Source organism: Schistocerca cancellata, chromosome 12, assembly GCF_023864275.1.
Source record: "Schistocerca cancellata isolate TAMUIC-IGC-003103 chromosome 12, iqSchCanc2.1, whole genome shotgun sequence".
NCBI lineage: Eukaryota > Metazoa > Arthropoda > Insecta > Orthoptera > Acrididae > Schistocerca > Schistocerca cancellata.
The window spans coordinates 53,373,139-53,517,317 of NC_064637.1; the positions used below are offsets into that span (position 1 = coordinate 53,373,139).

The following is a 144,179-nucleotide window of genomic DNA, read 5'->3' on the forward strand; positions in this document are numbered from 1 at the left end:
CCGACACTATCTACTAGGTCATTTATATGTATTGTGAAAAGCAATGGTCCCATAACACTCTCCTGTGGCACGCCAGAGGTTACTTTAACGTCTGTAGACGTCTCTCCATTGAGAACAACATGCTGTGTTTTGCTTGCTAAAAACTCTTCAATTCAACCACACAGCTGGTCTGATATTCCATAGGCTCTTTCTTTGTTTATCAGGCGACAGTTTGGCACTGTATAGAACGCCTTCCAGAAGTCAAGGGAAATGGTATCTACCTGGGAGCCTGTATCTAATATTTTCTGGGTCTCATGAAAAATAAAAAGCGAGCTGGGTCTCACACGATCGCTGTTTCCTGAATCCATGTTGATTCCTACAGAGTACATTCTGGGTTTCGAGAAATGACATGATACGCGAGAAAAAAACATGTTCTAAAATTCTACAACAGATCGATGTCAGAGATATAAGCCTCTAGTTTTGCGCATCTGCTCGACGACCCGTCTTGAAAACTGGAACTACCTGTACTCTTTTCCAATCATTTGGAACCTTCCGTCCCTCCAGAGACTTGCGGTACACGGCTGTTAGAAGCGGGGCAAGTTCTTTCGCGTACTCTGTGTAGAATCGAACTGGTATCCCGTCAGGTCCAGTGGGCTTTCCTCTGCTGAGTGATTTCAGTCGCTTTTCTATTCCTTGGACACTTATTTCAATGTCAGCCATGTTTTCATTCGTGCGAGTATTTAGAGAAGGAACTGCAATGCGGTGTTCCTCGGTGAAAACAGCTTTGGAAAAAGGTGTTTAGTATTTCAGCTTTACGCGTGTCATCCTATGTTTCGATGCCATTATCATCCCATAGTGTCTGGATATGCTGTTTCGATCCAATTACTGATTTAACGTAAGACCATAACTTCCTAGGATTTTCTGTGAAGTCGGTACAATTCTCTTCACTAGAGTGTGTTGTCAGTCTTACGTTTTTCTTTTGTTTATTTCCAGTTGCAAGTAACTGAACGTAAACAACAAGATGGGTAGAAACTCACCCTCTGAGCAACGAATGTGAATTTTAAAGTGTTGCAGAAAACATGAAGGAAGTGCAGAGACGATGGCGGGCAGAGTTTGATATTGCGCCTGATGTGTTGGCAGAAGAGCCAACACCGTGTAGCTAGAGGAGGCCGAAATGCACGCTTTAAAGCTCACGCAGGCCGGTGTGAGGTCTGGAAAATGACAAGGAATTATAGTAGCCAAAAATAGTACGTAGCTTCAGGAATACTTAACTTTAATCCATAATTGTTCTACATCGCTCTTGATGATACATAAGTGCAATCTCAATATACACTAGTAATGGCGCCTTGCTAGGTCGTAGCAAATGACGTAGCTGAAGGCTATGCTAACTATCGTCTCGGCAAATGAGAACGTATTTGTCAGTGTAGCTTCGCTAGCAAAGTCGTCTGTACAACTGGGGCGAGTGCTAGGATTTGTCTCTAGACCTGCCGTGTGGCGGCGCTCGGTCTGCAATCACTGACAGTGGCGACACGCGGGTCCGACGTATACTAACGGACCGCGGCCGATTTAAAAGCTACCACCTAGCAAGTGTGGTGTCTGGCGGTGACACCACAGCGCCACCGTCGTGTGTAACAATAAGGGAACTACACGACAGTTTGAAGTGGGAAAGAAGTGTTGTGTATGAGGCGGAACTATGGGCCTCAAGGAAAAAGGGCTACCCGGCTGAGTCACGCAATTTGACTCTTAGTCTGGTCACGAGGTGTGGCCATTAACTGCACGCGTCGATCACGTAGGCTGACGTAAGGATCAATGAACTATACTGGACGGGACGCATCTCGAACATCTTAGGTGATTAGAAGTTAGTAGACAGGAATACAATTAAATACTTAGCTTCAATTGAGCATCAGCGGTGATCGTCCATCTTGACTTTGAACAACAATATTTACAACTGCAGTTATAGACTGAACTGCGAATACTGCTTTACAATTCTGATTGCTTCACACATATAGATCAAATGTCAATGCATAAACTGTGTGTGGCGTCTGGCTAGGTCGAAGCTACAGACTTACCTGAAGGCGTCTCTGAAAATGAGATCTCTGAAGCTACACTACTGGCCATTAAAATTGCTACACCACGAAGATGACGTCCTCAAGACGAGAAATTTAACCGACAGGAAGAAGATGCTGTGATATGCAAATGATTAGCTTTGCAAAGCGTTCACACAACGTTAGCACCGTTGGCGACACCTACAACGTGCTGACATGAGGAAAGTTTCCAACCGAGATCTCATACACAAACAGGACTTGCCCGGCGTTGCGTGGTGAAACGTTATTGTGATGCCTTGTGTAAGGAGCAGAAATGCGTACTATCACGTTCCCGACTTTGATAAAGGTCGGATTGTAGCCTATAGCGATGCGGTTTATCGTACCGCGACGTTGCTGCTCGCGTTGGTCGAGATCCAATGACTGTTAGCGGAATATGGAATCGGTGGGTTCAGGAGGGTGATACGGAACGCCGTGCTCGATCCCAACGGCCTCGTATCACTAGCAGTCGAGATGACAGGCATCTAATCCGCATGGCTGTAACGCATCGTGCACCCACGTCTCGATTCCTGAGTCAACAGATGGGGCCGTTTCCAAGACGACAACCATCTGCACAAACAGTTCGACGACGTTTGCAGCAGCACAGACTATTAACTCGGAGACCACGGCTGCGGTTACCCTTGACGTTGCATCACAGACAGCAGCGCCTGCGATGGTGTATTCAACGACGAACCTGGGTGCACTAATCGCAAAACGTCATTTTTTTCGGATGAATCCAGGTTCTATTTACAGCATCATGATGGTCGCATCCGTGTTTGGCGACATCGCGGTAAACGCACATTGGAAGCGCCATACTGGCGTATCACCCGGCGTGATGGTATGGGGTGCCATTGGTTACACGTCTCGGTCACCTCTGGTTCATATTGACGGTACTTTGAACAGTGGACGTTACATTTCAGATGTGTTACGACCCGTGACTCTACCCTTAATTCGATCCCTGCGAAACCCTATATTTCAGCAGGATAATGCGCGACCGCATGTTGCAGGTCCTGTACGGGCCGTTTTGGATACAGAAAATGTTCGACTGCTGCCCTGGCCAGCACATTCTCCAGATATCTCACTAATTGAAAACTTCTGGTCAATGGTGGCCGAGCAACTGGCTCGTGACAATACGCCAGTTACTACTCTTGATGAACTGTGGTATCGTGTTGAAGCTGCATCGGCAGCTGTACCTGTGCACGCCATCCAAGCTCTGTTTGACTCAATGCACAGGCCTATCAAGGCCGTTGTTACGGCCAGAGGTGGTTGTTCTGGGTACTGATTTCTCATTATCTATGCACCCAAACTGCGTGAAAATGTAATCACATGTCAGTTCTAGTATAATATATTTGTCCAATGAATACCCCTTTATCGTCTGCATTTCTTTTTGGTGTAGTAATTTTAATGGCCAGTAGTGTAGTAGCGGACGAGCGAGGGGTGGACGCAGTGGTGCAAGCTTTCACAAGGTCGCCAAAGTAGTCTCTACGGCTAGTGTGACTCAATCACCAAATCGAGGCCTCAGCACATTTTATAGCAAGCAAGGCGGACACCGTATCTTCGCACACAGTGAACGGTCCCATTCCACGTGTGGAACCCTACCCTGAAATTTCGCACGCATGTGGATTACACCAAAAGCAAAGCACTGTCAAAATTTTAGCTGCTAATGAGCCCCGCAAACATTTTTAAAAAAAGTGTTGAAGTTTACTCGTCTTTGCAGTACGGAGAACGGTTTATAACTGCGGTTAGTACGGCCCTTCCTGCCTAGCGTTCGAATCGGCCAATATTCAGACTCAGTCGTGACAAGAGGACGCTGCGCATCGTACCACGACGTGGAAAGTGCGCAAATGATTAATCGTTTGAATAACTTGGAGGTCCTACAGACGGTTAAACCCATGCAGATGTAACTGTTGCACTGATGATAGAAAACCGGAGCAGTTTATGGTGTTATATTACAGACGACTTCAGTCAATCACAACTTTCATTTGTTGACATTCAGTATTTTATAACTATTCCTGACCAAGAGGGGCTAATAAGAGTGGACGATCAACAACGAAAGGCTCCTATTAAGAAGGGTGTAAGACAAGGCTGTAGCCTTTCGCCCCTATTCTTCAATCTGTACATCGAGGAAGCAATGATGGAAATAAAAGAAAGGTTCAGGAGTGGAATTAACATACAAGGTGAAAGGATATCAATGATACGATTCGCTGATGACATTGCTATCCTGAGTGAAAGTGAAGAAGAATTAAATGATCTGCTGAACGGAATGAACAGTCTAATGAGTACACAGTATGGTTTGAGAGTAAATCGGCGAAAGACGAAGGTAATGAGAAGTAGTAGAAATGAGAACAGCGAGAAACTTAACATCAGGATTGATGGTCACGAAGTCAATGAAGTTAAGCAATTCTGCTACCTAGGCAGTAAAATAACCAATGACGGACGGAGCAAGGAGGACATCAAAAGCAGACTCGCTATGGCAAAAAAGGCATTTCTGGCCAAGAGAAGTCTACTAATGTCAAATACCGGCCTTAATGTGAGGAAGAAATTTCTGAGGATGTACGTCTGGAGTACAGCATTGTGTGGTAGTGAAACATGGACTGTGGGAAAACCGGAACAGAAGAAAATCGAAGCATTTGAGATGTGGTGCTATAGACGAATGTTGAAAATTAGGTGGACTGATAAGGTAAGGAATGAGGAGGCTCTACGCAGAATCGGAGAGGAAAGGAATATGTCGAAAAAATTGATAAGGAGAAGGGACAGGATGATAGGACATCTGCTAAGACATGAGGGAATGACTTCCATGGTACTAGAGTGAGCGGTAGAGGGCAAAAACTGTAGAGGAAGACAGAGACTGGAATACGTCAAGCAAATAATTGAGGACGTAGGTTGCAAGTGCTACTCCGAGATGAAGAGGTTAGCACAGGGAAGGAAATCGTGGCGGGCCGCATCAAACCAGTCAGTAGACTGATGACAAAAAAAAAAAAAAACTATTCCTGCAGCACAGTTCTTATGATAATTTTTTGAATAACGTATAATTCGATGGCAATGAAATATTTCCCTCTTTATTCCCTGTAGTCGTCACAAAAATGCCAAGTGTCTACTGGACGAAGAAAAGTGACATTCTCCTTACAGCAGGAGCTCCAACAAAAGGAAAATTAATGCATTCATGCACTGACTGGGATGGAATAAGAAATGATCGTGGCTGTTGTTTTCCATATGGTACTGTGCATTCAGCATAGTTGATCAAATTCTCGAAATATGATGATGCAAACTGACAGTGCAGAAATTACTAAAGTTTAACAGTCTGTTCCGCTGACAGAGATAACAGAAATTCTATTGTCCAACAATTTTCTGAAAAATGGTCAACAGTGTCGAAATTTTTTCCCTTTTTTTTTGTCGAGAAGGTGAATCAGAATATTAGTTTTGTATCGAATCTGAATTATATCAACAGTCTTTTAATCGTCCTCCTAGAGACACAGGTGTCACGTCCACGCCAACAGTTCATTAAGAGCAACAAGCTCTTCTATGGAAATGGTAAAAGACGTTTCGTATGTAAAATTGAAAATAATTCTCTCCCATTTTTCCAGGTTTTTACTACCTCCATTACAATTCACAAGTTGATAGTTTTGCTTAAATTTTTGGTCCTATCTAGAATGTAGGTAAAGTCAGCCCTGTATATAATGGGGGTAAGAGAACAGACACGCAAAATTACAGAGCAATAGCCTTAACAACGGTTCCCTGCAAAATTATTGAACGTTTTATGATTTCGAGTGTAATGAATTTCCTTGAGAAGGAAATATTCTTTGGACAGGTCAGAATGGATTTAAAAATAATCTCTCGTCGGAAACTCAGCTTGCCTTTTCCTCTGCGAACCATGGATCAAGGGCCACCGACAGATTCCGTGTCTCTACCGAGCGAGGTGGTGCCGTGGTTAGTATTCTGGACTCGCATTCGAGAGGACGACGCTTCAAACCCGCGATCGGTTTCCCGTGATCTTCCAAAATCGCTTCGGGCAAATGCCTGGATGGCCCCTTTAAAAGGGCATGGCCGACCTCCTTCCACATCCTTCCCTAATCCGATTGGACCGATTACCTCGCTCGCTGTTTGGTTTCCTCCCCCAGACCAACCAATCCATATCCCTAGATGTTAGTAAAGCGTCTGACATTGCGCTCCGTTGCAGACTGATAACTAAGATACGAAACGAAGATAGGGAACTGGAGCCCAGATATGAGAGTTGCTAGAAGACTTCTCGAGTAGTAGAAGCTCGACAGCGAGGATTCGTCAGAGACGAGATTATGGTCAGGAGTGTCCGAAGCAAGTGGGATAGGGCCGATATTATTCTGTACATATATCTATGATTTTGCGGACAGGGCGGTAGCGATCTGCAGCTGTTTGGTGATGATGCTGTGATGTACGGAATGTTGTCAAAGTATAATGATTGTAGAAGGATACAAGATGGGTTAGAACAAATTTCTAGCCTGTGTGATGAATGGCAGCTTGCTCTAGATGCAGAAAAGTGTAAGTAAATGCAGGTGAGTAGTGCCGGCCGCTGGGGCGGAGCGGTTCTAGGCGCTACAGTCTGGAACCGCGCGACTGCTACGGTCGCAGGTTCGAATCCTGCCTCGGGCATTGATGTGTGTGATGTCCTTAGATTAGTTAGGGTTAAGTAGTTGTAAGTTCTACGAGACTGATGACCTGAGATGTTAAGTCCCATAGTGCTGAGAGCCATTTGAACCATTTTAAGTGAGTAGTGTTGCAAGAGAACGAAAGCGCGGTTGGAGCAAATGGGAGCGGACTGCAAACAAACAAACGAACGGGAAAGGGCAGATATGGACAATGATGGACGACCGAGCAAGACCTTAGGAATAAGAACATGCAAGAAGCAATGGGGTCACAAGCGACAACCTCACGAATCCACGTCTACTCATACACGGAAACAAAATAAACATGCTGTCTGTAGGCGAGATGTTGATAGACTCACGCAAATATCAGACTGCCTCGCTGAGTTTATTTTTTTTTCCTTTATTGTGATTTCATTCCCCTGCCCCATATGGGCAGGGGTGGGCTGTCAGCGGCACAATCCGCCATTCTTCAGCTGAGTGACGTGACCACTAATACAAGAATAAAATGTTACACACAAGACAATAAAAAAGCGGGACATAAAACATAGTAAGGGGAGGTGATGGAGGTAAAAATACATTGACATGCAGACGTTAATGGGGGAAATTAAAAAAGTCGGCATAAAGTTAAGAAAGACAGTTGGCGATTCATAGAACACAAAGAAGACAATGAAGGCACACGCACAGGTTAATAGTTGGCCACAGTATTAAAAACACTCCAGAACAACGCACTTAAAACCCACTTGGAGCACACATGATGAAGATGGAAAAGTAGGGGAGAGCAAGGGGCAGCAGGCGAGTGGATGGGATGAAAAGAGTAGGGGTGTCAGCAGGTACACTAAGAGGCAGGAGAGTGGTGGGGCAGGAGATGAAGAGGGAAGACAAGGCAGGAGGGAGTGCAGAGACACTGAAGTGGAGCACAAGGAGGGAGGGGAAGTAGGAGGGGAGAGCCGCTCAGGAGAAGGGAGGGGGAGGAGAGGGAGCCCAGAGGAGGTGGCAGGTGGAAGATGGGGTTAGAGTTGGTAGGAGGGATAGATGTCAGGGTGAAGCTCATCATCCAGGAGGGATAGATGCTGGAGGTTGCATTGGGAAAGGAGGTGGAGAGTGTGGAGATGGAGAGAGGGTAGGACACAACGGTAAAGGCGCGGCAACTGGTTGGGAGTGGAGGGGAAGGGAGACACCAGGGGGTGAGGGGGATCAAGGTGGCGGACAATATATAGTGTGCCGATGTGTTCAAGGAAAAGGAGCTCGCTGAGCGAGTGGCAGGTACTTAAATACAGGATAGGGTACGTCGCTATTGGCTACTGGGACCACATGCTCCACCGTGGCGCCCTGGCGTTATATGCAGGCTCAGGAACGCGTGCAGAACGGTTTATGGCGCGACGGCTGCAGGGATCTCTAGTGGTAATCGAGGACCAAGCCGTCTGGCGCGGTTTCGAAACCCGAAGCGCTCCGTATCAGAAGTAGGGAAAACTATTCCGTAATGTTCGAATTTAGCTATAGAGTTGTGCTGTATGACATAGTCACATTTGTTATGTATGTAGGCGTAACGTAGAAAAACGATCGGAAAAGGATCATTTGAGGATTGTAATAGAGAAGGCGAATCGTCGATCTCGGTTAATTGTGATAATTATAGGAAAGTGTGGTTCATCTTTAAAGGAGACCTCATATAGGACGCTGCTGCGACCCACTCTTGAGTACTGCTCGAGTATTTGGGATCCTTATCAGGTCTTATTTAAAGGAAGATATCCAAGCAATTCAGAGGCAGTCCGCTAGATTTGTTAGTGGCAGGTTCGATGAACACGCAAGTATTGCGGAGATGCTTCGGGAACTCAAATGCGAATCCGTGGAGTGAAGACAACTTTCTTTACGAGGAACAATATTGAGAAAAGTTAAAGAACAGGCATTTGAAGCTGACTGCAGAACGATTCTACTGCCGGCAACGTATATTGCATTTAGGGTCCACGAAGATAAGAGAAATTAGGGCTCAAATGGCGACATATAGACAGCCTTTCTTTCCCTCGCTCTATTTGCGAATCGAACAAGGGATCAAGAAATGGGCCAAATGGCTCTAAGCGCTATGGGACTTAACATCTGAGGTCATCAGTCTCCTAGAATTTAGAACTACTTAAAGCTAACTAACTGAAGGGCATCACACACATCCATGTCCGAGGCAGGATTCGAACCTGCGACCGTAGTAGCAGCGCGGTTCCAGACTGAAGCGCCTAGAACCGCTCGGCCACGAACATGAGAAGACATGTCTAGTAGTGGTACAGGGTACACCTCACCACGTACCACACGGCGACCTGCGGGATACGTATGTAGATGTACCTTTGTACACAACATATTTGTACAAATAACCTTTGATGTGCGTGGTTTCAGTTAATCTACACGGTATCTGATTACCTGCAAATGAGACAGATAGCAAAGAGTGGTTATCAATAACGCTCAGAATGGCTTTCCCATGAGACAGTCACACACAATAGTTGTTACATGTCGTATGCCATGTTAGAAAAACACATCTACTATTATAAAAAGTTTTTCTTGTGAATACTGCTTCCACTTTCCTCAGAAATGTTCATTTAGGCCCCACAATTGTCTCTTACCTCGGTTCAGATAACTCACCTTCTCTCCGTCTGCACATCCAAAGAATGTGAGCTTGTGCGCTGCATAGCCTGTAATAAATCACTGCACCGCCGAATGCTTTATCTTATTTTACTCTCGCAAATTAAATTTCTGCACCTTTCTAAAAGTACGGTTCACTGTGCTCGCAATGGTGCTGGCTGCAACAGTGCCAGTTTTACCAAATCTGTCTTTCACTAAATGTGTGAGTTTAAGCTTCATCAAATATTTATAAATGACAAAAGGAAAGTATTCTGCAATTGTGCTGGATCCTCCAGTGAGACAGCAAACAAACTCGAACTAACATGTTTAACTTTCTCTCAACATTTTCATATAGCGTAAAAATTACTTTCACACACAATATTTAATTTATGTAGTATTTACTCTTTCCTTTTTTTTTAAATGAAATACTTTTCACTAGTTATGGTGGCAGGAGACTAATTAGAATACTAAACATGCAACTAAGAATTCACCCTGGACACCAACACTACGATATTGCCAGACACAATAAAATCTTAATGCTACAATACTTTGCAATTAGCGCTTGCAGCAAATAACAGTGCGTGTTAATTTTTTCCACAAGTATTGTCACACTATGAAGCTATCTTAGAATAATTTTCTACCCTCAAATACACATCAGGGAGCATTTGCAAAAAAATAGTCTGTGTGCAGTTCGTCCGCCATCCAAGCTTTTCACCCTCCCATAACACAATTGTCTCCCCCCCACTCTGGCCGACAAATGCTTCCTAACGGTCGCTCGCTCAGGGATCTTCTCAGTTATATTGCGGCCTCTGGTAGCACAGTAATATGTATCAGTCCTGTGTTGAGACGTGCAAAGATGCTGTTTGTTGTTGTTGTTGTTGTGGTCTTCAGTCCTGATACTGGTTTGATGCAGCTCTCCATGCTACTCCATTCTGTGCACGCTTCTTCATCTCCAAATACACTCCTGGAAATTGAAATAAGAACACCGTGAATTTATTGTCCCAGGAAGGGGAAACTTTATTGACACATTCCTGGGGTCAGATACATCACATGATCACACTGACAGAACCACAGGCACATAGACACAGGCAACAGAGCATGCACAATGTCGGCACTAGTACAGTGTATATCCACCTTTCGCAGCAATGCAGGCTGCTATTCTCCCATGGAGACGATCGTAGAGATGCTGGATGTAGTCCTGTGGAACGGCTTGCCATGCCATTTCCACCTGGCGCCTCAGTTGGACCAGCGTTCGTGCTGGACGTGCAGACCGCGTGAGACGACGCTTCATCCAGTCCCAAACATGCTCAATGGGGGACAGATCCGGAGATCTTGCTGGCCAGGGTAGTTGACTTACACCTTCTAGAGCACGTTGGGTGGCACGGGATACATGCGGACGTGCATTGTCCTGTTGGAACAGCAAGTTCCCTTGCCGGTCTAGGAATGGTAGAACGATGGGTTCGATGACGGTTTGGATGTACCGTGCACTATTCAGTGTCCCCTCGACGATCACCAGTGGTGTACGGCCAGTGTAGGAGATCGCTCCCCACACCATGATGCCGGGTGTTGGCCCTGTGTGCCTCGGTCGTATGCAGTCCTGATTGTGACGCTCACCTGCACGGCGCCAAACACGCATATGACCATCATTGGCACCAAGGCAGAAGCGACTCTCATCGCTGAAGACGACACGTCTCCATTCGTCCCTCTATTCACGCCTGTCGCGACACCACCAGAGGCGGGCTGCACGATGTTGGGGCGTGAGCGGAAGACGGCCTAACGGTGTGCGGGACCGTAGCCCAGCTTCATGGAGACGGTTGCGAATGGTCCTCGCCGATACTCCAGAAGCAACAGTGTCCCTAATTTGCCGGGAAGTGGCGGTGCGCTCCCCTACGGCACTGCGTAGGATTCTACGGTCTTGGCGTGCATCCGTGCGTCGCTGCGGTCCGGTCCCAGGTCGACGGGCACGTGCACCTTCCGCCGACCACTGGCGACAACATCGATGTACTGTGGAGACCTCACGCCCCACGTGTTGAGCAATTCGGCGGTACGTCCACCCGGCCTCCCGCATGCCCACTATACGCCCTTGCTCAAAGTCCGTCAACTGCACATACGGTTCACGTCCACGCTGTCGCGGCATGCTACCAGTGTTAAAGACTGCGATGGAGCTCCGTATGCCACGGCAAACTGGCTGACACTGACGGCGGCGGTGCACAAATGCTGCGCAGCTAGCGCCATTCGACGGCCAACACCGCGGTTCCTGGTGTGTCCGCTGTGCCGTGCGAGTGATCATTGCTTGTACAGCCCCCTCGCAGTGTCCGGAGCAAGTATGGTGGGTCTGACACACCGGTGTCAATGTGTTCTTTTCCATTTCCAGGAGTGTACTTACTGCAACCTATATCCTCCTGAATCTGCTTGGTGTATTCATCTCTTGGTCTCCCTCTACGACTTTTACCCTCCACGCTGCCCTCCAATACTAAATCGGTGATCCCTTGATGCCTCAGGACATGTCCTACCAACCGATCCCTTCTTCTAGTGAAGTTGTGCCACAGACTCCTCTTCTCCCCAATCCTATTCAATACCTCCTCATTAGTTATGTGATCTACCCATCTAATCTTCAGCATTCTTCTGTAGTACCACATTTCGAAAGCTTCTATTCTCTTCTTGTCCAAACTATTTGTAGTCCATATTTCACTTCCGTACATGGCTACACTCCATACTTTCAGAAATGACTTCCTGACACTTAAATCTATACTCGATGGCAACAAATTTCTCTTCTTCAGAAACGCTTTCCTTGCCATTGCCAGTCTACATTTTATATCCTCTCTACTTCGACCATCATCAGTTACTTTGCTCCCCAAATAGCAAAACTCCTTTACTACTTTAAGTGTCGCATTTCCTAATCTAATTCCCACAGCATCACCCGATTTCATTCGAGCACTTTCCATTATCCTCGTTTTGCTTTTGTTGATGTTCATCGTATATCCTACTTTCAAGACACTGTCCATTCCGTTCAATTACTCTTCCAGGTCCTTTGCTGTCTCTAACAGAATTACAATGTCATCGGCGAACCTCAAATTTTTTATTTCTTCTTCATGGATTTTAATACCTACTCCGAATTTTTCTTTTGTTTCGTTTATTGCTTGCTCATTATACAGATTAAATAACATCGGGGATAGGCTACAATCCTGTCTCACTCCCTTCCCAACGACTGCTTCCCTTTCATGTCCCTCGACTCTTATAACTGTCATCTGGTTTCTGTACAAATTGTAAATAGCCTTCCGCTCCCTGTATTTTACTCCTGCGACCTTTAGAATTTGAAAGAGAGTATTCCGGTCAACATTGTCAAAAGCTTTCTCTAAGCCTACAAATGCTAGAAATGTATGCTTGCCTTTCCTTAATCTATTTTCTAAGATAGGGTATTGCCTCCCGTGTTCCAACATTTCTACGGAATCCAAACTGATCTTCCCCGAGGTCGGCTTGTACCAGTTTTTCCATACTGACAAAGACTCGAAATAAATTGTCAAATTTACCAAACAAACTGTCATCTCACATGATACTCACATCTTTCATAGTCATTTCTCCCAATACGTAATGCTTTCTACTTTGTCTGAGGGTAGTTTTCCTCCGGGTCATAATCTTTACTGTTCTTCGTCGAAAAGTAATAGAAATGTTTCTTTGTTGAGATATGTAGCTGATCATGTTTCTTACATCTTGACTCGAAAAATTATGATCTTATGCGTTACGAAGCTCTTGGCGACTTTGAACTGTTGACTAGCGGCTCCTTAGTAAGTGACTTCTTCTGTTTATTAATGTCTGAGCTGGTGCGTTTCTGGCACCAGTTTCCATCGATCGTCGTTTTGATCTTTGAGTCGACTTCGATGCTTGCTTGTCTTCTGCTCATCTTTGGCGGCGCGGGTTTAACGGTTGCGCGTGCGCTCTGCTGGGGAGGTGTGTCACCAACGGCGGTGAGCGAGAGTCAAATAGGACTGTGTACGTAGGCAGGACAAAGAGGACGAGTCGGACAGCGAAGGAGCGGGGCCACCTGCTACGGCTTGTTGAGTCGTGGGGGCAGATCCATCGCCCACGGTGGTTTGGTTGTCGTAGAGGTCGGAAGGACAAGCTCCTTCGAGTCTGTTATAAGCTACGCCGCCCGATTGAATTGGAGTCGCCGAGTTGCTTCGGTGGGTTGCGTGTGGCTTAATTGAATATGCCAGTGTACTAAAAATCCTTTGGAATTCTTTTAGTTGTTGATTACTTATCTCGGTGTCATGACTATTTTGACGCAGTTAAGGAAGTGTGGCTACGCCCAACCAACCGACATGAAGCGTGGTTAAAGACGCTGCTAGAAGTGCAACGAGTACTGAGTAAGTCCGGCTGTGGCGTTTCAAGACACGCCGAGATACGTCCTCTATTCTATCCTGTAGATCATTTGGTACTCGTAGTTTGGCGCGTAAACGTGCGCCCAGATAATTCTTGTCATCCTAACTTTAGGGCATGATTTTAGAGAACTCATTAACCAAAGTTTAAGGGCTGCCACTGGCCAAGTAACTCGCGTAGGCTAATTTGTTTCTACTCACTTGTGTTGACCACCTGTTCTCTAGATAAGATTGTGTAGTTTATGTCTCAGAATATTGCCTGCCGTTCATGTGTGTTGTGCTACAGATAGTTGGCAGCGGACGACGCGAGCATATTGGGAGCCGAGCACCACCGGGAGAGAGAGAGATATTTAAGGCCCTGTCCTCTCCTTTACATTTTGGGTTATGTTGTCACTGTTGCGTGATTCCATCTTTCCAGTGGAGAATTATACGCTACTGGCCATTAAAATTGCTACACTACGAGGATGACGTGCTACAGACGCGAAATTTAACCGACAGAAAGAAGATGCTGTGATATGCAAATGTTTAGCTTTTCAGAGCATTCACACAACGTTGGCGCCGGTGGCGACACCTACAACGTGCTGACATGACGAAAGTTTCCAACAGATTTCCCATACACAAACAGCAGTTGGCCGGCGTTGCCTGGCGAAACGTTGTTGTGATGCCTCGTGTAAGGAGGAGAAATGCGTACCATCACGTTTCCGAATTTGGTAAAGGTCGTATAGTAGCCTATCGCGATTGCGGTTTATCATATCGCGACGTTGCTGCTCGCGTTGGTGAAGATCCAATGACTGTTAGCACAATATGAAATCGGTGGGTTCAGTAGGGTAATACGGAACGCCGTGCTGGATTCCACGGCCTCGTATCACTAGCATTCGAGATGACAGGCATCTTATCCACATGGCTGTAACGGATCGTGCAGCACACGTCTCGATCCCTGAGTCAACAGATGAGGACGTTTGCAAGACAACAACCATCTGCACGAACAGTTCGACGGCGTTTTCAGCAGCATCGACTATCAGCTCGGAGACCATGGCAGCGGTTACCCTTGACGCTGCATCACAGACAGATGCGCCTGCGAAGGTGTACTCGACGACGAACCTGGGTGCACGAATGCCAAAACGTCATTTTTTTCGGATGAGTCAAGGTTCTGTTTACAGCGTCATGATGGTCGCATCCGTGTTTGGCGACATCGCGGTGAACGCACATTGGATGCCTGTATTCGTCATCCCCATACTGACGTATCACCCGGCGTGATGGTATGGGGTGCCATTGGTTACGCGTCTCGGTCACCTCTTGTTCGCATTGACGGCTCTTTGAACAGTGGACGTTACATTTCAGATGTGTTACTACCCGTGGCTCTACCCTTCATTCGACCCCTGCGATACCCTACATTTCAGCAGGATAATGCACGACCGCATGTTGCAGGTCCTGTATGGGCCTTTCTGGATACAGAAACTGTTCGACTGCTGCCCTGGCCAGCATATTCTCCAGATCTCTCACCAATAGAAAACGTCTGGTCAATGGTGGCCGAGCAACTGGCGCGTCACTATACGCCATCCAAGCTCTGTTTGACTCAATGCCCAGGCGCATCAAGGCCGTTATTACGGTCAGAGGTGGTTGTTCTGGGTACTGATTTCTCATTATCTATGCACCCACATTGAGTGAAAATGTAATGGCATGTCAGTTCTTGTATAATATACTTGTCCAATGAATACCCGTTTATCGTCTGCATTTTTTCTTGGTGTAACAATTTTAATGGCCACTAGTGTAGCAAGTGAAGATCAGTTGCAGTGCAATGTTGAGCACATTTCTATGCCATTTCCTGTCTCGTGGATCTCTCGTATTGATTTGAATCCTTGGTCAGCTCGCGTCTATCGCTAATTCACACGCAATATTGAAGCGACCTCATTTTAGGGGTATTGTCATATGGGCATGCTCTAGTTGTAATCATTCTAAGAATACTGTTGATTAATCAACTGAGTAAGTAAACTTGAAGCACCTCTTCAATTGTTTTAGTAAGTCGTATATAGTTTTGTTTAGGTAAGTTGGCTAGCCAAACCTTAAACGATCTGTGTTCTTACCCTTAATCTTTTTCTCCGCTGATTGGAAGTAATGAGAGTTCTGATGAGAATTGTATGGACATTTGTACTATTTAAGTAAAGCTTTACCTGAGTACATTTATCTAGTCATATTCAAATTTCATGTTATATGGGTCTTGACCCGGTTACAGAAATTTGTTATTTGTACAAGTGATCTGGCCTTGTAAGGCAGTCTCCTGTATTATTGTGATTGTGATTTTATAATGGTTTTCATTGTAATAAAAATACGTAGCAACTACAACGGATTACTATTGTGATTTTGTTGTGTCACTACCATTACCACATTTCAATGTCCTCATAATTCTGTGGTTTCCGTTTTCCGCCTTTGCTTGATCAGGAGAGATTTGCACTATTGCTTGGTGATGTTGTGGTATTACCAATCGAAACGTATGGATTGCCTCTCCAGTGTCTTTACCATTCCTAAAACCAAACTGATCGTCACTTCTCTTTTTCATTCTTCTGTACATGGTTCCTGTCAGTGACTTTGATTCATGAGTTGTTAAACTGACTGTACGATAGTTCCACCACGTATCTGCCCTTGCTATTTTCGGGGTTGTCTGGATGATATTTTTCCAAAATTTGATAGTATATTTACAGATTCATAGATTTTACAAACCATATTGAAAGGTCGTTTGGTTGACACTTCTCTTAATGATTATAGAAATTTCGAAGCAATGGTATCTACTTATGCCGCTTCATTTGATCCCTTGTCTTTCGAAGCTGTGTTAATACGGTATCCCTGATGCCTTCCACATGTATTCTTCTTTCTCATAATTAGTTGAAACCCTCAGCTGGCGACAGGTGTTGTTGATATACCTCGATGGGGACAGCTGAAAATGTGTGTCCCGACCGGGACTCGAACCCGAGATCTTTTGCTTACATGGCAGACGCTCTATCCTTCTGAGCCACCGAGGGCACAGATGAATAGCACGACTGCAGGGACTTATTCCTTGCACGCTCCCCGTAAGACCCACATTCCCAACTGTCCACAATCTACATACGTATTGTACCTAGTAGAGCAGGGGATCCCGGGTTCGAATCCCGGTCAGGGCACACATTTTCAACTGGCACCATTGAGGTATATCGACAACCCCTGTCGGAAGCTGAGGGTTTCAATTAATTATCATTTATTCTAGAGAAGCTGCACGGTCATCAATGGTATCTGTTCTTTCGAGTACAGTTACTATCTTCATATATATCCTCATTTCTTCCTCTAACAAGTCATCAGATACTTCGTGCCCTCATAAACGCCTCTATTGTACTCTTTCCAACAAGCCGTTGTGTCTTGTATGCTCAGCAATGTAATTCTTACAATTTATTGTTAAGTAATACTCTCCTATTTATGCACATTGCGGTTAGTAATTACATCGTATTAGCAAAATCATTTCACGTGTATCGAACGTCCTGTGAATCAGATACTTGCAACGTGCAAAAGTAAATCACTGTAAGAATATTTCTCTGCAATTAAAATGTGCATATTGTATATGCCAACAGCATTTTTGTATTTCAGTAGTTTTGGTGTAAATTTTATCCAGATATATTGTTATATATTTGTTAATGCGACTCTACGTTCCGAATAATTACAGATTCATTGAATAACGACGATGAAACATTACCTAGAAATTCTCAAGTAAAACGCTAGTCATTAAACATAAGCTGACTTCTCTGCTCTCAAACGGAGCTTTCAATTTCATTTAAGACCTGGTATGTTAATTCTTATCCCTTCTACATCTTAAATCTGTATAAACCGATCGAATCCTTAGCTATCTATCTTGCAAGCAAGCAGCATTCACTTTGAGTTCCAGTTTATCTGATTCAGTAATGGTAGACGTAACAGTCAACTTAATGAATTTGTTCTTTGGTGGTTGTTGGAACCATCTAGTACTAAGCGTTCCCAATCAATTCCAGCAACAGTTTCACGAAGTCAATTGTAAATTTGTGAATTCTCACTCTCACAAAATAGTGGAGTGATGTTTGGAATGTGGAATAATTGAGACAGTGAGGGCATTTCATGAGTCTTTTCTGGCTAGCTCAGTCGTAAAGAACAGTGCTCCAGAAACGGAAGGTCGCATGTTCATGTGCTGATGCAGAACTTAGATTTATTCTGAGTCTGAAAACGTGATAACGTACCCTATAATGCATTTTGCTAAACTGTAACCTCCTTTCTGCTGTGTGAGTAGATCGGCAGACAGAAAATTATAAAACATCGGAATTTACCCTGTTGCAAAGTAATCGTATATCATCAGCGAAATGTTACCGTTGCAAATATGTTTCAGGCAACTGTTAATAAAACACGTCTAGACTGCATTCCTGGTTTTACTGGTAAACCATCATCTGGGAAATGCATTGTACCACCAGGGTCATAGTACAAAATATGTCCCTATGCGCTAGAGACATCAACCCCTGTATCAACATTAAACCCACTTCATATAACAATTGTCGTCGGTGCATGAAAAGCATCAGATATTGCTGTGTAGTTTTGGTTATTTCTAATCCGAAACTGTTGTTTTAGTACAAGTAAACTCACTGAAAACGGAGTAAAACTGGAACAACTCATAATAAACTATTACATTAATAAAATATCATCTTATTCCTTTAGTGCTCAGTTCGAGGACTGGTTGGCGCTAGAGCAAGAAATATCATTCCTCCAACCTTCACGTGTTTGTGGTGTTATCTTCATTTCCCTGTAGGAGTTACAACTGACATCTTTTGTAATTTGATGTATGTACTCGTACTTTAGTCATGGTTTTCGTCTAGTTCCATTAACATATCCGTGTACTTTTGGTCTGAGGAATCCATCATGTGTCAACATATGCATAACAATTTGAAATTTTATTTTTACAATAGTGTTCCATAAACATCTCTTCTCCCGCGTGGTCTCAAGAACTTCTTCATTCTTGATCTTATCGATTTTGAAAATGGTCTTGTAATACAATGTCGCTAAAGAATTTGTTTGCTTTTCTCATTCCGCACAGTCAAGGTGTCATGGCCTACATAAGCTTTCAGAAACCTAGGTCTTATTTTTGAGATAACTGTTGTGATCTTTTTGCTGGTGACAGAAAATATCACCTATGCCTTACACTCTTTTATGTCCATGTTATATTACTTTCTCATAACTTCATACATATTCAGTAACATGGCTGAAACCCCTGTTTGTAGAAGCTATGACATGGTTAAGTCTGATAAATATAAAAGTGCGATCATGACGAACGAATTTCATATTAGAACAGATATATCTTGAGGATATCTATTCCTTTTCCACATATTACTACACCTATTTCTGATTTTTCCGCAACTGTTACAAGTGACTTCTCTTTGTAGATTACTGACAGAGTATATCCTTGCTGTACCCGTTTCTGAATCTGTACTTCTTCCTGTGCTGAACCTCCACCAGATACATCTGCCTCATATATGTAAACTTGGAAAATGTTACCAGTTTATATTCAGTGACTGCAAATTCTGCAGAAATGAATTCTGAAATATTACGTTTAAGAGGGGCAGCACATCAAACAGGCCGACTTGGAGCAGGAGAGGCACCACAGGACATTATAATTTCCACTGTCTATACTTTTACAAATAAATTCATAAAACTTTGTCAGCATGACCAGGAAGGTTTCAGGATTCACAGTTGTGGCAGTGGAAGTTCAAAAACATAACAAACAGATTTTTACATGTGAAATTTATTCATTTTTTTGCACTTAGTATTGGCTGCATTTGTTTCTATGTGTACACTTTTCTTCATAAGTAAGCGAAATTCCTCGATGATTTATTTCACAGCATACAAACCATACTTACAGGTGTAGGAAACTCTAGAATTACTTAATTTATGAAGAAATTTTTAGAAAAAACTCAATTTTTATTGTTGATTACCACAATTTTACCACAGTTTTTAATAGATTTGGAAAATTCTAGATTTTCATTCACCTGAAAGTGTAGTATGTATGCTATACGAAATTCATCGAAGAATCTCTCTTGCTTATGAAGAAAAGTTTACTTATAGCCACAAATGCAGCCGATAGTAAGTTAAGAAATGATGAAATTTCACATTTAAAGAAATTATTTTTTATGTGTTTGAACTTCCACTGCTATGAGCGTGAATCCTGAATCCTTGCTGGTCATGTTGACAAAGTTTTATGAATTTACTTGTAAAAGACAGTGGAGTTTTATGAATTTACTTATAAAGACAGTGGAAACTAAAATGTCCTGTGGCGCCTCTCCTGCTCCAAGTCGGCCCATTTGACATCCTGCCCTGCTTAAAGGCTCTGAATCAGGAAAGATATCCCAAATGTCTTGAGTTCTAGTTTTTTACTGGTGCTTGTGCAGGTATATACAAAGAGTTTGTAAGCTCAGCTGTATGTTGCGTGATGTGGGTAAAAAAAAAGTTTAATGAGCCAGACCAGCCATCAATCTTATTAACAAATAGATAAATAAAACAATATGGATGTGTTTAGTCTACCTTTTACAAGGTATAACTCGTATAGGAACACCATGTCTGTGCTTTCCATTACATTGTATATGATCCCATTTAAGACCAGAATAGGAATAATTCGTGGATGTTTTGAAATAAATACTAATACAAAAATCTATTTTAAATGAGTGCCCTTAATGCTTTGAAGATAAGGTTTATTTTCCTTTTGAAATTTGGACAAAGTGTAGAGTAGTGAAAAGGAATGTTGACAGAGTAGAGAGGTTGGTATAATACAGGCTACACCACAACAGCACGAATATGTAGTGGTGACTAACGCAGCCAGGATTAGGTGCTGCACTGCAGGGAAGGCTAGATGCCAGGCGTCTCTGTCAGTGACTGTTGTTGCCCTCTACAGGTGGGAGCGGTGGTTGATGATGAGTCGGCTCACGAAAGGCAACAGCGTCTTCATACTCAGTCCATCCAACGCATTCTCAATGACCTCACGAGCTTTGTCCTCGATGGCGTCGAGGATGACGTCATGGAAGAGCCCAGTCACGATGTCGGCGAGGATGTTGTCGAGCAGGTCCAGTCCGATGCCCTCTATGTGAATGTCGAGCGTCCTGCCGGAAGAAGGAAGGCCATAGTGAACTATTTGTTCCAAGAAGAACTTGGTAGTGACAGGTATCCACACTTCAAGGCAGTACAGTAGTAGATTCAGTTGTGTTGTAAGGCAAAGGATGAACGATTGAACAGCACCAGAACAAAGCACCTCGACATTACTGACGAAAATGTAAGAGCCTGCTCAGATCAAGTTTTGTGAAAAATACGTGTCAAGCAATGCCGACAGTGAAATTATATAAAAAACTGACTAAAAAAATTGTACATAAGGGCAATAGAAAGAGAGGGACACACAACAGGGAGGAAAATGTAAGCACAGTAACATACATCTACGTATACACATATATTCCACAAGCCACCACACGGTGCTCGGCGGACGATACTCTGTAGTACAGCTAGAAGCTTCCTCTCCTGTTTCACTTGCACATAGTGCGAGGTCAATAGACCTCCACATGAGTCCTAATTTCTCATACCTTATCTTTGTGCTCGTTATGTGCAATGTATGTCGTTGTCAATAGAATCGTCCTGCATCCATCTTCATATTCCGGTTCTCTAAATTTTCTCAATAATGTTTCTCGAAAACAACATCGCCTTCTATCCATACACGCATCTGTGGGAAACTTGCGTGTTGGTCGAACATGTTGTTGTTGTGGTCTTCAGTCATGAGACTGGTTTGATGCAGCTCTCCATGCTACTCTATCCTGCGCAAGCTTCTTCATCTCCCAGTACCTACTGCAACCTACATCGATCTGAATCTGCTTGGTGTATTCATCTCTTGGTCTCCCACTACGATTTTTACCCTCCACGCTGCCCTCCAATACTAAACTGGTGATCCCTTGATGCCTCAGAACATGTCCTACCAACCGATCCCTTCTTCTAGTCAAGTTGTGTCACAAACTTCTCTTCTCCCCCCATTCTATTCAATACCTCCTCATTACTTAGCTGATCTACCCACCTAGTCTTCTTGTCCGAACTATTAACCGTCCACGTTTCACTTCCATATATGGCTACACTCCGTATAAATACTTTCAGAAACGACTTCCTGACACTCAAATCTATACTGGATGTTAACAAATTTCTCTTCTTCAGAAACGCTTTCCTTGCCATTGGCAGTCTACATTTGACGTCTTCTCTACTTCGACCAGTATCAGTTATTTTGCTCCACAAATAGCAAAGCTCCTTTACTACTTTAAGTGTCTCATTTCCTAATCTAAAACCCTCAACATCACCCGACTAAATTCGACTACATTTCATTATCCTCAATTTGCTTTTGTTAATGTTCATCTTATGTTCTCCCTTCAAGACACTATCCATTCCGTACAACTGCTCTTCCAAGACCTTTGCTGTCTCTGACAGAATTACAATGTCATCGGCGAACCTCAAAGTTTTTATTTCTTCTCCGTGGATTTTAATACCTACTCCAAATTTTTCATTTGTTTCCTTCACTGCTTGCTCAATATACAGATTGAATAACATCAGGGAGAGGCTACAACCCTGTCTCACTCCCTTCGCAACCACTGCTTCCCTTTCATGCCCCTCAACTCTTATAACTGCAATTTGGTTTCTATGCAAATTGTAAATAGCCTTTCGCTCCCTGTATTTTACCCCTGCCACCTTCAGAATTTGAAAGAGAGTATTCCAGTCAACATTGTCAAAAGCTTTCTCTAAGTCTACAAATGCTAGAAAGGTAGGTTTGCCTCTCCTTAATCTAGCTTCCAAGATAAGCCGTAGGGTCAGTATTGCCTCACGTATTCCAATATTTCTACGGAATCCAAACTGATCTTCCCCAAGATCGGCTTCTACTAGTTTTTCCATTCGTCTGTAAAGAATTAGCGTTAGTATTTTGCAGCTGTGACTTATTAAACTGATAGTTCGGTAATTTTCACATCTGTCAACACCTGCTTTCTTTGGGATTGCAATTATTATATTCTTCTTGAAGTCTGAGGGTATTTCGCCTGTCTCATACATCTTGCTCACCAGATGGTAGAGTTTTGTCAGGACTGGCTCTCCCAAGGCCGTCAGTAGTCCTAATGGAATGTTGCCTACTCCTCGGGCCTGGTTTCGACTCTTTCAGCGCTCTGTCAAACTCTTCATGCAGTATCATATCTCCCATTTCATCTTCATCTACATCCTCTTCTATTTCCATAATATTTTCCTCAAGGACATCGCCCTTGTATAGACTCTCTATATACTCCTTCCACCTTTCTGCTTTCCCTTCTTTGCTTTGAACTGGGGTTTTAGTTGAGCTTTTGATATCCATGCAAGTGGTTCTCTTTTCTCCAAAGGTCTCTTTAATTTTCCTGTAGGCAGTATCTAAATTTTCTATCCTACCTGCCCGATTAAGGGATCTGACATTCCATGCCCCGACCTGTAGAACGCCAGTTTTCTTTCTCCTGATTACAACGTCCTCTTGAGTAGTCCCCGCCCGGAGATCTGAATGGGGGACTATTTTACCTCCAGAATATTTTACCCAAGAGGACACCATCATCATTTAACCATACAGTAAAGCTACATGCCCTCGGGAAAAATTACGGCTGTAGTTCCCCTTGCTTTCAACCGTTTGCAGTAGCAGCACAGCAAGGCCGTTTTGGTTAATGTTAGAAGGCCAGATCAGTCAATCATCCAGACTGTTGCCCCTGCAACTACTGAAAAGGCTGCTGCCCCTCTTCAGGAACCACACGTTTGTCTGGCCTCTCAACAGATACCCCTCCGTTGTGGTTGTACCCACGGTACGGCTATCTGTATCGCTGAGGCACGCAAACCTCCCCACCAACGGCAAGGTCCATGGTTCATGGGGAGGGTCGAACCTACAGGTATGTAAAGTATGTATGTAGAACTGTAAACGGATCCTAGCCAAGGCTCCACGTACTTTATGTGGCAAGAATAATGCAGATGTTGCCCTTGTGCACAATTTCTGGTTAAGCCACCTCACAAGGACAACTATAAATTTAAAAATTACAGGGTCGCCACCAGCCGAAGCCCTTCCTAACGATTAAGCAGAAACCGAACTGGAAATTATCAGTGTAATTAAATTAAGAATTTCAATATATGAATGCGCTTTTTTAAAAGAAACTAACAAGATGAACAGTGTTGTATGTCTATTCAGTGCCTCCTCATTCGTTACGTTATCTACCTATCTAATCATCGGCATTCTTCTATAGCACCGCATGTCGAAAGCTCCCATCCTCTTCTTGTCTTTCACTTCCATGCACGGCTACACTCCGCACAAACACTCTAGAAAAGACTTCCTAACACTTAAATCTATTCTCGAAGTTCACAACTTTCTCTTCTTCAGAAACTCTTCCCTGGCCATATCCTACTATTTCGAGCATCATTAGTTAGTTACTTCGCTGCCCAAATAGCAAAACTCATCTACTACTTTGAATGTCTCATTTCCTAATCTAATTCCATCAGTATCACGTGATCTAATTCGACTACATTCCATTATCCTCGTTTTGCTTTTGTTGATGTTCATCTAATATCCTCCTTTTAAGACACCGACCATTCCGTTCAACTGCTCTTCCAGGTCCTTTGCTGTCTCCGACAGAATTACAATGTCATCGGCTAACCTCAAAGGCAGGTTGTGCAATACAACTGACAGTTCCACAGCATTGGAAATTTAAGGAATAACCATTTTTTTAAGAAACAAGTAAAGTTTCATTTAAATACCAAAAATTTTAGTACTGCTGGTCTGAAAAATTGATGTGCAACTGTTGTTACCCTTTTATTAGTACGAAAATGAAAAGAAACCTTTCACAACCGCGACCAAACAAATATCGAAAAATAACGGTTATTCAGAACTAAAATAGAGATATCGGTTTTAATCGGTCGATTTTTCCCATACCTGGCTATTGTTTGTTAAATCTTGAATGGCTTTCGTACTACGTGATGGAATACGCAATTTAAAGAGAAGAAAACAGTCTCTGTTTCGCTTCTCTTTATATCTGAGCTTTTGTCTGTGCGTGTGTCTTTTAAGGCCCCTGTAATTGCGTCTGTAATAGGAAAGCTTAGCGTACCGTGCGAAAGGTCTTACGCTGGAGAATCGTCCTCTCGAAGCAATCGCAGGCTGGGACAATGCAGCTGACGTAACGAGCCCTATCACGACCCCAATTCTGGCCGCGAAAACTGGGCGACCGCAGAGAAACCGCAGCCCAGGTGACATCAACGATGTTTACCTCCTCCCTCCCTCCCTCCCTCCCTCTCTCTCTCTCTCTCTCTCTCTCTCTCTCTCTCATTCCTCTCTCGCTCCTTCCTCACCACCCACCCTTTCCCCCACTCTCAGAAAAAGCGGTGTCACGCCCAACCCCTCTCCCTCCCTCTCGCATTACGACTGCCGTGTTACGACACAACCCTATCTCGCGTAACGCCCGCGAAATTACGTCGCACGGTTCTCTTTCGCTGGCGCCGGTCCGATCGTAAAGTGAGAAATATGAAAATTAATTTCCCTTCTCTCTAACTACCGCCGTCTTCGGCGACCCCAGCGATTTTCATCATTTCGCTTAACATCTGAGTAGCTGCTGTTCATTATTTTCTTGATGTTCCTCCTTTACCATCTACCATCTCGGGTAAACGCTTAACCTACCGCGGGTTAGAATCTCTTTGGAGGGGGGTCATAGTTACAAGCAGCAACACGTTCATGCTCCTTTCCTAGAAATTAATTTTGAAGTTGCAACTGTATGAAATATCCTCTACTACAACCACAGCCTTAATATTTGGTGTATCAAAAAGAATCGTCCGATTTGGGACCCCAATATTTCTGAAACTAACAAACATACACAATGATTTTGTTTTTTGATGAAGGAGAAACTTAAACAGTTTTTTTCATACCTTTTCATAGGTATTCAAAAAGGCCCCCCTTGAGATGCACTGCATATGTCAATGCATTATTCAAATTGTTCCCAGGCTGCAACGAGCATGGCTTGAGTTACAGCTTCCACAGCTGCTGTTATGCGAGTCTCAGTTCATTCATTGTTATTGGTAACAGAGGCACATAAACGAAATGATTTATAGAATGAGATTTTCACTCTGCAGCGGAGTGTTCACTGATATGAAACTTCCTAGCAGATTAAAACTGTGTGCCGGACCGTGACTCGAACTCGGGACCTTTGCCTTTCGTGGGCAAGTGCTCTACCAACTTTTCTTTTTTTTAGTCTAATTTTTGTTCGCTTTATCTGCTCGGGATGGACGTCGTAGGACACCCGTTTAAGTTCGTTGTTGATCGATTAACTCAGTGTTTTTTTATTTTATTATTATTATTATTATTTTCGATTATTCCCATTTAAGAGAGCGTTTGAACTTGAATTCCTTTATGACGATTGTTTATGTTTCTTCTGAGCCCAAATTTTCCTCATCTGTTCACTGTGTTGTTTCTTTCGCTCCGCTGTCCATTTGCATCCTGGTCTCTTCTGTGTTGTGGTGTCAAATTTATGTTCTTTAATGATGTTCCTGAATTCAGTTCTATTTTCTGCATCGTTTACTGTTATGTGTGCTTGCCTGAGGTCCTCTTCAACTTCTTTTATCCATTTTGTTTTTCCCCTGCCTGACTTTATGACTTCAAGAATTCGCTTTGAAATTCTGTTTTCATTCATCCTGTTGATATGTCCGTAGAACTGCATTCTTCTTCTCCTTATTGTATCTGTAATCTTGTCTGTGTATTTATATAATTCTGATGTTTGTCTCTTCTTCCAGATTCCTTGCCTTTTTATTTTATTATTTTTTTATTACAGAAGGCACCTAACCCTCTGCCCGAACACGCTGAGCTACCATGCCGGCAGCAACTGAGCTACCCAAGCACGACTCACGCTCCGTCCTCACAGCTTTACTTCCGCCAGTACCTCGTCTCCTACCTTCCGAACTCTACAGAAGCTCTCCTGAGAACCTTGCAGGACTAGCACTCCTGAAAAAAGAGGATCTGGCGGAGACATGGCTTAGCCACAGCCTGGGGGATGTTTCAAGAATGAGATTTTCACTATGCAGCGGAGTGTGCGCTGATATGAAACTTCTTGGCAGATTAAAACTGTGTGCCAGACCGAGACTCGAACTCGGAACATTTGCCTTTCGTGGGCAAGTGCTCTACCAACTTAGCTGCCCAAGCACGAGTCAGGCCGCGTCTTCACAGCTTTACTTCCGCCAGTACCTCGTCTCCTACCTTCCAAACTTTACAGAAGCTCTGTAACGTACAAAGTTTCTGTGACTTTTATGTGTATAACTTTCTTTAACAAAGAAATTAGTGAAATTATTAGTACTCAAGCAGCGTTTTTGGAATCTGACCATTTTTGAGATATTATGTAATAAAATGAAAATTGCTGCTACAAATGTTTAATGATGTATTTATTGCGATGGACAAATTTCGCGTAGGACGCCATCTTCAAATCATCTGCGAAAGTTACTCAACATTCTTTATTTTATTATAATGTTGGTTACTCATATTTTGAGGTATATGGTACTTATGTCCATATATCATCAGTGGTCCCTTTATTGTATTACAATGTGTTGTAGGTTTGGGAGTCTTTTGCTATAAGCTGCTTTGTGATGTGCTCCTGTTACCAGATTGATAGTTGTCGCAATAGGTTAAAGATGCTATATGGTTACAGCTACTATGATGCGTATGAAATGTTTATGTTTTAAATCAGTTTGTTCATTTAAAATGTCATCTGAGCATTATTTGTGTCTATTTAAATTTCTGTCTTCTCGAGCATGTTGACTGTTAAATCTTTAGGTAATACGTGTAAATATTTTCATTGCTAACTCCATTCGTTCTGCGAACGGTTATATTTCCTTAGGTGGGTGAATAATGTAGATGGCCTGTTTTCGCTAATTCCCGTGTGCTCTCGATATCTTATACTGACTAAGCATCTTATGATTAAAAAAAAAATGTTTTGGAAGTTCCGTTCGCTCATTCTAGTATGCCCTCGATATCTTATACTGATTAACTAACGTTACGATAAAATTAAAAAAAAATATTTAATTTTTTGCAGAAGGCCAGAAGATGAAATTCTAGGCAAACTGGATCCATGACAAACAGATCATTAAAATGCAATAGCAGAAATCTGGACTTTATTACATAATGTCTCGAAGAGGTATCTCGTACGATTCAGGACCACTGGATTATAAATTTGGTGTTTCCGTTGTTGTTGTTGTTGTTGTGGTCTTCAGTCCTGAGACTGGTTTGATGGAGCTCTCCATGGTACTCTGTCCTGTGCAACCTTCTTCATCTCCCAGTATCTACTGCAGTCTACATCCTTCTGAATCTGTTTAGTGTACCCAGCTCTTGGTCTCCCTCTACGAATTTTACCCTCCACGCTGCCCTCCAATACTAAATTGGTGATCCCTTGCTGCCTCAGAACGTCCACTACCCACCGATCCCTTCTTCTGGTCAAGTTGTGCCACAAACTCCTCTTCTCCCCAATCCTATTCAATACCTCCTCATTAGTTATGAGATCTACCCATCTAATCTTCAGCATTCTTCTGTAGCTCCACATTTCCGAAGCTTCTATTCTCTTCTTGTCCAAACTATTTATCGTCCATGTTTCACTGCCATACATGGTTTCACTCCATACAAATACTTTCAGAAACGACTTACTGACACTTAAATCTATACTCGGTGTTAACAAATTGCTTCAGAAACACTTTCCTTGCCATTGACAGTCTACATTTTAATCCTCTCTACTTCGACCATCATCCGTTATTTTGCTCCCCAAATAGCAAAACTCCTTTACTACTTTAAGTGTCTCGTTTCCTAATCTAATTCCCTCATCATCAACTGACTTAATTCGACTACATTCCATTATCCTCGTTTTGCTTTTGTTGATGTTCATCTTCTATCCTCCCTTCAAGATACTGCCCATTCCGTTCAAGTGCTCTTCCAAGCCTTTTGCTGTTTCTGACAGAATTACAATGTCATCGGCGAACCTCAAAGTTTTTATTTCTTCTCCATGGATTTTAATACCTACTCCGAATTTTTCTTTTGTTTCCCTTACTGCTTGCTCAGTTATCAGCTAAGAAAAGTAAACTTATGTAATTAATTTTTCGTTTGTTTACAGGAACAGTTCTGCAGTCGCCGCACCCTAGTCCTACGAGATGCTGTTTTATCGGACAAAACAATGCAGTGTGTGACTTTTATAAAGCAGACGAGGGGATGCGCCATTTTGTCTGGATCATCAAAGGGCAGGCTACTGTAAATGATAACGAAATACCGCTTGCACGCAGATAACACGCTGGAAATCTCGAAATCGGGAACGAGTTCTGCGAAATAAGCAATCCGGTTGGTGCTCTTGTAGAAAGAAAGCACGGTGCAGAAACTTCTAGAAGGATGAGAAGAGACACAAAGAGCTTCAGTTAGCTCTCTCGGACGGTCGCTCCTTTCACGGCGGCGCCCTCCGTAGCGGACGTGACGTCATAAAGGAATCTATCGGCTGAAAGTGAGGGAGGGGAGACAGAAAAAGGTGACCAAGCGCCGCGAGATGGCAGCAGCGTCGCGCCGCCAGATAGCAGCACTGGCGGGCGCCGGCGACAATGGCGTCGCCTTTGTTGCGTCACTGCGCGACGTTCAGATGTTATCTGCCACTCGGCCATTTCGAGCGTGGACTGTTCCGGGCGCAGACAGCAGTCGGCTAGCTCTCAATGTTATCAGTGGCGCAGCCTCTTCCCTGGGAAATGCTTGGCAATGCTGCTGATCGGACCTCGGACTTCTGGCACCTTCAGCAGGAAAACAACACAGATGAAACCTCTCCCCCATCGCGCAGTGTGGCTTCCATCTCCTCTTCCCTGCTGATGGGAAACCCTCGAACCTCATCAGCTTGCTGTCCTATCTAGCTCAGCGATCAGAGGTCAGCTATAGAGTGTTCCATAATTTAAGTGATGTTGGGATATAATGTCTCTTCTTCCTGCTTGTATCACTTACTTAAGGGCGGTAGGACATCAAACGGACCGACTTGGAGCAGGAGAGGCACCACAGGACATTTTAATTCCCACTGTCTATACTTTTACAAGTAAATTCATAAAACTTCGTCAGCACGACCAGGAAGGATTCAGGATTCACACTCGTAGCAGCAGAAGTTCTAAAATATAAGAAAATAATTTTTTTTGCATGTGAAATTTCATCATTCTTTCACTTACAATTGGCTGCATTTGTTGCTATAGTTACACTTTTCTTCATAAGTAAGAGAGACTGTTCGAAGAATTTTGCACAGCATACAAACCATACTTACAGGTGTCTAAAACTCTAGAATCTATTTAATTTATGAAAAAATGAATGAACTGTTACGCTTTAAATTTTTTTTAGAAAAAAATCAAATTTTGTAGTTAATTATCTCAATCTTTACCACAGTTTTTAATAGATTTGGAAAATTCTAGAGTTTCATACACCTGTAAGTATGGTTTGTACGCTGTGCAAAAATTCATCAAAGAATCTCTCTTACTTGTGAAGAAAAATGTACCTACAGCAACAAATGCAGCCAACAGTAATGGTGAAATTTCATATCGTAAAAAAATATATTTTGTTATGTTTTTGCATTTCCACTGCTTTGAGTGTGAATCCTGAATCATTCCTGGTCATGGTGACAAAGTTTTATGAATTTATTTCTAAAAGTGTAGACAGTAGAAAATAAAATGTCCTGTGGTGCCTCTCCTACTCCAGGTCGGCCCATTTGACGTCCTACCCCCCCCCCCCCCATTAAATGGTTCAAATGGCTCTGAGCACTATGGGACTTAACCTCTGAGGTCATCAGTCGCCTAGAACTTAGAACTAATGAAACCTAACTAACCTAAGGACATCACACACATCCATGCCCGAGACAGGATTCGATCCTGCGACCGTAGCGGTCGCTCGGCTCCAGACTGTAGCGCCTAGAACCTCACGGCCACTCCGGCCGGCTCCCCCTTAAATGAATTGCAGTAGAAAGTACCAGCAACTCTCATATTGTGTTGGAACATTATGAATTACCATGAAGAAAACGATCTACTGACACACAGTCAACATCGATGTAGAAAACATGGTTCTTGTGAAAAACAACAAGTTCTTTACACGCATGAAGTGTTGTGTGCTATTGACAAGGGATTTCAGATTGATTCCGTCTTTCTGGATTTTCGAAAGGCTTTTGACACAGTACCACACAAGCGGCTTGTAGTGAAATTGCGTGCTTATGGAATATCGCCTCAGCTATGTGACTCGATTCGTGATTTCCTATCAGAGACGTTACAGTTTGTACAAAACTGACGAAATGTCATCGAGTAAAGCAGAAGTGATTTCTGGTGTTTCCCAAGGTAGTGTTACACGCCCTTTGCTGTTCCTTATCTTTATAAACGATATGGGAGACAAGGTGACCAGCCGTCTTAGGTTGTTTGCAGACGATGCTGTCGTTTATCGTCTAGTAAAGTCATCAGAAGATGAAAACAAATTGCAAAACGATGTAGAAAAAATATCTGTAAGACACGAAAATTGGCAATTGACGCTAAATAACGAAAAGTGTGAGGTCATGCACCTGACCGCCAAAAGGAATCCGTTGAACGTCGGTTGCACGATAAATCACTCAAACCTGAAGGCCCTAAGTGAAATTAAAGACCTAGGTATTACAATACGAACAACTTACATTGGAAAGAACTCAGGGAAAATGTTGTGGGGAAGGCGAACGAAAGATTGTGTTTCATTGGCATAACACTTAGAAAATGTAACAGACCTACTAAGGAGACTACCTACACTACGCTTGTCCGTCCTCTTTTAGAATACTGCTGCGCGGTATGGGATCCTTACCAGATAGGAGATCACATCGATAGGAGAATACATCGAAAAAATTTAAAGAAAGTAGCATATTTTGTATTACCGCGAAATAGGGGAGAGAGTGTCAGGGACCTGATACACGAATTGGGGTGGACGTTTTGTAGGAGTTTATCGTTGAGGCGGAAACTTCTCACGAAATTCCAATCACCAAGTTTCTCTTCCGAATGCGAAAATATATTGTTTACGCCGACTTACGTAGGGAGATGGTTCAAATGGCTCTGGGCTCTATGGGTCTTAACTTCTGAGGTCATCAGTCCCCTAGAACGTAGAACTACTTAAACCAAACTAATCTAAGGAGATTACATACATCCATGCCCGAGGCAGGATTCGACCCTGCGACCGTAGCGGTCGCGCGGTTCCAGACTGTAGCGCCTAGAACCGCTCGGTCACTGCGGCCGGCAAGAAGGGAGAAACGATCATCATAATAAAGTAACGGAAATCAAAGCTCGAACGGAAAGATATAGCTGTACGTTCTGTTCGAAATTGGAATAATAGAGAATTATTGTGAGGGTGGTTCTGTGAACCCTCCGCCAGACACTTAAGTGAGATTTGCCGAGCAGCCATGTTGATCTATAGATAGATGAATTTTCATAAAACCTGGTTATTCGAACCCTAGATAACTTTCAAGAATAAAGTACCGATTTATTGAACTGCTGTGTGATATCTAGGCTAACCCAGGGAATGAAACAGGACACAACCGTATTTTCCGCACCCGGTAATTAATATTGATTCTCGTCCTAAAGGTGCAGGGATGTGTCATGTAAAATGATACTCACTTCATCCAGAAGATAGACGTAGTCATATAGTAAACAACAACCGATAAATTCCTTTAAATTTTCGTAAAATGCCCACTTAGCTTTCCAGCAGCAAAAGCTTTGTATAAATTAGTAGAAAGCGCACAGAAGTATCTTTTTAAGCTGCCTATTTTGAGCTGATCATCAGTCAAGGATAACTTTCTGGCACTGGAGCCCTTTGTTATATTAATGGCCATCTCATAAGTTATCATAACGTTGAAGTCAATAGATGACCAGCAACTGAATTTACTCATCTCCTCAGATCAAAAACCTCTGAACCCCAACTAAGAACATTCTATAATCGGGAGTTTGAATTTGAATATTAAGAAGCAATTTATCGTAACACAGGAAACGCATGCTAAACAATGCCGAAGAGGAGATTCCTACATTTTTTACACATCTCCCGAATTAATGACAGTAAATTCACTTAATACGACACAATTGAAAGAAAACAGCCCTCGGTCACCATTTTTAACGAATTAACCGGGTTTCAACACTGCTAGGAGTGTCTTCCTCAGAATCAAAGAATGGACTATATAACATGGTCACAGAATTATGACTAAAAACATATGATACGGAGTATAAGTACAGAATCATCGTGAAAGACTGGCGATACTTATATGTCATTTATAAAATAATAAATATGCCAAAAGGCCGTTAGTCACAAAGATATTTAAGATATAAAATTGTGATGGGGAGCCACTAAGGGCTGCTCGTTACTTGCGCGCTTACAGGTTGCAAACAGACACCACCAACAACAACAACAACAACAAATATTCACTTAATACGTTAAAGAGAAAGAAATTAACAACCACCAAGAGTTAAGAGGTTAGGAAATATTAAGAAAGGAATGACACAGCAGACGAACAAGTATAGGAAAGAGAGATTTTTAATAAAATTTTTAAAACTCGTACGGTTCAAAGGCAGATGCAAAACGAAAATTGCCACAGAATTGTCTGAGGAGAGAAAAAAAATAGTGAGACAGTGAAGGAATACTGGAAGAAAAGGAAAGAGGAACTGTGGTGTGCATACTGTAAGACCTTCAGTACACACACCATCAGATTATTTGACTTGTCACTCTAACAAAGTAGGCGAGTGTCAGCAATATGTCTCGTGGTCTTATAGTGGCATGTTTATCTTCTGCCGTTAGGTCAGATCACAGAAATGCCACTTGCACGCTTAGAGTAGCAGATTGACGGTGACCAACTTGAAACAGAACTTGATTAATTTTCACACACATTTATTAAAATAATAAAAATCATAAAAATTCCTTAACTTGGTTCTGGATGCTATTTACAATTGACAATCTGAAGTTCCTTTGGTATTGGTACGTTAATCTTATTCTCACATATATCTCTGAAACTTGACAAAAGTGTCTATACATTTCTCTTCATGGTTATGTACAGGAATATGGTAATCTTATTAGGCGTAGACTGAAACTTGAATATATACTGGTACAGACAAATGTAGAACTCGTACAGACTGGTACAGAATAATGCAGACTGGTACAGACTGATGCAGGAAAATGCAGACTGACTAATCGGAGATCTGTACACTTGTTATAATACCTCGTGCATTCATGTATCACTGTGCATGTGTGATCCGCAAGGAGAAAAGGTTCTACGTTAGCAGCAATCTCATTGGCTGTGTTACATATTAATACGTGGAATTTAGTCCGTCTCTATGGCAGCGCCATCTCAAAGTGCGGAGACAGACGAGCGCTGCGCCTGCACTGTTGTGCTTAACGGGGCGTGCTCTAGTGGGAAAGTTGTGTACACGCTGACGACGTGGAACTATGTACACAACAGGAACAAAATGTTAGGAAGTAAAACTGGAATGCCTAAGGGCAAGAAGGAGAAGAGAATAAAAAGATGAGTCATGATGGATGAAATGATCGTGTATGGAACTCTTCAGTGGGAGGCTGACGTATCCCCGGCGTTTCCGCTTTCATAGCCACGCCTAGCTACTCACCCAACCCCATGCATCACTCTTTGTACTTTCATCTCCTCTTCCACTTAGCCTCCCATTTTCCTCTTCCGCCCTCGTTGCTTGTCGGTCTCGTCTTGTATATGTGTGCGTGCGTGTGTGTGTGTGTGTGTGTGTGTGTGTGTGTGTGTGTGTGTACGTAACGAGCCCTTGTTTTTAATTTAATTACCCCTTCTCTCTGGCAGGGCGGTGATTAATGAATCCCGTCCTGTCACCAGCTAGCTGTTTCTCACAAACTGCCTGCCTCCGTCCACGCTTCAGACGGGTTACACGATGACAACCAACCACTTTTTATTCTAGCTATTTCGTCTCACTAACATCCGCTGGATATCTCGGTAATTTATGGCTGTCAAAATTTAGTCTACTTTATGCTGTACGGAACTTGTCACAGACAATGATCCGTGTAACTACAAAGTATTCTTACATAACTAAAAAGTAGTCTTTCGCGCATGGAAATATACGAGAAAGTGGCAAAAACCTATCAGCATGAGTGTGTATAACCGTGATCAATGTTCCGCCAATAACAACAACAACTGAAATGTGATTCTGTAACGCCTGAACTTTTTCTATCTGAGCACCCAGCGATCCTGGATATCTATTCACCACTACCTCATTTAAGTAGACAAACTAACGAAATGTGCCTATAGTTAAGCTGCATACATTTAAAAGTACAAATACTATTCACAGCTTATAAAGTGAATACTTCATAAGCTCACTGAAACATTAATTCAAGACAAAACTTGAACATTTACAATATTAACCTGTGTGCCGGACCGAGACTCGAACTCGGGTTCGGCAGACAGTTTTAATCAGCCAGGAAGTTTCATATCAGCGCACACTCCGCTGCAGAGAGGAAATATTATTCAGGAAACATTCCTCGGGGTGTGTCTAAGCCATGTCTGCAATATCCTTTCATCTGGGAGTGCAAGTTCTGCAAGGTTCGCAGAAGAGCTTCTGTGAAGTCTGGAAGGCAGGAGACGAGGTCCTGGTAGAATTGAAATGTGAGGACGGGTCCTAGGTCGTGCTTGGGTCGCTCAGTTGGTAGAGCACTTGCCCGCAAAAGGCAAAGGTCCCGAATGGCTCTGAGCACTATGGGACTTAACATCTGAGGTCATGAGTCCCCTAGAACCTAGAACTACTGAAACATAACTAACCTAAGGACGTCACACACATCCATGCCCGAGGCAGGATTCGAACCTACGACCGTAGCGGTCGAGCGGTTCCCGACTGAAGCCCCTAGAACCGCTCGACCCCAACGGCCGGCAAAGGCCCCGAGTTCGAGTTTCTGTCCGGTACACAGTTTTAATCCGCCAGGAAGTTTCATATCAGCGCACACCGTTGTAGAGTGAAAACCTCATCGTGGATTTACAATATTTGTTTCGTGCCCTTTCACATAAGGTATATACACTCTTTGGCAGACAGTATAACACTGAATAGCGCCTGGCATAGTCAAGAATATGCAAGAGAGATCCTGACTTTCAATTGACACGTTATTTGTCTAGATCGTGATCGAGTTAAGTAATCATTATATTAAGGATGACATTGCAACGTATTCCAAGGTCTTAATTATATGCCACCTTTTTCGACAACCTTGTCCGATCTTTGGAAAACAAAATATCATGATGACAGTCACCAATCAGAGCATCATCTCCAAAAAATGGGTCATCTATGAACAGGGCTTGCATTCTGTAGTCTTCTTAAATATGCTAGAAGGTAAGAGTGCAAATTTGTTCACTAAATTTCAGATTGTGTTGCATGTTTTAATAATCGAAAACAAATAGGTATCTTAATACTACAGAATAACAAAAAATAGCAAATAATCATACTATTTAATGACTTCAATATGCTCAAATATATAAAAATATATTTTCGTTATCAGTACTATTACAAGACATTAACTCAGGAACTAACTGTCCGTGGAATGTAAACATTTGAGCGTGGAAGTGTTGAGGTGGTGATGTGGTTATACCAGTGTTGTGTATGCCAGGCAGACTCGTAGCAAAAACTGAGATTAAGACATCAGTGAAATGATGTCGACAATAGCATACAGGCTGTTACGGTTGCAGGTTCGAATCCTGCCTCGGTTGTGGATGTGTGTGATGTCCTTAGCTTAGTTAGGTTTAAGTAGTTCTACGTCTAGGGGACTGATGACTTTAGATATTAAGTCCGATAGTGCTTAGAGCCATTTGAACCGTTTTTTAAAAAGTAAATGGCAAGAGGGAGTTTTAAACCTGGCTCGTCCGCCTAGCAGTCCAACGCCATGACTCATGCACATCACTCTATGTTACACACGTTGTGCTTGCACCGTTCACTGTTTCAATTTTTTTTTTTTTTTTTTACATTTCAGCACAACTTGTCCCTGTTTCCAAAAAAAAATTTTCAAATGTGTGTGAATTCCTAGAGATCAAACTAATGAGGTCATCACTCTCTAGACTTACACACTACATAACGAACTTAAGCTACGAACAACACACACCAATGCCCGAGGAAGGACTCAACCCTCTGACGGGAGGGGCCGCGCAATCCGTGACATGGCGCCTCAAACCGCGCGGCCACCCCGCGGGCCCTATTTTCAAGCTTGATCGGTGCTCAGTTTTTGATGGAATATCCACTGGGCCCCCTTTCCACTATATCAGAGGGGGGATGCGATGTTGAGTTTCCCTTGTTAGTACTGCACTACTATGTACGGACAGACTGGATTTTCCCCGCAACAGAACGTCCCACTGCAGCAGGAACGTGTAGTGAGCTGCGCTGTGCAGAGGAGTACACTACTGAGGTCTGGCTTACCCCGCGTTGGAGAAGTAGAGTTGATTGAGCGCGACGGCTGGACTGGTGAGGTTGCTCATGTCCAGCGAGAGCTCCGCAAAGACGGCCAGGTCGTGCACCGTTCCGTACAGCGTGCCTTTGGGCCCGATGTCCATCAGCTGGCACTCGAAGCCGTAGGTCAGCTGTAGCAAACACACGAGTCATTCTTCAGACAGAGCTCTGATCACCGTAAGTGCACTATCAAGCTACCAAAAATATTCAATACGAAGACCCCTGTAAACGATCGACCATATTCTCAAACGTAGCTGTGCTCGTCAAATAGACTTAACCCTTTGTTTCCTGACATAAGAAAAAATGTACTTTTTAACATTTTCTTTGCAGAATTTATGCTATTGTGGCCTCAAATGACGGTAGGAGTTTTTGTAAAATTTTATTTTATTTTTCACAACTTTTTTCTCTCCTGGTACTCACAAGTACCGTCAGACTCCATGGACAGAATCACAACATGCGCAGAAAAATGCTCCAATTTGTATAAGTTGTACTTTATTCCACACAAATATTAAATATTTTAACATTAGAAAATTAATTAACAGAAATATGATATTTCTGAATTGTTTTTAAATTTCATATAGATTTAATCTAGAGCAACTTCACAATACATAGTAACTTAGCTGTACATTTTTGACAGTATATACGTATCACATATTTAGTGATACCTCATGAAATTGTAGGAAACAGTTCTTTTTCTCATTGCAGCACAAAATCACTTTACATGTACCACATTGTGAATGTGCTCTCGACTGAATTTTGTTTTTCGCACAAATTTCGCATCGTCCTCTTTTACAACTGAACACCACAAAATGGTTTCCTCTGTTGCCAAGACGTACATCCTTCGGAACAGAAAAGTTATCCTTCCTTCTCTTTGGGAGAGTTATTTCATCTTTAACAGAGTTTCTCTTTTTGAGATTTGGCACTTGCTGTCCATTCATTAGCCCTAGTGCCACAGCACGCCTGAATTCCAGCAGTGGCAGTGCCCCATGTAGATCACTGAAAATGACGTAAGCATTGACAAAAGCAATTTCTATTGCTCCCCAGAAGAGACGGTGCCACCATTTCTTTGATCGCTTGTCAAGACCATAAGTTGAACGTAATCTGTCTGCATGATCCACACCACCCATGTTTTTATCGTAATCACATACAATAACTGGACATGGTAGTCATACTAGTTCCATCTTTCTGTTTTCTTGTCACTACGCTCTGTTCAGTGCCATGGAAGTTTGACGCAAAATACACTACTTTATTTTCCTTCCATTGAAATACTGTTAGGTGTAAAGATGACTCTCTGTGATTTGATTTAGACATTTTTCTTTAGGTAAATTGCCTGGCAAACCTTTCCTGTTTGTTCTAATTGCTCCACAGGCAAATGTATTTACCGATTTCTATGTGAGAAAAAGTGGACAGAACAACTAGTGAGAGGTAACGCATTGTTGCTACAATAAAGTATTCGCACAACCTGACGGTACTAATAAGTCCGCCTTATATTTTCCACTTTATCTCAGTCACATGTAACGTAATGCTTCAAACTATTATAAAAAAAACAAAGAAGATAAGTACGTGCAATGGAAAACTCAACGGAAGTTTCAATAAATTGCGCACAAATTCAGGCAACACCATGGAAACAAGCACATACAATCTTCTGTTTTCACAGCAGCGCGCGAAAAACAATTTCAAGCTCTGACCGCCAGAGAGGTCTATGTATTGCACAATAACATCTATGAAACAGTAGAGCAGAGTTACTGTTACGTACCGACAGGCTCTCAGATCACAAAACTGCACCACGAGAAAATAATGAGAGTCAAAACTTACTGGCACTTTTAAGTACCGTCAGGCAACAAAGGGTTAAGAGCCAAATAAACTCGAACACCTGCCTAATTTCGTTTGGAATCCCCGCGAGCAAGAAGAAGTGCCGCAGCACGGCGTACCATGGACTAATGTCTGAAGTAGTGCTGGAGGGAACTGACACCATGGATCCTGCAGGGCAGTCCATAAATCCGTAAGAGCACGAAGGGGTGGGGATGTCTTCCGAACAGCACGTTGCATGGCAGCCCACATATGCTCAATAATGTTCATGTCTGGGACGTTCGGTGGCCAGTGGAAGCGTTTAAATTCAGAAGAGTGTTGATAGAGTCACTCAGTAGAATTCTGGATGTGAGGTGTCGCATTGTCGTGCTGGAATGCACAATGGACATGAACCAATGCAGGTGATCAGACAGCATGCTTTCGTACGTGTTACCTCCAATGTTCACGTCTGTGTTCGGTGGCCAGTGGAAGCGCCTAAACTCACAAGAGTGTCCCAGTAGCCACTCTGTACCAATTCTGGACCTGGGGGTTGTCGCACTGTCCTGCTGGAATTGCCTAAGTCCGTCGCAATGCACAATGGATACGAAGCGATGCAGGTGACCAGACAGGATGCTTACGTACGTGTCACCTGTCAGAGTCGTATCTAGCGGTATCAGGGGTGCCATCTCACTCCAACTGCACACGCCCAAAACCATTACAGGGCCTCCACCACCTTGAACAGGCTGCTGCTAACACGCATGGTACATGGATTCATGAGGTTGTCTCATCCATATGAGTGTTAAAAGCAACTCGTTAAACTGCGGTTACACGATAAATCAGTCTAATCTGAAAGCCGTAAATTCAACTAAATGCCTAGGTATTACAATTACGAACAACTTAAATTGGAAGGAACACATATAAAATGTTGTGGGGAAGGCTAACCAAAGACTGCGTTTTATTGGCAGGACACTTAGAAAATGTAAGAGACCTACTAAGGAGACTGCCTACACTAATCTTGTGCGTCCTCTTTTAGAATACTGCTGCGCTGTGTGGGATCCTTACCAGGTAGGACTGATGGAGTGCACCGAAAAAGTTCAAAGAAAGGCAACACGTTTTGTATTATCGCGAAATATGGTAGAGAGTGTTACAGAAATGATACAGCATTTGGGATGGTCATCATTAAAAGAAAGGCGTTTTTCGTTGCGACGGAATCTTCTCACGAAATTCCAATCACCAACATTCCCCTCCGAATGCGAAAATATTTTGTTGACACCGACATACATAGGAAGGAAGGATCACCAAGATAAAATAAGAGAAATCAGAGCTCGTATCGAAAGATATAGGTGTTCATTCTTTCCGCGCGCTATACGGCATTGGAATAATAGAGAATTGTGAAAGTGGTTCGCTAAACCCTCTGCCAGGCACTTAAATGTGATTTGCAGAGTAACCGTGTATATGAAGATGTAGATACCCGTCCACGTCCATCCGCTCGATAAAATTTGAAACGAGACCCGTACGATGAGACAACATGTTTCGAGACATCAACAGTCCAATGTCGATGTTGACAGGCCCTAGCGAGGCGAAAATCTTTTTATCGTGCAGTCATCAATGGGACATGAATGGACCTTGGGCTCCGAAAGCCCATATCGATGATATTTCGTTGAATCCTTGCAGGCTGAGACTTTTTGATGGCCGAGCATTGAATTGTGCAGCAATTTGCGGAAGGGTTGCACTTCTCTCACGCTGAACGATTCTTTACATTCGTCGTTGCTCCCGACCTTTCAGAATCTTTTTCCTGCCGCAACGATGTCGGAGATTTGATGTTTTACCGGATTCCTGATATTCACGGTACACTCGTGAAATGGTTGTACGCGAAAATCCCCACTTCATCGCAACCTCGGAGATACTGTGCTCCATCGCTCGTATGCCGGCTGTAACACCACGTTAAGACTCAATTAAATCTTGATAACCTGCCATTCTAGCAGTAATAACATATCTAACAACTGTGCCAGATACTTGTTGTCTTATATAGCCGTTGCCGACCGCGGCGCCGTCTTTAGCATGTTCACATATCTCTGTGTTTGAATACGCACGCCTATGCCAGTTTCTTTGCCGCTTCAGTGTGCTATCGATATGTTAACGAGACTTTGTGAGCTTAATGTCGAAGAGCTTAAAACTTACAGTTGAGGCAAAAGCTGCTGATGTTCTCAAACCAAGATACACAATGTCACATTTTATGTACAATTTTACTATCGAAATGACAGATCGACCCTGTGCGATGTATGTAGGAATCAAGGATGCTATAATATTGCAGAGAGATATGAACAATACTATCATCTCTGATTGAATAACAGGGTGAAAAATATTTAAACCGACAACCGACAAACTCTGGGAGGTTGTAGGGGACATCAAAACAAATATTTTTTCTTACTGTCATTTTTTCCTATGAGCAATAATTAAACCAGTAGAGGAAGATTTCTTTGGCGGCAAATTAATTAAACCAACAAACACTTTTCCATTTTTTATGACCAAGAGACAACACTTACCACAATCCAATTTCAATTACAGCAGATTTTAAAAATGGCTCCATTGACCCGTAAGCAAAGGTTACACCGTCGTATCATGTTCTTTCTGACACGGGCAGAAACCCCAGGAGTATCCTGAATTGTTCCTGCTGCTGCTGCTATCCGGGCAACCAGATCCTCTTCTGGTGCAACAGGAGTTGCGTAAACAAGGTTGCGCATCTCTCCCCACATGTCTGGGTATCGAACAGGCCATGGTACAGGACTACCTCTGCTAATACAAGTTTCTGGGAACCGTCGGTCCAGGAATCGACGCACACGACGACTGAAATGTGCCGGCACCCCGTCATGTTGGAACCACTTGCGTTGTCTTGTAGGGAGCGGGATGTCTTCCAGCAATTCTGGCAATGCTCTGGCGAGAAAATTGTAATAGTGCCTGTCATTTAATGGCAGATACGGCTCAATTAAACAGTCCCCAACGACACCGACCCACATATTAACCAAGACCCGCATTTGATGAGCGCTAGTAACTGTGGCTTGTGGATTATCCTCACTCCAAACATGCGAATTGTGCATGTTGAAGACTCCATCACGCCCGAAAGTTGCTTCATCGGTAAACAACAGAGAGGATAGAAATGTAGGTTGCATTTCACACTGTTCCAGGTACCGCTGCGAAAACTGTGCTCTGGGTGGATAATCAACTGGTTTCAGGTTGTGGACACGCTGTGTGTGAAATGGACGTAACAATTGCTTTCTAAGGACTGTTCTTACATTTGTCTGATTCGTCCCCATGTTACGTGCAATTGCACGAGTGCCGATTGAAGGATCCCGCTCTACATGCAACAAAACAGCTTCCTCAAATTCGAGCATTCTTACCGTGCGACGGCGACCCTGTCCAGGTAAGCTGCTAAATGACCCGGTCTCACGCAGACGTGGGTACACACCAGCAGTGGTCGTATGATGCGGGGTACGGCGATTAGGATATTGTTGTTGAAAAACCCGCTGTGCAGATCGTCCGTTGTGGTGCGCTACGTAGTACGCACCAACCATATCAGTGTACTCACTCCAGGTGTATCGCTCCATTAGTAAACAGAGACAATGCACTACTACACTGGTGGACAGCAGTTGCCTTCAACTGAAGAGCGTGATACGGCCTCTAACAACTGAAGATCGTAATACGGCCTCTAACAACTGAAGATCGTAATACGGCCTCTAACAACTGAAGATCGTAATACGGCCTCTAACAACTGAAGATCGTAATACGGCCTCTAACAACTGAAGATCGTAATACGGCCTCTAACAACTGAAGATCATAATACGGCCTCTAACAACTGAAGATCATAATACGGCCTCTAACAGCTGAAGAGCGTAATACGGCCTCTGACAACTGCACAGCGTAATACGGCTCTGACAACTGTAGAGCGTAATACGGCTTCTAACAACTGAAGAGCGTAATACGGCCTCTAACACCTGAAGAGCGTAATACGGCCTCTAACAACTGAAGATCGTAATACGGCCTCTAACAACTGAAGAGCGTAATACGGCCTCTAACAACTGAAGAGCGTAATATGGCCTCTGACAACTGAAGAGCGTAATACGGCCTCTGACAACTGAAGAGCGTAATATGGCCTCTGACAACTGAAGAGCGTAATACGGCCTCTGACAACTGAAGATCGTAATACGGCCTCTGACAACTGAAGATCGTAATACGGCCTCTGACAACTGAAGATCGTAATACGGCCTCTAACAACTGAAGAGCGTAATACGGCCTCTAACAACTGAAGATCGTAATACGGCCTCTAACAACTGAAGATCGTAATACGGCCTCTAACAACTGAAGATCGTAATACGGCCTCTGACAACTGAAGAGCGTAATACGGCCTCTGACAACTGAAGAGCGTAATACGGCCTCTGACAACTGAAGAGCGGTAATACGGCCTCTAACAACTGAAGAGCGGTAATACGGCCTCTAACAACTGAAGAGTGTAATACGGCCTCTGACAACTGAAGATCGTAATATGGCCTCTAACAACTGAAGAGCGTAATACGGCCTCTAACAACTGAAGAGCGTAATACGGCCTCTAACAACTGAAGAGCGTAATACGGCCTCTAACAACTGAAGACCGTAATATGGCCTCTAACAACTGAAGATCGTAATACGGCCTCTAAGAACTGAAGAGCATAATACGGCCTCTGACAACAGAAGAGCGTAATATGGCCTCTAACAACTGAAGAGCGTAATACGGCCTCTTAACAAGCGAAGAGCGTAATACGGCCTCTAACAACTGAAGAGCGTAATGCGGCCTCTACCGATTTAAATAATCCTCATAGGAAAAAATTACATTAGGGAAAAATATTTGTTTTGATGCCCCCTACAACCTCCCAGAGTTTGTCGGTTTAAATACTTTTCACCCTGTATTATCACGGAGAAGAAGGTATACTTGAATGAATGACTAACACTAACTTCACTTAACGAAGGTTTATTCAGCACTTGTACATACAAGAGCCCGGAGTGAACTGCCTCCAGCCAGAACACGTACAATATATATACAGCTACAGAACATTCCAGTGCTATGTTTCTTGACACTTGTGGATACTTCTAGAATGTACTCGAACCGAATACAGAAATTAAAATAATGCTGTCAAGGTGAGTTTTGAACTCACGGCTCTCCATTCCATCATTAAGTATCACAATCACCACACCACGGTACTACTCACAAGGGAACCTCCCCATCGCACCCCCCTCAGATTTAGTTACAAGTTGGCACAGTGGATAGGCCTTGAAAAACTGAACACAGATCAATCGAGAAAACAGGAAGAATTTGTGTGGAACTATGAAAAAAAATCAAGATATACAAACTGAGTAGTCCATGCGCAAGATACACAACATTAAGAATACTGTGACCCCAGGAGCGCCGTGGTCGTGTGGTCAGCGTGAGCAGTGGCGGAACGAGAGTTCAATGGTTCAAGACTTCCCTCAATTGAAAAGTTTAATTTCTTTATTTTCAGACAATTATTTAGCAAAGCTGGCCAGGTACACAGAGCAGTATTGTTTACGTGATCGTGTGTCAGTTATCAAAGTTCAGGCGCTCACACACAATCAACTTAGCTCTCCAAAATTCCAGGACATGTTCAGATTTGCTTGGACATATGCAGGATTTGACGGTCTACACAAGGAAAAATTTGAAAACGTTAAAAACATACGTTTTGACAGAGCACAGGGAAAACCGTGCGACTGTGAAACTGTTGCATTCATTTGTTGCACTTTTTTGGGAGTGATTATCACATCCACAAGAAAATATAAATCGGGAAAGGTAGAAGAATCTTTTTACCCATTCGCCAAGTGTACAAGTTAGGTGGGTCGACAACATATTCCTATCATGTGACGCACATGCCGTCACCAGTGTCGGATAGAATATATCAGACGTGTTTTCCTGTGGAGGAATCCGTTGACCTATGACTTTGCGATCAAATGTTTTCGGTTCCCATTGGAGAGGCACGTCCTTTCGTCTACTAATGGCACGGTTTTGCGGTGCGGCTGCAAAATACAGACATTAAACTTATTATAGTGAACAGAGACGTCAATAAACGAACGGACAGATCATAACTTTGCGAAAATAAAAAAATTAAACTTTTCACTCAAGGGAAGATTTGAACCAAGGACCTCTAGTTCCGCAGCTGCTCACGCTAACCACGGGACCTTTTTTTTTCTAATCTCATTTTCTTCGCTTTTGTTCGTTGCATCTGCTCAATTGTATCGAGCAGATGGACGTGTAAGGGTATGAAGAGAACCTCATGAACCCATGGACGCTGCACGTCAGCTGTAATGGTGGGGGGCGTGTGCATTTGCGGTGATAAGGGACCCCTGATATGTCTAGATATGCCTCTGACAGGTGACACGTACTTACGCATCCTGTCTGATCACCTGCATGCATTCATGTCCATTGAGCATTCCGACAGGCTTGGGAAACTCCAGCAGGACCATGCGACACCCACACGTCCAGAATTGCTTCAGAGTGGCTCCAGGAACACTCTTCTGAGTACATACAGTTCCGCTGTCCATTAGACTCCCCAGACATGAACATTACTAAGCATATCTGGTATGCCTTGCAACGTGCTCTTCAGAAGAGATCTCCACCCACTCGCATTCTTACGGATTCATTGGTAGCCCTTCAGGATTCAGGGTGTCAGTTCACTCCGGCACTACCTCAGACATTGGTCGAGTCCAAGCCACGTCGTGTTGCGGCACTTCTGCGTCCTCGCTGGGGTCCTACACGATATTAGGCAAGTGTACCAGTTTCTGTGGCTCTTTCCCGTATTTAATACTATAAGTAACAGATTAGCAGAACGGATTCTGAAAGAACATGGACCGGATGAAATGGCCAACGAAATGAGTCAGTTACAGTAGGCACTTCCTCTGAGGAAAACAGTGGAGGTATCCACTAAAAGCTGGAGTTTCTAATCTATCTCACGCCAAATAAGACCGAGAAAATTTTATGTAAAAAAAAAAATTGTTTCTCCCGGCATGATTCATGATCGTGGCAAAAACTGTTAGTATTGGCTGAAGTACACTACTGGCCTTGAAATTGCTACAACAAGAAAAAATGCAGATGATAGACGGGTATTCATTGGACAAATATATTATACTAGCACTGACATGTGATTACACTTTCTCACGCAATTTGGGTGCATAGAAACTGAGAAATCAGTACCCAGAACAACCACTTCTGGCCGTAACAGCGACATTGATACGCCTGGGCATTGAGTCAAACACAGCTTGGATGGCGTGTACAGCCCATGCAGCTTCAACACGATACCACAGTTCATCAAGAGTAGTGACTGGCGTATTGTGACGAGCCAGTTCCTCGGCCACCATTGACCAGACGTTTTCAATAGGTGAGATATCTGGAGAACGTGCTGGCCAGGGCAGCAGTCGAACATTTTCTTTAGCCAGAAAGGCAAGTACAGGACCTGCAACATGCGGTCGTGCATTATCCCGGAGAAATGTAGGGTTTCACTGTGACTGAATGGTAGAGCCACGGGTCGTAACACATCTGAAATGTAACGTCCACTGTTCAAAGTGCCGTCAGTGCGAACAAGAGGTGACCGAGACGTGTAACCAATGGCACCCCATACCATCACGCCGGGTGATACGCCAGTATTGCGATGACGAATACACGCTTCCAATGTGCGTTCACCGCGATGTCGCCAAACACGGATGCGACCATCATGATGCTGTAAAATGAACCTGGATTCATCCGAAAAAATGACGTTTTGCCATTCGTACATCCAGGTTCGTCATCGAGTACACCATCGCAGGCGCTCCTGTCCGTGATGCAGCGTCAAGGGTAACCGCAGCCGTGGTCTCCGAGCTGATAGTCCATGCTGCTGCAAACTTCGTCGAACTCTTCGTGCAGTTGGTTGTTGTCTTGCAGATGTCCCCATCTGTTGACTCTGGGATCGAGTCGTGGCTGCACGATCGTTTACAGCCATGCGGATAAAATGCCTGTCATCTCGACTGCTAGTGATACGACGCCGTTAGGATCCAGTATGGTGTTCCGTGTTACCCTCCTGAACCCACCGATTCCATATTCTGCTAATAGTAATTGGATCTCGACCAACGCGAGCAGCAATGTTGCGATACGGTAGAGCGCAATCGCGAAAGGCTACAATCCGACCTTTATCAAAGTCGGAAACGTGATGGTACGCATTTCTCCTCCTTACACACGTTTCACCAGGCAACTCCGGTCAGCTGCTGTTTGTGTATGAGAAATCGGTCGGAAACTTTCCTCGTGTCAGCACGTTGCAGGTGTTGCCACCGGCGCCAACCTTGGGTGAATGCTCTGAAAAGCTAATCATTTGCATATCACAGCAACTTCTTCCTTTCGGTTACATTTCGCGTCTGTATCACGTCATCTTCGTGGTGTAGCAATTTTAATGGCCAGTAGTGTAGTTGATGTCAAGTTTCACGCGTTTATATGCCTGATATGTTAAATGCATGAGAAATATCGCAACTCACGTCAACTGCAGTGAAGCCGAGCGTCATGTTGACCTTGAAGTGGAGGTCGGAGTAGTCGAGGAAGGCGTCGCCCGCCCTGACCACCTGTGACAGCCCGGACAACGAGCCGTCGAACAGCCCCACCTCTCCGTGCCACACGGTCCCCAGCGGGCCTTCCTGGAAGAAGAAATTAGAACAGCACGTTACATTCACTTGTTCATTCACAGTATTCTGTAGAACCCGTCATTTGAGATGAGTGAAAAGCCAAGCAACAGATTAGCAAAAAGTCCAGGAACTCATAGCAACATAATCGATATATTTATAAACAAACACCATTCGAAGCCCATGTTTTTGAAAAAGTGTATCAGTCCATAATTTGATGATTTTGAATTTACTATTAGCTCAGAAATGAGTTTTGCTATTTGGGGAGCAAAATAACTGATGATGGTCGAAGTAGAGGGGATATAAAATGTGGACTGGCGATGGCAAGAAAAGCGTTTCCGAAGAAGAGAAATTTCTTAACATTGAGTATAGATTTAAGTGTCAGGAAGTCATTTCTGAAATGGAGTGTATGGAGTGTAGCGATGTATGGAAGTGAAACATGGACGATAAATAGTTTGGACAAGAATAGAAGCTTTCGAAATGTGGTGCTACAGAAGAATGCCGAAGATTAGATGGGTAGATCACATAACTAATGAGGAAGTATTGAATAGGATTCGGGAGAAGAGAAGGTTGTGGCACAACTTGACCAGAAGAAGGGATCGGTTGGTAGGACATGTTTTGAGGCATCAAGGGATCACCAATTTAGTATTGGAGGGCAGCGTGGAGGGTAAAAATCGTAGAGTGAGACCAAGAGATGAATACACTAACCAGATTCAGAAGGATGTAGGTTGCAGTAGGTACTGGGAGATGAAGAAGCTTGCGCAGGATAGAGTAGCATGGAGAGCTGCATCAAACCAGTCTCAGGACTGAAGGCCACAACAACAATTAGCTCAGATGCTTCAAATCTGGAGTGTTTAAAAACGTTTACTACTTTAAAAATTATTGTAGGGAAACATAATACTAGGGTGAGTCAAATGAAAACCTTAAAATTTCTTTTAACTATTATTTATTGTGCAGCAATGATAGAAAGCTGTATCACTTTTCAATATAATCTCCCCCACGCTCAATGCAAGTCCTCCAGCGCTTGCGAAGTGCATAAATTCCTTTAGAAAAAAAATCTTTTGGTAGTCCGCGCAACCACTCATGCACCGCGTGGCGTACCTCTTCATCAGAAAAGAACTCCGTTCCTCCCATTGGGTCTTTGAGTGGTCCAAACATATGTAAATCACTTGGGGCAAGGTCTGGTGAGTATGGTGGATGAGGAACACACTCAAAATGCACGTGTGTGATTGTTGCAACTGTTGTACGGGCAGTGTGGGGCCTTGCATTGTCATGTTGCAAAAGGACACCTGCTGACAGCAACCCACATCGCTTTGATTTGATTGCAGGCCGCAGATGATTTTTTTAGGGGATCTGTGTACGATGCACTGGTGCCAGTGGTCCCTCTAGGCATGTAATGCTCCAAAATGACGCCTTTTTCGTCCCAAAAGAGAGTCAGCATAACCTTCCCTGCTGATGGTTCTGTTCAAAACTTCTTTGGTTTTGGTGATGAGGAATGGCGCCATTCCTTGCTCGCTCTCTTCGTTTCCGGTTGGTGGAAGTGAACCCAGGTTTCGTCCCCAGTAACGATTCTTGCAAGGAAGCCATCACCTTCTCGTTCAAAGCGCCGAAGAAGTTCTTCACAAGCATCAACACGTCGTTCTCTCATTTCAGGAGTCACCTGCCGTGTCACCCATCTTGCAGACACTTTGTGAAACTGGAGCACATCATTCACAGTTTGGTGTGCTGACCCGTGACTAATCTGTAAACATGATGGAATGTCTTTCAGTGTCACTCGGCGGTTTTCCTTCACTATGGCTTCAACGGCTGCAATGTTCTGTGGAGTCACAACTCGTTGTGCCTGACCTGGACGAGGAGCATCTTCCACTGAAGTCACACCATTTGCGAACTTCCTACTCAATTCGTAGACTTGCTGCTGTGACAAACACGCATCACTGTACTGAATCTTCATTCGTCGATAAATTTAAATACGTTTCATACCTTCACTACGCAAAAACCGAATAACAGAACGCTGTTCTTCCCTGGTGCAAGTCGCAAGTGGGGCGGCCATCTTTATAGTGATACTGCGACGGTATGTGTGCATCTGCACTCTGCTGCCACCTACAGGCAATTCTGCAGGCTGTTTGTAGCACGCTTACCAACTTACAGGTTAACGGCGCGAAATTTCGATTTGTTATTACAAATTTAAGGTTTTCGTTTGACTCTCCCTCGTATATTTATCTTAAACTAAGGATGTTACATGTGGCTTCCATTGGTTATCCTGCACACATCCCATCGGAAGCCAATTTCATCCCAAACTCCCGGCCATCCTGATTTAGAATTTCCATGATTTCCCTAAATCGTTCCAGGCTAATATCTGGATGGTTCTTTTGAAGGGGCACAGTCGGCTGCCCTTCCCTGCCCTTCCCTAATCCGATGAGACCGATAACCTCACTTTTTGATCTTCTCCCCAAAAAACAACCCAACCCACCCCAAACTCGCTGTAGCACTGTGTGTGTAGCTTTCTCAGCGGTGGCGTTAATTATCGCTCTAAGTTCAGGTAGAGGAGCCGGCACAGGAGACACAAACATGATATCCTTGATGAATTCCCATAAAAAAAATCGAGTGGTGTCAGGTCTGGGGAACGTGGGATCCTTGAAACTGGCGCATCAAGGCCAATCCATTTACCTGGAAAGCGGTCACTGAGAAAATCCCAGACGATAGCCAGGTAGTTGGGTGGTGCACCACTTTTTATGAAGTAATCATGTCGTTCTTGGTCAGCCTCATCGATCTGTGTATCAAAAATTGTTGTCACATATCCAGGCACACTATCCCATTGACGGTTCTCTCACGAAAAGTGGGCCGTATACTTTGTTCTTGCTCAGTGGACAAAAAACTTTCAGTTTAGGGCTATCACGAACATGTTGCAATGTTTGATATCGATTTTCACTGCCCCATATCCTACAGTTCTGTGTGTCAACCCGTTCGGTACAGGAGGCCCGTATACGTGGCCCCATTGTCGCGTCACACACCCATTGCTATATCTAGGGACTGGCCTGAAGGACAGACAGCACCGAAGCTGAAATCGTTATAGGTACAGAAAGCTGGCTGAAGCCAGAGATAAATTCTGCCGAAATTTTTACAAAGGCACAGACGATGTTTAGAAAGGATAGATTGCATGCTACCGGTGGTGGCGTGTTTGTCGCTGTTAGTAGTAGTTTATGGTGTAGTGAAGTAGAAGTGGATAGTTCCTGTGAATTATTATGGGTGGAGGTTAAACTCAACAACCAACCTAGGTTAATAATTGGCTCCTTTTGCCGACCTCCCGACTCAGCAGCATTAGTGGCAGAACAACTAAGAGAAAATCTAGAATACATTTCACATAAATTTTCTCAGCATGTTATAGTCTTACGTGGAGGTTTCAATTTAACAGATACAGACTGCGACACTCAGATGTTTAGGACGGGTGGTAGGGACAGAGCATCGAGTGACATTATACTGAGTGCACTATCCGAAAATTACCTCGAGCAATTAAACAGAGAACCGACTAGTGGAGATAACATCTTGGACCTACTGATAACAAACAGACTCGAACTTTTCGACTCTGTAAGTGCAGAACAGGGAATCAGTGATCATAAGGCCGTTGCAGCATCCCTGAATGTGGAAGTAAATAGGAATATAAAAAGAGGGAGGAAGGTTTATCTGTTTAGCAAGAGTAATAGAAGACAGATTTTAGACTACCTAACAGATCAAAACGAAAATTTCTGTTCCGACACTGACAATGTTGAGTGTTAATGGAAAAAGTTCGCCTGCCGCGGTGGTCTTGCGGTTCTAGGCGCTGCAGTCCGGAACCGCGTGACTGCTGCGGTCGCAGGTTCGAATCCTGCCTCGGGCATGGATGTGTGTGATGACCTTAGGTTAGTTAGATTTAATTAGTTCTAAGTTCTAGGGGACTGATGACCTAAGATGTTAAGCCCCATAGTGCTCAGAGCCATTTGAACCATTTTTCAAAAAGTTCAAGGCAATTGTAAAATGCGTTTTAGACAGGTACGTGTCGAGTAAAACTGTGAGGGACGGGAAAAACCCGCCGTGGTTCAACAACAAAGTTAGGAAACTACTGCGAAAGCAAAGGGAGCTTCACTCCAAGTGTAAACGCAGCCAAAACCTCTCAGACAAACAGAAGCTAAACGATGTCAAAGTTTGCGTAAGAGGACTATGCGTAAAGCGTTCATGACTTAGAAAGTAAAATTCTATGTACCGACTTGACAGAAAATCCTAGGAAGCTCTGGTCTTACGTTAAATCAGTAAGTGGCTCGAAACAGCATATCCAGACACTCCGGGATGATGATGGCGTTGAAACAGAGGATGACACGCGTAAAGCTGAAATACTAAACACCTTTTTCCAAAGCTGTTTCACAGAGGAAGACCGCACTGCAGTTCCTTCTCTATTCACCGCACAAACGAAAGAATGACTGACATCGAATAAGGTATAGAAAAAGAACTGGAATCACTCAACAGAGGAAAGTCTACTGGACCTAACGGGATACCAATTCGATTCTACACAGAGTACGCGAAAGAACAGCCGTGTACCGCAAGTCTCTAGAGGAACGGAAGGTTCCAAATAATTGGAAAAGAACACAGGTAGTTCCAGTTTTCTAGAAGGGTCGTCGAGCAGATGCGCAAAACTATAGGCCTATATCTCTGACATCGATCTGTTGTAGAATTGTAGAACATGTTTTTTGCTCGCATCATGTCATTTCTGGAAACCCAGAATCTACTCTGTAGGAATCAACATGGATTCCGGAAACAGCGATCGTGTGAGACCCAACTCGCTTTATTTGTTCACGAGAACCAGAAAATATTAGATACAGGCTCCCAGGTAGATGCTATTTTCCTTGACTTCCGGAAGGCGTTCGATACAGTTCCGCACTGTCGCCTGATAAAGTAAGAGCCTACGGAATATCAGACCAGCTGTGTGGCTGGATTGAAGAGTTTTTAGCAAACAGAACACAGCATGTTGTTCTCAATGGAGAGGTGTCTGCAGAAGGCTCTGGCGTGCCACAGGGGAGTGTTATGGGACCATTGCTTTTCACAATATATATAAATGACCTAGTAGATGGTGTAGGAAGTTGCATGCGGGTTTTCGCGGATGATGCTGTAGTATACAGAGAAGTTGCAACTTTAGAAAATTGTAGCAAAATGCAGGAAGATCTGCAGCGGATAGGCTCTTGGTGCAGGGAGTGGCAACTGACCCTTAACATAGACAAATTTAATGTATGGCGAATACATAGAAAGAAGGATCCTTTATTGTGTGATTATATGATAGCAGAACAAACACTGGTTGCAGTTACTTCTGTAAAATATCTAGGAGCATGCGTGCGGAGCGGAACGACTTGAAGTTGAACGATCATATAAAATTAATTGTTGGTAAGGTGGGTACCAGGTTGAGATTCATTGGAAGAGTCCTTAGAAAATGTAGTCCATCAACAAAGGAGGTGGCTTACAAAACACTCGTTTGACCTATACTTGAGTATTGCTCATCAGTGTGGGATCCGTACCAGATCGGGTTGACGGAGGAGATAGAGAAGATCCAAAGAAGAGCGGCGCGTTTCGTCACAGGGTTATTTGGTAAACGTGATTGCGTTACGGAGATGTTTAGCAAACTCGAGTGGCAGACTCTGCAAGAGAGGCGCTCTTCATCGCGGTGTAGCTTGCGGTTCAGATTTCGAGAGGGTGCGTTTCTGGATGAGGTACAGAATATACTGCTCCCCCGTACTTATACCTCCCGAGGAGATCACGAATGTAACATTAGAGAGATTCGAGCGCGCACGGAGGCTTTCCGGCAGTCGTTCTTCCCGCGGACCATACGCGACTGGAACAGAAAAGGGAGGTAATGACAGTGGCACGTAAAGTGCCCGCCGCCACACACCGTTGGGTGGCTTGCGGAGTATAAATGTAGATGTAGATGTGACGCATCCTGACAAAAGGGTAATTGTTCTGGCTAATTTCAGGTGGGCATCGTCAACGCTTTCTTGCTCTATGTCATCATAGCGAAGAAAAGAGGAGAGACACCAAAGAGTCAAGGAGCTTGTGGGCGACGTCAGGGCTCAACCAACCCATCGAGGAAGAGACAACGCTCTGAGCATGGTGACCTACGCGGGATGGACGGCCTGTACCGTGCTATCGCAAGATTAAACACTGGAAAACAGAGTGACTGTGTCGTTTGAAGTGATCGCTCCAAACCAGGAGGGCAAAAACTGTCCCTCCTGTTTTGCGGAACTTGTCCATCCAACCCGTCTCTTCATGAGCCTGTGTCTTTCAACAGGTATCACAAAGTAGCAAAGTACCGAATATGGTTGCCTATCGAAAAATCGATATGCCAAAGTTGTAAAGTTTGTTTTAAGCAAATGTTATTAAATTTTGTATTTTATTGACGTAAATTAAATTTTTCATCCCTCAAAATAGACTTTTTATTTTTCTTCCCACGGATGTCCCATGAGAGATAATATTGTATTTTATATGTCGTTTTAAAGCTAAGACTTTAAAGAATAAGATACAACTAATTTTAATATGTCTAATTCAATGCTTCACCTCTCAACTAAAAAATAGTAAAAAAATCCATTTTTGGTTTTTTTTTCTATTTTAACACCACCGCCAAGTCAAAAAGGGCGCGATGTGGAATAATGAAAATAGTATGCCAGTAAATACAGTATTTTAAGCTTTATTTACTAAGAAAATTACACCGATAAGTCAAAAACTGTAGATTTTATAAGCGATGAAAGAAACTTCGGATATGGAACTCACACAGCGCCGCCGAATTTCTCCGCTTTGGGGAAACGCGCTCCGTCCTGAAAGGGTTAATCTTGCCAGTTAAGTGAAAAGTCGGCTCGTCAGAAAAGACGATTTTGTCCCAGAAATGCCGGTCGAAGTGGCCGAGCGGTTCTAGGCGCTTTAGTCTGAAACCGCGCGACCGCTGTGGTCGCAGGTTCGAATCCTGTCCTGAGCATGGATGTGTGTGATGTCCTTAAGTTAGTTAGGTTTAAGTAGTTCTAAGTTCTAGGGGACTGATGACCTCAGATGTTAAGTCCCGTAGTTCTCACAGCCATTTGAACCATTTTTTTGTCCAAGAAATGTTCATCGTGATGTAATCGACTTAACACATCCGCACAGAAGTTCTTGCGAGCAATTTTATCAGTGTCTTCTTTGCTTGTATGATAATCAGTCAGTACGGTTTCAAATGCAACTGGTCTCTCAACACACGACAAACAGTCATAATGTAGGAATTGCAGTTCGCCAGTTGTACGCTGGGTCGATTTCGTAGGGCTGTTGCCAAAACGTTGTCTCACTCGCTCAACGACAACGTCAGATGTGCTTGGACGACCTGGCAATTTCCCACGTCTTACTGAGCACCCTGTTTCTACAAAACATTTATGCCACCTATAAATAGTAGGCCTAATAGAAGTATCTTTAGCGTACTTGGTACGGAAATTACACTGAACTGTTGTCGGCCACTTAGGTTCTTCAAACCATAACACATAGCTATCTCGCTCGGGTCCAGTGAAGGCAGCCATCTTTAACGCAACTGCCGCTAGCACCCCTTACTGTGCGATTCGGTACTAGCGAACGACACGAGACAAAAGCTTACGTATTTCCCTACAAATTGACATAACAATTACCTCTGTAGGTACTATGAATTAATTTATATGAATTTACAAAATTTAAAGTCCTTCTTGAAACACCCTGCATAGCAGCGCGAACTGAGATTGGAGGGGTACCCGTACGTCGATTACTGTACATTCTATAGAATTCTGAGAAACTAATTTATTTTTATAGTCAATGACTCATGCACTTGGACAAATAGAGAGACACCAGCCCTTGCCACTTTGAAAAGAAAGCTGTGCTATATGCATTTACTACATACCAACAAACGGGAGCATGAATAGGACATAATATGATTATAAGTAAAAAACACAGCCATACAGCTCTAAAGCAAATAGCTAGATTTAAATGAGCTGCTAAGAATCACTACAGATCTTCGTATCAAAATGTGTACAATTAAGTAATTTTCTTTGTACTATAAGCCACTGAAGATGCTTAGCATGTGTAACCGAAACTTGTTAGGCATACACAAATAAATTTAGTTGCGAACGACGGGATTTTTCTCGTCTGTACGATAAAAAATAACTGAAGCAGCCACAGAGAATGCAAATGTTAACAATATCATATAAAAATATTAACCACTTTAACTCGTTTGTAAAGCGATCGGATATTGGAAGTTCTTTTACAAATGTGAGCTGGATTCCTCAAAACATGAAAGGTGGGAGGAGGGTGGTTATTAATAATCAAACTCAATATAGTGTAATCGCTACATTCTTGGTAATGGACTTTTGACCACTAACATTCTACATGTTATGCGCGAAAACGTGAGGCAGTTTGTGGAGAGACGTCTACAGACGTTAAAGTAACTTCTGGCGTGCCACAGGGGAGTGTTATGGGACCATTGCTTTTCACAATATATATAAATGACCTAGTAGATAGTGTCGGAAGTTCCATGCGGCTTTTCGCGGATGATGCTGTAATATACAGAGAAGTTGCAGCATTAGAAAATTGTAGCGAAATGCAGGAAGATCTGCAGCGGATAGGCACTTGGTGCAGGGAGTGGCAACTGACCCTTAACATAGACAAATGTAATGTACTTCGAATACATAGAAAGAAGGATCCTTTATTGTATGATTATATGATAGCAGAACAAACACTGGTTGCAGTTACTTCTGTAAAATATCTGGGAGTATGCGTGCGGAACGATTTGAAGTGGAATGATCATATAAAATTAATTGTTGGTAAGGCGGGTACCAGGTTGAGATTCATTGGGAGAGTCCTTAGAAAATGTAGTCCATCAACAAAGGAGGTGGCTTACAAAACACTCTGTTGACAGAGGAGATAGAGAAGATCCAAAGAAGAGCGGCGCGTTTCGTCACAGGGTTATTTGGTAACCGTGATAGCGTTACGGAGATGTTTAGCAAACTCAAGTGGCAGACTCTGCAAGAGAGGCGCTCTGCATCACGGTGTAGCTTACTGGCCAGATTTCGAGAGGGTGCGTTTCTGGATGAGGTATCGAATATATTGCTTCCCCCTACTTATACCTCCAGAAGAGATCACGAATGTAACATTAGAGAGATTAGAGCGCGCACGGAGGCTTTCAAACAGTCGTTCTTCCCGCGGACCATACGCGACTGGAACAGGAAAGGAAGGTTATGACAATGGCACGTAAAGTGTCCTCCGCCACACACCGTTGGGTGGCTTGCGGAGTATAAATGTAGATGTACGGTGGCTGTGCTTACCTCTGAGAAGCTCTGGACGTCATCCGGCAATGCGATGGGGTCCAGCCCGTTGTCCGCCAGGAACTGTGCGATGTTGGGCAGCACTTGGTCGATGTAGTCGTTGATGTTGGCAGCATTCCGCGTGCCGAAGTGCCTCCTGAATAAAAGTGATTTGTCGCGTCAGTAACACAGCGAAATTTTGAACATTCTGACAGTTACGACCAGTGTGGGGAACTGGGGCTAGAATGCAAAACGAGTTAGAAGAAGTATCAGAATGCTGCGAAAAGTGGCAGTTGACCTTAAATGACGAAAAGTGTGAGGTAATCCAGATGCGTGCTAAAAGGAACTCGTTAAACTTCGGTAACACGATAAATCAGTCTAGTCTCAAAGCCGTAAATTCAACTAAATACCTAGGTATTACAAGTACAAACAACTTAAATTAGAAAGAACAAATAGAAAATGTTGTGGGGAAGGCTAACCAAAGGCTGCGTTTCATTGACAGGACATTTAGAAAATGTAACAGATCTACTAAGGAGACTGCCTAGACTAAGCTTGTCCGTCCTCTTTTAGAATACTGTTGGGCGGTGTGGGATCCTTACCATATAGGACTGACGGAGTACATCGAAAAACTTGAAAGAAAGGCAGCACGTTTTGTATTATCGCGAAATATGGGAGAAAGTGTCACAGAAATGACACAGGATTTAGGATAGACATCATTAAAAGAAAGGCATGTTTCGTTACGGAGGAATCTTCTCACGATATTCCAATCACCAACTTTCTCCTCCGAATGCGAATACATTTTGTTGACACCGACCTACATAGGGAGGAACGATCACCAATATAAAATAAGAGAAACCAGAGCTCGTACGGAGAGATATAGGTGCTCATTCTTTCCGCGCGCTATACGAGATTGGAATAAAAGAAAATTGTAAAGGGCCGGCCAGAGTGGCCGTGCGGTTCTAGGCGCTACAGTCTGGAACCGTGAGACCGCTACGGTCGCAGGTTCGAGTCCTGCCTCGGGCATGGATGTGTGCGATGTCCTTAGGTTAGTTAGGTTTAAGTAGTTCTAAGCTCTAGGGGACTGATGACCTCAGAAGTTTAGTCCCATAGTGCTCAGAGCCATTTGAGAATTGTGAAGGTGGTTCGATGAACCCTCTGCCAGGCACTTAAATGCGATTTGCAGAGTATCCATGTAGATTTAGATGTAGATGAAGATGTAGATGAATGCGTAGCCTCGCACTTCGAAGGCAACGCGCTTACCGACTAAGTTAGGACATACACATCCGCTATCACCTGCTTTCCCAACAACGCAGAAGCTCACTCATGTACCTTGACGAACATGTTCTTTCGGAAGAAAAGTATTGCGTAAATTTGAATGTGGTCGGTGTGGCCAAAGCTGTATTGGCGCGAATCAGGCATTAGCCACACAGAATATCTGAATACTCGAGAGAGGACACAAACTCATGTTGCTATAAGAATGTCCGATTCGCACATATGAGCTCGAGGAAGGAAGTTTATAAATCATGATTCGAAAACGGTGAAATATAATACGAAAAATTTCAGGCGTTTTTATATGGCTGTGTACACAAAATTAATAGGCCTTATATCATGACAGACTAAGGGCATAACTCCACTAGAACTGAAAAACACACACACACACACACACACACACACACACACACAGAGAGAGAGAGAGAGAGAGAGAGAGAGAGAGAGAGAGAGAGAGAGAGAGATTAATAAGGAACATAAATCGTCAGAACCGCTAGAATTTCCCAAAACCTTCTCGCAATATGAAATATATTCTTGCGATCTAATACATGCAAGCAGCTAGTTCTGGATTACGAACAAGGTACAAAGTTATCCTTCTCCGTGTTTACAAGCAGATGCAAGCCGTCCAGCGAACTTGAATACATGACAAACTACGTAACAACGTAACACACACCGAAACTGTAACACTAACGCAATCCCAACAGCATAATGCTAACATGCATTAGTTCACTTTTTCATATTTGTTTACTAACAGCCACTCATACACTTGCAGAAGGCACGCTATGTGCGCAAGAAAGACGTAGAAAACATGCCGGAAAAAGCGAAAACAAACATAGAAACCATGCTGTGACGTAAAGTAAATAAGATATTGTGAAACTATTCACAGAATACAATATTTGGAACATGAGAGTAAACATTTAATAATGTTTTACAGTGTTTATAAGTATGCCATCTTCACATGTTTTAAACTTAAAGAACGCGCTGATGATGATGATTTTGTCACTGAAACTATTTTGCGAATAAACAAATTGGTTTGGTTGGCAGGAGAGCCAACACCGTGTTAACAGAGGAGGCCGAAAGGCACGCGTTTTAGCTCACGCAGGCTGGCTTGAAGTCTGGAACAGGACAAGGAAATTAGAATTTAGAAAAAAGGACGTAGCTGGTGGAATACTTGACTTTAATCCGTTAATGAAGAACGTCGGTCTTGACGGTACATGAATGAATATCAATAGTAACTCAATATGGCGCCTTGGTAGGTCGTAGCAAATGACGTAGCTGAAGGCTATGTTAAACTATCGTCTCGGCAAATGAGAGCGTATTTTGTTAGTGAACCATCGCTAGCAAAGTCGGTTGTACAACTGGGGCGAGTGCTGGGAAGTCTCTCTAGACCTGCCGTGTGGCGGCGCTCGGTCTGCAATCACAGATAGTGGTGACACGCGGGTCCGACGTATACTAACGGACCGCGGCCGATTTAAAGGCTACCACCTAGCAAGTGTGGTGTCTGGCGGTGACACCACATAAATAAATAACGAAAGTGTTTTGCATCAAGGTGGACCAACAGTCCCATAGTGTTGTTTTTATGCGAACGCGGACTAACGTAAGAGTTTCAAGATAAAAGCATGGCCCTATAAATACTTGGCTAATTAAGAAGAAAATATACCTAAGATATTGCGCAAAGTTTCGTTTTCACACAAAAATACCTGTAACTTACCATCGAAATGGGTGAATAATTTTATACGATTGTGTGATCGTAGTATATGGACAGTTAAGTGAAAAGTGATATCTTGTTTAGTGGATAAACTACTAACTTGTGTTGAAATTTGAATAAGGAATTCCAGTATTGCTATCGAGATGTCGAAGGGATACGAAATTAGATCTTGTTATTTATTGGGTAAAAAAATACGGGCTGTATCATCCGACTTAAAAAAAATCGTAACTACACTCCTGGAAATTGAAATAAGAACACCGTGAATTCATTGTCCCAGGAAGGGGAAACTTTATTGACACATTCCTGGGGTCAGATACATCACATGATCACACTGACAGAACCACAGGCACATAGACACAGGCAACAGAGCATGCACAATGTCGGCACTAGTACAGTGTATATCCACCTTTCGCAGCAATGCAGGCTGCTATTCTCCCATGAAGACGATCGTAGAGATGCTGGATGTAGTCCTGTGGAACGGCTTGCCATGCCATTTCCACCTGGCGCCTCAGTTGGACCAGCGTTCGTGCTGGACGTGCAGACCGCGTGAGACGACGCTTCATCCAGTCCCAAACATGCTCAATGGGGGACAGATCCGGAGATCTTGCTGGCCAGGGTAGTTGACTTACACCTTCTAGAGCACGTTGGGTGGCACGGGATACATGCGGACGTGCATTGTCCTGTTGGAACAGCAAGTTCCCTTGCCGGTCTAGGAATGGTAGAACGATGGGTTCGATGACGGTTTGGATGTACCGTGCACTATTCAGTGTCCCCTCGACGATCACCAGTGGTGTACGGCCAGTGTAGGAGATCGCTCCCCACACCATGATGCCGGGTGTTGGCCCTGTGTGCCTCGGTCGTATGCAGTCCTGATTGTGGCGCTCACCTGCACGGCGCCAAACACGCATACGACCATCATTGGCACCAAGGCAGAAGCGACTGTCATCGCTGAAGACGACACGTCTCCATTCGTCCCTCCATTCACGCCTGTCGCGACACCACTGGAGGCGGGCTGCACGATGTTGGGTCGTGAGCGGAAGACGGCCTAACGGTGTGCGGGACCGTAGCCCAGCTTCATGGAGACGGTTGCGAATGGTCCTCGCCGATACCCCAGGACCAACAGTGTCCCTAATTTGCTGGGAAGTGGCGGTGCGGTCCCCTACGGCACTGCGTAGGATCCTACGGTCTTGGCGTGCATCCGTGCGTCGCTGCGGTCCGGTCCCAGGTCGACGGGCACGTGCACCTTCCGCCGACCACTGGCGACAACATCGATGTACTGTGGAGACCTCACGCCCCACGTGTTAAGCAATTCGGCGGTACGTCCACCCGGCCTCCCGCATGCCCACTATACGCCCTCGCTCAAAGTCCGTCAACTGCACATACGGTTCACGTCCACGCTGTCGCGGCATGCTACCAGTGTTAAAGACTGCGATGGAGCTCCGTATGCCACGGCAAACTGGCTGACACTGACGGCGGCGGTGCACAAATGCTGCGCAGCTAGCGCCATTCGACGGCCAACACCGCGGTTCCTGGTGTGTCCGCTGTGCCGTGCGTGTGATCATTGCTTGTACAGCCCTCTAGCAGTGTCCGGAGCAAGTATGGTGGGTCTGACACACCGGTGTCAATGTGTTCTTTTTTCCATTTCCAGGAGTGTATTATTTGAGATATGGGCGTGAGCAAAGTGCTGTTGCAAAGAGCAAACTCTCGAGGTTCCCGCTAGGTAGCAGCAGTGCGCGCCCACTTCAGTTCTAGTAAAAATGGTGTCTGGGCAACGGAAAGCATTTGTGTTCTACGTTTTGCGCAGTGCGCTTCAGTAATAACTGTTCAGCGTGACTTTCGTACTAGGTGTGGTGTGGAACCTCCTACAGCACAGAGCATTAGACGATGGCACGAACAACTCCGAGAAACTGGTTATTCGTGTAAAGGCAAATCTCCGGGCCGTCCCCTAGTGTCTGACACGGACGTCGGAACGCATCCGCCACAGTTTCACGAGTAGTCCGCAGAAATCCGTTCGCCGTGCAGCTCGACAGCTCAATATGGCCCCGATGTCCGTCTGGCGTGTGTTGCGTCGTTAACACATGAAACCGTACAAAATTCAGCTACTGCAAGGTGGTCGTGAAGGCGACAAACAACGACGTGTCGAGTTCTGTAGTTTCGTTCTCGGCAAAATGGAGGATGATAGTTTTCTTCCACGCTTAGTGATTTAGTGACGAGGCAACTTTCCATTTAAATAGAAAGGTGGACTGTCATAATATGAGAATATGGGCGTAGGTTACAACCACAGAAGTTGTCCAGTATGAGAGGCACTCTCCAAAATTTAATATGAATTGTGCAGTTCCACGGAAAAAGGTGTAAGGTCCATATTTCTTTGCCGAGAACATTATTACAGGAAGCACGTAACTCGATATGCTTGAGAGCTTTTTCTTCCCACAGCAGGAGACTGATTCGAACGACGTCGTTTACCAACAGAATAGGGCACCGCCACACTGGCATGTGGAAGCGCAGGAATTTTTAAATGGAAAGATTACTGCACGGTGGATGGTCGCACTGGACCAAATGATTCAGTCTTACATTACCCCCCAAGGTCACCGGACCTGACTGTATGTGATTATTTCTTGTGGCGGTTGGTAAAACTCTTCCCGTAGGTGCCGCCATTACCAACAACAAAGAATGAACTGAGACATCGCACAACAGCAATTGTGGAAGCTCGCAGCAATGCGGGAACAATTTGAATACCGCAATGACGTATGCCGTGCATCTCAAGGGGGACATATTGAACACCTACGAGAAGTTATGAAAAAAATTTTTTTTTGAGTTTCCTGTTCACCACAAAACAAAATTCATTGTATATGTTTATTAGTTTCAGGGAAATACACAAGCGTCCGATTCCACCAGTCTGCTTTGACCCATGACGTCACAAATATGGTGGAAACGACCATACACTACGACTCCAATATGGCGCCTATGACGTCATTACGTAAACATAACCACAAAAACGAAAATACATTGGAAAACCAACACACACACGTTCCACAAAAACCTAATGAAACTAACGGGACAACCGTGGGAATTGGGGGTTTTTGGGTGCGGACTGAGGAAATATAAGCAAATTTAGACACACACCACCATACCAAACCACACATAACGACGAAAAAAACCGACAACACAAAACTCCCCAAATTCCACTAAACACAATATCTTCTGGAATCGGACACTTCTCTTGACCTATATAGCTCAACAGCAGCTTCCGATCCCACAAATTGGTATCGAACACTTCCCTTGACCTATATAGCTCAACAGCAACCCCGATACCGGAACACTCACAGCCACAACCACACATTGGAAACGAACACTTCCCCTGTCCTATATATGAAAACAGAAACTACCGACACCAAATCATGAAATCCAAAACTGCAACCACGTCCACAATCATCACTACTTCAAAAAAACACAAACCAACAAAATTGGAATCGAACACTTCCTTTGACCTATTATAATCCTTACATCTCCACATACAGCCGTCCCTGGTCCGAGACGTCGGAACTTTATTAAGCCTCATTTCCTCACGACATACTAAACACTTCACTTCATCCAAAAATCCGAATAGTTGAAGAAATTTTGTCAGAGACAACGCACTGTCCACCATCATCGGCGACAACCGAAAACTGTTGACCTTGTCAGTCAAATCCATACCTACCAAGGACATAAAAAAAGCAATTTACCAAAATTCACACACGACGAACAGAAAAAAACTACAATAACGTCGAAATAACAAAACTAAAATCGTTAACTCACTGAAAAATGTTCCCCTGAAAGCACAATCCCGATTCCAAACATCTGCAATGTTATCACGCAAATGAACCCCATATGCCACGTAACAAGGTACCCATAATCACACCACCAGAGAGAACCACCGACCGCAACAATACGCCACCTATATTAAAGGCGCTACAGTCTAGAACCGCACGACCGCTACGGTCGCCGGTTCGAATCCTGCCTCCGGCATGGATGTGTGTGATGTCCTTAGGTTAGTTAGGTTTAAGTAGTTCTACGTTCTAGGGGACTTATAACCACAGCAGTTGAGTCCCATAGTGCTCAGAGCCATTTGAACCATTTTTTAAGCCACCTATAAACACGCCACACACGCAAGCTAAACCAAAAACATCACCTGACACACCACCAGAGAGCACCACCGATCACATTAAAACGACACCTACAAACACGCCACTCTCACAAACTAAATTCCGCGCTGTCGTGACGTCACACACTACAACAGCCTTACGTCACGGGCCAAAGCCGACGAGTGGGATCGGACGCTTCGGTCGACCCAGTTTGAGAAATACAGGGTGTTACAAAAAGGTACGACCAAACTTTCAGGAAACATTCCTCACACATAAATAAAGAAAAGATATTATGTGGACCTGTGTCCGGAAACGCTTACTTTCCATGTTAGAAAAATATGGTTCAAATGGCTCTGAGCACTATGGGACTTAACTGCTGTGGTCATCAGTCCCCTAGACTGTAGTTCTACGTAAACCTAACTAACCTAAGGACATCACACACATCCATGCCCGAGGCAGGATTCGAACCTGCGACCGTAGCAGCCGCGCGGTTCCGGACTGAGCGCCTAGAACCGCGAGACCACCGCGGCCGGCTCCATGTTACAGCTCATTTTATTACTTCTTCCACCTACGCTCAATAGAGCACGTTATCATGATTTCATACGAGATACTCTACCTGTGCTGGTATAACATGTGCCTTTGCAAGTACGACACAGCATGTGGTTCATGCACGATGGAGCTGCTGCACATTTCAGTAGAAGTGTTCGTACGCTTCTCAACAGCAGATGCGGTGACCGATGGATTGGTAGAGGCGGACCAATTCCGTGGCCTCCACGCTCTCCTGACCTCAACCCTCTTGACTTTCATTTATGTGGGCATTTGAAAGCTCTTGTCTACGCAACCCCGGTACCAAATGTAGAGACTCTTCGTGGTCGTATTGTGGACGGCTGTGATACAATACGCCATTCTCCAGGGCTGCATCAGCGCATCAGGGATTCCATACGACGGAGGGTGGATGCATGTATCCTCACTAACGGAAGACATTTTGAACATTTCCTGTAACAAAGTGTTTGAAGTCACGCTGGTACGTTCTGTTGCTGTGTGTTTCCATTCCATGATTAATGTGATTTGAAGAGGAGTAATAGAATGAGCTCCAACATGGAAAGTAAGCGTTTCCGGACACATGTCCACATAACATATTTTCTTTGTTTGTGTGTGAGGAATGTTTCGTGAAAGTTTAGCCGTACCTTTTTGTAACACGCTGTATAGACATGACAGATCGGGTGATTCTTTTTGATACACACTGTATTTTTGAGTACTGGTATTTCGGATTTTGGCATTTCTCCTCTCAATCTATGACGACACTGGTGACTCGAAAGTTACGACTGTCTTCTTAACAATGTATTTGTCCACTTTTGGAATGTGTTACACAACGCGTTTGATTCCAGTCCACCCCGAGGGAGAAATTCCAGGGGAGGGCACGGGAGTGGCCGGCCGATGTGACCGAGCGGTTCTAGGTGCTTCAGCTTGGAACCACGCTGGTGCTGCGGTCCCAGGTTCGAATCCTGCCACGGGCATGGCTGTGTGTGATGTCCATAGGTCAATTAGGTTTAAGTAATTCTAAGTTCTAGGTGACTGATGACCTCAGAAGTCCCATAGTGCTCAGAGCCACTTGAACCATTCTTTACTGCAATAAACACGCTACCACCATTGGCGCCTACCCTATTCTTACAACAAATATTTCAGTCTGAACTTAGGATTTCGTTGTCATTAACGTCTTTCTGTTCTTAATACTATCTGTGCTTTAAAATTTTCTGTAAGCCATACTACTAATTCTGGGACTTTTCCTGGGATGCTCCTGCAGTTTCCTGAAATAGTATTCACCTTTTATATCCCTGATCTGCAACGACGAACGTTCTAATCTATCAGCCAAGTCGTCTGAACCCAAGGGCGGGTTTCACTGACTACCGGCGAAGACATCAACGATGATTTGGTACAAGCAGTCGACATTAATGTTCATGCAATCCACAGCTGTGAAGACGACATTAATTTTCAGTTTCATCACGTCAGAAAATAGCGAGACGCGAGATGTTTTCATCGATTTAATACCCTACCTGTTCTTCCGACGGCAGTGGGAATTTAACTCTTATGGGAGACTACAGTAGAAATTTAAACTCCACAGACGAAATACAATGGCCCTACTACGACCAGCTGGTTGATTGTGGAGTGAAAGGAAGCAATGCTTGGGAGAAGGATGGAGAAGAAACTACGCCTTATGTTTTCCACATAAATTTTCTCGTAAGCGATTAAGTGAAAACTACACTACTTGCCATTGAAATTGCTACACCAAGAAGAAATGCAGATGATAAACGGGTATTCATTGGACAAATATATTATACTGGAACTGACATGTGATTACATTTTCACGCAATTTGGGTGCATTGATCCTGAGAAATCAGTACCCAGAACAACCACCTCTGACCGTAATAACGGCCTCCATACGCCTGGGCATTGAGTCAGACTGAGCTTGGATGGCGTGTACAGGTACAGCTGCCCACGCAGCTTCAACACGATACCACAGTTCATGAAGAGTAGTGACTGGCGTATTGTGACGAGCCAGTTGCTCGGCCACCATTGACCAGACGTTTTCAATTGGTGAGCGATCTGGAGAATGTGCTGGCCAAGGCAGCAGTCGAACATTTTCTGTGTTCAGAAAGGTCCGTACAGGACCTACAACGTGCGCTCGTGCATTATCCTGCTGAAATACAGGGTTTCGCAGAGATCAAAAAAATGGTTCAAATGGCTCTGAGCACTATGGGACTCAACATCTGAGGTCATAAGTCCGCTAGAACTTAGAACTACTTAAACCTAACTAACCTAAGGACATCACACACACCCATGCCCGAGGCAGGATTCGAACCTGCGACCGTAGCAGTCCCGCGGTTCCGGATTGCAGCGCCAGAACCGCTAGACCACCGCGGCCGGCTCGCAGAGATCGAATGAAAGGTAGAGCCACGGGTCGTAACACATCTGAAATGTAACGTCCACTGTTCAAAGTGCCGTCAATGCGAACAAGAGGTGACCGAGACGTGTAACCAATGGCACCCCATACTATCACGCCTGGGTTTACGCCAGTATGGCAATGACGAGTACATGCTTCCAATGTGCGTTCACCGCGATGTCGTCAAACACGGATGCGACCATCATGATGCTGTAAACAGAAACTGGATTCATCCGAACAGGCGCTCCTGTCTGTGAAGCAGCGTCAAGGGTAACCGCAGCCACAGTCTCCGAGCTGATAGTCCATGCTGCTGCAAACGTCCGAATTGTTAGTGCAGATGGATGTTGTCTTGCAAACGTCACCGTCTGTTGACTCAGGGATCGAGACGTGGATGGACGATCCGTTATAGTCATGTGGATAAGGTGCCTGTCATCTCGACTGCTAGTGATACGAGGCAGTTGGGATCCAGCACGGCGTTCCGTATTACCCTCGTGAACCCACCGATTCTGTGGAGTCACCGCCAGACACCACAATTGCTAGGTGGTTGCCTTTAAATCGGCCGCGGTCCGTTAGTATACGTCGGACCCGCGTGTCGCCACTATCAGTGATTGCAGGCCGAGCGCCGCCACACGGCAGGTCTAGAGACACTTCCTAGCACTCGCCCCAGTTGTACAGCCGACTTTGCTAGCGATGGTTCACTGACAAATTACGCTCTCATTTGCCGAGACGATAGTTAGCATAGCCTTCAGCTACGTCATTTGCTACGACCTAGCAACGCGCCATTACCAGTTACTGTTGATGCTGTAAAAAATGTACCGTCAAGAGCGATGTTCACCAATTATGGATTAAAGTTAAGTATTCCAAAAGATACGTACGTTTTTTGCTGGTCTCAATTCCTTGTCCTGTTCCAGACCTGACGCCAGCCTACATGAGCTTAAACGCGTGCCTTTCGGCTTCCTCATAGTGGATTGGCTGTCTTACCAATCCACAACAGATTCCATATTCTGCTAACAGTCATTAGATCTAGACCAACGCGAGCAGCAATGTCGCGATATGATAAACCGCAATCGCGATAGGCTACAATCCGACCTTTATCAAAGTTCGAAACGTGATGGTACGCATTTCTCCTCCTTAGACGAGGCATCACAACAACGTTTCACCAGGCAACGCCGGTCAACTGCTGTTTGTGTATGAGAAATCGGTTGGAAACTTTCCGCATGTCAGCACGTTGTAGGTGTCGCCACCAGCGCCAACCTTCTGTGAATGCTCTGAAAAGCTAATGATTTGCATATCACAGCATCTTCTTCGTGTCGTTTAGATTTTGCCACCGGCGTCAACCCAGTATGAATGCTCTGAAAAATGGTTCAAATGGCTCTGAGCACTATGGGACTTAAATACTGAGGTCATCAGTCCTCTAGAACTTAGAACTACTTAAACTTAACTAACCTAAGGACATCACACACATCCATGCCCGAGGCAGGATTCGAACCTGCGACCGTAGCGGTCACGCGATTCCAAACTGACGCGCTTAGAACCGCACGGCCACACCGGTCGGCAATGCTCTGAAAAGCTAATCATTTGCATATCGCAGCATGTTCTTCCTGTCGGTTAAATTTTGCGTCTGTAGCACGCCATCTTCGTGGTGTAGCAATTTTAATGGCCAGTAGTGTAGTATATCGTCGAATGTCAGTCTGAACTCCACTCAAGCAAAGTACCCCAACATTTTCTGGTTAGCGAAACCTCAGAGATGTCCCGTTTTCTTCTTCTACACCTACAGATATTCTCCACGGGCCAAGGGACGGTGCGTGGCGGAGAATATTTTGCATCACTTACTAGTAGTTCTGTCTCCTGTTACTATAGAGAATGGAGCGAGACAGAAACGACCATCTGTAGGCTTCAGTACGACCACTGATTTCTCTCACATTGACTTCGCGGCCCTTAAGCGAGATGTATATCGGTGGAAAAGAAATTGTTCCACAGTCTTTCTAAACTTTCCTAGTGGTGTTCCGTCAAAAGAACGTTTTCTTCTCTCCAGTAATTCCCAACAGAATTCACCGAGCAATTCCCCGTAATTCTCCCTTGTTGATGCATACTGTCGGTAAAGAATCCTCTGAGTTGCTGCGATGTCTCTTTTTTATCTGACCAGCCGGGGATCCCACACACTACAGTAGCACTCAAGAATGGGCCGCTCACGTTATGGTTCAAATGGCTCTGAGCACTATGGGACTTAACAGCTGTGGTCATCAGTCCCCTAGAACTTAGAACTACTTAAACCTAACTAACCTAAGGACATCACACACATCCATGTCCGAGGCAGGATTCGAACCTGCGACCGTAGCAGTCGCGCGGTTCCGGACTGCGCGCCTAGAACCGCGAGACCACCGCGGCTCTCACGTTATCTATACTAGGTTTCCTTCGTATTTGTTCTACACTTCCCGAGAAGTCTCCCCACTTAACGAAGGTCACCATTCACGTTCCTCGTTAATGACAATAGCTACTGGCTCCGTCTCGCAGTGGTTTACAACGTTTCGCCTAAATATATAATCGACGTTACTGTGTCACGGCACTGATACTGTATTCGAAAGTTAAAGGATTGTTTTTCTTACTCATCTGGATTACATTTCCAATATTTACAACAAGCTGCTATTCATGGAACAAGACAGAAATTCCATGAACGTCTCCTGTATCCTCGTTTGTCTTACAACACACTGTGTTGTAATGGGGCGCGTAATGGGGCCCCTTAGGGATATGGCAGCAAGGGAGGGGAAGAAGACCAAAGTGCACTCCGTGTGCATACCGGGGGGAGTCATTCCAGATGTGGAAAGGGTCCTTCCGGATGCCATGAAGGGTACAGGGTGCACCCATCTGCAGGTGGTCGCTCATGTCGGCACCAATGATGTGTGTCGCTATGGATCGGAGGAAATCCTCTCTGGCTTCCGGCGGCTATCTGATTTGGTGAAGACTGCCAGTCTCGCTAACGGGATGAAAGCAGAGCTCACCATCTGCAGCATCGTCGACAGGACTGACTGCGGACCTTTGGTACAGAGCCGAGTGGAGGGTCTGAATCAGAGGCTGAGACGGTTCTGCGACCTTGTGGGCTGCAGATTCCTCGACTTGCGCCATAGGGTGGTGGGGTTTCGGGTTCCGCTGGATAGGTCAGGAGTCCACTACACGCAACAAGCGGCTACACGGGTAGCAGGGGTTGTGTGGCGTGGGCTGGGCGGTTTTTTAGGTTAGATGGCCTCGGGCAAGTACAGAAAGGGCAACAGCCTCAACGGGTGCGGGGCAAAGTCAGAACATGCGGGGACCAAGCAGCAATCGGTATTTTAGTTGTAAACTGTCGAAGCTGCGTTGGTAAAGTACCGGAACTTCAAGCGCTGATAGAAAGCACTGAAGCTGAAATCGTTATAGGTACAGAAAGCTGGCTGAAGCCAGAGATAAATTCTGCCGAAATTTTTACAAAGGTACAGACGGTGTTTAGAAAGGATAGATTGCATGCAACCGGTGGTGGAGTGTTCGTCGCTGTTAGTAGTAGTTTATCCTGTAGTGAAGTAGAAGTGGATAGTTCCTGTGAATTATTATGGGTGGAGGTTACACTCAACAACCGAGCTAGGTTAATAATTGGCTCCTTTTACCGACCCCCCGACTCAGCAGCATTAGTGGCAGAACAACTGAGAGAAAATTTGGAATACATTTCACATAAATTTTCTCAGCATGTTATAGTCTTAGGTGGAGATTTCAATTTACCAGATATAGACTGGGACACTCAGATGTTTAGGACGGGTGGTAGGGACAGAGCATCGAGTGACATTATACTGAGTGCACTATCCGAAAATTACCTCGAGCAATTAAACAGAGAACCGACTCGTGGAGATAACATCTTGGACCTACTGGTAACAAACAGACCCGAACTTTTCGACTCTGTAAGTGCAGAACAGGGAATCAGTGATCATAAGGCCGTTGCAGCATCCCTGTATTTGGAAGTTAATAGGAATATAAAAAAAGGGCGGAAGGTTTATCTGTTTAGCAAGAGTAATAGAGGGCAGATTTCAGACTACCTAACAGATCAAAACGAAAATTTCTGTTCCGACACTGACAATGTTGAGTGTTTATGGAAAAAGTTCAAGGCAATCGTAAAATGCGTTTTAGACAGGTACGTGCCGAGTAAAACTGTGAGGGACGGGAAAAACCCACCGTGGTACAACAACAAAGTTAGGAAACTACTGCGAAAGCAAAGAGAGCTTCACTGCAAGTTTAAACGCAGCCAAAACCTCTCAGACAAACAGAAGCTAAACGATGTCAAAGTTAGCGTAAGGAGGGCTATGCGTGAAGCGTTCGGTGAATTCGAAAGTAAAATTCTATGTACCGACTTGACAGAAAATCCTAGGAAGTTCTGGTCTTACGTTAAATCAGTAAGTGGCTCGAAGCAGCATATCCAGACACTCCGGGATGATGATGGCATTGAAACAGAGGATGACAAGCGTAAAGCTGAAATACTAAACACCTTTTTCCAAAGCTGTTTCACAGAGGAAGACCGCACTGCAGTTCCTTCTCTAAATCCTCGCACAAACGAAAAAATGGCTGACATCGAAATAAATGTCCAAGGAATAGAAAAGCAACTGGAATCACTCAACAGAGGAAAGTCCACTGGACCTGACGGGATACCAATTCGATTCTACACAGAGTACGCGAAAGAACTTGCCCCCCTTCTAACAGCCGTGTACCGCAAGTCTCTAGAGGAACGGAAGGTTCCAAATGATTGGAAAAGAGCACAGGTAGTCCCAGTCTTCAAGAAGGGTCGTCGAGCAGATGCGCAAAACTATAGACCTATATCTCTGACGTCGATCTGTTGTAGAATTTTAGAACATGTTTTTTGCTCGAATATCATGTCGTTTTTGGAAACTCAGAATCTACTATGTAGGAATCAACATGGATTCCGGAAACAGCGATCGTGTGAGACCCAACTCGCTTTATTTGTTCATGAGACCCAGAAAATATTAGATACAGGCTCCCAGGTAGATGCTATTTTTCTTGACTTCCGGAAGGCGTTCGATACAGTTCCGCACTGTCGCCTGATAAACAAAGTAAGAGCCTACGGAATATCAGACCAGCTGTGTGGCTGGATTGAAGAGTTTTTAGCAAACAGAACGCAGCATGTTGTTATCAACGGAGAGACGTCTACAGACGTTAAAGTAACCTCTGGTGTGCCACAGGGGAGTGTTATGGGACCATTGCTTTTCACAATATATATAAATGACCTAGTAGATAGTGTCGGAAGTTCCATGCGGCTTTTCGCGGATGATGCTGTAGTATACAGAGAAGTTGCAGCATTAGAAAATTGTAGCGAAATGCAGGAAGATCTGCAGCGGATAGGCACTTGGTGCAGGGAGTGGCAACTGACCCTTAACATAGACAAATGTAATGTATTACGAATACATAGAAAGAAGGATCCTTTATTGTATGATTATATGATAGCGGAACAAACACTGGTAGCAGTTACTTCTGTAAAATATCTGGGAGTATGCGTGCGGAACGATTTGAAGTGGAATGATCATATAAAATTAATTGTTGGTAAGGCGGGTACCAGGTTGAGATTCATTGGGAGAGTCCTTAGAAAATGTAGTCCATCAACAAAGGAGGTGGCTTACAAAACACTCGTTCGACCTATACTTGAGTATTGCTCATCAGTGTGGGATCCGTACCAGATCGGGTTGACGGAGGAGATAGAGAAGATCCAAAGAAGAGCGGCGCGTTTCGTCACAGGGTTATTTGGTAACCGTGATAGCGTTACGGAGATGTTTAACAAACTCAAGTGGCGGACTCTGCAAGAGAGGCGCTCTGCTTCGCGGTGTAGCTTGCTCGCCAGGTTTCGAGAGGGTGCGTTTCTGGATGAGGTATCGAATATATTGCTTCCCCCTACTTATACCTCCCGAGGAGATCACGAATGTAAAATTAGAGAGATTAGAGCGCGCACAGAGGCTTTCAGACAGTCGTTCTTCCCGCGAACCATACGCGACTGGAACAGGAAAGGGAGGTAAAGACAGTGGCACGTAAAGTGCCCTCCGCCACACACCGTTGGGTGGCTTGCGGAGTATAAATGTAGATGTAGATGTAGTGTTCAACTGCCGATTGCTGCTCACGCTGCCCGACAAATCATTTATGCAGGGTGGTCCATTGATCGTGACAGGACACAATATCTCACAAATAAAGCGTCAAACGAAAAAACTACAAGGAACGAAACTTGTCTAGCTTGAAGCGGGAAACCAGATGGCACTATCGTTGGCCCGCTAGATGGCGCTGCCATAGGTCAAACGAATATAAACTGCGTTTTTTAAATATGAACCCCCAATTTTTTATTACATATTCGTGTAGTGCGTTAACAAATATGAACGTCTTAGTTGGACTACTTTCTTCGCTTTGTGACAGAAGGCGCTGTAATAGTCACAAAGATATGGCTCACAATTTTAGACGAACAGTTGGTAACAGGCAGGTTTTTTAAATTAAAATACAGGACGTAGATACGTTTGAACATTTTATTTCGGTTGTTCCAATGTGATACATGTACCTTTGTGAACGTATCATTTCGGAGAACGCATGCTGTTACAGCGTGATTACCTGTAAATACCACATTAATGCAATAAATGTTCAAAATGATGTTCGTCAACCTCAACGCATTTGGCAATACGTGTAACGACATTCCTCTCAACAGCGAGTAGTTCGCCTTCCGTAATGCTCGCACATGCATTGACAATGCTCTGACACATGTTTTGAGGCGTTGTCGGTGGATCACGATAGCAAGTATCCTTCAACTTTCCCCACAGAAAGAAATCCGGGGACGTCAGATCCGGTGAACGTGCAGGCCACGGTATGGTGCTTCGACGACCAATCCACCTGTCATGAAACATGCTATTCAATACCGCTTCAACCGCACGCGAGCAACATCCATCATGTTGGAAGCACATCGCCATTCTGTCATGCAGTGAAACATCTTGTAGTAACATCGGTAGAACATTACGTAGGAAATCAGCATACATTGCACCAGTCAGATTGTCATCGATAAAATTTGGGCCAATTATCCTTCCTCCCATGATGCTGTATCATACATTAATCCGCCAAGGTCACAGATGTTCTACTTGGTCGCAGCCACCGTGGATTTTCCGTTGCCCAATATGCATCTTATGCCGGTTTACGTTACCGCTGTTGGTGAATACCGCTTTGGCGCTAAATAGAATGTGTGCAAAAAATCTGTCATCGTCTCGTAATTTCTCTTGTGCCCAGTGGCAGAACTGTACACGACGTTAAAAGTCATCACCATGCAATTCCTGGTTCATAGAAATATGGTACGGGTGCAATCGATGTTGATGTAGCATTCTCAACACCGACGGTTTTGAGATTACCGATTCTCGCGCTATTTGTCTGCTACTGATGTGCGGATTAGCCGCGACAGCAGCTAAAACACCTACTTGGGCATTATAATTTGTTGCAGGTCGACGTTTCACATGTGGCTGAACGCTTCCTGTTTCCTTAAATAACGCAACTATCCGGTGAACGGTCCGGACACTTGGATGATGTCGTCCAGGATACCGAGCAGCATACATAGCACACGAGCGTTGGGCATTTTGATCACAATAGCCATACATCAACACGATATCGACGTTTTCCGTAATTGGTAAACGGTCCATTTTAACACGAGTAATGTATCACGAAGCAAATACCGTCCCCACTGGCGGAATGTTACGTGATACTACGTGACTATTACAGCGTTTCATTCATTGTAGTTTTTTCGTTTGATGCTTCTTTCGTGAGATATTTAGGCCGGTCACTACCAATGGACCACCCTGCATACGAGTTTACTAGTCACACTTCCTACATACTGAAAAGCATATCACATGGACACGGGGGACTGATGACCTCAGAAGTTAAGTCCCATACTGCTCAGAGCCAACCTGGACATGGACAGAGTTGGCATTACTGTTGAACGTGGACGTTCAGTGCTCCTCAGGCACACGCGACGGCTCTGAATTATCTACAGAGCCTACATGCGTGCCGTGTCCCCTTGCACGCGGATCGGTGCGGACATTGGAGTCGGCGGTATTTGCACAGAAGCCTTGATGGAGAGGGTGGGTGGGGTAGGGGAAGGGAGGGCGTTGAGCTGATTGGCCGCGAGGCACGCAGCCAATTAGGGACGCGTAATTCGGGGCCGGCCGCGCGCTGCGGGGATCCCCCTAAAACACCTGCCGCCAGGGCTGCCAACTGCGGCGCTAAGCCGCGGCAGCCGCCTGCTCTGCTTGCGGTCTCTGTCCCCCTCCCCCCACCCCCTCCTGCCACACCACGGCGACTCTGGACCCTTTGAATGCTGGGGATCCCTCGTTACTTAATTATCCCGCTCTTCACAGTCGATCTCACCTGCATCGCACAGCTTTGATTTGCTCGCATCCGTCTGTTTCAGTCGACTCGGTACTGCAGGTATAATTTGATTTAATTCGTCAGATCCACTGCTAGCATATGAGCCATAGCCACTTGGTTATGGGACTGGTCACTACCTAACACATCGAAAGCGATGTATCCTCAGACCTGAAGAAGAGGATAGGGGAAAGTGTCCAGTTATCGGGTAACATCTTTAATTTTACACTACTGGCCATTAAAATTGCTACACCACGACGATGACGTGCTAGAGACGCGAAATTTGACCGACAGGAAGGAGATGCTGTGATATGCAAATGATTAGCTTTTCAGAGCATTAACACAAGGTTGCCACCAGTGGCGACACCTACAACGTGCTGACGTGAGGAAAGTTTCCAACCGATTTCTCATACACAAACAGGAGGTGACCGGCGTTGCCTGGTGAAACGTTAATGTGATGCCTTGTGTAAGGGGGAGAAATGCGTACCATCGCGTTTCCGACTTTGATAAAGGTCGCATTGTAGCCTATCGCGAATGCGGTTTATCGTATCGCGACATTGCTGCTCGCGTTGGTCGAGATCCAATGACCATTAGCAGAAAATGGAAGCGGTGGGTTCAGGAGGGTAATACGGAACGCCGTGCTGGATCCGAACGGCCTCGTATCACTACCAGTCGAGATGAGAGGCTTATTATGGCTGTAACGGATCGTGCAGCCACGTCTCCATCCCTGAGTCAACAGATGGGAACGATTTCGAGGCAACAACCATTTGCACGAACAGTTCGACGGCGTTTGCAGCAGCATGGACTATCAGCTCGGAGTCCGTGGCTGCGGTTACCCTTGACGCTGCATCACAGACAGCACCGCCTGCGATGGTGTACTCAACGACGAACCTGGGTGCACGAATGGCAAAACGTCATTATTTCGGATGAATCCAGGGTCTGTTTACAGCATCATGATGGTCGCATCCGTTATGGCGACATCGCAGTGAACACACATTGGAAGCATGTATTCGTAATCGCCATACTGGCGTATCACCCGGCGTGATAGTATGGGGTGGCATTGTTTACACGTCTCGGTCACCTCTTGTACGCATTGACGGCACTTTGAACAGTGGACGTTACATTTCAGATGTGTTACGACCCGTGGGTCTACCCTTCGTTCGACCCCTGCGAAACGCTACATTTCAGCAGGATAATGTACGGGCCTTTCTGAATACAGAAAATGTTCGACTGCTCCCTGGCTAGCACATTCTCCATATCTGTCACCAACTGAAAACATCTGGTCAATGGTGGCCGAGCAACTGGCTCGTCACAATACGCCAGTCACTACTCTTGATGAACTGTGGTATCGTGTTGAAGCTGCATGGGCAGCTGTACCTGTACACGCCATCCAAGCTCTGTTTGACTCAATGCCCAGGCGTATCGAGGCCGTTATTATGGCCAGTGGTGGTTGTTCTGGGTACTGATTTCTCAGGATCTATGCACCCAAAATGCGTGAAAATGTAATCACATGTAAGTTCTGGTATAATAAATTCGTCCAATGAATACCCGCTTATCGTCTGCATTTCTTCTTGGTGTAACAATTTAAATGGCCAGTAGCGTTATTTTTTGAAGTCCCTGTCTTATTATTGTGGCACCATTTTTCACCTACCTTCCTCTTACAGTTACTTAATTCGTCATGCTTTTACAAAAGTAGGAAAGAAACCAAATGTGTTCCGAAAATACTTCGATTAGCAACTAACAGAGAACTCATTGCACCTCAAAAGTGGCCCTGTGTGGATACAGTAACTTGGAGCTTTAGCATAGCGGCGCGCAAGACAGAACAGTACTGCAACGCACTATCGAGACCTGCTCAGAATAAAGGACCAAATATTTTGACGTTGTTTTTGTTCTGTCAGACTCAACTTATGTCATTCCAAACAGTCTTGTTTTTCTGTGTTGCGTATCAATTTTAGTTCTGGGATCTGTGATCAGTTTTGAAAAACTAATTATCATAGGTTTTAAGTCAAAGCTCATTATTCAGGCCCTTTACACTGTTCAAAATATTTGCAGATTACTCACATTACCAGTATAAAAGGCTTGCCTTCTCATTACAACAGTTCAGTTTTCCATTACGATTCATTACTACCTCTGCACAGCTCTTATTATTCAAAACAGACTATGGCAGCCATATTTTTTTTGTTTAATCATGGAAAATGTGATATACTATTACTAGGGAATATTTACATACGTCCCTTGTAAAAAATGTCTGGAATACTTTCTCATTCCGTTATAGCTGAACAATGAATTAAAACGTGTAATTTATACCTCCGGAATATATGGTTCCTAATTTCGAGTTTTCAAGTTTCCTAGTTACGGGTTGTAAATAAACACAAAAATTTGAGGAATTACTAACACAGCTTTATTCAAACCAAATGTTTTCTTTTGTTTCCGAAAGTAAAGACTGTTGTACAATTGTTGTTTAGTTTGCAGATGTTTCAACCATAACAAGAGAAACGCTCACCCTTTGTGCTTTGTGATACGGAAGTTAGATCCAAAAACTTTCCAAATATCATGCTCAACATCTGCACAAAGCCCATAATACACTCCTGGAAATGGAAAAAAGAACACATTGACACCGGTGTGTCAGACCCACCATACTTGCTCCGGACACTGCGAGAGGGCTGTACAAGCAATGATCACACGCACGGCACAGCGCACACACCAGGAACCGCGGTGTTGGCCGTCGAATGGCGCTAGCTGCGCAGCATTTGTGCACCGCCGCCGTCAGTGTCAGCCAGTTTGCCGTGGAACACTGGTAGCATGCCGCGACAGCGTGGACGTGAACCGTATGTGCAGTTGACGGACTTTGAGCGAGGGCGTATAGTGGGCATGCGGGAGGCCGGGTGGACGTACCGCCGAATTGCTCAACACGTGGGGCGTGAGGTCTCCACAGTACATCGATGTTGTCGCCAGTGGTCGGCGGAAGGTGCACGTGCCCGTCGACCTGGGACCGGACCGCAGCGACGCACGGATGCACGCCAAGACCGTAGGATCCTACGCAGTGCCGTAGGGGACCGCACCGCCACTTCCCAGCAAATTAGGGACACTGTTGCTCCTGGGGTATCGGCGAGGACCATTCGCAAACGTCTCCATGAAGCTGGGCTACGGTCCCGCACACCGTTAGGCCGTCTTCCGCTCACGCCCCAACATCGTGCAGCCCGCCTCCAGTGGTGTCGCGACAGGCGTGAATGGAGGGACGAATGGAGACGTGTCGTCTTCAGCGATGAGAGTCGCTTCTGCCTTGGTGCCAATGATGGTCGTATGCGTGTTTGGCGCCGTGCAGGTGAGCGCCACAATCAGGACTGCATACGACCGAGGCACACAGGGCCAACACCCGGTATCATGGTGTGGGGAGCGATCTCCTACACTGGCCGTACACCACTGGTGATCGTCGAGGGGACACTGAATAGTGCACGGTACATCCAAACCGTCATCGAACCCATCGTTCTACCATTCCTAGACCGGCAAGGGAACTTGCTGTTCCAACAGGACAATGCACGTCCGCATGTATCCCGTGCCACCCAACGTGCTCTAGAAGGTGTAAGTGAACTACCCTGGCCAGCAAGATCTCCGGATCTGTCCCCCATTGAGCATGTTTGGGACTGGATGAAGCGTCGTCTCACGCGGTCTGCACGTCCAGCACGAACGCTGGTCCAACTGAGGCGCCAGGTGGAAATGGCATGGCAAGCCGTTCCACGGGACTACATCCAGCATCTCTACGATCGTCTCCATGGGAGAATAGCAGCCTGCATTGCTGCGAAAGGTGGATATACACTGTACTAGTGCCGACATTGTGCATGCTCTGTTGCCTATGTCTATGTGCCTGTGGTTCTGTCAGTGTGTTCATGTGATGTATCTGACCCCAGGAATGTGTGAATAAAGTTTCCCTTCCTGGGACAATGAATCCACGGTGTTCTTATTTCAATTTCCAGGAGTGTATAAGCGAAAGCAAACGATGCACAGGTCTATTTACGTGTGTTAGTTGGCCATTGTTGCTCACAGTAAACGCGTTTGTCATCGTCTTATTCAGATGATGAGTCTTTCAAGGTTGTTTCATCAACGTTTGAATCGGACGCTTCTTCAACTTGATATTACTCTGGTTACTTCTTATTAACAGCTACCTTTTGGTAGTCCCAAATGTTGAAGGTCTGTCACATGGATCACATAAGGCTCCTGTCGTAGGTTTTTGTTCAAGACCGTGTCTTTCCTGAAGTCTTGGTAATTGCTTTCTTTCTCCTCTTAGCCAATATTTTTTTAAAGGATATGACGTAAAAACTGCTGCTTTACTTGCTGCTGCTGTTGGATTTAATGGTGAAAGTAGAGGAGGTGGGCTACTTTCAAAAGTTTCTTGCTTTCCATGGAGTGAAATCGACAATTTCCCTGCTATGGCTTCTGCGGCCTTATCCGCCATTGCTGTAGGTTGTTCGGAACGAAAATCGACAGATAGAGAAACCAGTGGATCACAAGGATAAGGTCGACAGTTTTTGAAACCATTTGCAGCCACTTCCATTGTAGCGGCTCTGCAGTACGCCCAACCCATCAGTAGCCCAATGTCTTTGTCTCTCTAACATTGGGAAGGTGGCATCTGAAACCAAATTCGGAACATCTGTTTGTGTAAATCGACCCCCAAATTTCGGGTACCCGAATTTGCTGCCAGCTATTCGTACCCTTTATTAGAGACCATCACTTACTGCGATGTAGGCATAATCTCACCCTTAAATGAACTGTGGACGATGCGATTTATCAATTATATAAGAAAGAGCACGCTTCAGACTATAGTCTCATACGAAGTGCTTTGTAGGTACGTCTTATCTAGCTTTAGTAAGGAGTCCCAACCGAACTCTGTAGGAAATGTTTATGTTGATCACAACACAAAGATATCTGCGGAGGACGAAACTTTAACAGCACCGGCACCAAACTCACCACGACGTGTCAGAATTAAAGCACTCCGCCTTCAGGCCACGAGTGTCCCATCGGGACCATCCGACCGTCGTGTCATCCTCAGTTGAGGATGTGGATAGGAGGGTCGTGTGGTCAGCACACCGCTCTCCCGGTCGTTATGATGGTTTTCTTTGACCGGAGCCGCTACTATTCGGTCGAGTAGCTCCTCAATTGGCATCAAGAGGCTGAGTGCACCCCGAAAAACGGCAACAGCGCATGGCGGCTGGATGGTCACCCATCCAAGTGCCGGCCTCGCCCGACAGTGCTTAGCTTCGCTGATCTCACATATAGGGTATCCGATATATCCATATTCATAAAGAAGGCCTTTATCAGCTATCGTTACATCAAAAAAAAATTATCGATATATCGAAGAAAAATATCGGCTGCACATTGTAAACATATTGACAGTTTTAGTGCTGTATCTTTAAATATTGATTTATTATTATACATCAACAAGCTAGCAGCAAGTTCATACCCCTTAGAAAAGCGATGCACGTTCATGCTTGCCGATAACCACTTTGCTTGTAAGTGGCACAACTGCATGTAAGTGCAGGTAAGTGGCACTTTATTGTGCCACTTACCTGCATTTACCTGCACTTACCTGCACTAGGTGTCCGATGGGTCCGTCGTAGCTTTCGTCACACACGGATTTGTCCGGAACACTTCATGTAGACTACCAGTTTTCTTTTTCATTTCCGCAAAATCCAGAGACCTTGCAGCTGTAGTATCAAAGTTGCGTGGTGAAGTTAAACGTTGCAGTTTCTGTCGGTAGCGACGGGTGCCGATTACGTCAGCATTTCCCCTAACGCGTCTACGACCATCGCAAAGACCAGTGTTGTCATTTAGATTTTTCTTCATCAGTTTCAGCAACTGTTTTTGAAGAAGTAGCAGACTAGTTAACTCAGCTGGTGTACTATTTCTTCACATCGAATATCTTGTCATTCCATTGACACCACGCCACATCCCCCCCCCGCCCCCCACACAGTGCAAACGGACACCTGCCTTGTTCCATCTATACTTGCTTCACACAGTCAAAGAGAAAATCTGGGCGTGACTGAAGCTCAGAAAGTAGTATGACTCTTTGAGCCAGTGAAAGTAAAATTTTGTTCTACTACAATGTCAAAGGAACATATTCGAGTATTTATCGAAAGTAGCAAAAAAGTATAAAAAAATAAAAATATCTGCACCCGTTATTGTGATTTCGATATCCATATACCGATGCAAAAAAATGCCACGATGTACGAAGTGCATTCAAGTTCTAAGGCCTCCGATTTTTTTTCTCCAGACTGGAAAGAGATTGAAACATGCGCATTGTTTTAAAATGAGGCCGTGTTCATTGTCAATACGTCCCAGAGATGGCAGCACCATACGGCAGATGGAATTTTACCGCCAGCGGCGAGAATGAGAACTGTTTTAAATACTTAAAATGACGACGTTTTCCTTACTTGAGCAGTGTGCAATCATCCGTTTTCTCAATTTGCGTGGTGTGAAACCAATTGAAATTCATCGATAGTTGAAGGATACATGTGGTGATGGAGTTATGGATGTGTTGAAAGTGCGTTCGTGGGTACGACACGATCGCGAAAGTGGAGAGAATTGTTTTGGGAGATCGCCGAATGACTATTGAACAGATCGCCTCCAGAGTTGGCATTTCTGTGAGTTCTGTGCACACAATCCTGCATGACGACCTCAAAATGCGAAAAGTGTCATCCAGGTGGGTGCCACGAATGCTGACGGACGACCACACAGCTGCCCGTGTGGCATGTTTCCAAGCAATGTTGACGCGCAACGACAGCATGAATGGGACTTTCTTTTCGTCGGTTGTCACAATGGATGAGACGTGGATGCCATTTTTCAATCCAGAAACAAAGCGCCAGTCAGCTCAATGGAAGCACACAGGTTCACTGTCACCAAAAAAATTTCGGGTAACCGCCAGTGCTGAAAAAATGATGGTGTCCATGTTCTGGGACAGCGAGGGCGTAATCCTTACCCATTGCGTTCCAAAGGGCACTACGGTAACAGGTGCATCCTACAAAAATGTTTTGAAGAACAAATTCCTTCCTGCACTGCAACAAAAACGTCCGGGAAAAGCTGCGCGTGTGCTTTTTCACCAAGACAATGCACCAGCACATCGAGCTAACGTTACGCAACAGTTTCTTCGTGATAACAACTTTGAAGTGATTCCTCATGCTCCCTACTCACCTGACCTGGCTCCTAGTGACTTTTGGTTTTTTCCAACAATGAAAGACACTCTCCGTGGCCGCACATTCACCAGCTGTGCTGCTATTGCCTCAGCGACTTTCCAGTGGTCAAAACAGACTCCTAAAGAAGCCTTCGCCGCTGCCTTGGAATCATGGCGTCAGCGTTGTGAAAAATGTGTACGTCTGCAGGGCGATTAGGTCGAGAAGTAACGCCAGTTTCATCGATTTCGGGTGAGTAGTTAATTAGAAAAAAATTCGGAGGCCTTAGAACTTGAATGCACCTCGTATATCGACATACATAGGAAAATTGTCGATATATCGATACTTTTCCATCAGCCTTAAATTCAGAATTACTCTCGTCACTGATTGTCACAGCGAGCTTCGGAGTGCAGCACCAAGTGAGAGAGGTATTCAGCTACCCGGAATGAGGCAACCATCCGAAATACAGTATGTGCACATAGCTAACTATAGTGGCAATAGTGGTGGAATGGAAGTGCCTGGCGATGTTAATATGTTTCAACGTTCTGTTGCGTGTGATGAAGTGCGATGTGTGAATTACTTTGGTGACGGTGGTTCTAAAAGTTTCAAACATATTCATGAACTGAAGGCCTCTGGAACTGAGGTTGCCTCTGGAACTGATGTGCAGAAATTTGAGTGTATTGGACATTCACAGAAATGAATGGCATCAAGACTTCGGCGACTAAAAGCTTCATACAAAAATCAAAAACTCAGTGATGGTAAAGGGCTGGACGAGAACAGATGGTTAAATGAGCGTATAACTGATAAAATACAGAACTATTACGGAATGGTTATTAGTCAAAACACAAACTGTGTTGATGATATGAAGAAGGCTGTTTCAGCTTTTTTTTTTTCTACATCTACATCAGTACCCTGCTAATCACATTTAAGTGCCTGGCAGAGGGTTCATCGAACCACCTTCACAATTCTCTATTATTCCAATCTCTTATAGCGCGCGGAAAGAATGAACACCTACATCTTTCCATACAAGCTGTGATTTCCCTTATTTTATCTTCGTGATCGTTCCTCCCTATGGAGGTCGGTGTCAACAAAATATTTTCACACTCGGAGGAGAAAGTTGGTGACTAGAATTTCGTGAGAAGATTCCGTCGCAACCAAAAACGCCTTTTAATGATGTACAGCACAAATCCTGTATCATTTCTGTGATACTGTCTCCCATTTTTCGGTATAATATAAAACGTGCTGCCTTTCTTTGAACGTTTTCGATGTACTCCGACAGTCCTATCTGGTATGGATCCCACACCACGCAGCAGTATTCTAAAAGAGAACGGACAAGCGTAGTGTAGGCAGTCTCCTTAGTAGGCCTGTTACATTTTCTAAGTGTCTTGCCAATAAAACGCAATCTTTGGTTAGCTTTCCCCATAGCATTTTCTATGTGTTCCTTCCAATTCAAATTGTTCGTAATTGTAAAACCTAGATATTTAGTTGAATTTACGGCTTTTAGATTAGACTGATTTATCGTGAAACCGAAGTTTAAGGGGGGTAGGACGTCAAGCGGACCGACTTGGAGCAGAACAGTCACCACATGACATTTTAATTTCTACTGTCTATACTTTTACAAATAAATTCATAAAACTTTGTCACCATGACCAGGAAGGATTGAGGACTCACACTCATCACACTGGAAGTTCAAAAACTTAGCAAAATACCTTTTTCTTACATGTGAAATTTCATCATTTTTTCACTTGCTCTAGAATTTTCCAAATCTATTAAAAACTGTGGAAAAAATTGAGATAATTAACTATAAAACTTGAATTTTTTCTAAACATGAAGTTTAAAATGTAACAATTCATTCATTTTCTCGTAAATTAAATAACTTCTAGAGTTTCATACACCTGTAACTATGGTTTGTATACTGTGCAAAAGTCATCGAAGAATCTCTCTTAGTTTGGAAGAAAAGTATACCTATAGCAACAAATGCAGCCAGTAGTAAGTGAAAAAATTATGAAATTTTACATGAAAAAAAGGTGTTTTGTTACGTTTTTGAGCTTGCACTGCTATGAGTATGAATCCTGAATTCTTCCTGGTCATGCTGTTGACGTTTTATGAATTTATTTGTAAAAGTATACACAGTGGAAATTAAAATGTCCTGTGGTGCCTCTCCTGCTCCAAGTCGGCCCGTTTGACGTCATATCCCCCTTAACGAGTTCCTTTTAGCACTCATGTGGATGACCTCACACTTTTCGTTATTTAGGGTCAACTGCTACTTTTCGCACCATTCAGATATCTTTCCTAAATCGTTTTGCAGTTTGTTCTGATCTTCTCATGACTTTACTAGTCGATAAACGACAGCGTCATCTGCAAACAACCGAAGACGGCTGCTCAGATTGTTTCATACTGTTTCAACCGATGAAGTTCCCCATCACTACTTATGTCCCAAAGGGGTAAACAGTTGGTACAAGTACAACAAGGGATTGCTAACTGGTGAAGTGTACACTCTTGAACATAGTCTTCCTGATGCGGTAATGGAAGTGATAAAATCTATTTCCAGAGACTTATCAGCATCGGAAATGTTTATAAAGTGTGTTCATGGAAAAACTCAAAACCCCAATGAAAGTGTAAATAGTGTTACATGGCCAAGAATCTCCAACACTGTGTTGATTGCAATAGAAACACTTCACACTGGTGTGGATGATACTGTTGCTTCTTTTAATTGTGGCAATATTGTAAGGTGCAAAGTATTTCAAAACACGGGAATGAAGAAAGCTTTCAACATGGTACATAGGATGACTGCTTTAGAGAAGGAAGACCTTCGGGTTGCAGATAGCGGTGGAAATAGTGTATAAACACAAATCAGAGTACACAGGAGGAGAACAAACTCTGTTTCTTGAACGATCATTCAACAAACATTGCTGCGTATGGGACTCCACAGCGTCTGGTTCATATACGAATGCTAAGTACTCGTATTGTTCATGGGCGAGGAAGGCTGGATTTTGCTCCCCAATACATACGTGAGATCTTAAGATTAATCACGTTTCATGCTCCATCGGAACGATGGCTGTTGGTGTGCATGGGATGGAACGCCTGCAGCAATCACTGGAAGGGTCCAGCCAGTGTAGGGAGCGCTATGGTCTCGGGAATGTTCTCTTGGGATTCCCTAGGTGATCTTGTCGTTCTGAATGGCAGAATGGATCAACACTAGTTGATGCTTATCTATCCTTGGGGACCATATCTCTCCCTGTATGCAGTTTGTTTCCTTTCGGCATGATGTCATCTACCAGCAGGACAATGCAGCATGCCACATCTGTGCACGATGTCATCTTCCAGCAGGACAATGCAGTGTCTCAGGCATCTCGCATTGTAAGTGCGTAGTCAAAGACCAACAGGACAAGTTTACAGCACTCTCCTATCCACCAGACTCTGTGATTTAAACGCAATCTAGAATCTGTGGTACCACCTTGAGCGGACTACACCCACCATGGATCCTCAGCCGAGAAACGTAGCGCAACTGGCCACAGCTCTGTAGTCGGAATGGCTTCATATTCCTGCCGGTACCTCGCAGAAGCTCGACGGCTCTCTTCCTCCACGTCAGGCAGTGGTATGCAATGCAAGTGGTGGTTATTTTGGCTTCTGATATTTGGTGACTGGACAGTGGAGAATCCTGTAAATATGGCTAAGCGCATTAACGAGCCAATACAATATGGGCTCCGCCCGCAGGACATTGAATGTCTCTCGCTGATGAAGTGGGCCCGTCACGCGGTATCGAAGATACATAAACGGAGCAGCGATAAGAGACGCATATTGGGAAATCTACTGACGCTAGAGACATTGACGAAGGGCAGATTGTTATCGGCCGACACCTGGAGAAGACAATCTCGGAAAAGTCGAACCTGATCGGCTGCTGGCGTGATACGGATGTGAGCTCCGGTAGAAAGTGAATCAAGCACTTGCGACCCAAAAATAGGCAACCAGATGTTGTTGGACACAGATGCTATAGTACAGAACCAGACGTAAGAAGCTGGTCCAATCTGTATTGGAGGATAGGCGCCACTCTATGGCAGATCTGACAAAACAATACGAAACATGTTTTTTGCTCGCGTATCGTGTCGTTTCTGGAAACCCAGAATGTACTCTGTAGGAATCAACAAGGATTCCGGAAGCAGCGATCGTGTGAGACCCAACTCGCTTTATTTGTTCATGAGACCAAGAAAATATTAGATACAGGTTTCCAGGTAGATGCTATTTTCCTTGACTTCCGGACGGCGTTCGATACAGTTCCGCACTGTCGCCTGATAAACAAAGTAAGAGATTACGGAATATCAGACCATCTGTGTGGCTGGATTGAAGAGGTTTTAGCAAACAGAACACAGCATGTTGTTCTCGATGGAGAGACGTATACAGACGTTAAAGTAACCTCTGGCGTGCCGCAGGGGAGTGTTATGGGACCATTTCTTTTCACAATATACACTCCTAGAAATGGAAGAAAGAACACATTGACACCGGTGTGTCAGACCCACTATACTTGCTCCGGACACTGCGAGAGGGCTGTACAAGCAATGATCACACGCACGGCACAGCGGACACACCAGGAACCGTGGTGTTGGCCGTCGAATGGCGCTAGCTGCGCAGCATTTGTGCACCGCCGCCGTCAGTGTCAGCCAGTTTGCCGTGGCATACGGAGCTCCATCGCAGTCTTTAACACTGGTAGCATGCCGCGACAGCGTGGACGTGAACCGTATGTGCAGTTGACGGACTTTGAGCGAGGGCGTATAGTGGGCATGCGGGAGGCCGGGTGGACGTACCGCCGAATTGCTCAACACGTGGGGCGTGAGGTCTCCACAGTACATCGATGTTGTCGCCAGTGGTCGGCGGAAGGTGCACGTGCCCGTCGACCTGGGACCGGACCGCAGCGACGCACGGATGCACGCCAAGACCGTAGGATCCTACGCAGTGCCGTAGGGGACCGCACCGCCACTTCCCAGCAAATTAGGGACACTGTTGCTCCTGGGGTATCGGCGAGGACCATTCGCAACCGTCTCCATGAAGCTGGGCTACGGTCCCGCACACCGTTAGGCCGTCTTCCGCTCACGCCCCAACATCGTGCAGCCCGCCTCCAGTGGTGTCGCGACAGGCGTGAAAGGAGGGACGAATGGAGACGTGTCGTCTTCAGCGATGAGAGTCGCTTCTGTCTTGGTGCCAATGATGGTCGTATGCGTGTTTGGCGCCGTGCAGGTTAGCGCTACAATCAGGACTGCATACGACCGAGGCACACGGGGCCAACACCCGGCATCATGGTGTGGGGAGCGATCTCCTACACTGGCCGTACACCACTGGTGATCGTCGAGGGGACACTGAATAGTGCACGGTACATCCAAACCGTCATCGAACCCATCGTTCTACCATTCCTAGACCGGCAAGGGAACTTGCTGTTCCAACAGGACAATGCACGTCCGCATGTATCCCGTGCCACCCAACGTGCTCTAGAAGGTGTAAGTCAACTACCCTGGCCAGCAAGATCTCCGGATCTGTCCCCCATTGAGCATGTTTGGGACTGGATGAAGCGTCGTCTCACGCGGTCTGCACGTGCAGCACGAACGCTGGTCCAACTGAGGCGCCAGGTGGAAATAGCATGGCAAGCCGTTCCACAGGACTACATCCAGCATCTCTACGATCGTCTCCATGGGAGAATAGCAGCCTGCATTGCTGCGAAAGGTGGATATACACAGTACTAGTGCCGACATTGTGCATGCTCTGTTGCCTGTGTCTATGTGCCTGTGGTTCTGTCAGTGTGATCATATGATGTATCTGACCCCAGGAATGTGTCAATAAAGTTTCCCCTTCCTGGGACAATGAATTCACGGTGTTCTTATTTCAATTTCCAGGAGTGTATATAAATGACCTAGTAGATAGTGTCGGAAGTTCCATGCGGCATTTCGCGGATGATGCTGTAGTATACAGAGAAGTTGCAGCAGTAGAAAATTGCAGCGAAATGCAGGAAGATCTGCAGCGGATAGGCACTTGGTGCAGGGAGTGGCAACTGACCCTTAACATAGACAAATGTAATGCATTGCGAATACATAGAAAGAAGGATCCTTTATTGTATGATTGTATATTAGCGGAACAAACACTGGTAGCAGTTACTTCTGTAAAATATCTGGGAGTATGCGTGCGGAACGATTCGAAGTGGAATGATCATATAAAATTAATTGTTGGTAAGGCGGATACCAGGTTGAGATTCATTGGGAGAGTCCTTAGAAAATGTAGTCCATCAACAAAGGAGGTGTCTTACGAAACACTCGTTCGACCTATACTTGAGTATTGCTCATCAGTGTGGGATCCGTACCAGATCGGGTTGACGGAGGAGATAGAGAAGATCCAAAGAAGAGCGACGCGTTTCGTCACTGGGTTATTTGGTAAGCGAGATAGCGTTACGGAGATGTTTAGCAAACTCAAGTGGCAGACTGTGCAAGAGAGGCGCTCTGCATCGCGGTGTAGCTTGCTGACCAGGTTTCGAGAGGGTGCGTTTCTGGATGGGATATCGAATATATTGTCCCCTCCCCTACTTATACCTCCCGAGGAGATCACGAATGTAAAATTAGAGAGATTCGAGCGCGCACGGAGGCTTTGCGGCAGTCGTTCTTCCCGCGAACCGTACGCGACTGGAACGGGAAAGGGAGGTAATGACAGTGGCACGTAAAGTGCCATCCGCCACACACCGTTGGCTGGCTTGCGGAGTATAAATGTAGATGTAGGTGTAGAACTGGTGTAGGTGCAAATAGCACACTGTTCAGTGCACACTTTTGAACATGGGGTTCTGCATCAGGCGACACTTACGTGTTCCCGTGCTGACCCATCTTCGCTGACAATTATCTTTGGTGAGCAAGAGATCATCGAGGCTGGATTGTGGAACAATGGCAACGTATCGCCTCATCGGATGGAACAAGATTTTTTTGTTATGCCACATCTGTTGTTTGATTGATTTGGGCGGAGGCTACCAAACAGTGAGGTCATCGGCACCGTCGGATAAGGAAGCATGAGGAAGAAGACCGGCTGTGCCCTTATTAAATGAATCACTCTGGTATTTGTCCAAAGTGATTTAGGGAAATCACCGATGTATGGATGCGGGTTTGAAGCGTCATCCTTCCGAATACAGTCTGCTGACCCCTGTGCCGCCTCGCTGTGTTACACCAGGCCAATGGTTGTGTCTGGAAACGCCATCATTCAGACGGTTCGAAACATGTACTGGATGCAAGCTAATGTAGGCCGGATCATGCCATGTGAGACATTCACCTGCACTTCATTGAGGCCTATACAGGGTGTTACAAAAAGGTACGGCCTAACTTTCACGAAACATTCCTCACTCACAAATAAAGAAAAGATGTTATGTGGACATGTGTCCGGAAACGCTTAATTCCCATGTTAGAGCTCATTTTGATGGTGTTAGGACAGCAACCAGCCACAAATTTACTTTGAGTTCCTTTACTCAAAGGAAACCGTTACCGGTTTCGAATCGTCGCGATTCATCATCAGACAGTTTACACGCTTTCTTTCTGACATTTGGTGTGTTTTTATAGATTAATTGTCCTAAAATATAAATGAAACATAATCACAAACACGCCACACACAGATGGTTGCGTTGCAGACTTTCGTTGCATGTGACTTATGTGAAACGTCGGTTTCGAGTGATTGTTTCCATAACGTTCATCCAATCGATGTAAATGCATTCCCACTGCATCCTCGTTGTTGCACACGTAATAGTTCTCACTGTACACTTTAGATTTGTCGCTGAGATCATTCCAACCACGCACCACACGTTTTGGTACATACAAAGAGCTTACAAACATATGGGTGTCACAGATGCTATGATATATCGTAACATTTGACGATGATGTCCTATGTTTGGAAAGGATCATATATTCTTTTACAAAACTTTAATGTCTTTTACATTAGTACAGAGAACATATGGGTGTCACAGATGCTATGATATATCGTAACATTTGACGATGATGTCCTATGTTTGGAAAGGATCATATATTCTTTTACAAAACTTTAATGTCTTTTACATTAGTACCGAGAGATTGAATTTTTTTAAATAAGTTTAAATAAGAAGAAAAATATCAGAATCAGCTTTTCCACAAATAATAAACTACAACAAAAAGTAATCCATGATGTAAACACCCCCAAGAGTCCCTACCGTAAATCAGGAATATACAAACTCAAATGTGATACATGCCCAAAATTCTACATTGGACAGACAGGCAGAAGTTTTGAAATTAGATACAAAGAACATATTGACGCTCTAAGACTTGGTAACTTGAACAAATCAGCATTTGCAGCCCATATTGCTGAAGAAAACCATTCAGTGGGAAACATTGAGGACAACTTAAAGATTTTGCATCTAACAGAAAAAGGAGCCACTATGAATATATTAGAAGAATTAGAAATACGCACGCACAAAAATAGCACCCCAGACTATATCCTTAACGAACAAACAGAGTTGGCTAAAATTCCAAAAATTACTTTCCAGCCTCCAAAGCAAATAATATTAATACACCTATCTGCAAATCAAGTAGAAAATCTATATGTTACTATAATTCTCGTGCTGCCAAATGTAATAAAATAATATACTATTTTACCTACACAGTTCTAAATATATATAAAAAACTTTATAATTAAATTAGCAATAACAGATTTTTTTAAAAAAAATATTCAATCTCTCTGTACTAATGTAAAAGACATTACAGTTTTGTAAAAGAATATATGATCCTTTCCAAACATAGGACATCATCGTCAAATGTTACGATATATCATAGCATCTGTGACACCCATATGTTTGTAAGCTCTTTGTATGCACCAAAACGTGTGGTGCGTGGTTGGAATGATCTCAGCGACAAATCTAAAGTGTACAGTGAGAACTATTACGTGTGCAACAACGAGGATGCAGTGGGAATGCATTTACATCGATTGGATGAACGTTATGGAAACAATCACTCGAAACCGACGTTTCACATAAGTCACATGCAACGAAAGTCTGCAACGCAACCATCTGTGTGTGGCGTGTTTGTGATTATGTTTCATTTATATTTTAGGACAATTAATCTATAAAAACACACCAAATGTCAGAAAGAAAGCGTGTAAACTGTCTGATGATGAATCGCAACGATTCGAAACCGGTAATGGTTTCCTTTGAGTAAAGGAACTCAAAGTAAATTTGTGGCTGGTTGCTGTCCTAACACCATCAACATTTGTCTTCAAAAACAGCCACGGTCTCCAACATGTCATCATATGACAAAATTGCATAGTGCTCATTTTAGTTTCGTCAGTATGTACTGTACTTTCTCGATTCACCGCCAGTTGGCCCAATTGAAGGAAGGTAATGTTGACTTCGGTGCTTGTGTTGACATGCGACTCATTGCTCTACAGTACTAGCATCAAGCACATCAGCACGTAGCATCAACAGGTTAGTGTTCGTCACGAACGTGGTTTTGCAGTCAGTGCAATGTTTACAAATGCGGAGTTGGCAGACGCCCATTTGATGTATGGATTAGCACGGGGCAATAGCCGTGGCGCGGTACGTTTGTATCGAGACAGATTTCCAGAACGAAGGTGTCCCGTCAGGAAGACACTCGAAGCAATTGATCGGCGTCTTAGGGAGCACGGAACATTGCAGCCTGTGACTCGCGACTAGGAAACACCTAGAACGACGAGGACACCTGCAATGGACGAGGCAGTTCTTCGTGCAGTTGACGATGACCCTAATGTCAGCGTCAGAGAAGTTGCTGCTGTACAAGGTAACGTTGACCACGTCACTGTGTGGAGAGTGCTACGGGGCAACCAGTTATTTCCGTACCATGTACAGCGTGTGCAGGCACTATCAGCAGCTGATTGACCTCCACGGGTACACTTCTGCGAATGGTTCATCCAACAATGTGTCAATCCTCATTTCAGTGCAAATGTTCTCTTTACGGATGAGGCTTCATTCCTACGTGATCAAACTGTAAATTTTCCCAATCAACATGTGTGGGCTGACGAGAATCCGCACGCAATTGTGCAATCACGCCATCAACACAGGTGTTCTGTGAACGTTTGGGCAGGCATTGTTGGTGATGTCTTGATTGGGCCCCATGTTCTTCCACCTTATCATGATTTCATACGGGACACTCTACCTGTGCTGCTAGAACATGTGTCTTTACAAGTACGACACAACATGTGGTTCATGCACGATGGAGCTCCTGCACATTTCAGTCGATCTGTTCGTACGCTTCTCAACAACAGATTCGGTGACCGATGGATTGGTAGAGGCGGACCAATTCCATGGCCTCCACACTCTCCTTACCTCAACCCACTTGACTTTCATTTATTGGGGCATTTGAAAGCTCTTGTCTACGCAACCCCGGTACCAAATGTAGAGACTCTTCGTGCCCGTATTGTGGACGGCTGTGATACAATACGCCATTCTCCAGGGCTGCATCAGCGCATCAGGGATTCCATGCGACGGAGGGTGGATGCATGTATCCTCGCTAACGGAGGATATTTTGAACATTTCCTGTAACAAAGTGTTTGAACTCACGCTGGGAAGTTCTGTTGCTGTGTGTTTCCATTCCATGATTAATGTGATTTGAAGAGAAGTAATAAAATGAGCTCTAACCTGGAAAGTAAGCATTTCCGGACACATATCCACATAACATATTTTCTTTCTTTGTGTGTGAGGAATGTTTCCTGAAAGTTTGGCCGTACCTTTTTGTAACACCCTGTAGTAGTAGTAGTAGTAGTAGTAGTAACTGAAAGTATGATGGCAGCAATGGACTGCACAGGCAATACTGTGGATCACCAGCATCCCCTGATCTTTGATGTCTTCCCTGTCAGTGATGGCGTCTTCCAACAGGATAACTCTTTGTGTCACAAGACCGGAATCGTGCTCCAGTGGTCTGGGGGGAGGACACGGAACTCAAATTCACCAAATGTGCCTGATCTGAACCCAGTGTCATTCAGCTGGACAGCTATCTGGTGCCAGCGTCATAACTTACGGTAGTTAAGTGAACTGTGTATGAACGTCTAGCGTCACATATGTCCAGAACCACTGTCAAAGCGTTTTAGAATCCCTGCCATGTACACTCGCTGCTTTATTGCCTCCCAATGTGGACCAAGATATTAATAACCATAGCAATACCAATGTACTACCTGTGGCACCAAAGGGGTGGAGGGTTACTTTATGTACACCCAAATAAAAAATCGTTAATTGTTGCTGAATTAGAGACTGGAACAAAAAAGCGTTTTACACCCTATTGAAACATATACTGTTGTATAAGAAGGATCTACAATCCAAAAATACGGTATCTCATACTCTTTGCAATATTATCGCACTTCGAACAAAGTCTTCTTATGAAGTCATAAGAACCACAAAAAATTTTAAGAAAATCAGATTTCCTTCACTGTTGTTGACTTTTACTCTCAACATACTTTTGAAAGTGGTACTGGTGTGTAAGTAAGTCCCTGATTCTCGAAATATTAATTTTTGCATTAAGTTTAACTGAAAAATTTAAAAGATATATGGAATCTGTTGGAGAAGTCATTAAAAAAAGTCTATATCTTTTCAAAATTTTAAAAATATAGACTATCTAGGTTACAATTTTCTCAATCGATGGGTACAAAACACTCCTTGCAAGAACGAAGCAGCTAGTGATGAAGCTTTCCCTCACCAGAGAATGTTGCCTTGCTAAAAGTTGTGTAAAAGATATATTATAAACGAATTCAATGTTGCACAAATTCTTCATGTCGAACGTACCATGTGACGAGAGGTGACAGATAAGGAAGAAGAGAGGTTGATTATACGATAGGATTAATGGATGAGACTGGAGGTGGCTGTACGATCGCAAAACAAAAAACGAATAGTAAAAATAACATCACCTGTCTCAAACATGCCTAAATGGGATGGCGAATTGTTTCTGTCACATCGATGCTAAGTTTGTCCAGTTGTAAAGTATCCAGTTTCCACAGTTGTCCAACAAGAGGGAACTGCGGATAAGCAAAGAACTGGAAGCCAGGCTGGAAAGCAGCAGTACGTAGCGTTTTATTCACCCGTCAGGCCGTGTGATACGTGCCGCAGCAGCACGGCTTCATATTAGCTGCAACGTGACCTGCGTCGCCAAGTGGCCACTCTACAGACCTCCACTTCTGCCCAAACACCGGCTTTCTCTCTCCTCCGAAACTCCACCTATCTGCCTCGGCTTTCGCAATAACTTCGCTCTCCTGAAGGCTGCCAGCCGGAGTAAGTGAACTGTTTCATCCAGCTGAGACGAACTGCTGAAGGCGAACGAGACCTGGAGAATCTTGCCGCAGAGGCACCGCCGGCTCCAAGCAGCAGTTGGCACCACTGCTACTCGCCGCCGGCGCTTGACCTCCGAACAAATGAGTGCGGCCGGCAAGCGGCCGTCGCGCTGGCCGGGCTTTGCTTTCTCCCCCCCCCCCCCCACCCCACTCCATCCTCCCACCGGATAACCCCCCACCACGGCCCCCACTCTGCCCTCATTGGCTGTTCAAGTCACGCAGTCTGTGTCGCAGATGAGGCGCAGCGACCCGGGACAGTGCAGCCAACTGAAATTGAATTTCCCTCCCTTTCTCTCTCTACGTCTCTCTCTTTCTCTCTGCTCCCTCAGTAGCTCCCGCTGTATGCACACCACATCACATTCCGCCCCCACTTTCCGTGGTCGCCAACGACCTCTAACTCGCTTTCACAATTATGTTCTCTCCAGACATGTGTTGAATACTAAACAGATTTCAATCTGAGTAGCAGCCTTCTTTGCATGAGGTCACATACGTTACACACGTGATCTACAGACAAAAGCAAACATAACTCTTTCTTCTGAATGGCTGGCAATCTTGCATTAGATGACACAACAGTGATTCTCACTATAGTCCTCCCCGAGTGGAAATTCTATCTTTGTACACCTATTTGGCCACTTGACAGTATGAAAATTTTAACAGTTTTAAGGTCTTTTGCAGTTTTTACTACAAGATAAATGACAGTTTCATCCAGATCTCAAAATATTCTGTAATAGGGATCTGGTCTAAAAGATCTTAATTAAGATTAAACTGTGTAGGAAGAAACTCTATGCTACAGGCAAAGTAGAACTAAAACGGGACATTGAGATATGAGCCGAATATTGAAACTTGGGAAGAGTGCATTATATAACAGACATAGATGATGAGTGTAATGTATTTGTGGGAGTTTATTACCTCAAGTGTTGGTCTTCGCATTTTATGTTGTTCCATGGATAGGTAGACTCAATTTATCATGTAAATACACTCCTGGAAATTGAAATAAGAACACCGTGAATTCATTGTCCCAGGAAGGGGAAACTTTATTGACACATTCCTGGGATCGGATACATCACATGATCACACTGACAGAACCACAGGCACATAGACACAGGCAACAGAGCATGCACAATGTCGGTACTAGTACAGTGTATATCCACCTTTCGCAGCAATGCAGGCTGCTATTCTCCCATGCAGACGATCGTAGAGATGCTGGATGTAGTCCTGTGGAACGGCTTGCCATGCCATTTCCACCTGGCGCCTCAGTTGGACCAGCGTTCGTGCTGGACGTGCAGACCGCGTGAGACGACGCTTCATCCAGTCCCAAACATGCTCAATGGGGGACAGATCCGGAGATCTTGCTGGCCAGGGTAGTTGACTTACACCTTCTAGAGCACGTTGAGTGGCACGGGATACATGCGGACGTGCATTGTCCTGTTGGAACAGCAAGTTCCCTTGCCGGTCTAGGAATGGTAGAACGATGGGTTCGATGACGGTTTGGATGTACCGTGCACTATTCAGTGTCCCCTCGACGATCACCAGTGGTGTACGGCCAGTGTAGGAGATCGCTCCCCACACCATGATGCCGGGTGTTGGCCCTGTGTGCCTCGGTCGTATGCAGTCCTGATTGTGGCGCTCACCTGCACGGCGCCAAACACGCATACGACCATCATTGGCACCAAGGCAGAAGCGACTCTCATCGCTGAAGACGACACGTCTCCATTCGTCCCTCCATTCACGCCTGTCGCGACACCACTGGAGGCGGGCTGCACGATGTTGGGGCGTGAGCGGAAGACGGCCTAACGGTGTGCGGGACCGTAGCCCAGCTTCATGTAGACGGTTGCGAATGGTCCTCGCCGATACCCCAGGAGCAACAGTGTCCCTAATTTGCTGGGAAGTGGCGGTGCGGTCCCCTACGGCACTGCGTAGGATCCTACGGTCTTGGCGTGCATCCGTGCGTCGCTGCGGTCCGGTCCCAGGTCGACGGGCACGTGCACCTTCCGCCGATCACTGGCGACAACATCGATGTACTGTGGGGACCTCACGCCCCACGTGTTGAGCAATTCGGCGGTACGTCCACCCGGCCTCCCGCAAGCCCACTATACGCTCTCGCTCAAAGTCCGTCAACTGCACATACGGTTCACGTCCACGCTGTCGCGGCATGCTACCAGTGTTAAAGACTGCGATGGAGCTCCGTATGCCACGGCAAACTGGCTGACACTGACGGCGGCGGTGCACAAATGCTGCGCAGCTAGCGCCATTCGACGGCCAACACCGCGGTTCCTGGTGTGTCCGCTGTGCCGTGCGTGTGATCATTGCTTGTACAGCCCTCTCGCAGTGTCCGGAGCAAGTATGGTGGGTCTGACACACCGGTGTCAATGTGTTCTTTTTTCCATTTCCAGGAGTGTATATAAAATTCAGAAAAATCTTTATAAATTTACACTTGAAGTAAAGGTGGTGCAAATAATGAAAAAACATGTGATCCTGTCACATCAACAACTGGCCATTAATATTTTTTATCATAATATATAAATAAAATGTTTCAAATATTTATTTCATTTTATAAAATTGATTTCTGTATTTACAAACTATGAATCTGAACACCTGCTTAACACAAAAATATTGCTTTGTGTTAACTCTACATGTACATCTATATCTACACTCTGAAAATCACAGGCAGGTTCATGGCAAGGGATACATCCCATTGTACCAGTTATTGGGGTTTCTTCCTGTTTCATTCACATATGACATGTGGGAAGAATTATTGTTTGAATGCCTCTGCTCATGCAGCAACTATTCTAATCTTATCCTCACGATACATATGTGAGCGATATGTAATGGGCTGCAGTATATCCCTAAAGTAGTTATTTAAAGCCGGTTCTTGAAACTTTGTTAATAGACTTCTGTCTTCAAGAGTCTCCCAGTTCAGTTCCTTCAGTATCTCTGTAACACTCTTCCACGGATTAAATAAACCTGTGACCATTCGTGCTGCCCTTCTCTGTATAACTTCAGTGCTCCCTCTTAGTCCTGTTTGATACAGGTCCCAAACACTTGAACTGGTCTCACGACTGAATTCTAAGCAATCTGTTCCGTAGACTGTTTGCACTTCCCCAGTACTCCACCGATATATCGAAGGCTACTATGAGCTTTATCCCCAACTAAACCTGTGTCATCATTCCCTTTCATATCCCTACAAAACGTTAAAATCAGGTATTTGTATGAGTTGGCCGATTCCTGCAGTGTCTCGTTGATTTTATAGTCATAGGATACTATGTCTCTTTGTTTTGCGAAGTGAAAATTTTACATTTCTGAACATTTAGAACAAGTTGCCAAGTGTGCTCCATGTTCAAATCTTATCAAGATCCGACTGAATATTCATGCAGCTTTTCTTAGATAGTACCTCATTATAGATACGTGCATCATCTGCAATAAGCCTGGTTTTGCTATTAATATTGTCTGCAGAGTCATTAATATACAAAATGAACAGCAGTGGTCCCAACACACTTCCCCGGGGTACACTAGAAGTTACTTCTACATCTGACGATGACTCTCTCCATCCAAGATAGCATACTGTGTTCTCCCAACCAAAAGGACCTCAATCGAGTCACAAATTTCACTTGATACCGCATATGATCGTACATTTGAGAATAAGTGTAGGTTCAGTACAGAGTCAAATGCTTTTCGGAAATAAAGAAACACTGTGTATGCCTGGCTGCCTTGAACCAGAGCTTTCAGTATGTCATATGAGAAAAATATGACCTGGGTTTCACATTATCGATGTTTTTGAAATCCAAGATGGTTGGCGTTGAGGTGGTCATTCTATTCAAAACATATTATGTTTGAGCTTAGAATATGTTCTAAGATTCTACAACAAATCTATGTGAAGGATACTGGGCTGTAGTTTTTTGGACTACTTCTACTACCCTTGTCATAGACGGGTGTGGCCTGCGCTGTTTCCCAAGGACTGGGCAAAGTTTTTTGTTCAAGGGATCTACGATAGACCGAAGGGGCTAACTCAGCCGCTAATTCAGTATAGAATCTCACACGGATTCCATTACGGCCTGGAGCTTTGTACAGTTTTAACGATTTCAGCTGTTTCTCAACACCATTGACACTAATACTTATTTCATTCACTTTTTTCAGTGGTACGAGGATTAAATTGGGGCAGTTCTCCTGGGTTTACCTTTGTAAAGGCACGCTTGAAAATACAGTTAAGCATTTCAGCTTTTGCTTTGCTACCCTCAGTTTCAGTTCCTATCTCCTTCACCAGGGATTGGACACTAACTTTGGTGAAACTAACAGCCTTTACATATGACCAGAATTTATTTGTGTTCTGCGAAAGGTCACTGAAGGCACCAAGCACAATACTCTTGACAACAAAATGCGTTTCATTCAGCATCTCTCTATCTATAGTCCCATGCTTAGTTTTACGCCTATTATGCAATCATTGAAGGCATTTGCTACCAGATGTACAGTTTGGCTTTAGAAGTCGTTTAACAACTGAAAATGCTATATTCTCTTTTCTCTGTGAGGGAGTGGATGGGCTAAACAAAAAGTTTCGAACACTTGGCGTATTTTTTGATTTAACTAAGGCATTTGATTGTGTTGATCACAAAATATTGCTCCAGAAGTGGGACCATTACGGAATACATGGAGTAGCTCACCTCTTACTTTAGCAACAGGCAGAAATAGGTCATTATTCACAGTGTTAATAACGGATGTGATGTGGGGTCTGAGTGGGGTACTATCAAGTGGGGGGTGCCCCAGGGATCAGTGTTGGGGCCACTCCTGTTCTTTATCTATATGCCCTCTAGTATTACAGGTAACTCTAAAATATTTTTGTTTGCTGATGACACTAGCTTGGTGGTAAAGGATGTTGTGTGCAACATTGGCTCGGTTTCAAATAGTGCAGTACATGATCGCAGTTCATGGCTTGTAGAAAATAATGTTAAATCACAGTAAGACTCAGTTTTCACAGTTTCTAACACACAATTCAACAAAACCTGACGTTTTAATTTCACAGAACGGGCATATGATTAGTGAAACAGAACAGTTCAAATTTCTGGGTGTTCAAATAGAAAATTGTGAGCTTCGTTGGAATTCCACATGCAAGGCTGGTCTCATCAATCGTCTCTGCCAGTCACTGGAATGACCCAAGACTGACCTTGGAGCTCAGAGACAGGCATCATTTGTTTTTAACTTGCAATTACAGTTCTGCTCTTAATGTAGGAAAATGAAATGGGAAAAAGAAGAAAGGTGAAAGCAATTACATTAGAGTTACAGAATTAACGCTGGCTATCTTTGGCTAACAGCTTAGTCCAGATAAAACATGTAGTTACATATGTAGGCAAGCAGTGGAATGTACTACAAATTGCCATCATAAAAGATTAATCAGATTTAAGAAACTGGAATATACTTGCATGATCATACAGCCAGCAACTCTAAATTGAATGAACTCATTCATTTTTAAGGTAGTCTGAGAACTACACACATATGAGATCTAATTATTACTTCTACAGGAAATTAATACCTCTCGTTGTTGGATAATATTTGTAAAGGATTAGAAATAAATATATGGTGAGAAATGTCATAGCATAGTTCTTTCATTTCACATAAATTATCTGCCAAAGTGCAGCTGTTTCTTGTGATTTGTGGTGTTGAAAGTAGGTCAAGAAAATAATTACGCTGTTTACCGCTTCCAACTTCTGTGTTTGTAGCAAAATCAAACCGAACACCACACAGATTAAAGAACAACGTCATGTCAATAGTGTAGCTGTCTATTACAATCAGTAAAGGATGATCCTGAAATGTTCTTTTCTCTGATGCAGCATGACTATATAAATTGTGGTATATAATCTTTCGGAAGAATCGATCTTATTGTTCCGAAAATTATCAGTTACGTGAAGAAGTACAGTTGCTACCAGCGGATCAACTTATGATTCATTTAGTTACTTGTCAGTTGCTTCAAAATAGGTTGCACTATATTGCTCCCAGGCATAGCAGATCAAACAGTTTGATGTAAAAAGACATATCTTCACACTGCACCAATTGGAAATAGCACTTTTCGTATCGTGCATCTTACATCAGTTGTTCTGTGGGTCCTCATAGCCAAATGAACGCAGGTGTGATTAATCGGTAGAGAGAAAGAGTGTTTAAGATCCACCTCTCTGTAGTGCATAGACTACAATAGCCAATTACGGAACTAGTGTCGAGTATCGGTATCTGCACTGGTAAGTCTTTGCATTGTCGTGGAACGTTTGAGTTCATGAACTTACATTATGGCTACACCTGTGTGTTTCTCGAACTTCCTTGCAAGGCCAGTTGTACGTCGTGTAGATTGTACACGGAGAGCAAAAGAAAACTGGCACATAAAACATTTCAAACAGCTTGAGGTAGGCAACCCATCTTACATCACCCCTCGCAGGTTAGATGATGCAGACTGGGGTGCCTGTCTTATGGTGCTTTAAACATTTTTTCGTGCCAGTTTCATTTTGCTTACCCTGTATAAAGCAACACACCACCTACGACAGTCCGAGGAACGGCCCAGAGCATTATGTGGTGAATGAGACCTGCCTATGTGTGCTGCTCCTCACAAAACACCAGCAACAGCGCTTACATTGTGTATCTTTTAAAATGAACAGTGTGCTTTACAAGAAGAGATATATGTTTGTTTGATTCGTGGGAGGGAACCAAACAGTGAGGTCATCGATAGCAACGGATTAGGGAAGGTTGGGTAAGGTATTCAGCTATGCCCTTTGAAAGGGTCTATCCCAGCATTTGCCTTAAGCGATTTGACGAAATCACAGAAAATCTAAATCAGAATCGTAGAACACGAGATCGGACCTTTGTCCACCCAAATGTGAGTCCAGTGTGCTAACCACTGCGCATCTCGCTCGATAATATATATATATATATATTATATATATATATATATATTATCGAGCGAGATGCGCAGTGGTTATATATATATATTATATATATATATATATTATCGAGCGAGATGCGCAGTGGTTAGCACATATATATATATATATATATATATATATATATCACATGTATTTCTTCAGTGAATGGTTGAGGTATTGTATATATATCATCATCATCATCATCATCATCATCATCATCATCATTTAAGACTGATTATGCCTTTCAGCGTTCAGTCTGGAGCATAGCCCCCCTTATACAGTTCCTCCATGATCCCCTATTCAGTGCTAACATTGGTGCCTCTTCTGATGTTAAACCTATTACTTCAAAATCATTGTTAACCGAATCCAGGTACCTTCTCCTCGGTCTGCCCCGACTCCTCCTACCCTCTACTGCTGAATCCATGAGTCTCTTGGGTAACCTTGCTTCTCTCATGCGTGTAACATGACCCCACCATCTAAGCCTGTTCGCCCTGACAGCTACATCTATAGAGTTCATTCCCAGTTTATCCTTTATTTCCTCATTGTGGACACCCTCCTGCCATTGTTCCCATCTATATATATATATATATATATCACATGCATTGCTTCAGTGAATGGCAGAGGTATTGTAACTATGAATGCTATCCAATACAACATATGATGCATGTGGTTGAAGGGAAAAAAAATTAAAGCTTTAAGTTCTTCAGTTGTCTTATCTATATGACAGGCAAATAAAGTGTGCATGTTATGTATTCTAAACACACCTCCACAGCTACATATTGATGAAAAAAGTTTCAACCTGATCACAGTACTCATCAGCTTGATAATTCAGTTCACTGTATAGTATAGAACAATGTAATTACCCAAAATTGGACCGAGCGGGGTGGCGCAGTGGTTAGACACTGGACTCGCATTCGGGAGAACGACGGTTCAATCCCGCGTCCGGCCATCCTGATTTAGGTTTTCCGTGATTTCCCTAAATCACTACAGGCACATGCCGGGATGGTTCCTCTGAAAGGGCACGGCCGACTTCCTTCCTAATCCTTCCCTAATCCTATGAGACCGATGACCACGCTGTCTGGTCTCCTTCCCCAAACCAACCAACCAACCAACCAAAATTGGATGTGCAAGCATCCAAAATTGATCAAGAGTAATGACGCAAATTTCGAAAGCTAAGGAACCAGTACTTGATTTAAATGTAGCACTGTTACGAGGCAGTATTTGTCAAAATTTTTAGGTGATGCAGATACAAAAAATATTAAATACGGAAGGAGCAGTATTTGACAGACTATTACTGTAAGCAGAACTATGAGAGAATAAAATTTCTGCATCATATACCGAAGCATCTCCCTGATGTTATTAAAATGTTCACAATTTACTTAATGTTGTTCTTCAGAGAATGGTGTGCTTTGTTAGCGTGTATTTATCATAGAGTACCGGTGCTGTGATGTTCTAGTCTTTCACAAAACAGGAAAATTATGCTATGAGTCTCAGGCAACATAGCAAATATCATCATTACAATTAAACTATTTATATAAATCTACATCTACATACATACTCCGAAATCCACCGTACGGTGCGTGGCGGAGGTTACCTCGTACCACAACTAGCATCTTCTCTCCCTGTTCCACTCCCAAACAGAACGAGGGAAAAATGACTGCCTATATGCCTCTGTACGAGCCCAAATCTCTCTTATCTTTCTAGTCTTTCCGCGCAATATAAGTTGGCGGCAGTAAAATTGTACTGCAGTCAGCCTCAAATGCTGGTGCTCTAAACTTCCTCAGTAGCGATTCATGAAAAGAACGCCTCCTTTCCTCTAGAGACTCCCACCCGAGTTCCTGAAGCATTTCCGTAATCCTCGCGTGATGATCAAACCTACCAGTAAAACATCTAGCAGACCGCCTCTGAATTGCTTCTATGTCCTCCCTCAATCCGACCTGATAGGGATCCCAAACGCTCGAGTAGCACTCAAGAATAGGTCGTATTAGTGTTTTATAAGCGGTCTGCTTTACAGATGAACCACATCTTCCCACAGTTCTACCAATGATCCGAAGACGACTATCCGCCTTCCACACAATTGCCATTACATGCTTGTCCCACTTCATATCGCTCTGCAATGTTACGCCCAAATATTTAATCGACGTGACTGTGTCAAGCGCTACACTAGTAATGGAGTATTCAAAGATTACGGAACTCTTTTTCCTTTTCATCTGCATTAATTTACATTTATCAATATTTAGAGTTAGCTGCCATTCTGTTCACCAATCGCAAATCCTGTCCAAGTCATCTTGTATCCTCCTACAGTCACTCAACGACGACACCTTCCCGTACACCACCGCATCATCAGCTAACAGCCGCACATTGCTATCCACCCTATCCAAAAGATCATTTATGTAGGTAGAAAACTACAGCGAACCTACCACACTTCCCTGTGGCACTCCAGATGATACCCTCACCTCCGATGAACACTCACCATCGAGGACAACATACTTGGTTCTATTTCTTAAGAAGTCTGCTCATAACTTTGAGCAATAATGTTGACCATTCAAGAAAATTTTCAGGATAGCTGTGTTTTCATTTTTCGAAAGAGTCATTAGAGACACTAAGTGCATAAAGAGGAAAATTGTAGAGAATGTTGATTCAGAATATGAGAAGAAGGGGAAGAAAGAGAGAGACAAAAGTAAAGAGGGAGTATGAATGGCAAGTAAGTGGAAGGTAAGAATGAGCAGTAGAAGCAGAAGGAGAAGCAATAGAGCAAGTAGAAGAAAAATATGAATCCCAGTCCAACACAAATTTTATCTGTCATCATGGTGTTATTTCAGGGCCCCATTGCAGCAAAAGTCCAACATTTCTGTCTCAACTACAAAATTCAGTGAAGCAGAAAATGTGAATGAGCAGTAGATATGGGTGTAGAACTGGAAGGAAAATGAGAGGAGCACAGAGGACGAAATAATGGGAGAGAAGAGAAGGTGAGTGAAGGTAGTAGAACAAAAATTTTGAGTGTCAGAAAAGACATATTAAAACCATCTAAAACTGTTAAATTCTCAAGTTTTGTCATTTAGACTAATTTTTTATCTAATATCATCGAGTCGACAGATATAATCAACATGACATGGGAATATGGTTGTCTGCCTGTACTTACTTTTCTGAATCTTTTAAGATGTGATGAAAGAAAATGATCAGAATAGTATGAAACATGAAAAGATAAACAAACAGTAGAATGAAAATTGAAAAGTATTGAGGTATGAGAAGAGAGGGATGAAAACTGGATTAGTAGAAAAAGAAGCAGCATACGTTGGAATTAGAAAAAGAAGAAGAAGAGTAACCAGAATCAGAAGTAGACGGAGAGCTAGAAGTAATGTGGAAAACGAGGAAGAGAGAAAGAGTAGAAGTCTCAAAGTTAATACTGGTATAGTAAAAATGAAACGGGGACAGGAGAAGTAGAACAGATCTGCGAGAAGTATAGGTAGAAAAGAAAACAGGGAGATGGAGGGGAAGTGTAGAACTGGGAAGAATGCCTTAACAAAATGTGGGAATAAATGAAGAAGACAAAGTAAGTGAAATTGGAGTAGATAGCAATAAACAATATTTGACATTACTCGAAATTTAAGTGTAATTTTGATTGGAAATAAAAATTCTTCTCGTCGATCTTTTCTTGGATGATTTTTGTTTAACCATAGAACTTGTCAGAGTAGCAGTTGTCGGTTACCTACAAGCAAGTGTTTCCAGTGAGGAATCAACGTTTGCTGCTAATCGAGATCTCAGTTGTCGGTCCAGAGTCAGTGACGGGACTCACCTGGGCTTCTGTGGAGCAGTGGCAAGGGCCCCTGCGACTAGCAGTGTTACCAACAGCAGGGCTCGCATCTTGCTACTGCGTTGACTGGAGTGGAGATAACTGTACTGAGGAAAGGCCAGCTACCCGGCCGGCTGGCCGAGTGTTATATACAGGGACGCTGGTTTATCTAAGGACACGTGGAGTGCCCAGCTTGGAAATGCATTATCTGTAAGTGCTGCCGTAGATCACCTCTTTGAAATGTTAGTGACATATCTCTGTGTTCGATCTCAGCTAATTTCACCACGTGAAGGCTACATCTGTCCAGGGTATTGTGTGGGGGTTGTCAATCATGTTATCTGGTGTCCATGATGTACTCACAAACATTCTGGTACAACAGCTGCCTGTTAATAGCATTAACATATCTTCTATTACATTTATGAATTACAGCACAGGTTTCGAAAGAGTGAAACGACGCAGGGTACAGGAAAAGCCCGTTTATAACACCATCTAGGCCACACAAATAAAGATAGGTCGGGTAGTATTGGACAGTGGATTATACCAGACAGGAAATATAGCACCAGTGGGAACGCCTGTCACTCCACAGCAGTGTCATCTATAGAGGAATAAGACCGCTCACTGTATTGTGAAACAAAAAACAGTATGTTTCAGAGTGGCAACAAGGTTTGTTGCTTAACTTTGGTGTACTATGTTTTATTTGGAAGTAATCAATGCATTTTCATTGTACTGTATCTTTAGATACCATTGATATTACTGTCTATACAGTAATCTGTGACAATATCTAGCTTAACTAGTAACAACTGGAATGTTAAACTACCTCAGCAGTACGTTCGGACTGCATCGAACAATATCAATTCCGGGTTGCACTGAACAAAACAAATCACGTAAAAACTTAAATGTTTGCTGTTTTATTTCATTAAGAGAAAATATGGAGAACCTTCGTAATAAAAGGGACGTAAATAACATGAAGGAAGCAACAGAAAGAATCATATTTCTTGGAATGATCATCAGGGAAGAAAGTGAGAAATATTAAGTTCGAAGAATTACATTAGGTGATAAACTTAAAATTCCCAAGCAAACAAAAGAATGCCCATGAAGAAACAGCAGTTTTTTTCCGATAGCTTTCAGCGTTGATCAAGAAACAATATTGTACGACTGGAAAATCCTCCATAGGAGGCTAGTTTCAATGCCACACCTGTGTGGATTCGGCCGATGAGAATTGTGCCATTGTAGAGATGACCAAACTTTGCTATACTCATGGTGTTACTTAAGTTTCACTAAGGTTAAAGCAACATTTTAATTAAGTCTTTTCTGTTCAAAACATTAGTGTAATGGCTTCATTCTGAATTTTTGCTCATTTGTGTCAACTTTGTCCCAACATGGATATTTAGTACACAGATGTGTAGCTTGTACCTACTTTGCTGTTCTACACACTGAAATGTCATTTTGTAATCTTACCCTCCCACAGATCACTATTACATTTTTATTAGTGTCTTCATTAGTTACAAAAGCTTCGAGAGGTTTAAGATATACAAAAGAAGAACTTTTTACTCATCTTCATTTTCTCTTGTTGTTGTAGTTGTAGGCTCCAAGTTTAGTGTCTAGGGGGTACATTCTTGCGGCGGAAATTTCGATTTAACTTTGTGGGTTCCTGATAATTAAGTAACTCATGAAGATTTGGCTGTATATTTTTTGAATATTATTCTTTGTCATATTATTAAATACCATATCCTTCTTACAATTTCCACTTAATATTCCAAATTGCATTGTTAGTGTCGATCATATAAGAACGTCTGTCTTCATCAAAGGCATGCCCACTACTACTTACATTCTGCGGTATTCCAAAGAGCTTACAAAGCAACAGAGTTTACATACTTTGTTAACAAAAGGAGAATCGTTACTACTCCACACCATTATTTTCTAAATGAATGCAGAAATAAATTTAATAAGTAGTGTTAGATTGTACAATTAATAATATGAATTTTAAGTATGCCAGAATTTCTAATATCAAATATTTCTAAAACAAGAATAAGTTTAACTGTTAGTACATGTCGATTGTAACAAATTAATTTCTTTGTATACATTTTCGCCTGATATGTAATATATCGTATACAAAATGATACGAATTTTTTTTAGTGAAACAACTGAGATAATGTTCACCTATACAAGAATCGATAGCATAAATGGTATCCGTTATTTCAATAAAAAAATGTTCTGTTAGACGGGGAAGTCCCATCACAATTTCCAGTACAGCCCTCCATAAATTCGAACAACCAAAATACAAACGATGGAAAAGATATAAAAATGGTATATGTGTGCTGTTATGACATCGAATTTTATAAATGTATTAAGTAGCGCAGTGGAGCATATTGTGCCTAGAGGATACTGTACATAGGAACACACGATGCTATTGTTCGGTACTTCATTCCAATGACTGATTTTAGAATCACATGAAGGAATGTGCAGTGGAGGTCGCCATAAGTAGGCTGGGAAATTGTCTACTGTGTTTATTGTTGTTAGTCACAAGGTTGTGTTCTGGGCAACATTGGTAAATATTTCATGCTCTACACATAGAAATGGTGTATAACATGGTCAAGCTATTTGGAATATAGCGTTAATTTTCAAGGTACAGAATTGTATGGTGAGTAAAATTCATTATATTTTGCAACTATTAATATAATTTCTGGACTTGTAAGTCATACTTCATCGGTCATGCACCATCTTATACGTTGAAACAGAAGGAGGTCTTCTATCACAGAACAACTCATACTTGCAAATTAAATGAGTTTCTTTAACAATTTTACATGTTTTGAAAATGGAATCATAGCTTTAAATGAAGACAAAATTATTTTATTTTCAATTACAGGCAGTGGAACAATAAATAAAATTTCTTGGATGTATGCAAAAGGCATAGTTGTTAAATGAAATAAAATGCCTACAACAGTAGTACTGTTCAATCAACAAAATTTAATCTTCATTTCATGTTTCGCATTCTTGTACCAAAGAGTTCTGTATTGTGATTACTTGCATTTTCATCTGAACATTAACCAAAACTGAATGACGTTACTTGAATCAAAAAATTACATTTTAACAGCTAATAAACACGGAATTCAAGTAGAAGTAAGGAAAAAGTCACACCCAGCTATTTTACTATATTTTCCACCCTCCCCTCAGCTACTGGAAATGATGCTAACAAGCTATTTAGGTTTTTTATAATTTATTTTACAATTGAGGAAACTGATGTACAGGTACTTACCAACACATACTGCAAATATGAATAAAATCGAAAGAGAATGTCCTTCTGAGAAGATGGCACGCAGTGTGTAGTACTTTTACCGACTCTTGGAGCAAAAGTTATAAGTCTTCAGCAAAAGTAATGAGAAGTACCTACAGGGTTTTCATAGAGCATTGTGTAAATTACCAAAAGGTGGTAGGTCTCGGTGTGGCGTCATGTGGATCACAATAGGATTGTGAGGCAAGAATAGGCGGGTGCAGCAGTAAACTGCACTGCATTGCGGTAACATGAAAGCTAGCAGGGAAATGTCACCACACCAGCGCAAGTTTCTTGACTGGACACTGCCTGTAGCAGCTGTGCATTCGAGACTGATATGTCCCTGCCGACAGAATAAAGTCCTTTATGAAACTCGGTGCCACTCCTGTGGCTGAAGCAGGGTTCCTATTGGTACTTGACACCACAGCGCTAGCGTCCATCTGACTGCTGCTAGAGGGTAGTGAGCTGCACCCGACACACAGCCATCTGCATATGCTGCCACTGTGATGTGTGCAGGGGGAGGGGCTGCATGGGCTCCATAATGCCAAGAATACCAGTGCACCACTCCTGTCAGCGACTGTGGTTTTTAAAGGCTCCCAGCCTACCTTGGCCCTTCATCAGCATTATGGGGCACTGGCTCAGCAGCCAGGTCAGAAGTCTACATCTACATGACTACTCTGCAATTCACATTTAAGTGCTTGGCAGAGGGTTCATCGAACCACAATCATACTATCTCTCTACCATTCCACACCCGAACGGCGCGCGGGAAAAACGAACACCTAAACCTTTCTGTTCGACCTCTGATTTCTCTTACTTTGTTTTGATGATCATTCCTACCTATGTAGGTGGGGCCAAACAAAATATTTTCGCAGTCGGAAGAGACAGTTGGTGACTGAAATTTCGTAAATAGATCTCGCCGCGACGAAAAACGTCTTTGCTTGTAATGACTTCCATCCCAACTCACGTATCATATCTGTCACACTCTCTCCCCTACTACGTGATAATACAAAACGAGCTGCCCTTTTTTGCACCCTTTCGATGTCCTCCGTCAATCCCACCTGGTAAGGATCCCACACCGCGCAGCAATATTCTAACAGAGGACGAACGAGTGTAGTATAAGCTGTCACTTTAGTGGACTTGTTGCATCTTCTAAGTGTCCTGCCAATGAAACGCAACCTTTGGCTCGCCTTCCCCACAGTATTATCTATGTGGCCTTTCCAACTGACGTTGTTCGTAATTTTAACACCCAGGTACTTAGTTGAATTGACGGCCTTGAGAATTGTACTATTTATCGAGTAATCGAAATCCAACGGATTTCTTTTGGAACTCATGTGGATCACCTCACACTTTTAGTTATTTAGCGTCAACTGCCACCTGCCACACCATACAGCAATCTTTTCTAAATCGCTTTGCAACTGATACTGGTCTTCGGATGACCTTACTAGACGGTAAAGTACAGCATCATCTGCGAACAACCTAAGAGAACTGCTCAGATTGTCACCCAGGTCATTTATATAGATCAGGAACAGCAGAGGTCCCAGGACGCTTCCCTGGGGAACACCTGATATCCTCAGTTTTACTCGATGATTTGCTGTCTATTACTACGAACTGCGACCTTCCTGACAGGAAATCACGAATCCGGTCGCACAACTGAGACGATACCCCATAGGCCCGCAGCTTGATTAGAAATCGCTTATGAGGAATGGTGTCAAAAGCTTTCCGGAAATCTAGAAATACGAAATCAACTTGAGATCCCCCGTCGATAGCGGCCATTACTTCGTGCGACTAAAGAGCGTTCCACCAGAACGATGTTTTCTGAAACCATGCTGATTACGTATCAATAGATCGTTCCCTTCGAGGTGATTCATAATGTTTGAATACAGTATATGCTCCAAAACCCTACTGCAAACCGACGTCAATGATATAGGTCTGTAGTTCGATGGATTACCCCTACTACCCTTCTTAAACACTGGTGCGATCTGCGCAATTTTCCAATCTGTAGGTACAGATCTATCGGTGAGCGAGCGGTTGTATATGATTGCTAAGTAGGGAGCTATTGTATCAGCGTAATCTGAAAGTCACTGCCCATATGGCAGTAGTGGCCGGGGATATAGAGAGGCTTGTTTGCCTTACTGTGTCATATACTGGAGTTAATCATTGTGTGGTTCAAAAAATGGCTCTGAGCACTATGGGACTCAACATCTTAGGTCATAAGTCCCCTAGAACTTAGAACTACTTAAACCTAACTAACCTAAGGATATCACACACACCCATGCCCGAGGCAGGATTCGAACCTGCGACCGTAGCAGTCCTGCAGTTCCGGACTGCAGCGCCAGAACCGCTAGACCACCGCGGCCGGCCAATCATTGTGTGCCCACCAGACTAGCACTCACCCCCCACGACCCCTTCAAGTGTGTGAACTGTCAAGTAAGAGCTCTAGAACAATTTCAACAGTCACCACTCCAATAATAATCCAATAACACGAATACATTGGTAAGTAGAAGGATGAAATGGAGAGAGCAAGTGAAAGGGAGAGATAGAGATTGAGCAGCCACATTTTAGTGGCAGTGCAACCTCTTTTAAGTGGTTACTTGAGTGGTTGTGAATTAATCTTAATGGTCAGTGGTGATCATCTGTCGGTAATGCCAGTGTTAAGACAGCTGACGTAGTACCGCGAATCGTGGATAACAGCTTTTATGAGGCAGTTCTTCAACGAATTAATTCCTTTATCTATGTTGTGGCATCAGCGTTAGGTAGACCATCAGATCTAGCTGAGGGGTATGTGGGCGAGCCACGAACATAGTTATGAAGCAATAGTAGTGATGTATCATTCATCAATGCAGCATTCTACCGCTAGTGGAACATATGATTGCTACATCTTAACACCCCCAACAGAAGTGAATAAATATGCTCCCATCTCAGCTGTAACGTGGCGTGGATTCGACCAGCGGAGTCTCTGCACCAGTCGTCATTCCACTGTTTGTCCAATCAGCTAGAGCCTCGTCGAATAGTGTCATCAACAATATGAAGCAACTGGTCAAGAAGCAATCAGCTAGCCTTGGCAGTTCTCAGCTTTCAGATTGGACCTGCCTAGGCAATGCTGCCTGATGTGTACCGTCGCCCATTACTCCAACCAGTGTCCAATGATCCAACATTCGATTAGAGCCAGCCTGTTAAGGTTGAGCACATAATACAGTAACGCAAACACAAGGTATTGCTGTAGAGCTGACTCCTGACCATGTCAGCAAGGGTCCATCGATGACACCCGTTCTTACGCTGTTGTGGCATGTAGTTACATCAATGTACACACCCTTTGCTACCAACCACTACAGTCGAATCCAGAGAGGCAATCATTGATCTCCTGTGTGCAGTTATTGCATAATAAACAATGATTCTGTTGAGCAGGCATTCACAACTCCACACTCACTGTGGTGCTGTATACTTTTTATGTACTCTCCTACGAACACAACACTGGTGCCAGGCAGCTGCAATGCTTAGGAGTATCTAGCACTCACACATACACCTGCCAGTATCGCGACTAAACTATACATGTACAGAAACTTCCTGGCAGATTACAATTGTGTTCCGGACCGAGACTCGAACTCGTGACCTTTGCCTTTCGCGAGCAAGTGCTCTGCCAACTGAGCTACCCAAGCACGACTCACGCCCCGTCCACACAGCTTTACTTCTGCCAGTACCTCGTCTCCTACCTTCCAAACTTTACAGAAGCTCTCCCGCGAACCTTGCAGAACTAGTACTCCTGAAAGAAAGGATATTGCGGAGACATGGCTTTGCCACAGCCTGGTTCGCAGGAGAGCTTCTGTAAAGTTTGGAAGGTAGGAGGTGAGGTACTGCCAGAAGTAAAGCTGTGAGGACGGGGCGTGAGTCGCGCTTGGGTAGCTCAGTTCGTAGAGCACTTGCCCGCGAAAGGCAAAGGTCCCGAGTTCGAGTCTCGGTCCAGCACACAGTTTTAATCTGCCAGGAAGTTTCATATCAGCGCACCCTCCGCTGCACAGTGAAAATCTCATTCTGTATACATGTACAGGTTCATTATAATTAAAGTCAAACATTGAGACCGATGAAGAAATAGCACCACTGGACAGAGTGATGTCAAACTGCAGTGCAATATTATCGGAGGAGGGGGGGGGACGTATGGCAGACAAAAATAAATAATCACAAAATGTAGCAATGGATGGCGCTGTAAGCATTATAATTTAATAGTGCTCGACTACATATGACAAATGATTTATACAACAATGCCTAAGATGTACGTTTGACGTGAGACAAACTGTACTACTCAGTGTGAATGCACCACGACAAGTTCATATCACATCGGACTTGAAATTTTTTTTATTGCCCTGAGACAAAAACTGCATAAAAAGGATCACTCACATAGTTTTTTAATTATGGTTCAAATGGCTCTGAGCACTATGAGACTTAACGTCGGAGGTCATCAGTCGCCTAGAACTTAGAACTACTTAAACCTAACTAACCTAAGGACATCACACACATCCATGCCCGAGGCAGGATTCGAACCTGCGACCGTAGCGGTCACGCGGTTCCAGACTGTAGCGCCTAGAACCGCACGGCCACCCCGGCCAGCAGATCCTGCAAGAACGGGACCGACGACGACAAGTGAAACGTTCAACAACCAATCTGGAGATTGCTGCACATTTCAATGCTGGGGTATCAGTAAGGGTCAGCGTGCGAACCATTCGACGAAACATCATCGACATGGGATTTCGGAGCCGAAGGCCAACAAATCTACCCTTGATGACTGTACGACACAAAACTTTACACCTCGCATGGCCCGTCAACACCGCCATTGGACTGTTGATGACTGGAAACATGTTGTGTGGTCGGACAAGTCCCGTTTCAAATTACATCGATGGTGTGTAGGTATGGAGGCAACCTCAGGGAACCCATGGGCCCTGTAAGCCGCCAGGGGAGTGTTGAAGCTGGTGGAGGCTTGAGAGGTGGCATGAGCCCCCTCTCATATTTCTATCTTACAATTCTGCTCTCTAATTGCATGCGGTGGAAAGTTGCTATTCCTTCACAAGCGGACTTCCCACGCAGCGTCTCTCGTCACTCGGGTGGTCCAGTGACAGGCGGGCTCTGTTTGACTTTGAAAGGGTAAGCCGACAGGTGTGAGGGAGTCGAGTGAATGCTTTCCAGACGCCGACATTGTCAAGAGGCTTGTGTACCCGGGCTGCTGTGGCGGGAAAATTCCCGCGCTTTCTGCAAAATAGTAACTGTGATTGGCTTGCTCAGGGCATAGCTCCGTGACGTAGCAAGATCGGCGCAGAAATTGGCGCCTAGAATCTCCATTGGTGGAATGGTAGCGTTCCGGCAATGGAGTGGAATTTTCCGCCGGTTTTCGAGTTGCTGATTGGAACGGTTAACCACGGCCACTGTCGTGGGGGCGGGAATGTTCTGTGTTCGGTTTTGTACAGGTGCTCTTGTGAGTAGTCGGCTCTCGCCTTTCGGTCGAGGACGTCGAAGCAACCAGCCAACGGCTCCGGTACGCCAGATCGTGTCCTGGCAGTCAAGAAGACAGTTTGGTAATGTATGTCCGCAGCACCGGCAGATAGGGATTTTCCTAGGTGATAATCAGAGCTCAGCAGAGCGCGCCTGTTCGTCTTTTTTCTAACTTTGTTCTGTCTTGGGTATCAGCAATTAATGTTGGGTTGGCTATGTGTTTTCTCTAATATTTGAGTTGCAAGGAATTGGCTGCACATACCACTTCGTCATAATCCTCACAATCTAGTTTAGGGACAACTTCACATTCACAGCGTTTGTTTGAGTCTCCAGTTTGAGCCAATTTGATGTATTGTAAAAGAATTCAAGTGTTTTTGTTTATTATTTTGTGTTTAGTCTTAATAAATCATATTGTTATTTTGGACAGAACTTTCATTCTGTTAATCGGTAGAGCAACCCTATCATTCCTCACTATGTTAATGAAACCTTCGTTTATTTAACTTAACTATCAAATTAAATTATTGCAGGTGCCAAACTGTCTTCTACTCCACTGGCAGGGTTGATTAGAGTCAGTTCGCGTATTTTTTTTATCCTTGTGCAACAGCAAAAGTCAGAGTTAGAAAAGGGGGGGCTTAGAGCATCATTTACATATGTAGATTCTAGAAGAATTTAATGTTAAATACACTGCTAGCCCCGGCACCTCGCAGGCTCTGTAATGGTGTGGGGCACGTGTAGTTCGAGTGATAAGGAGCCCCTGATACGTCTAGATAGGACTCTGACAGGTGACACGTACGTAAGCATCCTGACTGACCACCTGCATCCATTCATGCCCTAGTGCATTCCGACGGAGTGGGTGATTCTAGCAGGACAATGCGACAGCCCACACGTCTAGAAGCTACAGACTGTCTCCAGAAACACACTTCTGAGTTTCAACACGGCCGCTCGCCACCAAACTCCCCAGACATGAGCATTACTGACAAGGGAACCTCCCCATCGTACCCCCCTCAGATTTAGTTATAAGTTGGCACAGTGGATAGGCCTTGAAAAAGTGAACACAGATCAATCGAGAAAACCGGAAGAAGTTGTATAGAACTATGAAAAAAATAAGCAAAATATACAAATTGGGTAGTGCATGAGAAGATAGGCAACATCAAGGGCAACGTGAATTCAGGAGGGTCGTGGTCCCGTGGTGAGCGTGAGCAGCTGCGGGACGCGAGGTACTAGGTTCAAGTCTTCCCTCCAGTGAAAAGTTTTAATTTTTTTATTTTCAGGCAATTATTATCTGTCCGTCCGTGTGTCCGATGCAATCACTTTTTTGGGAGTGATTATCACATCCACAAGAAAACCTAAATCGGGCAAGGTAGAAGAATCTTTTTACCCATTCGCAAAGTGTACAAGTTAGGTGGGTCGACAACATATTCCTGTCATGTGACACACATGCCGTCACCAGTATCGTATAGAATATTTCAGACGTGTTTTCCTGTGGAGGAATCGGTTGACCTATGACCTTGCGATGAAATGTTTTCGGTTCCCATTGGAGAGGCACGTCCTTTCGTCTACTAATCGCACGGTTTTGCGGTGCGGTCGCAAAACACAGACACTAAACTTATTACAGTGAACAGAGACGTCAATGAACGAATGGACAGATCATAACTTTGCGAAAATAAAGAAATAAAAATTTTCACTCGTGGGAAGACGTTCACGCTAACCACGGGACCACGGCACTCCTGAGCTCACTTTACCCTTGATGTTGCCTATGTTGCGCATGGACTACTCAGTTTGTATATTTTGCTTTTTTTTCATAGTTCCACGCAACTTCTTCCTGTTTTCTCGATTGATCTGTGTTCAGATTTTCAAGGCCTATCCACTGCGCCAACTCATAAGTAAATCTGAGGGGGGTGCGATGGGGAGGTTCCCTTGTGAGCATATCTGAAATGCCTTGCCACGTGCTGTTCAGGAGACATCTGCACCCCCTCGTTCTCTTACGGATTTATGGACAGGCGTACAGAATTCAATTCTCTTCAGCACAGGCATTAGTTGAGTCCATGCCACGTCACGCTGCAGCGCCTCTGGGTGCTCTATGGAGCCCCACACGATATTAGGTAGGTGTACCAATGTATTTGGTTCTTCAGTGTCTGACTGGCGACTGCCGCCGTCTGGAAAAGATCAGTAGGAGACTTTTATCGATCAGAGCAACTCAGACTGCCACTGCTCTTCATGAAGATGTTAACTAGTTTATCCATGCAATTTTTTTTGTTCAATACTATGTTCTGTGCCGGTTGCGAAGTTTCTGCGAATGGACTGGGTCTTTGCTATAGACTGAAGTCTAATGTTCTTTTCCCCAGGGTCTTAGCCGCGAGAAGGCGTGGCAGTCGTGAAAGGAACCGCCAAGTGTCAACAGCAGAAAACGTTCAAACAAATTTCGGGCTTGCAGCCGGTCGTCGTTCAATACAGGGTTATTACAAATGATTGAAGCGATTTCACAGCTCTACAATAACTTTATTATTTGAGATATTTTCACAATGCTTTGCACACACATACAAAAACTCAAAAAGTTTTTTTAGGCATTCACAAATGTTCGATACGGGCCTCTTTAGTGATTCGGCAGACATCAAGCCGATAATCAAGTTCCTCCCACACTCGGCGCAGCATGTCCCCATCAATGAGTTCGAAAGCATCGTTGATGCGAGCTCGCAGTTCTGGCACGTTTCTTGGTAGAGGAGATTTAAACACTGAATCTTTCACATAACCCCACAGAAAGAAATCGCATGGGGTTAAGTCGGGAGAGCGTGGAGGCCGTGACATGAATTGCTGATCATGATCTCCACCACGACCGATCCATCGGTTTTCCAATCTCCTGTTTAAGAAATGCTGAACATCATGATGGAAGTGCGGTGGAGCACCATCCTGTTGAAAGATGAAGTCGGCGCTGTCGGTCTCCAGTTGTGGCATGAGCCAATTTTCCAGCATGTCCAGATACACGTGTCCTGTAACGTTTTTTTCGCAGAAGAAAAAGGGGCCGTAAACTTTTAACTGTGAGATTGCACAAAACACGTTAACTTTTGGTGAATTGAGAATTTGCTGCACGAATGCGTGAGGATTGTCTACCGCCCAGATTCGCACATTGTGTCTGTTCACTTCACCATTAAGAAAAAATGTTGCTTCATCACTGAAAACAAGTTTCGCACTGAACGCATCCTCTTCGACGAGCTGTTGCAACCGCGCCGAAATTTCAAAGCGTTTGACTTTGTCATCGCGTGTCAGGGCTTGTAGCAATTGTGAACGGTAAGGCTTCTGCTTTAGCCTTTTTCGTAAGATTTTACAAACTGTCGGCTGTGGTACGTTTAGCTCCCTGCTTGCTTTATTCGTCGACTTCCGCGGGCTACGCGTGAAACTTGCCCGCACGTGTTCAACCGTTTCTTCGCTCACTGCAGGCCGACCCGTTGATTTCACCTTACAGAGGCATCCAGAAGCTTTAAACTGCGCATACCATCGCCGAATGGAGTTAGCAGTTGGTGGATCTTTGTTGAACTTCGTCCTGAAGTGTCGTTGCACTGTTATGACTGACTGATGTGAGTGCATTTCAAGCACGACATACGCTTTCTCGGCTCCTGTCGCCATTTTGTCTCACTGCGCTCTGACGGCAGAAACCTGAAGTGCGGCTTCAGTCGAACAAAACTTTATGAGTTTTTCTACGTATCTGTAGTGTGTCGTGACCATATGTCAATGAATGGAGCTACAGTGAATTTATGAAATCGCTTCAATCATTTGTAATAGCCCTGTACTTCGCACGATATTTGAACTGGGCACCTGCCAGTCATCTTCAGGTGAGCCGTCGTAGATTGGCGAAAACGTCTTCTTTTTTTTGCTTTATTGTTATTTTCAAACCTGTACAAACAGGCAGGCTGTCAGCAGCACGTTACGCCGCTCTTCAGCCATAGAGTAGATAAATAAACAACAGAAAGAATACACAGAAGTGACATAACAGTGGGTAATAAAACAGTTGACACATAAAGACAAACAAGGAGCCGTTCACACTCGACGATAATCCACACTACAAACTGTTGTCACGACGCACTAACACTGAAGATGGCGGTGGCACAGGTGAACGATGGAGTGTGACGGTGAACACTGAACACTAAACACGACGACACACACGAGACACTGATGGCGGTGATCTCCGGCGCGCGAATGTCCACGTAGCGTGTGCGAGTCCTTGGACCTGCCAAGAGAGGAGGAGGGGGGGGGAGTGGGAGAGGAAGTGGGGAGAACAAAGATGCCAATGGCTTAGGAGATGGGGGGAGGAGTAGAGGGACAGGGGAGGGGAAGCCTGGGGAGGAGTGGGGAGAAATGGGGGAGGGCGGGAAGAGGGAGAGAAGGGAGGGAGGGTGCCCAAAGCAGCAAACACAGGAAGAGGGAGGGAGGATCAAAGTTGGTATGAGAGGTAGATGGAGGATAGGAGGACATCATCAGGGAGGGGGAGCTGGCGGAAGCCACCTTGGGAGAGGGTAAGGAGGGTGGAGAGATGGAGACCGGGTGGGACGTGCGAATACAGGCGCGGCAGTAGGTGAGGGCAGGGGAGGATGGGGGAGACGAGCGGGTGAGGAGGATCGAGTTTTCGGGAGTTGTATAGGATCCGTATCCTTTCAAGGAAGAGGAGGAGGTGGGGGAAGGGGATGAGGTCGTACAGGATCCGTGTGGGGTAGGGGAGACGGATGCGATAGGCAAGGCGGATAGCATGGCGTTCAAGGATCTGAAGGTATTTGTAAAAGGAAGGCGGGGCGGAGATCCATGCAGGATGGGCGTAACAGAGGATAGGGCGGATGAGGGATTTATAGGTGTGGAGTTTGGTGGAGGGGTCCAGACTCCACGTATGGCCGGAAAGCAGCTTGGCTTGGATTGTCCGGAGATGGGGGGTCCAGAAGAGGCGATGGCGAAAACGTCCCCCGTTCCGCAATATATAGCATACTGTAACTATTCCTCGCATGCGTCGAAAACTTGATAGTTGAACCACACTGCCCGCCGGCAGCGCCCTCGCTGGTGGAATAGCGGAATTCAGTCGCCCTCTGCGTTGCTGTTTGCCGCGGTCGTCGACGCACTCTGTCGCCTTCGATTAGAGCAAATCGTAGAGGTGATGGGATTCCGTGCACTGTCCAGCTGGTAGCCGCTGTCACGGTTTAACAGATTTCCCGCCAGCCGTATTTCTACGGATCGTTTAATAATGGAGTCCCAGAAAGACGTTGCTGTGGGCAAAATCAATTTTTTTCTCATACTCCATTGAAATAAATGGAAATGTCGTGTGGCTAGGGCCTCCCGTCGGGTAGACCGTTCGCCTGGTGCAGGTCTTTCGATTTGACGCCACTTCGGCGACCTGCGCGTCGATGGGGATGAAATGATGATGATTAGGACAACACAACACCCAGTCCCTGAGCGGAGAAAATCCCCGACCCAGCCGGGAATCGAACCCGGGCCCTTAGGATTTACAGTCTGTCACGCTGACCACTCAGCTACCGGGGCGGACATACTCCATTGAATGTCCAGTAGAAATACAATGTTCAGCAATAGCGGACTTGCTTGGCTGCAAAAGGCGGGTGTAACGTTGATGTTCAGTGCAGCGTTCTTTCACGGTGCGTGTGGTTTGACCTATGTAAGCCATACCACATTGGCACGGTATCTTGTAAATTGCGGCCTTTCGTAGTAACAGACTGTCCTTAACTGATCCCACAAGGTCCGCAATCTTCGATGGTGGGCGGAAAACCACTTTTACCTGAAATTGTCGGAGGATTCCTGCTATTTTAAACGAAGTGTTGTCAACGAAAGGAAGAAATGCTAAAGATTGTTCCGGCATGTTCTCCTCTTTATTCACTTCCTGCTTCTTAGTTTTAACTGTTAGTGCCCTGTTAATCTGCCGGATGGAATACCCATTTTCGCTGAATGCTGTCTTTAGATGGGCGAGTTCTTGAGGTAAGCTATCTAGATCTGAGACAGTATGAGCTCTATGGACAAGTGTTTTAAGCAAACTCATGGTGTGCGATGGGTGATGGCAACTCGATGCTTGCAGTACAAATCAGTATGAGTGGGTTTCCAGTAAACTGAATGCCCTAGAGAACCATCACTCTTCCTTCGAACCAGGACATCCAAGAAAGGCAAACAACCATCTTTCTCTATTTCCAAGGTGAACAGGATGTTGCTATGGATGGAGTTGAGGTGATGTAGAAACTCCATTAATTTATCTTCTCCATGAGGCCACACTATGAAAGTGTCATTAAAATTCACAGCAGAAAACGTGTTTGTCGCACTATGGAAGGTAACAGCGGACGGGGGTAAGGTGTTCGGTACGCCAAGTGAAATCGTGATTTCGCGCCGCCAAAAGCCGCTGTTCGTCACCGTGTGTTCTGTTACAGAAGCGAAACTGAATGAAATCGTATGATATGTGGATTTTAGAAAAATAATTGGTAGGTCAGTTGGCACTAGCATTGGATACTTTCGTCAATGACCTCGCCGCAGTGGTAACACCGTTCCCCGTCAAATCACAGGAGTTAAGCGCTGTTGGAATTGGGAAGAATTTGATGGGCGACCGTTCAGTCTGCCGAGCGCTGCTGGCACATGGGGTGCACTCAACCCTTGTGAGGCAAACTGAGGAGCCACTTGTCTGAGAAGTAGCCGCTCCGGTCTCGTAAACTGACATACGGCCGGGAGAGCGGTGTGCTGACCACATGCCACTCCATATCCGCATCTAGTGATGCTAATAGGCTGAGGATGACACGGCGGTCGGTCGACATCTTTGGGTCTTCCGAAGACTATTTGGATGGTTTATACTGGAGATTTTCGGTTGTGTCCAGTGTGAACATCCAGTTGTCGCTTTGGCTTCATAACACTGTCCGCTGGGTTGGTGTTGGATAGTTTCACGGTTTCTAAGGCATTGCGAGTGAGCGACCATAGTATGCTGTACCGAGCTTTCGTCGTATCAGTTCCTGTGCACAAGTTATCGAAGTGCCCTGTTGGAACATGGGGCTAGGAGAATGAGCGTTTGAGTGTTACATGTAAAGGACCACTGCTTCTTGATCAGTTGGATGTTCTCATTCAGCAACACGATTATGTAATTCTACAGGTTGCACTATTTCGTCAGTTCAAGATACATTGAGTAAATAACAGTCTATTGTATTGGTGTCTTACGCAAACCGTTGTACAGGGTCTCCAGAAAAGGACTCCCTGATTTCAAAATTAAATATCTCGAAAACGAAGATCGATAAAGGAATGCAGTAAACGGTATGTTTATTGTGAAACCTGTAAGAAGTTTATACAGCAGTTTGAAATAATAGTTACAAAAGCTGCTAACAGATGGCGCTGTACGCTGTACAGCTCATATCAGCATACATAAGTGAAATAATCGTATGCAAACAATCTTTGCAAACAATCACATCACAATGTTTTCAAAATGTTCACCATTGGCACTACAGAAGTGGCGCAAACGAAGAATGAAATTCGCCATCACATTTCGTAGTGTCTCAACCGAAATTGATTCACATGCCACAGAGATCGCCGATTCAAGCTCGTCCAGCGTGGCGGGATGCTTGAGGTAGACCATGTCTTTCACTGTGCCCCACAAAAAAAAGTCACAGGGACTCAAATCCGGCGAATATGGAGGCCAATCCATGCCTGCACCAGTAAATTTGGGATATTCCAAAGCAGTGACTCGATTCCCGAAGTATTCCTCAAGAAAGCGAAACACTTGTTCGGTCCGATGTGGTCGGGCTCCATCTCGCATAAACCATTCAGTACCTGGTCGATCCTCTAACGCTTGCTGTGTGGCGACAAATTGTTCCAAAATTGCAACGTAACGTGCAACAGTGACTATTTCTCGAATACAAAAAGGGCCAATGATGCCTCTGCTGCAGACTGTAGCCCACACAGTAACTTTAGGAGAATACAGGGGTTTCGCTTCACACCAATATGGCTTTTCGGAACCCCAAAATCGCCAGTTCTGCTTATTCACGCATCCATTCAGGTGGAAGTGTGCTTTATCTGTAAACCAGATGCAGCCAACATCAAATCCTTCACTATCAATCATTGTGAGCATCTGATTAGCAAAGGCAACCCTTTGTTGCACAGCTCGTACGGGTATGGCCTGGTGCGTTTGAATTTTGAATGGAAACATGTGTAGGCTCTTTCTCAGTATTTTCTGCGTGCTGGGACGCTTCAAACCAGTCTCAGATGCAATTTTACGGACGGATAACATTTGATTTCGCTGAATAATTCCAGAAACTGTGGCGATACTTTCAGGCGTAACTGCGGTTCGCTTGCGGCCAACATGCCCAACTAGATCATCAGTTACTCTGCCTGTTCGTTGAAATTTTGCGAAGAACGTACGAATGGTTTGCGCATCGGGTCCTTTTGGAACATTAAATCGTGCTTGAAAACTTCGCCTTGTTGCCGTAGGACTCTCTTCTAACCTGTGGTACTCTAGCACCTGAAAAACGCGTTGTTCAATGGAGTACATGGTTTTAATCTCTTCCTTCGGTACGCTAACCTCTTTCACGTTTCTATAGTGGAACTGATCGCTCTGGGCTTCGGATCACTATTTATACTAGGCATTACGTATGGCGATTACAATGCCATCTGTTAGCAGCTTTTGTAACTATTATTTCAAACTGCTGTATAATCTTCTTACAGCTTTCACAATAAACATACCGTTTACAGCATCTTTGTTTTCGAGATATTTAGTTTTGAAATCAGGGAGACCTTTTCTGGACACCCTGTAAGTGTTCGTTGATACACATAGTGTTTACGTAAAAACGTGCAAAAATATGAGAGGGCGTAGAGAATGCTCCACTGAACAATTTGAGGTAGCGAACCTGGGGTCGGAGAAGCCAGCAGGAGATACGGAGGTAAACTTGCGTACTTTTTTCACTAGCATTACTGTTTTCCATTTAATTACAACTAACAGGCGTCTGATTTTACATGTATTGTGCTTTTTATTTACACACATGAGGCGTGTTTTTTACGTAAGTACCGTTTTGAAATTAAAAAAAGACCTGCTAAGATATCTCAATAATTTTATTTTTACATGAAAACCTGTACCTTAATCTACGCACTGACGCCATTACAGTCTAATTCTTCCTTGTTTACGTTGTGTACAGAGTGTTTAATACGCCTCCGATAATCGTGAGTCCCGCCGACTGTGAAGTACGGGCTGTTATAAGGCTTCTTAGTGCTAAAGGCCTAAAAGCGATCGATATTCATCGTGAGATCAGTGCAGTTTACGGAGAAAACATTATGAGTAATGGAATGGTAAGAAAGTTGTGAGAGCATTTAAAGATGGCTGCACAAATGTGCACGATGAACAACGGAGTGGGCGTCCTTCGGTCGTTAATGAAAGTTTGGTGCAGGAAGTGGACAATAAGGTGAGAGAAAAACAGACGCCTTACGATTTACTCCTTGCGGGATGACTTTCCTAATGTTCCTCGTAGTGTTTTTGTATGGTACTGTGACGGAGCACTCGAATTACCGAAAATTTTGCGCACGTTGGGTACCGAAAATGTTGACGGATGTGCACAAAACCAAACGTTTAGACAGTGCATTGACTTTCCTTGAGCGGTACCACAACGACGGTGATGATTTCTTAAGCCAAATTGTTACGGGCGATGAAACATGGGTGGCCTACGTCACACCAGGAGCGAAGCAACAGTCCATGGAAGCTGAGCAAGGGCATCATTTTGCTGCAAGACAATGCCCGTCCGCATGTGGCGAATCAGACCAAAGGTCTCATCACATCTTTTCGATGGGAGACTCTAGATCATTCTCCGTACAGCCTCGATCATGCGCCCAGTGACTACCATCTGTTCCTGCACTTGAAGAAACACGTGGTCGGTCAGCGTCTTCAACACGATGACGAAGTGAAAACAGTGGTGATGCAGTGGTTAACAAGTCAGGCGGCAGACTTCTATGAGAAGGGTATTCAAAAAACTGGTACAACGTTGTGACAAGTGCCACAATATTTACGGGAATTATATAGAAAGTAGATTAAGGTACAGGCTTAAACGTAAGAATAAAATAATTGAGATATTTTAGCACATCTTTTTTAAATTTCTAAACGGTACTTACTTAAAAAACACGCCTCGTACATCCTTTATTCCCTGCAAGGAAACAAGAAAAACAAGTGTGATTGCTAGGAAGTCATGATGCAGGTTTTGTTTACTTTACTTGTTCATAAGGTAGCTCTCTTGTATCGTATTTACATTGTCCCATGACAGGACGTCCTATGAATCAACGACACGCTCCTTCAATACTCAGTGTTATTGAAAGACGTACAGTACAGTACGATGGAGCAGTACCGGTAGAGTATCGCAGAACTCACTGACATGCACCTTGTGTATGGGGGAGTACGTCGAAGTTGCTCTCGTTGCTGAAAGGCTTCACAGCGAACTACACTACGGGCCATTAAAATTGCTACACCACGAAGGTGACGCGCTACAGACGCCAAATTTAACCGACAGTAAGAATATGCTGTGATATGCAAATGATTACCTTTTCAGAGCATTCACACAAGGTTGGCGCCGGTGGCGACACCTACAACGTGCTGACATGAGGGAAGTTTCCAACCGATTACTCATACGCAAACAGCAGTTCCGGCGTTGCCTGGTGAAACGTTGTTGTGATGCCTCGTGTAAGGAGGCGAAATGCGTACCATCTCGTTTCCGACTTTGATGAAGTTCGGATTGTAAAAAAATGGCTCTGAGCACTATGGGACTTAACATCCATGGTCATCAGTCCCGTAGAACTTAGAACTACTTAAACCTAACTAACCTAAGGGCGTTCGGATTGTAGCCTATAGCGATTGCTGTTTATCGCAACATTGCTGCTCGCAATGGTCGAGATCCAGTGACTGTTAGCAGAATTTGGAATCGGTGGGTTAAGAAGGGTAATACGGAATGCCGTGCTGGATCCCAACGGCCTCGTATCAGTAGCAGCCGAGATGAAAGGCATCCTATCCGCATGGCTGTAATGGATCGTGCAGCCACGTCTCGATTCCTGACTCAACAGATGGGGACGTTTGCAAGACAACAGCCACCTGCACGAACAGTTCGACGACGTTTGCAGCAGCATGGACTATTAGCTGGGAGACCATGCCTGTGGTTACCCTTGTCGCTGCATCACAGACTGGAGCGCCTGCGATGGTGTACTCAACGACGAACCTGGATGGAGAATGGCAAAACGTCACTGTTTCGGATGAATCCAGCATCATGATAGTTGCATCCGTGTTTGGCGACGTCGCCGTGAACGCACATTGGAAGCGAGTATTCGTCACCGCCATACTGGCGTACCACCCGACGTGATGGTATGGGGTGCCATTGCTTACACGTCTCGGTCACCTCTTGTCCGCATTGAGGGCACTCTGAACAGTGGACGTTACATTTCAGATGTCTTACGAGCCGTGGCTCTTCCCTTCATTCAATCACTGTGAAACCCTTCATTTCAGCAGGATAATGCACGACCGCATGTTGCAGGTCCTGTACGGGTCTTTCTGGATACAGAAAATGTTCCACTGCTGCCCTGGCCAGCACATCCTCCGGAACTCTCACCAACTGAAAACGTCTGGTCAATGGTGGCCGAGCAACTGGCTCGTCACAATACGCCAGTCACTACTCTTGATGAACTGTGGTATCGTGTTGAAGCTGCATGGGCAGCTGTACCTGTACACGCCATCCAAGCTCTGTTTGACTCAATGCCCAGGCTATCGAGGCCATTATTACGGCCAGAGGTGGTTTTTCTAGGTACTGATTTCTCAGGATCTATGCACCCAAATTGCGTGAAAATGTAAATACATGTCAGTTCTAGTATAATATATTTGTCCAATGAATACCCGTTTATCGTCAGCATTTCTTCTTGGTGTAGCAATTTTAATGGCCTGTAGTGTATTTTCTAACAGGCATCATCCGTCACGACGACCGTTTACTACTCTCGATAGACGAATGCTTCTGACTGGTTTATTGGAAAGAAGGAACGAGGTACCTGGCAACATGAGGACCCATTCGCACACCCGATTTTGGATGTTGAAGAGGTAATGCTGGAACGTGTTGCGGCGGACTCCACTACACGTGCTCGTCGTATTTCACATGAAATGGGCGCTGCACAAACTAGCGTGTGGCGAGTACTCCACGAACAACAGCTATACCCTTATCACCCACAACGAGTCGATGTAGTGCTTGTGGCTGACTTTGCACCAAGGCTCGCATTGTATCAGTGTTTGCTCCAACAATTGATTGGTCGATCAGATTTCCTCCAAATCGTGATGTTTACTGACGAGGCCCCATTTGATCGCTATGGTATTTCGAACATCAAGAATAGCCGTGTGTGGGATGAAAAAAAACCTCACTCCGTAGTAGTCACATCATCAAGTGCGTTTTTCGGTCAATATATGGATTGACGTTGTAGGTGACGATTTCTATGGTCTGTGTCTTTCACCTGGCCACCTGTACTTGAGGTTGACGCGAAGAGTTCTACCTGAAACTTACTGGCAGATTAAAACTGTGTACTGGACCGAGACTCAATCTCGGGACCTTTTCTTTCAGGAGTGCTAGTTCTGCAAGGTTCGCAGGAGAGCTTCTGTACAGTATGGAAGGTAGGAGACGAGATACTGGCAGAAGTAAAGTTGTGAGGACGGCGAAAGGCAAAGGTCCCGAGTTTGAGTCTCGGTCCGCGACACAGTTTTAATCTGCCAGGAAGTTTCGTATCAGCGCACACTCCGCTGCAAAGTGAAAATCTCATTCTGGAAACTTCACCCAGGCTGTGGCTAAGCCATGTCTCCGCAATATCCTTTCTTTCAGGAGTGCTAGTTCTGAAAGTTTTGCAGGAGAGCTTCTGTAAAGTTTGGAAGGTAGGAGACGAGGTCCTGGCAGAAGTAAAGCTGTGAGGACGGGGCGTGAGTCGTGCTTGGGTAGCTCAGTTCGTAGGTCAATTTCGCGCGAAAGGCAAAGGTCCCGAGTTCGAGTCTCGCTCCGGCACACAGTTTTAATCTGCCAGGAAGTTTCATATCAGCGCACACTCCGCTGCAGAGTGATAATCTCATTCTAGTTCTACCCAAGTTGTTGGAGAACGTACCCTTGCCTGTTCGTGAAAGGATGGGGATACAATATGGCGCTGCACGGACTTACTTCGGCGTGGATGTCCACAACCAGCTCAGTGCTGTATTTTCTGGTCGATGGATTAGAAGGGGAGGCCGTACTTCATGGTCTGAGAGGCTATCTTATCTCAATCAAAAATGTTCAAATGTGTGTGAAATCTTATGGTACTTAACTGCTAAGGTCATCAGTCCCTAAGCTTACACACTACTTAACCTAAATTATCCTAACGACAAACACACGCACCCATGCCTGAGGGAGGACTCGAACCTCCGCCGCTACCAGCCGCACAGTCCATCACTGCATCGCCCAAGACCGCTCGGCTAATCCCGTGCGGCTGATCTCAATCGCCTCGATTATTTCCTATGGGGATATCTAAAGTCATTTTGTGTTGAGAGATATGCAGATGGAATTAGTTGCCAGAATTGTAGCGGTCTGTGAATGATTCGAAACACACGAGGCGTATCAGAATCGTGTTCACCGATGTCTTACTTCTATTGAAGTTATTGGTCGTCAGCTTCAGTACATTTTGAAAGACACAGTACAAATGGTGCGTTCATTGCGTCACCGATGGTATTTGCCGTTAACTAAAACAAACGTAAACAAAAAAAGTATACAGTAATGTATATCTATTCCTAATATCTACTTAAGCTGGCTTCTCCGACCCCAGGTTCTCTACTTCAAATTGTTTATTTGAACATCCCCTGTTAAATTTTTCCACGCTTATACGGAAACCCTCTGTTGTTGTTGTGGTCTTCAGTGCAGAGACTGGTTTGATGCAGCTCTCCATGCTACTCTATCCTGTGCAACCTTCTTCATCTCCCAGTACCTACTGCAACCTACATCCTTCTCAATTTGTTTAGAGTATTCATCTCTAGGTCTCCCTCTACGATTTTTACCCTCCACGCTGCCCTCCAATACTAAATTGGTGATCCCTTGATGCCTCAGAATATGCCATACAAACCGATCCCTTCTTCTAGTCAAGTTGTGCCACAAATTTCTGTTCTCCCTAATTCTATTCAATACCTCCTCATTAGTTATGTGATCTACCCATCTAATCTTCAGCATTCTTCTGTAGCACCACATTTCGAAAGCTTCAATTCTCTTCTTGTCCAAAATATTTATCGTCCACGTTTCACTTCCATACGTGGCTACACTCCATACAAATACTTTCACAAACGACTTCCTGACACCCTCTATGTTTCAGTAATAAGAAGTAAGGCAATCGATAATGTTCATAGAGGGAAACTGTCGAAAATTATGAGGAACAGAGCGTATCCGAAACACCTAATAAACGTTTTAAAAAGATCTGTTCCAACACACTGTGTAACCTTAGATATAAATGGCTCTCTCAAATGGTTCAAGTGGCGAGACTTTGTGCCAAATCTTTGTTGTATTTTCATCTTCATTAGCCCAGCATTATGAATGCCATCATTTTATCTTGAAACTCTTACGTGAGTCTGCGTTTGCATAAAAACAACAGCTGGTCCATCTTGATGCGAAACACTTTCGTTTTTTTATTTATTTATTCCCAAAATAGTTTCAGTTCAAATGGCTCTGAGCATTATGGGACTTAACAAATGGCTCTGAGCACTATGGGACTCAACATCTGAGGTCGTCAGTCCCCTAGACTTAGAACTACTTAAACCTAACTAACCTACGGACATCGCACAAATCCATACCTGAGGCAGGATTCTAACCTGCGACTGTAACAGCAGCACGGTTCCGGACTGAAGCGCCTAGAACCGCTCGGTCACAGGGGCCGGCTAAATGTCTCTTTAACACGGCCTATAGTTACAGACAAAGAAGTGAGACAAGGGTGCAACGTTTCACCCATACTTTTTAACATTCATTTACATGCTACAGTTCAGAAATGGAAAGAGATTTTTACCGGGGGAACTGAGATTAACAGCAATCCCTGGTTGAAATGTCTTTTATATTCAGACGCGAAGTATTGTTGGTGAATAATCAAAATGACCTGCAACGAGAAATACATGTCCCGGGTAAGGCTTGTGAAGAGTACCATTTGACAATTTCACAAAGGAAGACAAAAATCTTAGGCTGTCAAAGGAAAATATTGTGTGCGGACAAAAATCATGATCAACAGTAGAATAGATTAAACATTTTAATTATTTAGATTGTGATGTCACATACGAGTAGGATGAAGACATTGAGAAGAGATTAGCAAACTTTGCAGATATATGTGGAACAATAAACAGATGTATAAAAAATAAAACTGGGAAAGGAACGAGACAGAAATGAAGTAAGACGATGGCAGTTCCAGTGCTCGTTCACGGAATTGGGTCGTGGATTACGAGGGTAATCCCAAAAGTAAGATCTCCTATTTTTTTATAAGTACACAGACCTGTTTATTTCTACATCGGTTTACATCAGTTTACAACTTCAACATTTAGCTGTTTTTCGACATAATCACCATTTCTGTCGATAGATTTTTATAGACGCTGTGGCAATTTTTTTGTATGCCCACGTCATACCAGCTCGCCGCCATGCTGTTCGGAAAGTTATGAATCTCTTCTTTCACCTCGTCGTCGGAGCTGAATCGCTGGGACCACAATTAACGCTGACAGGTACTGTGAGACTCTGGAAAAACTCAAACGGGCAATTCAGAGCCGGAGAAGAGGAATGTTGAGCAAGGGCGTACACGTTTTCCGTGACAACGCTCGCCCACACATCGCTCGGCAAACCGTTGCCCTCCTGCAACAGTTTCAGTGGAACATAATCACCCACCCACCCTATAGTCCTGACTTGGCGCCCAGTGACTATCACCTGTCCCCTAGGTTAAAAGAACATTTGGCCGGAAAGCGAATCAGCTCCGACTACGAAGTGAAAGAAGAGATTCAAACTTTCTGAACAGCATGGTGGCGAGCTGGTATGACACGGTCATACAAAAACTGCCATAGCGACTACAAAAATGCATCGACAGAAATGGTGATTATGTCGAAAAATAACTAAATGTTCAAGCTGTAAACTGGTGTAAACCATTGAAGAAATAAACAGGTCTATGTATTTATAAAAAAATAGGCGACCTCATTTTGGGATTACCGTCATATACACTCCTGGAAATTGAAATAAGAACACCGTGAATTCATTGTCCCAGGAAGGGGAAACTTTATTGACACATTCCTGGGGTCAGATACATCACATGATCACACTGACAGAACCACAGGCACATAGACACAGGCAACAGAGCATGCACAATGTCGGCACTAGTACAGTGTATATCCACCTTTCGCAGCAATGCAGGCTGCTATTCTCCCATGGAGACGATCGTAGAGATGCTGGATGTAGTCCTGTGGAACGGCTTGCCATGCCATTTCCACCTGGCGCCTCACTTGGACCAGCGTTCGTGCTGGACGTGCAGACCGCGTGAGACGACGCTTCATCGAGTCCCAAACATGCTCAATGGGGGACACACCCGGAGATCTTGCTGGCCAGGGTAGTTGACTTACACCTTCTAGAGCACGTTGGGTGGCACGGGATACATGCGAACGTGCATTGTCCTGTTGGAACAGCAAGTTCCCTTGCCGGTCTAGGAATGGTAGAACGATGGGTTCGATGACGGTTTGGATGTACCGTGCACTATTCAGTGTACCAGTGGTGTACGGCCAGTGTAGGAGATCGCTCCCCACACCATGATGCCGGGTGTTGGCCCTGTGTGCCTCGGTCGTATGCAGTCCTGATTGTGGCGCTCACGTGCACGGCGCCAAACACGCATACGACTATCATTGGACCAAAGGCAGAAGCGACTCTCATCGCTGAAGACGACACGTCTCCATTCGTCCCTCCATTCACGCCTGTCGCGACACCACTGGAGGCGGGCTGCACGATGTTGGGGCGTGAGCGGAAGACGGCCTAACGGTGTGCGGGACCGTAGCCCAGCTTCATGGAGACGGTTGCGAATGGTCCTCGCCGATACCCCAGGAGCAACAGTGTCCCTAATCTGCTGGGAAGTGGCGGTGCGGTCCCCTACGGCACTGCGTAGGATCCTACGGTCTTGGCGTGCATCCGTGCGTCGCTGCGGTCCGGTCCCAGGTCGACGGGCACGTGCACCTTCCGCCGACCACTGGCGACAACATCGATGTACTGTGGAGACCTCACGCCCCACGTGTTGAGCAATTCGGCGGTACGTCCACCCGGCCTCCCGCATACCCACTATACGCCCTCGCTCAAAGTCCGTCAACTGCACATACGGTTCACGTCCACGCTGTCGCGGCATGCTACCAGTGTTAAAGACTGCGATGGAGCTCCGTATGCCACGGCAAACTGGCTGACACTGACGGCGGCGGTGCACAAATGCTGCGCAGCTAGCGCCATTCGACGGCCAACACCGCGGTTCCTGGTGTGTCCGCTGTGCCGTGCGTGTGATCATTGCTTGTACAGCCCTCTCGCAGTGTCCGGAGCAAGTATGGTGGGTCTGACACACCGGTGTCAATGTGTTCTTTTTTCCATTTCCAGGAGTGTAAGTGGACTTGAAGAAAGGCGTAGCGAAGCTACAGGGCTGAGATATCTAAGAGCAATAAAGGGTTGCACAAGAACAGACAGGTTTATAAATCCGGAAATTAGGGAAGAGCTGAACATATTGAACATCCTCAAAAATTGCAAGAAAGTAGAAGAAATCAAGCTGCGGGCCTATGGGGTATCGTCTCAGTTGTGGTACTGGATTCGTGATTTCCTGTCAGGAAGGTCGCAGTTCGTAGTAATAGACGGCAAATCATCGAGTAAAACTGAAGTGATATCAGGTGTTCCCCAGGGAAGCGTCCTGGGACCTCTGCTGTTCCTGATCTATATAAATGACCTGGGTGACAATCTGAGCAGTTCTCTTAGGTTGTTCGCAGATGATGCTGTAATTTACCGTCTACTAAGGTCATCCGAAGACCAGTTTCAGTTGCAAAGCGATTTAGAAAAGATTGCTGTATGGTGTGGCAGGTGGCAGTTGACGCTAAGTAACGAAAAGTGTGAGGTGATCCACACGAGTTCCAAAAGAAATCCATTGGAATTCGATTACTCGATAAATAGTACAATTCTCAAGGCTGTCAATTCAACTAATTACCTGGGTGTTAAAATTACGAACAACTTCAGTTGGAAAGACCACACAGATAATATTGTGGGGAAGGCGAGCCAAAGGTTGCGTTTCATTGGCAGGACACTTAGAAGATGCAACAAGTCCACTAAAGAGACAGCTTACACTACATTGAATATTGCTGAGCGGTGTGGGATCCTTACCAGGTGGGATTGACGGAGGACATCGAAAGGGTACAAAAATGGGCAGCTCGTTTTGTATTATCACGTAGTAGGGGACAGAGTGTGGCAGATATGATACGCGAATTGGGATGGAAGTCATTACAGCAAAGACGTTTTTCGTCGCGGCGAGATCTATTTACGAAATTTCAGTCACCAACTTTCTCTTCCGAATGCGAAAATATTTTGTTGAGCCCAACCTATATAGGTAGGAATGATCATCAAAATAAAATAAGAGAAATCAGAGCTCGAACAGAGAGGTTTAGGTGTTCGTTTTTCCCGCGCGCTGTTCGGGAGTGGAATTGTAGAGAGATAGTATGATTGTGATTCGACGAACCCTCTTCCAAGCACTTAAATGTGAATTGCAGAGTAGTCATGTAGATGTAGCTGTAGAACATCTGGAGAGAATGAATGAAGAGAGATGACCTCACCATGTAACAAGGCAGCTGGGAGAGGAAGTCAAAGAAAACAGAGGAAGCGAAGGGTACCGCAACAACAACAAAAATTTTGAAGCTTGAAATGAAAATGATGTTGAATAAATACGATTATTGTTAATTATTTCACGACAGGGTCACGTCTGGTAATATATTATTATTACTGCGAAATTTATGTATGGAGAATTTTTATGTGTTTTTCTTTCAAGACGGTCTCAGAAACGCTCGTGTAACATTCTCTTGCCCTTCTATGGGTTGCTGGTTACTGTGGAGGAACAATTACTCTGAGAGTGATGTTACGATTCCAATTTGTGGCTTCAGTGAATTAAATGAATGTGACTATGACCCTTCTTTAAATTTCCACGCCACTGTTCTTAGCCACATTCATATTTCAATGTCACACTTTGATTGTCTTGATTGTTATTCTTAGTTAACAGATACCGAGATAGTACTGCTTTTTTGTTTCGATGTTATCGTGCCTGTGAACGTTGTCGCTTTTCAGATAAAATATCCCCACCATCTGCCATATACCTGTCAGTAAATTCGTTTCAAGATAATTAAATGATAGCCTAGTAGCTGTGATCTGACACTGGGCTGTCGCAATGCTACAGCCTTGTGCCTACAACAGTAGTTGACAACGCAGTTACAATTTCCCATCAGTTATTTTTTGTCAATGGCACACGTAAACTGTTTTAAATATTTTGGAATATTTTAGCTTTCCAGGATTCTTACTCGAGTTCTTTCTCTGTGATGAAATTTTATTCGTGTTCTGCCACGGTCATTCTGCTACAGGTACAGCACTGTATCTTCGGTGGACTGTGTAAGCACTCTCTGGTAACGAAACACCTGTCTGACTGGATTCAGGGCTTCCTATGGGATGGATAACAAAAAGTCGTACTTGGCCAAGTGAAGCCGGCAAATGAGAATGTAATTTCGGAAGCACTTCCAGAGTAGATGTTTGGGGCCATTGAAGGTCACTATACAGCGTATAATGCATGTACACTGAAGAACTAAAGAAACTGGTGCGACTGCCTAATATCGTGTAGGGCCGGCGCAACCAAGCAGAGGTGCCGCATCACGGCATGGACCCGGATAATGTCTGAAGTAGTGCTGGAGGGAATTGACACCATTAATTTCCAGATCCGTCCACAAATCCGTAACAGTACGAGGGGCTGGAGATCTATTCTCAACAGCACGTTGCAAGCCATCCCAGATATGCTCAATAATGTTCATGTCTGGGGAGTTTGGTGACCAGGTGTTCCTGGACCCACTCTGTAGTAATTCGGGACGTGTGGGGTGTCGCATTGTCCTACTGGAATTGACCAAGCCCGTCGGAATGCACAATGGGCGCGAATGGATGCAGATGATCAGACAGCATGCTTACGTACGTGTCACCTGTCAGAGTCGTATCTAGACGTGTCTGGGGTCCCATATCACTCCAACCACACACGCCCCACAGCTGACATAGCCTCCACCAGCTTGAACAGTCCCCTGCTGACATGCAGGGTCCACAGATTCATGAGGCTGTCTCCATCCCAGGCACACGTCCATCCGTTCGATACAATTTGAACCGAGATTCGTCCGACCAGGCAACATACTTCCAGTCATCAACAGTCCAATGTCGGTTCAAAATGGTTCAAACGGCTCTGAGCACTAGGGGACTTAACTTCTGCCTGCCGGGGTGGCCGAGCGGTTCTAGGCGCTACAATCTGGAACCGCGCGACCGCTACGGTCGCAGGTTCGAATCCTGCCTTGGGCATGGATGTGTGTGATATCCTTAGGTTAGTTAGGTTTAAGTAGTTCTAAGTTCTAGGGGACTGATGACCTTAGACGTTAAGTCCCATAGTGCTCAGAGCCATTTGAACAATTTGAAATTAACTTCTTAGGTCATCAGTCCCCTAGAATTTAGAACTACTTAAACCTAACCGACCTAAGGACATCACACACATCCCTGCTGGAGGCAGGATTCGAACCTGCGACCGTAGCAGCAGCGCGGTTCCGGAGTGAAGCGCCAAAATCGCTCTGCCACAGTGGCCGGCTACAAGATTAGTCTTTCATTCATGCTACAGACTCGTTCCTATCAACCATACTTTTTCAGAGTCATCTTGTGCGAAAAAATTCTTATTTCCCCATTAGATTAAACACTTCCCAATTATTTATTCGATCTACTTAGCTAACAAGCTTCCTTCTCTACGGAACACATCTATATAGCTTATATACTGTACGTGTCTGAACTGCTTGTCGTCCTCATATCACATCAGTGCAGAGCTACATTCCACACAAATTACTTCTCGAAAGAATTCCTAAAGCTTAAATTTACATCAGACGTCAACAAAGCCCAGTTTTTCAGAAATGATTTTCTTCTTGAAACTTCCTGGCAGATTAAAACTCTGTACCGGACCGAGACTCGAACTCGGGACCTTTGCTTTTCGCGGGCAACTGCTCTACCATCTTTTTTTTCATTTTTCATCTCATTTTATTCGCTTTTGTTCAATGTGTCTGCTCGGGGCGGACGTCGTAAGACATCCGTTAAAGTTCGTTGATGATCGATTAACTCAGTATTTTTATTACAGAGGGCGCGTAACCCTCCGACAGAGCACGCTGAGCTACCGAGCCGGCTATTAAACTTTTAGTGGAGGGAAGACTTGAACCAAGGACCTCTTGTTCCGCAGCTGCTCACGCTAACCACGGGACCACGGCGCTCCTGAGCGGGCAAGTGCTCTACCATCTGAGCTACCCAAGCACTACACACGCCCCGTCTTCACAGCTTTTACTTCTGCCAGTACCTCGTCTCCTACCTTACAAAACTTTACAGAAGCTCTCCTGTGAACCTTGCAGAACTTTTTTTTTTTTGGTCATCAGTCTACTGACTGGTTTGATGCGGCCCGCCACGAATTCCTTTTCTGTGCTAACCTCTTCATCTCAGAGTAGCACTTGCAACCTACGTCCTCAATTATTTGCTTGACGTATTCCAATCTCTGTCTTCCTCTACAGTTTTTGCCCTCTACAGCTGCCTCTAGTACCATGGAAGTCATTCCCTCATGTCTTAGCAGATGTCCCTTCTCCTTATCAGTGTTTTCCACATATTCGTTTCCTCTCCGATTCTGCGTAGAACCTCCTCATTCCTTAGCGCCAGTGTCGTCCTAACGGCCGTCGGCTTCACGTCTGCTGTGCAGCGAGCTACCTTAATTTAAGTATTAACTGTATTTTTCTTACTTGTCACTACTTCTTCCGTGTGTTTTTGCTTTTAGGAAGCTTTATTTGTCGAGTGCTATTAATACTGTTCCATAGATTTCGTGTTTGTTTTGAATACAGTCAGAGAGAGTCCCTTTAGTCAACCATAGTGCCAGTAGTGCTAGCGTTTGTTTTCAATACAGTCCAGAGACAGGTAGTGCTATTTTCATTGTTTTCTACAAGAAGTGGCTAGCAATCACAGTTTAGTCAATAGTCAAACGCCTTCAGTGAATTAGCAGTCTAGTTAAAAGTCGATTAACTCTCTTCAGTAAATTGATTCCTTAGGATGGATAGGATGTGTGACTGCTGTGTACGGACGCAGGAGGAGTTGGCCACTGTTCGCCGACAGCTGAGCGTGTTGATGGCCGCGGTCAGCCGTCTTCAGGCTGCTGCCTCGGAGTGTAGCGGCAGTGGGGAGTCTGGTGCGTCGCACGGTACACCCCAGGTGTTACATGCTTCACCCACTGTCCCTGCTGTCCAGACATCTTCGCGAGTACCGGGCCGGCTGGGCCACCCTCTCCCCAAGGGGAGTGGCGGGTTCAGCGGCGTTCGCGGCGCACGAGGCGGAAGGTCAATGTGGAGGCTGGCCGTGTGGCATCGCCCGCTCTGCCTGTGAGTGGACATGCGGCTGCTCCTTCAGCAAGGTCCGAGCAGGCACACGGGGGAGGGGTTTATTAGTTATTGGGAGCTCCAACGTTAGGCGGGTGATGGAGCCCCTTAGGGAAATAGCGGGAAGGTCGGGGAAGAAGGCCAGTGTTCACTCCGTCTGCTTGCTAGAGGGTCTCATCCGATATGTGGAGGAGGCCCTACCGGCGGCGATAGAGAGCACTGGGTGCACCCGACTGCAAATTGTTGCTCATGTCGGCACCAATGACTCCTGCCGTCTGGGTTTAGAGGTCATCCTCAGTTCGTACAGGCGGCTGGTGGAATTGGTGAAGGCGGAAAGCCTCGCTCGCGGGGTGGAATCAGAGCTAACTATTTGTAGTATCGTTCCCAGAACCGATCGCGGTCCTCTAGTTTGGAGCCGAGTGGAAGGCTTAAACCAGACGCTCAGACGATTCTGCAGAGATCTGGGGTGCAAATTTCTCGACCTCCGCTATCGGGTGGAGAAATGTAGGGTCCCCCTGAATAGGTCAGGCGTGCCGGAAGCGGCTACAAGGGTAGCGGAGTACGTGTGGAGTGCACATGGGGTATTTAAGGTTAGAGAATTCCCTCCCTAGGCCCGACAAGACGCCTCCTGAGACGCGGCAAGGTAGGAGTAGGCAAAATGCAACAGGGAATAACAATATTAATGTGCTAATAGTAAACTGCAGGAGCGTATATAGAAAGGTCCCAGAACTGCTCTCATTAATAAACGATCACAACACTCATATAGTACTAGGGACAGAAAGTTGGCTGAAACCAGACGTAAAGAGTAACCAAATCCTAAACTCAGATTGGAATGTATACCGCAGAGACAGGCTGAACAGTGAAGGGGGAGGCGTGTTTATAGCGATAAGAAGTGCAATAGTATCGAAGGAAATTGACGGAGATCCGAAATGTGAAATGATTTGGGTGAAGGTCACGGTTAAAGCAGGCTCAGACATGGTAATTGGATGTCTCTATAGGCCCCCTGGCTCAGCAGCTGTTGTGGCTGAGCACCTGAAGGATAATTTGGAAAATATTTCGAGTAGATTTCCTCACCATGTTATAGTTCTGGGTGGAGATTTTAATTTGCCGGATATAGACTGGGAGACTCAAACGTTCATAACGGGTGGCAGGGACAAAGAATCCAGTGAAATTTTTTTAAGTGCTTTATCTGAAAACTACCTAGAGCAGTTAAACAGAGAACCGTCTCGTGGCGATAACATATTAGACCTTCTGGTGACAAACAGATCCGAACTATTTGAAACAGTTAACGGAGAACAGGAAATAAGCGATCATAAAGCGGTTACGGCATCGATGATTTCAGCCGTAAATAGAAATATTAAAAAAGGTAGGAAGATTTTTCTGTTTAGCAAAAGTGACAAAAAGCAGATTACAGAGTTCCTGACGGCTCAACACAAAAGTTTTGTCTCATGTACAGATAGTGTTGAGGATCAGTGGACAAAGTTCCAAACCATCGTACAATATGCGTTAGATGAGTATGTGCCAAGCAAGATCGTAAGAGATGGAAAAGAGCCACCGTTGTACAACAGCCGAGTTAGAAAACTGCTGCGGAAGCAAAGGGAACTTCACAGCAAACACAAACATAGCCAAAGCCTTCCAGACAAACAAAAATTACGCGAAGCGAAATGTAGTGTGAGGAGGGCTATGCGAGAGGCGTTCAATGAATTCGAAAGTAAAGTTCTATGTAGTGACTTGGCAGAAAATCCTAAGAAATTCTGGTCTTATGTCAAAGCGGTAGGTGGATCAAAACGAAATGTCCAGACACTCTATGACCAAAACGGTACTGAAACAGACGATGACAGACTAAAGGCCGAAATGCTAAATGTCTTTTTCCAAAGCTGTTTCACAGAGGGAGACTGCACTGTAGTTCCTTCTCTAGATTGTCGCACAGATGACAAAATGGTAGATATCGAAATAGACGACAGAGGGATAGAGAAACAATTAAAATCGCTCAAAAGAGGGACGGTCGCTGGACCTGATGGGATACCAGTTCGATTTTACACAGAGTACGCAAAGGAACTTGCCCCCCTTCTTGCAGCGGTGTACCGTAGGTCTCTAGAAGAGCGTAGCCTTCCAAAGGATTGGAAAAGGGCGGAGGTCATCCCCGTTTTCAAGAAGGGACGTCGAACAGATGTGCAGAACTATAGACCTGTATCTCTAACGTCGATCAGTTGTAAAATTTTGGAACACGTATTATGTTCGAGTATAATGATTTTTCTGGAGGGTAGAAATCTACTCTGTAGGAATCAGCATGGGTTTCGAAAAAGACGGTCGTGTGAAACCCAGCTCACGCTATTCTTCCACGAGACTCAGAGGGCCATAGACACGGGCTCCCAGGTAGATGCCGTGTTTCTTGACTTCCGCAAGGCGTTCGATACAGTTCCCCACAGTCGTTTAATGAACAAAGTAAGAGCATATGGACTATCAGACCAATTGTGTGATTGGATTGAGGAGTTCCTAGATAACAGAACGCAGCATGTCATTCTCAATGGAGAGAAGTCTTCCGAAGTAAGTGTGATTTCAGGTGTGCCACAGGGGAGTGTCATGGGACCGTTGCTGTTCAAAATATACATAAATGACCTGGTGGATGACATCGGAAGTTCACTGAGGCTTTTTGCAGATGATGCTGTGGTGTATCGAGAGGTTGTAACAATGGAAAATTGTACTGAAATGCAGGAGGATCTGCATGGTGCAGGGAATGGCAATTGAATCTCAATGTAGACAAGTGTAATGTACTGCGAATACATAGAAAGATAGATCCCTTATCATTTAGCTAGAAAATAGCAGGTCAGCAACTGGAAGTAGTTAATTCCATAAATTATCTGGGAGTACGCATTAGGAGTGATTTAAAATGGAATGATCATATAAAGTTGATCGTCGGTAAAGCAGATGCCAGACTGAGATTATTTGGAAGAATCCTAAGGAAATGCAATCCGAAAACAAAGGAAGTAGGTTACAGTACGCTTGTCGGCACACTGCTTGAATACTGCTCAGCAGTGTGGGATCCGTACCAGATAGGGTTGATAGAAGAGATAGAGAAGATCCAACGGAGAGCAGCGCGCTTCGTTACAGGATCACTTAGTAATCGCAAAAGTGTTACGGAGATGATAGATAAACTCCAGTGGAAGACTCTACAGGAGAGACGCTCAGTAGCTCGGTACGGGCTTTTGTTAAAGTTTCGAGAACATACCTTCACCGAGGAGTCAAGCAGTATATTGCTCCCTCCTACGTATATCTCGCGAAGAGACCATGAGGATAAAATCAGAGAGATTAGAGCCCACACAGAAGCATACAGACAATCCTTCTTTCCACGAACAATACGAGACTGGAATAGAAGGGAGAACCGATAGAGGTACTCAGGGTACCCTCCGCCACACACCGTCAGGTGACTTGCGGAGTATGGATGTAGATGTAGATTCCTTATCAGTCCACCTAATTTTCAACATTCGTCTATAGCACCACATCTCAAATGCTTCGATTCTCTTCTGTTCCGGTTTTCCCACAGTCCATGTTTCACTACCATACAATGCTGTACTCCAGACGTACATTCTCAGAAATTTGTTCCTCAAATTAAGGCCGGCATTTGATATTAGTACACTTCTCTTGGCCAGAAATGCCTTTTTTGCCATAGCGAGTCTGCTTTTGAAGTCCTCCTTGCTCCGTCCGTCATTGGTTATTTTACTGCCTAGGTAGCAGAATTCCTTAACTTCATTGACTTCGTGACCATCAATCCTGATGTTAAGTTTCTCGCTGTTCTCATTTCTACTACTTCTCATTACCTTCGTCTTTCTCCGATTTACTCTCAAACCATACTGTGTACTCATTAGACTGGTCATTCCGTTCAGCAGATCATTTAATTCATCTTCACTTTCACTCAGGATAGCAATGTCATGAGCGAATCGTATCGTTGATATCCTTTCACCTTGTATTTTAATTCCACTCTTGAACCTTTCTTTTATTTCCATCATTGCTTGCTCGATGTACAAATTGAAGAGTAGGGGCGAAAGGCTACAGCCTTGTCTTACACCCTTCTTAATACGAGCACTTCTTTCTTGATCGTCCACTCTTATTATTCCCTCTTGGTTGTTGTACATATTGTATATGACCCGTCTCTCCCTATAGCTTACCCCTACTTTTCTTCAGAATCTCGAACAGCTTGCACCATTTTATATTGTCGAACGCTTTTTCCAGGTCGACAAATCCTATGAAAGTGTCTTGATTTTTCTTTATCTCTGCTTCCATTATTAGCCGTAACGTCAGAATTGCCTCTCTCGTCCCTTTGCTTTTCCTAAAGCCAAACTGATCGTCACCTAGCGCATTCTCAATTTTCTTTTCCATTCTTCTGTATATTATTCTTTCAAGCAGCTTCGATGCATGGGCTGTTAAGCTGACTGTGCGATAATTCTCGCACTTGTCAGCTCTTGCCGTCTTGGGAATTGTGTGGATGATGCTTTTCCGCAAGTCAGACGGTATATCGCCAGACTCATATATTCTACACACCAACGTGAATAGTCGTTTTGTTGCCACTTCCCCCAATGATTTTAGAAGTTCTGATGGAATGTTACCTATCCCTTCTGCCTTATTTGACCGTAAGTCCTCCAAACACCGGTTTTCTCAGGGATCTTGTGTCAAATATGAATAACTGTTTTGTGAATTATGTTCTATTTATAAAGATATACGAGAATAGGTCGGCATATCTATTTTCATTATTTTGGAGCATGTGAGTTATGACTCTAACCTACACAAATGATTTGGCGGACGGGATGGGCAACAGTCTGCGATGGTTCGTTGATGATAATGTGGTGTACGGTAAGGTGACTGTAGGGTGACACAGTATGACCTAGACAAAATTTCTAGTTGGACAGATGAATGGAAGGTAGCCCTAAATGTGCTTAAACGTAAGTTAATGAGGATGAGTAAGAAAAACAAACCAATAATTTTTGGGTATGGCTTTAGTAGTGTCCTTCTTCACACAGTAATGTCGTTTATACACTCCTGGAAATGGAAAAAAGAACACATTGACACCGGTGTGTCAGACCCACCATACTTGCTCCGGACACTGCGAGAGGGCTGTACAAGCAATGATCACACGCACGGCACAGCGGACACACCAGGAACCGCGGTGTTGGCCGTCGAATGGCGCTAGCTGCGCAGCATTTGTGCACCGCCGCCGTCAGTGTCAGCCAGTTTGCCGTGGCATACGGAGCTCCATCGCAGTCTTTAACACTGGTAGCATGCCGCGACAGCGTGGACGTGAACCGTATGTGCAGTTGACGGACTTTGAGCGAGGGCGTATAGTGGGCATGCGGGAGGCCGGGTGGACGTACCGCCGAATTGCTCAACACGTGGGGCGTGAGGTCTCCACAGTACATCGATGTTGTCGCCAGTGGTCGGCGGAAGGTGCACGTGCCCGTCGACCTGGGACCGGACCGCAGCGACGCACGGATGCACGCCAAGACCGTAGGATCCTACGCAGTGCCGTAGGGGACCGCACCGCCACTTCCCAGCAAATTAGGGACACTGTTGCGCCTGGGGTATCGGCGAGGACCATTCGCAACCGTCTCCATGAAGCTGGGCTACGGTCCCGCACACCGTTAGGCCGTCTTCCGCTCACGCCCCAACATCGTGCAGCCCGCCTCCAGTGGTGTCGCGACAGGCGTGAATGGAGGGACGAATGGAGACGTGTCGTCATCAGCGATGAGAGTCGCTTCTGCCTTGGTGCCAATGATGGTCGTATGCGTGTCTGGCGCCGTGCAGGTGAGCGCCACAATCAGGCCAGCATACGACCGAGGCACACAGGGCCAACACCCGGCATCATGGTGTGGGGAGCGATCTCCTACACTGGCCGTACACCACTGGTGATCGTCGAGGGGACACTGAATAGTGCACGGTACATCCAAACCGTCATCGAACCCATCGTTCTACCATTCCTAGACCGGCAAGGGAACTTGCTGTTCCAACAGGACAATGCACGTCCGCATGTATCCCGTGCCACCCAACGTGCTCTAGAAGGTGTAAGTCAACTACCCTGTCCAGCAAGATCTCCGGATCTGTCTCCCATTGAGCATGTTTGGGACTGGATGAAGCGTCGTCTCACGCGGTCTGCACGTCCAGCACGAACGCTGGTCCAATTGAGGCGCCAGGTGGAAATGGCATGGCAAGCCGTTCCACAGGACTACATCCAGCATCTCTACGATCGTCTCCATGGGAGAACAGCAGCCTGCATTGCTGCGAAAGGTGGATATACACTGTACTAGTGCCGACATTGTGCATGCTATGTTGCCTGTGTCTATGTGCCTGTGGTTCTGTCAGTGTGATCATGTGATGTATCTGACCCCAGGAATGTGTCAATAAAGTTTCCCCTTCCTGGGACAATGAATTCACGGTGTTCTTATTTCAATTTCTAGGAGTGTATATCTGGGCGTAATGTTGTAGAGCGATGTGAAATGGAATGAGCATGTGAGAATTCTGGTAGGGATGGCTAATAGTCGACATCGGTTTATTTGGTGACTTCTAGGAAAGGGTAGTTCATCTGTAAAGGAGACTGCATAGAGGATGCTGGTGCGACCTATTCTTGAATACTGCTCGAGTGTTTGGGATCCCCACCTGGTCGAATTGTAGGAAGACATCGAAGCAGTTCAGAGGCGAGCTGCTAGATTTGTTACCAGTGTGTTCGATCAGCATGCATGTCTTACAGGTATGCTTCAGGAGCTCAAAAGCAAATCTATGGAGGGAAGAAGACATTCATTTCGAAGAACACTACTGACAAAATTTAGACAGCTGGCATTTGAAGCTGACTGTAGAACGATCCTACTGCCCCCAACCAGGATGCGATTTGTGCTTTTACGAGTGGGGGGGGGGGCGATGTCTTAGGGGGTTAGTAGAATTATATATGTTACTAGCTTGGACCGTGGCATTACGCACGGTTAAACAGCTATTTATAAATAGATGTTAATACCGAAACTCACTATTCACCGGTATGCACTATCAGAAAAGCCACCCCTTGTTATATCTTTAAAAGTACATTACAGGTAAAGCTTATTTACAAAATCATCTACATACGGGTACAGATATACGAGGGGAATTCAAAAAGTAAAGGCACATTTGTGAAAAGCTGTACTTATTCTGATGATAGAAAACTGAAACATATTTATAGTATTAATAGTAAGACTTATTAAAAACTTTC

At 44.5% G+C, this 144,179-nt stretch overlaps 1 protein-coding gene across 1 annotated transcript; it reads right to left on the reverse strand.

Moving 5' to 3' along the window:
- Window positions 1-20,342: 20,342 nt before the first annotated feature.
- Window positions 20,343-105,670, reverse strand: LOC126109835 (uncharacterized). The gene is made up of 5 exons (XM_049914894.1): window positions 105,552-105,670; window positions 56,949-57,084; window positions 47,488-47,643; window positions 37,129-37,289; window positions 20,343-20,786 (listed from the first exon to the last, which is right to left on the reverse strand). The coding sequence occupies exons 1-5, from the start codon at window positions 105,617-105,619 to the stop codon at window positions 20,576-20,578; spliced, it is 732 nt and encodes a 243-aa protein (XP_049770851.1). The 5' UTR covers window positions 105,620-105,670; the 3' UTR covers window positions 20,343-20,575.
- Window positions 105,671-144,179: the final 38,509 nt, after the last annotated feature.

Excerpts from the sequence above, each read along its gene's own strand:
- LOC126109835 (XM_049914894.1), bottom strand. The coding sequence starts at position 105,619 with ATGCGAGCCCTGCTGTTGGTAACACTGCTAGTCGCAGGGGCCCTTGCC. Across the intron at positions 57,085-105,551 it reads ACTGCTCCACAGAAGCCCAG|GAGGCACTTCGGCACGCGGA; the intron begins GTGAGTCCCGTC and ends ACTTTTATTCAG. Across the intron at positions 37,290-47,487 it reads TCGGCTTCACTGCAGTTGAC|CTGACCTACGGCTTCGAGTG; the intron begins GTGAGTTGCGAT and ends TGTTTGCTACAG.